Raw genomic sequence first — 121,896 nt, 5'->3', positions numbered from 1 at the left:
ACCACCGCCTCCCAACATTTCTTGATCTGGGATAAATATAATAATAATCTTTATTAGTGTCAAAAGTAGGTTTATATTAACACTGCAATAAAGTTACTGTGAAAATCCCTGAATTGCCACACTCTGCACCTGCTTGGGCACACTGAGGGAGACCCCAGAGTGTCCAATTCCCCTGAAAACAACGTCTTTTGCAACTTTGTGGGATGATACTGGAGGAAACCCAGGCAGAGAGGGGAAGAACGTGCAGACTCCGCACTGACAGTGACCCAAGCCGGGAATCGAACTGGCGCTGTGAAGCTGCAATGCTACCGTGCTCTCGTGCCCCAACTTCGGGAAAGAGATGGAATACTATTGAAAAGGGGCAGACACAGCAACGTTTCTGAAATAAACATATTGGTACCGAAACGTTTCAATTGCACAACTTTCTCTCAGGTGAAAAGCGCTTTGTCATTGCGGTTTCTGCAAATGCTGGAACTGATGTGCTGTGTACAGCAGGAAGAGCGGATCAGTCACCGAGTGGAACAGGGACTGGTGCTGTTCTCTCAGGATGGACAGACTCACACTGACCGCCGGAGCGTTTTGTTTACTGATCTCAGTGGGTGAGGGTCATTTTCTCATCTCATTTCTTTTAGTGATTGGAGAAACTAGACAGTAAGAGCCAGTCAGAGAGAATCAGGGGATGTTGTTATTGTCACTTTAGAAAAGTCTCTGTTATGTTGAGTGTGAGCGTTTCTCTCAATGTGATTTTCTATCCTCAGCTCAGCCCCAGGATTTTACCATCCTGACAGAAAACAGACAGATTAATGTGGCCGAAGGAGGATACGCGTTTTTCTCAGTGGAGCCGTCAGCCGAGGTGATGTTTGGGAGCTGGGAATTCAGGAAAACAGTTATTGCCCAGTGGGCCGGAGCAGCATTTTCTCTAAATGTTGATTACAGAGAACGGACTGATTTATTCCTGCCGAGCGGATCACTCCTGCTGAAGTCAGTGAGAGTTTCGGACAGTGGAGATTACACTGTTAACATGTTTACTGAAGGAGGCAGTGAAACATCAGCAATCCTCACTCTGCATGTCCTGGGTAAGTGACAGGTCTTTGTGGATGGGCCGAAGGGCCGCTTCTGTCCTGTGAATCTCTGACCCTGCCTGTGCGCGTTGTCGCCATCAGGAGCGAGACCGAATAAGCAGAGCTTCCTTGGCCCTTTTGACGAGTTTTGGGGGAGTGGGATTGGTGAGAAACTCACCTGAAATAAAACTAGGGACACCTCCGCGGGAGGGGGGGGGGGGGAGAGTGAACATGGGGTGTTGATGATCATATCTCATCCGGATGACAAGCGCGCTATAACAAATACAAACGGGAAAAGACATGAGGGGACTCTCAGACTCAGGGCGCAATTCTCCACTGCCCACGATGGGTCGGAGAATAGCGGGAGGGCCTTCCCAACATTTTTCCCGACCTCCCGCTATTCTCCCCCCCCCCCCCAAGGCCGCCCCACGACACGAATCGCTGCTCGCCGTTTTTTTACGGCGAACAGCGATTCTCCCCTAGCCGATGGGCCGAGTTCCCAGGCCTTTACAGCCGTTTTCACAAACGCAAACACACCTGCTCTCACCGTTCATGAAAACGGCCGCAAAGTGCCGTTCCCGACAACCATGGCACCGATTGGCACGGCCGCACTACGGCCGTGCCAAGGGTGGCATGGGCCCGCGATCGGTGCCCACCGATCGCGGGCAGCGGGTCCGAAACCCGCGCACTCTTTATTCCTCCGCCGCCCTGCAGGATCAGTCCGCGGGGCGGCTGAGGGGCATGACGGCCCGCGCATGCGCGGGTTTGACGCATATGCGTGATGACGTCATCTGCGCATGCGCGGGTTGGAGCCGTCCAATACGCACATGCGCGGCTGACATCATCGCGCGCGTCAGCCGCTGTGACCCTTGGCGCGCGGGCTTAGCGACGGTCGCTAAGCCTGCGATGCCGTGCTTCACGGGGCCGCGCTGCTAGCCCCGACCGGGGGGGGGGGGGAGAATCGGGTCCCGGGAGGGGGTGCGGAGGCTGCCATTAAACACGGCCAGTTTCACAGCAGCCTTTACGACTCTCCGCATTTGCGGAGAATCGCGCCCTCGAGTCCCAGAGTCAATGTAGACTGGAAACATTGGGCGCAATTCTCCAACACCACCCCCCCCCATGCCAGGTGGGAGAATTGCTGGGGCATTGGGCGAGTCCTGCCACACCACCCCGGCACCCGGACGTGATTCTCCCCCCCCCCACCAAACCGGCGAGGCGATTCTCCAGCCCGGATGGACTGAGCGGCCTGCCCAATACGACCGGTTCCCGCTGGAGCCGTCCACACCTGGTCGCTGCCAGTGGGAACAGCGCGGGAATGCTGGGGGGAGGGCCTGTGGGTGGGGGGGGGAGATCCAGCACCGGTAGGTGGGGGGTGGGGGTGCTCAAAAGGGGTCTGGCCCATGATCGGTGCCCACCGATCGGCGGGTCGGCCTCTCTGAAGGAGGAATTCCTTTCCTCCACCGCCCCACACCGACATTTCTTGCGGGGCGCCCGTGGGGATGACGACAACCGCGCATGCGCAGGTTGGTGCCGGCCATCCTGGGCATGCGCGGGTGACGTCATTTACGCGGCGCCAAGGCCCAGCGCGCGTAAATGACGTGGCGGCGCTCCTAGCCCCCTGGGGGTGGGAGAATAGGGGGCGAGGAGCGGCCTCGGATGCCAGAGTGAAACACTCCGGTTTTCACCCCGGCGTCGGCACTCAACGTTTGGCTGTAGAAAATTCTGAAGAAATTAATAGCAGGGTGAAAGATAAATAGTCATGACAAACATCAGGATCTGCTCTGTCCTGGCTCAGAACAATACAAATACACCATGAAGGTTAAAAAAAATTTAAAAGCTGGATTAGGTTTGTATCAAAAAGGTTTCTGTCACTGCTTGCTGCTGGAGGGTTTAGTTTTGGTAAAATATGCCTGTTAACTAGTTTGTGGTGTCAAGCACATGAAATATTGTTGACCTCAGCTAGTACATTGAATCCTGTTCCGGGCACCATACTTTATGAGGGCTTTAATGCATCAGAGAGGGTACAGAAAGGATACACCAGAATTGTTCCAGTGATTTGGAACTTCAGTTTAGCAAATAGATTGCAGAAGTTATGACTGTTCTCCTTGGAAAAATTTAGCAATGGTGACAGTGGGCGGCACAGTAGTGAAGTGGTTAGCACTGTTGCTTCACAACTCCAGAGTCCCTGGTTCGATTCCCGGCTTTGGGTCACTGTCTTTGCAGAGTCTGCAAGTTCTCCCCCGTATCTGCGAGGCTTTCTTCCCACAGTCTAAAGATGTGCAGGTTAGGAGCATTAGCCATGCTGAATTGCCCTTAGTGTCCAAAAAAGGTTAGGTGGTGTTACTTGGTTACGGGGATAGGGTGGAGGTGTGGGCTTAAGGACTTGTGCAGACTCGATGGGCCGAATCGCCTCCTTCTGCACAGTAACTTCTATCTGTGACTCAAGGAAATATTTTATTACACAAGAGTTGTATGGATCTGGAATGCAGTGCATGAGATTGTGGTCAACACTGGTTCAACAACACATTCCACATGGAAAGTAAGAAATGTTGAGAGCTTTGCAGAAATTTGAACATTGCTAAGAAGAGTGACACACTGTTGAAGATTTTTGCCTTGCACTCATTAGGAAAAATGGATAAATACCAAATTTCAAACCATCATAATTCAAAGTTTACTCTATTGGCTGACGTGTTGCTAACAACAAAGCAACGGGGAACTATAAGCAAGCTAATTTAATTACATTTAAAGAAGTATTTAACAGGTTACTCCCAAGCAGATTTGTCTCTGTATATGAATATATGTTTAATAATCTTTCTTAGTGTCACACGTAGGCTTACATAAACGCTGTAATGAAGTTACTGTGAAAATCTGTCAGTCGCCACTATCCGGCGTCTGCTTGGGTACACAGAGGGAGAATTCAGAATGTCCAATTCACATAACAAGCATGTCTATCAGGACTTGTGGGAGGAAACCGGAATACCTGGAGGAAACCCACGCTGACACAATGCGCAGACTCCACACAGACAGTGATCCAAGCTGGGAGTTGAACCCGGGTCCCTGGCACTTTGCAGCAACTGTGCAAATCACTGTGCTACCGTGCCAACTCCAATGAGCCACGTTACGAGCTCAGCTGATTATCTTACATTGGTTGTTAGTTGAGCTATTAGTGCCACTGATGCAGCACTCATGTAGCCATTGCAAAGATAATGTATCTGAAATATTTGAACAGCTTGCGATGGAAGCCATTTCATTCTCTGCTGAGCAGTAGCGATTGTGTTTTTCATTAACTGGTTGTAGCTGGCATTCTGCCTATCAGACAATTGACATGATCCTTCAATTGCTCGTTTTGATGTGATTCTGCGATTGGGTAGCACATATTTATTGCTCATCCCTAGCAGTAACACTGGGCTGAAGTATCCAATTTTGAGGCTATGTCCGCATGCCGGCGTGGGAATGGTGGCGTTTTACCACAGGAAAAATGGCATAGAATGGCAACCAATCTTCCTTTTGGCTTTCCGGCAGTGTAGAGCACCCGGTTCTAGCTGCCGATACGGCCCGGAGAATTGCCGGGTCCTTGGCTGCTCTTGCGCATGGCAGCAGCCTGCAGCAGCTGCGTTGTGCTACATGGAGTGGCCGCTCATGGACTCGGCCCACGAAATAGTCCCCCCCTTTGCATGACTTGCTTTCCCTGGACCACCTCCCCACAGTGCTCCCAGCCCCTAATAAAGTCCCCCCATGCCCGCAGATTGGCCTTCCCCCCCAATGTGGCAGCGCTGGACTGAGTCCGCAGCCGCCACGCCGAGTTTCCGACGGATGAGAAAACACGCGACCGACGCCATCGGGAGCGTGGCCGGTCAGGAGCGGAGCATTGGAGGGGGCAGCCCTCAGGCAGTGTCCTGATGCCATCGATATGGAGCACGCTGTACTCTCCGAGTATGCCGCTTTGGAGGTGGTGGAGCATTGTGAAAGCGGCGCCGACCCCAATTTGGACGGGAACTGTTTCTCCGGCCTGTCGCCGAACTCAGTTTCGGCATTGGTGACGGAAGAATCCAGCACCGTAAGTTAAATGTGCTTGATGGGCCAGCATGAAAAAGATGGCCTAAATGACCTCTCTCCATTCTGCAACCACTATAATTCTAGACAGTGGTGACGAATCCCATCGCCTTCTGAGAGCTTAAAAAACAAATGTTCAAGTTATGTATTTCACAAACTCAAGACCTTCTAAACCACTGTGGAGTCAACAGTGTATTCTTGAAGTGCAATTGCCAATTTACACGCAGTAAGAATCCACAAACAGCAATGTAGAAATGAGCAGATAATTTCCTTTGGTGATATTAGTTAAGGATAAATATTAACCTGGTCTCCATGGATAAGATTTGCTCTTCTTTGATAGAATGCAATGGGATGCTTTCTTAACATCTGAGAGGGCAGATAGTGCATTTGTTTAATGCCTTATCTGAAAGGCAGCACCTCTCACAATTCAGCACTTCCTTAGTGTCATGGCAGTGTCCTGTTAAAACATTTGTCTTATCACATGACTTCAGTGATGTCATTGTGTGGGTGGAGCTGGGCTGTGGCTCTGTGAGTGTTTCCTTTCGCTTTGAGTTTGGACTGGTTTGAACTGCACAGATTGAAAGAAGTGTCTCTCTATCTTTGTTTTAAAAGCTGTTTCCAGACTGCTCGATAACTTGAAAGAGATAATTGATTTCTGGAAGGAATTCAAACCTGCTGTTTGAAAAGTGGAACAGAGTATCAATAACAGTCTTATACTGTGTGCTGGGCCACACCTTTGAAAAGGGGTTTCTGGTTTTACTTAGATTTTGTTATTGAATTGGAACAGTTAAGGGGGAATTCATTTAAGGTTAACATAGAACATTGAACACAGAACAGTACAGCACAGTACCTCTCTTCAGCCCACAATTTTGTGCCGACCATTTATCGTAATCTGAGATCAGCCTAACCTACACCCCTTCAATTTACTGCTGTTCATGTGCCTCTCTAAGAGATGCTTAAATGTCCCTAATGACTCTTGACTCCACCACCTCCGCTGGCAGTGCATTCCACGCACACACCACTCTCTGTGCAAAGAACCTACCTCTGAGATCTCCCTATACCTTCTTCCAATCACCTTAAAATTATGTCCCCTTGTGACAGCCATTTCCGCCTTGCGGAAAAGTCTCTGGCTATTCACTCTATCCATGCCTCTCATCACCTTGTATACCTCTATCAAGTCACCTCTCTTCCTTCTTCGCTCCAGTGAGAAAAGCCCTAGCTCCCTCAATCTTTCTTCAGAAGACATTTCATCCAGTCCAGGCAGCATCCTGGCAAATCACCTCTGCACCCTCTCCAAAGCATCCACATCCTTCCCATAATGAGGCGACCAGAACTGGACACAATATTCCAAGTTGTGGTTGTGGGGCTGGTTTAGCACACTGGGCTAAATCGCTGACCTTGAAAGCAGACCAAGGCAGGCCAGCAGCATGGTTCAATTCCCGTACCAGCGTCCCTGAACAGGCGCCGGAATGTGGCGACTGGGGGCTTTTCACAGTAACTTTATTGAAGCCGACTCGTGACAATAAGCAATTTTCATTCATTTCATTTTCATTTCAAGTGTGGTCTAACCAGGGTTTTATAAAGCTGCAGCAAAACCTTGCAGCTCTTAAACTCAATCCCCCTGTTCATAAAAACCAACACACCATACACCTTCTTAACAACCGTATCAACCTGGGTCGCAACTTTGAGGGATCTATGTACGTGGACCCCAAGATCCCTCTGTTCCTCCACACTTCCGAGAATCCTGCATTTAACCCTGTATTCAGCATTCAAATTCGATCTTCCAAAATGAATCACTTCACATTTATCGATGTTGGACTCCATTTGCCACTTCTCAGCCCAGCTCTGCATCCTGCCAGTGTCCTGTTGTAACCTGCAACAGCCCTTGACACTATCTACAACTCCAACTTCTAACCTTCGTGTCATTGGCAAGCTTACTAACCCACCCTTCCACTTCCTCATCCAAGTCATTTATAAAAACCACAAAGAGCAGAGGTCTCAGAGCAGATCGCTGCGGGACACCACAGGTCACCGACCTCCAGGCAGAATATTTTCCATCCACTACCATTTGCTGTCTTCTTTCGGCCAACCAATTCTGTTTCCAGACAGCCAAATTTCCCTGTATCCCATGCCCCCTAACTTTCTGAATGAGCCTACCATCGGGAACTTTATCAATTGCCTCACTGAAATCCATATACACCACATCCACTGCTCAACCTTCATCAATGTGTCTTGTCACATCCTCAAATATTTCAATGAGGCATGACCTGCCCCTCACAAAGCCATGCTGACTATCTTTAATTAAACTTAGTTTTTCTAAATAATCATAAATCCTGGGCGCAATTCTCCGCACTGACGACGGTGCGGAGAATAGCGGGGTTCGTTAAATTTTACGGCCACGCTAGTCTGACGCCCTCCCGCTATTCTCCCCCCCCCACGCCCAACTCCCGACACGAATCGCTGCCGCCGTTTTTTTACGGCCAGCAGCGATTCTCAGCTGGCCGATGGGCCGAAGTCCAAGCCCTTTACGGCTGTTTTTACGAACGGCAAACACACCTGGTCTGGCCTTTCGTAAAAACGGCCGTAAAGTGCCGATTTTGAAAACCATGGCACCGATTGGCACGGCAGTACCACGGCCGTGCCAAGGGTGCCATGGGCCCGCGATCGGTGGGCACCGATCGCGGGCAGCAGGTCCGATACCTACGCACTCTTTGTCCTTCCGCCGCCCCACTGTATCACTTCGCGGGGCGGCTGAGGGGCATCCCGGCCCGCGCATGCGCGGGTTTCGTGCAAATGCGCGATGACGTCATCCGCGCATGCGCGGGTTGGAGTCTTCTAATCCGCGCATGCGTGGCTGACGTCATTTGACGCGTCAGCCGGCGCAAACTCTGGCAAGCGGGCTTAACGAAATTCGTTAAGCCCGCGATGCCGGAGTTTACGGCCGCGGCATACTAGCCCCGACCGGGGACCAGAATCGGTTCCCGGTTGGGGAGGGGGGGGCTGGCGTCAAACCCGCCCGGATTTGACGCCAGCCTTACGATTTCTCCCTGTCTGGGAGAATCGCGCCCCCTATCTCTCAGAATCCTTTCCAATATTTTGCTCACCACAGACGCAAGACTGACTGGTCTGTAATTCCCAGGGGTTTTCATATTCCTTTTCTTGAACAGGGGAACAACATTCGCCTCCCTCCAATCATCCGCTACTACTCCAGTGGAGAGTGAGGATGCAAAGGTGCAGCAATCTCCTCCCTTGTTTCCTACAGTAACGTTGGGTACACCCTGTCAGGCCAGGGGACCTATCTATCCTGGGGTTTTTCAAGATTTCCAGCAGATCCTCCTTCTTAATATCAACCTGCTTGAGTCCATTAACCAGGTTCACGCTGTTCTCATGAGCAACAAGGTCCCTCTCTACTGAAGCAAAATATTCATTTATGGCCTCCCCTCTCTCCTCAGACTCCAGGCACAAGTTCTCCCCACTATCCCTGATCGGCCTTACTCTCACTCTGATCATCCTCTTATTTCTCACATAAGTGTAGAATGCCTTGTCGTTTTCCCCAATCCTTCCCAGCAGGGCTTTTTCATGTGCCCTTCTAGCTCTCCTAAGTCCATTTTTGAGTTCCTTCCTGGCTACCTTGTAACCCTCTGGAGCAGTGCCAGATCCTTGCCTTCTCAACCTTACATAAGCTTCCTTCTTCCTCTTGACTAGAAGCTCCACTTCTCTTGTCATTCAAGACTCCTTTACCTTACCATTCCTTCCTTGTCTCAGTGGGACAAAACTATCCATCACTCGCAGCAAGTGCTCCTTAAACAATCCCCACATAACTGTTATGCAATTCCCCAAGAACAACTGTTCCCACTTTATGCTCTTCAGCTCTTGGCTAATAGCAGCATAAATAAGGGTTATACATAGATTACTGTAGCCGTGCGGGGTCTTTATGTTTGTAGTTGATTAAAAATTCTGATTGTGTGTGTTTATACAAATGTTGCCTAAATTCATAGAATGAAGCTTGTTTTTTGATTAAAAGCACCAGAGAACTCTGTTTAATAACACCTGAAAGGTAGGCTCTTGTGCTCATCGTAACCAAAAGGTTAGGTGTACTCCATAATATACTTTGGGGTTTTCAAAACCCTGGCCAATAAAACTCAGTACTATACTGAACTGTCAGCTCAGGCTGTGTGTCTGTGTCTGAGGTGGAAAGTGAATCCACTGTTGACAGGTGAGAATATTACCAACTAAATCTACAGGCCAGGCCGCCCATGATATTTCTTCTCTGCAGTGTTGATTTGAGGTTTCATGGATTCTTCCCCCCTCCCCCCCCCCCCCCCCCCCCCCCCCCCCCCCCCCGGCCTCCAACGCACACACACACACACACACACACAAATGCCATGATCATTTTGTCGATCCTGAGGAAGAAGGCCTTGGGGATGAAGTTCGGTATCGATCTGAACAGGAAGAGGAACTTCGGCAGCACATTTGTTTTGATCGTCTGCACCCTCCCTGCCAGGAAGAGCGGGAGCGTGTCCCTTCTCTGTCAGTCCTTTTTAACTTTCTCCGCCAAGCTGGGCAGATTCCACTTGTGGATCTGTGTCCGGTCCTGGGCTATTTGGATCCCCAGATAGTGGGAGTTGTTTTGGGCTAGTTTGAATGGGAGTTCCTCCATCTCTGTCTCACCCCCATTTCGGGTTAACCTGGAATGCCTCGCTCTTGCCAAGGTTAAGTTTATGAGAGGTTCCGAACTCGTTCAGGAGCTGCATGATTGCTCTCAAGCCTTCCTGTGGTTTTGAGATGTAGTGGAACAGGTCATCAGCATTGCGTGAGACTCTGTGCTCTATGCCTCCGCTTTGGATGCCCTTCTCGCTTTTCGTGTCTCGCAGAGCGATCACCAGGGCTTCAATTGCTCGGGCAAACTGTAGCGGGTCAATGGGCATCCCTGCCGTGTGCCTCTGTGCAGCTGGAAGTATTCAGAGCTGGTGGTGTTGGTTCGAATGCACACATTGCCCCGGAGGGGGGGGGGGGGGGGGGGGGGGGGGGGGGCCTTGTACAGGATTTTCACTCAGGAAGTGAACCCTGCTCCAAACCCAAACTGCTCCATTACCTCAAAGACTCCCGCTTAACTCTGTCAAAGGCCGTTTCTGCATCTAGGTAGATGATCACCTCTGGTGTTCTCTCCCTAGGAGGGGCGTCATTATTACGCTCATCAGCCACCTGATGTTTTCTGTAAGCTTCCTACCATTCACCAAGCCCGTCTGGTCTTCCACGACCACCTCTGGTATGCAGTTCTCCTGTCACCTGGCCAAGATTCTCGGGAGTATCTTCGCATCTACATTGAGCAGCGAAATGGATCTGTTTGATCCGCATTCCGCCGGGTCTTTGTCTTTTTTGGGTATCAGCGACATTGTGGCCTGTGTTAGCACAGGAGACAGAATGCCCCTTGCTAGCGAGTCTGTGAACATGTCCCTTAGGTGTGGAGCCAGAGCCGGCGCAAATTTTTTATCGAAATCCGACGGGAACCCATGGAGTCCTGGCACCTTCTCCGCCTGCACGGAGATGATGCTCTCCTCTACTTCTCACAGATACGTTGCCGCTTCCAGCGAGCCCCACCAGTCCCCCACCACAACTGGCATATCCAGTCCATCAAGGAATTGTTTCATCCCCTCGCCCGCGTCGGGGGGCTCGTAGGTGTACAGCTCTCGGTAGAACGTATTGAATGCTAGATTGACCTCTTTTGGTTCTGTTACCAGTCTGCCTCTGCTAATCTTTACCTGTGCTATCTCCCACCTGGCTACCTGCTTTCTCAGCTGGTGAGCCTGTAGGCGACCTGCTTTTTCTCCGTGTTTGGAGAAGGTCTCCCGCCAGTACCAACTCTGGCGGAGTTGATACGTTGCTTTCCTGGTGGATAGCAGGTTAAAGTTTATTTGCAGCTTTTTCCTCTCTGCGAGAAGCTCTACGCGTGGGACCTCGGAGTACTTTCTGTCGATCTCCAGTATGAAGTCAATCAGTTATTGGCTAGCCGCCCTCTCTTTCCTGTCTCTGTGAGCCTTGTAGACTATAATTTCTCACCAGATCACAGCCTTCAATGCCTCCCAGAACGTGGAAGGTGAGACTTCCCCGTTCTGTACATTAGGCCTACAGCCTGTGAAATTTCCTGGCAGAGGTCTTGTTGGCCAAGAGGTCCGTGTCCAGCCTCCATGTGGGGCATTGGGCATGGCCTGTTTCCAACCTCACATCCATGTAGTGTGGAGCCTGGTCGGAGATGACGATCGCGGAATACTCTGCTCTTGTTATTCCTGGAAGCACCGATTTCCCCACTGCAAAAAAGTCGGTCCGGGTTTATACTTTGTGGACAGTGAGGAGAACGAGAATTCCCTCTCCTGGTTCCACTGCCCCCCATCTGTTCCATGAATGTCCCCAGTTCCCTAGCCATGCCTGTCCTTTTCACCGTTCTGGTGTTTGATCGGTCAGTCATAATCAGTCGGTGTGAGCCAATGTCGGAGGTTTCCACATGGTCTTCTTTATAAAGTCTGTGTCGACCCAGTTAGGCACATACACATTTACCAGAACTACCAGTGCCCAGTCCAGGACACCGCTGACTATGACATACCATCCCCATTGGTCTGCAACCGTCCTTGTCTCATTGAACATCGTCCTCTTGCTAATCAGTATGACTACTCTCCTAGCCCTCATCACGTAGCGCGAATAGTACGTCTGTCCGAGCCGGCTCTTTCTTACCAGCAGTCGGTGTTTCAGCCTCAGGTGTGTCTCCTACAGGAAGATTGTGTCGACTTTCAGGCTTCTCAGGTGCGCAAAGACTCTGGACCTTTTTACCGGGCCGTTAAATCCCCTACATTCCAGCAGATTATCCTGATGGGGGGTTTCTGTACCCGTTCTTGCAGGATCAACATACTTACCTGGTGGACATCTCCTGCACTCCGGGGTTTCCCTTTCTTACGGGGCCTCCAAAATGTCCACGGTCTCCGTTCTCATCATGAGGTTATGCTCCTGCGCTCCAGAGTGTCCCTTTGTCCAGGGGGTATCCAACAAGGCCTCCAACTATGTTTATGCCACGTGGATGTGCCTCTGCACTCCGGGGTTTTCCTTTGTTTATGGACCCTCTAAAATGGTTGTTTCTGGTGTTATCTTACTTCCTCGGCCTGCTCTCTGCCTGCCAAACCTAATCCGATTTCCAACTCTTTTTCCCCGTTCTATTCCCGATGTATCCTTTGTTCCGACCCTGCTTCCCCTTCCCCCCTTCCCCCCTTCCCAGGTCTCCCTCTCCCTGCCCCGGTCCCTACCGCCCCCCCCCCCCCCCCCCCCTCCCCACACCCAGCCAGGCGCTCCCTCTCTCCCAAGAGGTGCATGGCGGCCTTCCTTACTCCCTGTCTTCCCATACTGGCCCTGCCTGCTAGTACGGTGGCTCCCCTCCCAGGGCGTAGTAGCCCTTTGTCTGTGCCCGCCGACTCCCTGTTCTCCCTGTCTGCCCCCTCACCTGCTTTCCCTGTTTTCGCTCTCTCCTATACCCAGTCTTCATGGACAGAACAAGGCAGTACAGTACCACGCGAAAACATAACCATGACTATGAGCCTCCGATTCTGTCTCTTTCAGCGACCCTCTTCGGACCTGCCTTTATAACTGCCATGCCTGTTCTTAGTCTTGGCCGTTGATCTGTACAAAGTTGTTTGCTTCTGCTGGGGTGTTGAAATAATATTCTTTTCCCTGGTGCGTGACCCAGAGTCCGGCCGGGAATAGGATGCTGAATCGCACCTGAGTCTTGCAGAGGGCCGACTTTGCCTGATTAAACCCCGCTCTTTTCTTTGCCAGATCTGCCCCAATGTCCTGATAGACACGGATTCTACCTTCTCCTGATGTGCTTTGTCTGTCTAGCCCACCGCATAATCCTTTCCCGATCTTGGTATCGGTGCAGCTTCGCAATGATCGCTCTCGGTTGCTCCCCCCGCTATGGGCTTCGGTCTGAGCGGCCTGTGTGCCCTGTCGAGTTGTGAGAGGTTGGGGAATCTGTTCCTCCCAACGAGATTGCCCAGTATTTAGGCGATAAAGACTGTCCAATCTCTGCCCTCGATGCCTTCTGGCAGGCCTGCAATTGTTATGTTCTGCCATTGGGACCTGTTTTCCTGGTCCTCCATCTTTTCCTTCAAGCTCCCCTAGGCCACCACCAACCTTTTCACCTCTGCCTGAAGACCGATGTTGCTCTGGTCCTTTGAGGCTCTTTCGATGTCTTGGATGGTCCTCTCCTACGCCTCCACTTTCTTTCCCAGACCATCGATCGTCACCACCATCTTCACCGCCACCTGGATCTCGATGTTAATCGTCTCCTTCATAGCGGCCAGCTCCTTCTTTAGGTAGGTCCTCCACCTGTCCCCTGGTGGGGAGGGTGAAGTTGGTGTTGATGCCGGTGCTTGGTTTGCCGGTCTTCCCTGCTCTTGGGTGGCCGGGGCCTCCGCCTCACCTCATGGGTCCACCGGCTCGTCCGCCCATTGCTCGTGGCCCATTCTACCACTTCTGCCCTCTCATTGGCCTCTCAAACTCCCATTCGCCAGCATCTTTCCCTCCGTTGCTTCTTTTCCTCCATTGGGGTTGTTTTCTGTTGATTTACTGGGTCAAATTCTGGGTCAAAGTTTCTTTTTTCGTTCTGGTTGGGAGGAGACCCACCTGATGTGCATCTGCTCAGCACATCACCATCACCGGAAATTCCAGCTTACACATTGTTAACACAGATCAGTGCACCAATGTTGCTGCCACACGAGTGCCAAGGAATCATGCACCCAGAATCATGTTTTTCCCTGCAGACATGGCATGTTCCACTTGCTTCCTGAGAAGGTCAGTTCATTGGAATGAGGAAGCAGACAGATTATGGGAGTGGTGGAGGTTACTGGTGATCACGCTGCATAAGAAAGAGGACATTTCCAACCCAGCCAATTACTGCCCTATCAGCCTACACTGCATCATCAGTAAGGTGATGAAAGGAGTCATCAACAGTGCCACCAAGTGGCACTTGCTCAGTTTGTGTTTTGCCAGAGTCATTAAGCTCCTGACCTCATTACAGTCTTGGTTCAAATATGGGCAAAAGAGTTGAATGACTGAGGTGAGGTGAGGACGAGTGCCCTTCACATCAAATCAGCATTTGACCGAGTATAGCATCAAGGAGCCCGAGCTAAACTGGAATCAACGGGAATCAGGGGGAAAATTCTCAGCTAGTTGGAGTCATACCTGGCACAAAGAAAGATGGGTGTGGTGGTTGGAGGTCAATCATCTCAGCTTTCACTGCAGGAGTTTCTCGTGGCAGTGTCCTAGGCCCAACCATCTTCAGCTGCTTCATCAGTTACCTGCCTTCCATCATAAGGGCAGACGTGAGGATGTTTGCAGATGACTGAACAACGTTTAGCACCATTCACGACTCCTCAGGTAATGAAGCAGTCCATGTCCAAATGCAGCAAGATCTGGACAATATCCAGGCTTGGACTGACAAGTGGCAAGATACATTTACGCCACAAATGTGTCACGTAATGACCATCTCATGCAAGAGAGGATCTAACCACCGCCTCTTGACATTCAATGGCATTACCATCGCTGAATTCCCCCACAATCAACACCTTGGGGGTAACAATTGATCAGAAACTGAGCTGGACTAGCCATATTAATACTGTGGTTACTATGGCAGGTCAAAGGCTAGGAATCCTACAGCGGGTAACTCACCTCCTGACCCCCCCCAAAGCCTGTCCACCATTTACAACGCACAAGTCAGGAATGTAATGGAATACTCTCCACTTGCCTGGATAAGTGCAGCTCCAACAACATTCAAGAAGCTGAACACCATCCAGCACAAAGCAGCCCACTTGATTGCTCCCCCTGCTATAAACATTCAAACCCTCCACCACCAACAAACAGTTGCAGCCGTGTGTACCACCTGCAAGATGCACTGCAGTAAGTCACCAACATTCCTTAGACAGCATCTTCCAAACCCACAACCACTATCATCCAGAAGGACAAGAGCAGCAGATTCCTGGGAACCCCACCACCTGGAGATTCCCCTCGAAGTTAATCACGACCCTGTCATGGAAATATATTGCTGTTCCTTCACTGTCCCTGGGGCAACATCCTGGAACTCCCTCTCTAACAGCACAGTGGGTATATCCACACCTCGGGCTGTAGCGGTTCAAGAAGGAAACTCACTACCACCTTCTGAAGGGCAACTAGGGATTGGCAGCTGCGGAATGACTTGCCAATTCGTATACTCAGTGCCCCGACCATTGAAGGCAAGCATGCTGTATGCCTTCTCGACTACCTTATCCACCTGCATTGTCACTTTCAGTGATCTGTGGTCCTGTATGCCCAGACTTTTCTGCCTGTCAATATTCTGAAGGGTTCTGCCATTTACTGTGTAATTCCCATTTGTATTAGACCTTCCAAATGTATTACCTCACATTTATCCGGATTAAACTCCGTCTGCCACTTCTCCGCTGAAGTCTCCAACCGATCTGTTTCCTGTTGTAGCCTCTGTCAAATCTCTTCACCAGCCCCAACTCCACCAATGGCTGGTTTAGCACACTGGGCTAAATTGCTGGCTTTTAAGCAGACCAAGGCAGGCCAGCAGTATGGTTCAATTCCCGTACCAGCCGCCCCGAACAGGCACCGGAATGTGGCAACTAGGGGCTTTTCACAGTAACTTAATTGAAGCCTACTCATGACAATAAGCCATTTTTCAAACTTTGTGTTGCCCGCAAACTTCCTAATCTGACCAGCTACTTTTTCCTCCAAATCATTTATATATAGTATGAACAACAAAGGTCCCAAAACTGATCCCAGCGGGATACCATTATTCACTGCCTTCCATTCAGAAAAGCAGACTTTCACCACCACTCTCTGTCCTCTATGACCAAACCAGTTCTGCATCCATCTTGCCAGCTCACCTCTGATCCCGTGTGACTTCACCAATGTGCCATGAGGGACCTTCTCAAAGTGCTTTACTAAAATCCATGTAGACAACCTCCACTGCCCTTCCTTCATCAATCATCTTTATCAGTTCCTCAAAAAACCCTATCAAGTTAGTGAGACATGACTTCCCCTTCACAAAACCATGCTACCTCTCGCTAATAAGTCCATTTGGTTCTAAATGGGAGTAAATCCTGTCCCTAAGAATCTTTTCCAATAGTTTCCCTCCCACTGACGTAAGGTTCACTAACCTTTCATTTTCAGGATTATTCCAGCTACTCGTTTTAAAAAAAGGAACAACACTGGTTATTCTCCAGTACTCTGGGACTTCACCTGTCGCCAATGAAGATACACAGATTTCTGTCATGGGCTAGCAATTTCCTCCCTAGCCTCCCTGAGTACTCTGGGATAGATCCCATCAACCTCAGGAGACTTATCTATAGATGTATCTACCTCACTGCTTTTTGAGATGCCTCACACCGCCTCCTTTTTGATCTTGACATGACCCAGAATATCTCCACACCCTTCCCTAGACTCATCATCCACCAAGTCTTTCTCTTTGGTCAATATTGATGCAAAGTATTCCTTTAGTACGTCGCCCTCTTCCTCTGGCTCCACGCATAGATTCCCTCCTCTTTCCTTGAGTGGACCAATCATTTCCCTGGCTACCCTCTTGCTCTTTGTATATGTATAAAATGTCTTGGGATTCTCCTTAATCCTGCATGCAAGGACTTTTCATCACTGCCTTTAGCCCTGACTCCTTGCTTAACTTCCTTTCTACTTTACTTATATTCTTCAAAGGCTTGGTCTGTTCTCCGCCTACTAGGCCTTATGAATGCTTTCTTTTTGACCAGGCTCACAATTTCCCTCATTAACCGAGGTTCCTCAAACTTGCCATACTTATCCTTCATCTACACAGGAACATGCCGGTCCTGAATTCTAATCAGCTGACGCTTGAAAGACTCCCATGTATCAGCTGTTGATTCACCCTCAAACAGCCATCCCCAATCTAAATTCTTCAGTTCCTATCTAATATTGTTGTAATTAATCTTTCCATGATTGAGGCACCTTCATCCAAGGATAACTCATCCTTTTCCATGAGTGCCTTAAAACTTATGGAATTATGGTCACTATTCCCAAAATACCCCCTCCTGAAACTTTGATCACCTGCCTCAGCCATTCCCCACTACCAGGTCCAGTACAGCCCCTTTCGTAGTTGAATTATCTACATATTGTTTCAAGGAACCCCCTGGATTCGCCTTACAAATTCTATCCCATCCAACCCTTAGGTGGATTGGCCATGCTAAATTGCCCGTAGTGTAAGGTTAATGGGGGGATTGTTGGGTTACGGGGATACGGGTTACGTGGGTTTAAGTGGGGTGATCATTGCTCGGCACAACATCGAGAGCCGAAGGGCCTGTTCTGTGCTGTACTGTTCTATGTTCTATGTAACCCTCTTGCATTAAGTGAGTCCCAGTCAATATAGGGGAACTTAAAAATCACCCCCCACAACAACTTTGTTTCTTTTACATCTTTGCAAAATCTGTCTACATATCTGCTCTTTATCTCCCATTGGTTGTTGTGAGGCCTGTAGTAAACCCCTAACATTGTGATCGTACCCTTCTTATTCCTGAGCTCTACCTCTATTGTCTCCCTGCATGAGCCCTTTGAAGTGTCCTCTCGCAGTACAGCTTTGATTTTCTCCTTAACCAGCTTACCCGCCTCATTGCTCTTTAATGATTAGAGAATCAATACAGAAAAGATTATCATTAAAAAAAAATGATGTTCTCACTTTAGAAATATATAATATACTGTGTTGAATTTGACCCGTTATTTTGACTTAGGGTTTTACCTTCCTGTGAGAAAACATTCAGTGACTGTCCTGGGCAACTCACTTTTTTTCGATGAACTCGACATCTGAAGGGCAAATGGGGCTGAGACTTGGGGAAAAATATATTGGTCAGTGGATTATTCCACCTAATGCTATAATTATTGGATACTGAGAGCCGAGGATTGAGTTCTTCCTTTGTAAAGAATCCCTTCTGAAGTCAGTGACAGCTTCGGACTGTGGAGAGGGTAGGGGCACTACATTTTACAAATAGAGGCAGTCAAGCAACACCATCACCTGGCGTGTCCTTGGCTGCCATTGGGCCTACACACTGTTAACTCAGCTCTATGCATCAATGTTGCTGCCACACAAGAGCCGAGATGAAGTCTGCAACCTGAATCACGTTTCTTCCCAGCAGACAGGCTATGTTCCACTTGCTTCCTGTTGCGAGAAACTCAGTTTATGGTGATTGGACTTAGGGTGAGGGCAGCTGAACAAAGTGCGTAAGGGGGGTAAAGGACTGTGTGGTGGAGAGCACAGGGAAAGGGAGAGGGTGACAAGGACAGTGATCAGAGTGCAGCTGAGGAGCAAAGGTTCAGAGTGGCCAAGGGACAGAAACTGACCAAGGTGCAGGAAAAAGCAAGAAAGCAGAGTGTGAAGGTGTGAAAACTCTCACTTGTATAACCCCTGACTTTTCAATTCTATTGTAGTCAGTGCCATTGCCTTTTGGGTGGCCAATATCATTGCATCTGATTTGTGTTCCCGGATCAGGAAGAATATTTATCTGATGGAGTTTTACAGAACAACTTACATTTAAATAGTCTCTTCAATCCGAATACAATGTCTGAAATTGCTCTGCAATCCTGTTACTAAACAAAATTTGACCTTGGCAAAAGGAGACATTAGGACAACTGACTAAAACCTTTATCACGGAAGTGATTTTGAACAGAGAAGTGGAGATCCCTCCCTCACAGCAGAGCGATGGGTGTACATAAACCACGGGAACTGCAGTGATTGAAGGAGGCAGCTCACTGCCACCTTCTGAAGGGCAATTCATTCCTTCAATTGCAAAGATCCATTAAAAAAGAAATGGACATTTTTGTAGCCCCTTTAACCAAACAAACGTCACAAGTTGCTTAGCATTCCTATTGCTAACCAAATGTGACCCCAGGCAATAGAAGGACATCAGGACATGTGACCAAAGCCTTGGACAAGAAGGAAGGTTTTAAGCAGCGAATTAAACAGAGACATGGAGATGTTTGGGATGGATATTCTCAAGTTTAGGGCAGAGGCAACAGATTGCAGACGGCCAGCAGAGAGTGATTAAAATACTGTGTGTGGCAGCGTCCAGGAATGGTAGGGGAGAACTCACAGCCTTCTGCAGCAATGAGTTCCAGAGACTCACCATCCTCTGGCTAAAGAGTTTACTCCTCTTCTCAGGTTTCAAGGATACCGCCTCTCAGTCTGAGGCTGTGCCCTTGGGTTCTAATATTTCCTACAAGTGGAAACATCCTCTCCATGTCCACTCTATTTAGGCCTCTCAGTATCCTGTAAGATTAAATAAGATTCCCCCTCCTCCTTCTAAACTCCAAGTACTCAACTTCCAGAGTCCTCAACCAATCCGCATCTAACAAGATCTTCATTCCAGGGTTTATGCTTGCGAACCTCCAAGGCCAGCACATCCTTCCTTAGATACGGGGCCAAAACTGCTCACAACACTCGAAATAGGGTCTGACCAGAACATTATACAGACTTAGAAGTAGATCCCAGCTGTTCTACCTCCTCTATCATTTATTGACCATCCCTAATTGCCCTTGCAGGGAAGTTAGAATCAACCACATTGCTGTGAGTCTGGAGTCGCATAAGGATGGCAGATTTCCTTCCCTTAAGGACAGATGGTTTCTTACAACAATCAACAATGGTTTGATGGTCATCATTGGGTTCTCATTCAACTTTCACCACCTGCAGTGGCAGGATTTGAACCTGGGACCCAAAAACAGTCCTCTGGGTCTCTGGATTATTAGTCCTGCGACAATGCCAGTACCACCGCCTCCCAACATTTCTTGATCTGGGATAAATATAATAATCTTTATTAGTGTCAAAAGTAGGTTTATATTAACACTGCAATGAAGTTACTGTGAAAATCCCCGAATTGCCACACTCTGCACCTGCTTGGGCACAGTGAGGGAGACCCCAGAGTGTCCAATTCACCTGAAAACAACGTCTTTTGCAACTTTGTGGGATGATACTGGAGGAAACCCAGGCAGACACGGGGAGAACGTGCAGGCTCCGCACTGACAGTGACCCAAGCTGGGAATCGAACTGGCGCTGTGAAGCTGCAATGCTACCGTGCTCTCGTGCCCCAACTTCGGGAAAGAGATGGAATACTATTGAAAAGGGGCAGATACAGCAACGTTTCTGAAATAAACATATTGGTACCGAAACGTTTCAATTGCACAACTTCCTCTCTGGTGAAAAGCGCTTTGTCATTGCGATTTCTGTAAATGCTGGAACTGATGTGCTGTGTACAGCAGGAAGAGCGGATCAGTCACCGAGTGGAACAGGGACTGGTGCTGTTCTCTCAGGATGGACAGACTCACACTGACCGCCGGAGCGTTTTGTTTATTGATCTCAGTGGGTGAGGGTCATTTTCTCATCTCATTTCTTTTAGTGATTGGAGAAACTAGACAGTCAGAGCCAGTCAGAGAGAATCAGGGGATGTTGTTATTGTCACTTTAGAAAAGTCTCTGTTGTGTTGAGTGTGAGCGTTTCTCTCAATGTGATTTTCTTTCCTCAGCTCAGCCCCAGGATTTTACCATCCTGACAGAAAACAGACAGATTAATGTGGCCGAAGGAGGAAACGCGTTTTTCTCAGTGAAGCCGTCAGCTGCGGCGGGGGGTGGGGGCTGGGATTACAAGAACACGACCACGACCACGAACATAGATATTGTCGTGTGGATCGGATCAACAATTGGTTTCAGAAGTAATTACGGAGAACGGGCTGAGTTATTCCTGGCGAACGGATCACTCCTGCTGAAGTCAGTGAGAGTTTCGGACAGTGGAGATTACACTGTTAACATGAGTCCGACTGGTGGCGGCACTGATGTATTAGCAACCCTCACTCTGCATGTCCTGGGTAAGTGACAGGTCTTTGTGGATGGGCCGAAGGGCCGCTTCTGTCCTGTGAATCTCTGCCCCTGCCCTGTGCACACTGCGTTGTGACATCATCAGGAGCGAGAACGCTTGTGCAGAACTCTCTTGACCCTTTTGACGAGCTTTTGGGGAGTGGGACTGGTGAGAAACTCACCTGAAACAAAATCAGGGACACCTCCCCGGGGTGGGGGCGTGAATATGGGGTGTTGATGACTCAGAGTCCCAGGGACATGTGGAATAGAAACGTTTATTCTGTTCCCGTCTCCGCACAGATGCTGCCAAAACTGCGGCGACTTTGCAGCATTTTCTGTTTGTGCCCAGCAGGCTTTCAGAGAAATAACGGACAAAAGATAAAGGACATTTCACAAACAGTCAAAAGAAGGGAAATTGGCCACCGTGGGGATTAATACTATTCATGAATTGTTGGTTATGAGTGAACTCGGAGAGGAGGGTGGAGGGGGAAGGAGGGTAGAGAGGACGGAGGGCATGCATTCCAGTCACGACCCTGGAATGTGGGGTTTCATGGAAGAATTGTTGGGTAAAAAGTTGCTTTTAGAAACACCACAGCCAGAATTGCAGCAGTTGCTGCCCAGACTGGCAGCGGTGTGGGAGGTATGAGGAGTGGTCCTGAGACAGCACAGCTTCGGGGCGGCCCTTTCTGCCAAACCCTCACCCCCACATGCAAAATGTCAACTGCTCCTGACCACCGGCAGAATTTTATTCTGCCAGTAACGCCTCCTGCTATTGCACTAATAGATCAGCTATTCCAATATAAACTTGATGTGGAGATGCCGGCATTGGACTTAGCGAGCGCAGTGAGAAGTCTTACAGCACCAAGTCAAAGTCCAACAGGTTTGTTTCAAATCACTAGCTTTGGGAGCACTGCTCCTTCCCCAGGTGAATGAAGAGGTATGTTCCAGAAACATATATATATTGTCATGTAAGAGTACCTTTAAGAAATGGGTGTTTAGGGCAGCACGGTGGCCTAGTGGTTAGCACAACCGCCTCACGGCGCTGAGGTCCCAGGTTCGATCCCGGCTCTGGGTCACTGTCCTTGTGGAGTTTGCACATTTTCCCCATGTCTGCGTGGGTTTCGCCCCCACAACCCAAAAATGTGCAGAGTAGGTGGATTGGCCACGCTAAATTGCCCCTTAATTGGAAAAAATAATTGGGTAATCTAAATTTAAAAAAAAGAAATGGGTGTTTAAGAAATGTATCTTTTAGAAATGGGTGCTTATAAATGGGTGTGTATATAAGTATCTGTAGTGAGAGTATCTTTTTGAAATGGGTGTTTATTACTGCAGTGATGTCAGAGTGGGTGGAGTTGGGCTGTCTGTCAGCTTTTTACTTTCATTTTAGGCTGTTTGCTGCAGGGTGTGTTTTAGTTTCGTTTTCCGAGCTGGATAGCTGCAGTCACAGCCAGAAGGTCTATTAGAGTTTCTCTGTAATCTGAAGACTAAATCAATACTGGTGATTTGAAACTAATAACAGTAGTCACTTTAACCTGATGTGCTTCTGTTTAAATTTAAAAAAAGTCTTCTGGATGTTAAAAGGACAGCTTATGGATTTCTTAGTGTTGTATTCTTTGGGGGTTGTATTTGAATTAATGGTTGCTAAGATGTTCACTGTATGTTTTAAAAAGATTAACTTGAGTTCATAGTTCCATTTCTGCTGTACCACACCTGTAGAGTGGGCCGTGTTCTCACCATACCACAATTTATTAAAAGTTGTGGGTCAGGTGAACTCCATTATACACTTTGGGGTTCTCTAAACCCTGGTCCACACCAATATAGACAAAGTCAAAGATGCAAAACGATGTTTTGAATGCGAGCATTTGCAGGTAACTAAGTCTTTACAGATCTAGAGATAGGGGTCATCCCAGGTTAAAGAGGTGTGAAATGTCTCAAGCCAGGACAGTTGGTAGGATTTTGCAAGCCCAGGTCAGATGATAGGGGATGAATGTAATGCGACATGAATCCAAGGTCCCGGTTGAGGCTGTACTCATGTGTGCGGAATTTGGCTACAAGTTTCTGCTCGGCAATTTTGCTTTGTAGCCCATCCTGAAGGCCGCCTTGGAGAACGCTTACCCGGAGATCATGTCCAGAACTTTGTCATAGAAATGATCTGTACCATGCATCAGTACCATTTCCCATTCAGGAGCTGCAGCTGTGCAGGCCCTTCCACATGGTCCAATCTCACTGGAACCGAATCCTGGCATCCACAGATTCCACTGTGCAGTTGAACATCCTTGACTGCCTGTGTGTTTAACATGTGGTAACGTGCCAGTTACATGCAACACTTACCACACCAGCAACAAAAGCATCAGCAACCTGCAAAATCATTTCTTCAATGGTATCATCAGATGACCAATTTGGATCAATGTCACACACCAGGTCCCTCAGAGTCTTCTAACTTCAAACTGGATTGTCTTCTGCATACATGGCATATATCTGACTCATATGCCCCCTGAAACTAGTATTCTAGGACCCAGTTATCTTCGAAAAATTTGTCCTTCTTTCTGTCTACAGAAATGGAAGAAAACAGCAGCACCAGCCTACAGGCATTTGCAGTCAACAGCAGGAGCAAACAGCAAGCACAACCTGCAGCTATGAAGTGCTCTCACAACTAACCAGGTTAATTCGTTATTTGCAATAGTTTTCAGCTGTGAAGCTAGACACTGCTCACAGTTAATGGCAGTGAAATTGACTTTCAGCATTGAAGTCAGAGCAGGGCTCTGTCCTGGAAGTGTTTGGTGCAGATTGTCCCTGTTATGGATCTCCACAATACTTACATATGGCTTGAGACCTCACAGATGCAAAACCCCTTAACCTTCCCCCTCCCCCGATTAGCCTTGACCTGGAATGCTTCAGGCCCCTGACCAAGCCCAAGGGGTTGGTTTCCCGTTCCCCCCCCCCCACCGCCCGCCTCCAGCACTTGGGCAGCAGCCACTGTGCCCCTGTGCCGCATGATGGAACATGGAAAGGGTTACGTACCGTCTCACTTCCCCTCAGAAGCCATTGCACCAGCTTCACATTTTTAAAAGGAGTAACAAACGATGATCGTATGATTTCTCACTGACGAGTCGGATAATTTCCGGGAGGCCGTTGCATTCAGCTTCAATCTCTCTAATGAGATTGAAATCAATGCAAATGAGGGTTAATGATTTTCTTGCCATCTTTGGGTGATCCGGAACTCGCCACCGGGAGCGGACCAGGTGAATCACAATGAGGAGCCCCCTCTGCCAAACCTTTCAGCCTCTCTGCTGCCAATTGTAGGAGCGATTTCAAGACCTGGGCATTGAGTCAGATTCCATGTGGGGTTATTCCCTGTGGCTCAACTCAGTACAGAGAGCAACAAACACATCCACAATCTGACAAGGTGGCTATTTAATCAAGCTTGTGGCGTATATACGGAGAACAGGCCTGGATAGCTGTCAAGATCTGTTCTGCTGAACAAAGACCGGAACATAGCATTTATACAATTTTCAAAAATCAATAGCCTACCCCAGTTGGACACGATCCAATCCCTGAAGCTGCTACGTTTAAACTTATCCAATAGAATTGCAAGCAATGTTTAAACTTCACTCAGTAGCATTGTGAGCAGCCCATGATTGATCCTCATCCTGACAGCTATGTTTACTGGTAATTTGCTGTGCACTCATTGTCTGTGAGAAACAGGACAGCATGAGCACCATCCTGGATTGTTTTACAAAGACAGGATAGCAGAAGTGATGTCCTTTTGATCAAGTTAGCTATCCTAAATCCCATTTGATTACATGTTTAATGGTTAATAATGATTACTCCGTACACATCCTATAATTCACCTCAATCCTTAATAAAGTAATTTATGTAAAACTACTCTAGTGGCATCTTAGCTATTCAGTTTTCAAAGGTATCATCGCTGAACTCCCTCTTCACCAATCACAACCTCTCTCACTGTAGCAATAAATGACACCTATTGCCCACCCTCCACTTCTATAATTTCCATTCTCAACTTTCTAAACCCTGTCAACGCAGGTTACAACCTTTAGCTGTTAGTATTCTAACATGATAGCCTACCAGATTAACAATCAAAAAAAATCAAAGCTCAAATTTATAAGTGGGTACTACTGTTAAATTTGGTGGTACTGCCATGCCCCTGGGATTTCTAAGTTTCTCCACCACTGTGCTATCCTGCACTCTCCCCACCACCTCCTAAGTTTGTACATTTAGTACAACTCCTAAATGTTGGGGTTGTACTGTTTTAAACCTAAAGTAATTGGTTCTCTGAACTAATATTTACAAAAAACACAGTGTTTCAAACAATACACCTGTAAATTCCTCAGATTAATAACATCATATTGTAATCATCACACTCTCAGAGACATTCCTGTTCCACTAAAAGTTCTGAATGGGGCCTGTACCCCTAAGCGATTGCAAAATATCTTCAAAGATGCTATTTAATTGAAGTGGTGGTTTGTCCAGAAGCACTGGAATATAATTTTCAATTGGCACCAAAATGAATGATATTTCCAAGACAGATACGGGGTCCAGTACTCTCTAGAAGTTGGCAAATATTTGGAATTTATCACATTTAGGGACAAATTGCTCTTGTTACAACACCCTGGGTGAGTGTACAGTCAATTCCAGTCACACAGACCTCTGGGGTCCTAACATAAGTGAAGTAACCAATATTTTATGTATTATCCTAAGATCTTTAACCCTTGACTCTTCCAATGAGTTACAGGAACCAGATTTGTAAGGAAAACATAAAAAAATCTGTTTATTTATAATAAGGAAGTGGGCAGCACGGTAGCATGGTGGTTAGCATAAATGCTTCACAGCTCCAGGGTCCCAGGTTCGATTCCCGGCTGGGTCACTGTCTGTGCGGAGTCTGCACGTCCTCCCCGTGTGTGCGTGGGTTTCCTCCAGGTGCTCCGGTCTCCTCCCACAGTCCAAAGATGTGCGGGTTAGGTGGATTGGCCATGATAAATTGCCCGTAGTGTCCTAAAAAGTAAGGTTAAGGGGGGTGGGTTGTTGGGTTACGGGTATAGGGTGGATACGTGGGTTTGAGTAGGGTAATCATTGCTCGGCACAACATTGAGGGCCGAAGGGCCTGTTCTGTGCTGTACTGTTCTATGTTCTATGTTCTATGACTATATAATAGTAGTAAGAATGGAATGATGGTCTTCTAATGTACCTATTCCCCAAACACTGTTCCCCCCCCCCCCCCCCACCCACCCAGACTCGCACAAGAGAGACATGGTAGGAGGGGTAGGAAAGGTTAAAAAATAACAAGGATTGAAAAATCTGAGATATTTGAAGATCTTAACTGCTGAGGTTGAATTCTTTGTAGGCAGTGATCTTTGCATGTATGAGGCCCGGAGTTCAATCCCCGGCATCTCCACTTTGAGGGGCTGGTTTAGCACACGGCTAAATCGCTGGCTTTGAAAGCAGACCAATGCAGGCCAGCAGCACAGTTCAATTCCCGTACCAGCCTTCCCGAACAGGCGCCGGAATGTGGCGACTAGGGGCTTTTCACAGTAACTTCATTTGAAGCCTACTTGTGACAATAAGCGATTTTCATTTTTAATTTCTCTTCAGAATGCGAGGTGTTGAAAACCATCAGTTGGTTTGGATCTTCAAGCTGGGCCACTCAGGCAGGATTCTTTGGCTGTGAGATTCCCTCTAGGGACACACTTCAACTTGAGTTGAGCTGAGCCTTACCCTCGGAAGATGTACTTCAGGTCTGCTCAGTTTCTGGTATGTGGTCAGCTTCAGCAGGCTGACCAAAAGCCTGTCTCATTTAAACAGAATATCAGTGCAGCAGTTTTTGCGAGGCCTTCGAGTGGTCGGGTACCTTTAATGGCGTGTCGCGTCTTTTTGTCCGACGTCACTTCGTCCAACGACACTTCGTCCACGTCTTTTGGTCCAACGTCTTTTTGTCCGCCCGTCTTTTGGTCCAACGTCACTTTGTCCAATTATCAACGTCACTTCGTCCAATTAACCAATTACAAATTAAGTCCGTATAAAACCATTTAATTGATAAAATGCAAGTACAATACAGCAAGTGAATTTAATTGCTAAAATGCGAATTTAATTGCTAAAATGCAAGTAATTGATAAAATGCAAGTAAAATGCAAGTTGAAAAATGCAGTTAAAAAATCTAAAAATGCAGTTAAAAAATCTAAAAGTTTACTAATTACTAAAATTCCCAAAATTACTTAAAATTGATGTAAATTGTAAGCAACATTCCTCAAGAAATCAATTTTTATTGTAGAATCATATTCGACGACCAATCTTTTGAGGCGTTCAGTTATTTTCTTATATCGCGTACATGAAGTCAACTGATCTCCCCGAAGAATTTGAGCCTTTTTGCCTATTATGAACCCTTCCTCTTCCTTCAGAGTTTTGATTAACCTCCAGATATTCAAATGAGCTCCACCCGCCGAACGCTTTATCGCAGAATGAAACCCCTCAGCAGCATTATTTGTTCTCGGTAGATCTTGTAGAACACGCTGATTAACATTCCATACAGCTGTCGGGAATGTAAGTGTTTCTCTCCTTCGTCTGGCACCACGTCCTCTCACAATGCCTATGTAAGTCAAGTCGAAGTAAACGATGAATTCAGCAGGTATTTCTTCATCGTCTATCAAATCTTCATAAGCCTCTTCGACATCTTCAACGGGGAGGAAAGCTAATGCTGAAAAACATCGAATTTTAAGACAGAATTCAGAGTCTGTATTGTATTTTTCTTTGAGGCCTAAATCGGTAATTTTTTGAAACACAGATTGGCTCAAATGAAACAAACATGCCACGACAGATGAATTAAGGAATGATGAATTAATTGCCTTGTGAACTGCAACTTCGAAATCTGCCATGATATCAATCGGATCTGCATTAGGTTGCATAATTTTCAATTGGTCAAAGAATAATTCGTACGTCTGCTTTCTTTTATTCGGCAGTAATGCAAAGACCCGTGGAAAACTGCTTCCTTTAACTTGTACATGAATGCAGAACAGTTGAAACCACTGTTGTGGCACAATCTTGAATGTCCCATCGCATGCCCAATGACGATATGATGCTAAATCCTGAAGAGCACTTTCTGATGCGAATACTAGTAAGCGCTGTTGATCCTCGGCGCCCGAATCGTATCTCAGAAACTGTTCGCCATTGTCAAGTTTACAATATTTGTCAGGTATTTCAAAACCGTGTCTAGCCGCTGGATTAGCGGGAAATCCAGAATTTTTTTGTCGGCACCTTTGAATAGTCCTTGAGACGACGGGCAACCTAGGGAGTTGAGAGCAGGTATTTTCTGATAGCTGCGTAAACTTGGCTGCTAGTATGCTACGTGAACTTGCTGCTATGTTTTCCACTGCTTCATGCTTTATTTCTGCAACTGCTTTTCTAGCATTTAACGAATCAACATCAGCTGGATGAAGGTGCTCATTAGAGAAATAAATAATTTTCGGCTCATTGTTTTCCGTTACCGTGTGAATCCGCACTGAACATAGCCTTCTTTTCTCACATCTCCAGTATTCTTTTCCTAGGTTTGGACTGCTCGAATGAAAATTGTAGATATAGTTATTTCTATCAGCTACTTTCCTTTTACTCTTCGTTGACACAATGAACTTTGCCATTTCGGGATGGGCGAATTAAGAAAGAGAACGATAATATCTATCCTTTAACGAGGCTCGTTAAAGGAAAGAGAACGATAATAACTCTCCTTTAATGAGGCTCGTTAAAGGAAAGAGACCGGTAATAAAAATCCTTTATTGCGTATTATATCTTGCTATGTGCATTAGAGAAGATTTCTATTTACAAAAAGTTAATGTGGGGAGTGGAGTGGAGTGCTACTAAGCAAGTTACAAAAAGTCAAGTTACAAAAAGTCTTTGACAAAAAAAATCATCCGACAAAAAAACGTAACAAGTCACAAAAAGTCTTTGACGAAAAAAATCATCGGACAAAAAGACGTTGGACCAAAAGACGTGCGGACAAAAAGACGTTGGACCAAAAGACGTGGACGAAGTGTCGTTGGACGAAATGACGTCGGACGAAAAGACATAGCACCCTTTAATGGGAGAGGAATCTGGAAAGTTCCCCATCCCTAGCTTTATCTTCAGGTTTTGAATGCTCTGTTTACCTGAAGGGAGTTCCAGCTAAGATCTGAGATAGAATTGCACCCCTTCTGGGAGAGGGATTCAAAAGGAATCCCTTTTGAAGGTAGCTGAGCTCTATCGTTCCAGTCAAAACCCTGACTTGAAGAAACAGTCTCACTGAGAATGCCCACTAGCTGAGCTGAGGAGAAAACAGAACATCCAACTGGAGTTTTTCAGAGAGATCCACCCCTTCAGGGAGTGAGAACGTAAAGCCTTCTTCAGCTTTGCCCCCAAAACATGCAACTGAAACCAAACACACAGAGAGTCACCCAGCAGGGCATTCCAGAAAAAAAAGCACCAATCTGCATTGAGGATCAGTTTAGCCCCGGGATTGCAATGGAGTCGATTAGGTTGTTGATGAAATAATATCACGGGCTAAGCATCAAGGGTCTAGGCCAGTACATCAGACATTTCTCAGATGGTGTTTTCCTGCTTTACTACACGTATTGTGAATACACTAGTTCTTTGAATTTAATTTAAAGATTTTTTGTGTTGCAACAGACTGAAACAAAGGCAATTCTTTGAATTCATATGATCTCTCTCAAAAATATTTGTTTATTTTTTTTCTCTGGAACGCAAAGATTTACATGTCGTAGAAAATTAGAAATATTGCAAACCACAGTTTCCTTGATTGTTCCTCCACTTGATATTTTCACAATAATAGCAGCATATTTAAATAGTTATATGTCTGTGTACAAGGTATTCTTGACATTATTGCGTATGGTAATTTTAGTCTTCCATTCAGAAGAATGTAACAGAATTTGAGATTCCAAAGAAGCTCACATATAAATTAAGAATATAATTTATCAGCTTTAACTAAATTCTTGAAATACTATGCACATGAACAAGAATCTCTCTTTTAGATTAAGATGTATCAAATTCTTATCAATTGTATCCTCAGTTGGTTTGGTATAAGAGAGGCAGTGGATTGAAAGGGCATTTGATGTCATGGTATCTATTCAAAATTCCAATTCATATATTCAAATAAAAGTAAAGTTTCCATAGTCCCAGATGGTCATAGGCTGCTTTCCCCTTTGATTGGGGGGGAGCTGACTAGTGCTGATTTAACCTGAGCATCACCACACCTCAGGCGAGGGGCAAGCTTGGGAAGGCAGGGCGTTCTTGGATGACTTCAGCCAGTATGGCTGAAGATGACATAATACCTGTTACAAATGCCATGATGGAGGATTGCTTTGCCTTGGATTTGCTGAAAATCCATCAGCCATCTTAGCAGGAATTGAGTAATGTTACATTTCACATAAGGGGCTGGATTCTCTGCCCCGCTGCGCTACATTTCTGTTTCAGCATGCCGGTGTGATGCTCCGTATTGCCCGCTGGTCAATGGGGTTTCCCATTGTAGGGCAGCCCCACGCCATCGGGAAAACCCTGGGCTGCCGGCAAAACGGAGCACTCGCCGTCAGAGAATCCAGCCCAAGGTGTATGAAATGAAGCTTTAAATTTCATCACAATCTGCCAGCAATTGATTATTGCATGCATTGTTGTAATCATAATGCAAAGCCTTGAAGGATGACATTGTTGCCAAAAACTAAAATAAATCATTTTAATTCTATCAAAGCAAGCTGCTAAAATTAAACTCATCCAAATTCTTTGATGGATATTTCAAGAAATTAGAATGAACATAACATTTAAAATGCAGAGCATCATTCATTGCCATGTCATAAAATTAAAAGACAACTTTGTATGAAGTTTTGGGGAGGTGCATGGGTAGATACTCTCATCTGTATCAACTCTATCAAAATTGTACACTTTGGGCGCGATTCTCCCGAGTCACGAAGACTTGAGAAGCTGGCGTCAAAAACGGGCGGGTTTGACGCCAGCCTCCTCCCCCCCGACCGGGAACCGATTCTGCTCCCCGGTCGGGGCTAGCATCGCGCGGCCGTGACCTCCAGCATAGCGGGCTTAGCGAATTTCGTTAAGCCCGCTAGCCAGAGATGGCGACGGCTGACGCGTCGGATGACGTCAGCCGCGCATGCGCGGATTGGACGACTCCATATGCGTGAAACCCGCGCATGCGCGGGCCGGTATGCCCCTCACCCGCCCCGCAAATGGATACAGCAGGGCGGCGGAGGGAGAAAGAGTGCGCGGGGCAAGTACCCGCTGCCCGCGATCGGTGCCCACCGATCGCGGGCCCATGGCACCCTTGGCACGGCCGTGGTACTGCCGTGCCAATCGGTGCCATGGTTCACCAGATCGGGACTTTACGGCCGTTTTTACGAACGGTCAGACCAGGTGGGCGCGATTCTCCGCACACACGACGGGGCAGAGAATAGCGGCCGCCGTAAATTTTTACGGCCACGCTGGTCCGACGCCCTCCCGCTATTCTCCACCCCCCCCCCCCCCCCACGCCCGCCTCCCGACACGAATCGCTGCCTGCCATTTTTTTACGGCGAGCAGCGATTCACCTCTGGCCGATGGGCCGATTTCCAAGGCCTTTACGACTGTTTTTATGAACGTAAAACACACCTGGTCTGACCATTCGTAAAAACGGCCGTAAAGTCCCAATCTGGGGAACCATGGCACCGATTGGCACTGCAGTACCACGGCCGTGCCAAGGGTGCCATGGGCCCGCGATCGGTGGCCACCGATCGTGGGCAGCGGGTACTTACCCCGTGCACTCTTTCTCCCTCCGCCGCCCCGCTGCATCCATTCGCGGGGCGGCTGAGGGGCATACCGGCCCGCGCATGCGCGGGTTTCACGCATATGCGTGATGACGTCATCCGCGCATACGCGGGTTGGAGTCGTCCAATCCGCGCATGCGCGGCTGATATCATCTGACGCGTCAGCCATCGCTAACTCTGGCTAGCGGGCTTAACTAAATTTGTTAAGCCCGCTATGCCGGTGGTCACGGCCGCGCGATGCTAGCCCTGACCGGGGAGCAGAATCGGTTCCCGGTCGGGGGGCGGAGGCTGGCGTCAAACCCGCCCGTTTTTGACGCCAGCTTCCCGAGTCTTCGTGACTTGGGAGAATCGCGCCCGGTGTGTTTTACGTTCATAAAAACGGTCGTAAAGGCCTTGGAAATCGGCCCATCGGCCAGGGGTGAATCGCTGCTCGCCGTAAAAAAACGGCGGGCAGCGATTCGTGTCGGGAGGCGGGCGTGGGGGGGGGGGGAGAATAGCGGGAGGGCGTCGGACCAGCGTGGCCGTAAAAATTTACGCCGCCCGCTATTCTCCGCCCCGTCGTGAGTGCGGAGAATTCCGCCCTTTCTTCCTAATTCGGGCTGATACATGGAGAAAATATTTTTTATTTTGTGAATAATGCCGTGGTGGAATACCTGGAGGGTGTACGAGATGATCTTTCAGACCAATATGTCGAGGAACTAATTAGGGAACATCCTATCTTATATATGTTGTTATACAATGAGAATGGGTTAATTAATAATCTTACCCTGCCGGATCCTTTTGGAAACGTGGTAGAATTGTTCATTGGGAATCGCAAGTGGAGTCCAATCTGAAACTAGGGTCCTAAATCTAAACAAAGAAAACAATAAAGATCGTGAATTGGCTATGATAGGTTGGGGAACTTTATAAAAAGACATGATGATGGATAGGCAATGGCTAGTATTTAAAGAACAAATGTATGCTTTGCAACTGTTATAGATTCTTTTCTGCAGCAAAAACACAACAGGAAAGCAGTCCAACCATGGCTAAACAAAAAATTAAGAATAGTAATAGATCCAAATTGCTGGAAAAAGTAGCAAACCTGAAGATTGGGAATGTTCAGAATTCAACAAAGGGTAAGCAGGCAATTGATTAAAAGCAGGAAAATTGGGTCTGAGTGTAAACTTGCAAGGGACTTAAAAGCTGACTGTAAAAAGCTTCTATAAGAATGGAAAAAGAAAAAGATTAGTGAAGACAAATGCAGGTCCCTTCCAGTCCAAAACAGGAGATGTTTTATAGAGAACAGGGAAATGACAGACCAATTAAACAACTACTTTAGTTCTGTCTTCAAAAATAACTTCCCAGATATGCTATGGAAACAAAGGTGGAGTGAAAACGAAGAATTGGGGGAAATTAGTATTACTAAAGGAATAGTGCTGGAGGAATTAATGGGACTGAAATCCAATAAATCCCCAGGATCTGTTATCTACATCATAGAGTACCAAAGGAAGTGGTCATAGAAATCATGTTAGTTATTATCTCCCAAAATTCTGCAGATTCTGGAACAGTCATTCCAAATTTGAGGGTGGAAAATGTAATCCTGCTATTTAAAAAAGGACAGAGGGAGAAAGCAGAGAATGACAGACTGGTTAGGGAAGTAACTGACAGAAAAAATAAGGGAGAACCAGTTGATGTGGTGTATTTGGATTTTGAGGAAGCTTTAAAGTTCCGCATGAGGACCATAATTCTCTGGCCATTGGGATTTTCTGTTCCTGCCGGCAGCGTACTCCCGCAGTATTGATGATACTTTACACTTTCCCGGCAACGTGGGGTGGTTCAAGGGGAAATCCCATTGACAAGAAACGGGAGTATGGAATCCCACTGCCAGCAAAAGTCAAACTGCCAAGAAACACACAGCTGGGGGATCAGAGAATCCAGCCCGAGAAGTTTACATCAAATATTAAAGCACATGGGTTTGGAGGTAATATATTGAGAAGTGGTTAGAATACAGGAAACAGAGAGTAGGAATAAATGGATCTTTTTAAAAGTGATAGGCAATGAGTAGGAAGTCTCACAGGGATCAATGCTTGGGCCCCAGGTATTCACAATATACTTCAATGATTTGGCTGAGGAAACCAAATAATAATATACTAATCTTCATTATTGTCACAAGTAGGCTTACATTAACACTGCAATGAAGTTACTGTGAAAATCCCTTAGTCGCCACACTCCAGTGCCTATTCAGATACAGTGAGGGACAATCCAGAATGTTCAATTCATCTAACAAGCACATCTTTTGGCCTTGTGGGTGGAAACCCACACAGACACGGGGAGAATGTGCAGACTCCGCACAGACAGTGACCCAAGCCGTAAATCAAACCTGGGATTCTGGCGCTATGAAGCAACTGTGCTACCAAATCACCCATACAATATTTCAAAGTTTTCTGCGATCAAATGGATGTGGGGATAATGTTTCCTCTGACTGGGGCCTAAAGCAAAGGCTCACTGTCACAGGATATGAGGTATGCCATTTCAGACAGTAATGAGGAGAAATTCATTCACTCAGAGGGTGGTCGACCTGTGGAATTCTCTATCCCAGGGACTTTGGAGGCCAAGTCACCGAAAATATTTAAGAGGGAAATGAGTAGATGCCTGGTCTCAACGTATCAAGGGGTATGGGGAGAGCGTGGGAATATGGCATTGAGATAGATGATCAATCTGATTATATTAAATGGCGGAGCGGGCTTGAAGGATGAATGGCCTACACCTCATATTTTCCATTTCTGTAATCTTTGAAATTTGAATAATTTCCTAAACAAATGGAAAATTCTAAAAATAAATCAAGCATATGCTCATTTTAAGGGCAAATTAGAATTTAACAATGATCTAAAGCTATGAATTAGCAAGAAACTGAAGAACCATTTTAATTCATCTGATGGTTCATCAGAAAAAAGTACTGTCTGATTTTATCGCTATTGTTTACCCAACTGAGATTATGCCAAAGACTGAGAAAGTGCCCTTTGATAGCACTATTGACGACACTTTACATCACTTTGCTGATGATTAATGATTGGATTAAAATCTCTCCATGGCGTTTCCTCTTCCTCTTCAATAGCCTCCTCCACTTCCACCCTCAGGGGTATCCCTAATTTTATTCACTCCACTATTTATAATAATAACAATAATAATCTTTGTCAGTGTCACAAGTAGGCTTACATTAATGAAGTTACTGTGAAAATGCCAGAGTCACCACACTCCGGCGCCTGTTCGGGTACATGGAAGATTTCAGAATGTCTAATTCAACTAACAAGCACGTCTTTTTTGACTTATGGGAGGAAACCGGAGCACCCGGAGGAAATCCATGCAGACACGGGGAGAACGTGCAGACTCTGCAGACAGTGACCCAAGCCAGGAAACGAACCAGGGTACCTGGTGCTGGGAAGCAACAGTGCTAACCACTGTGTTTGTGTAATCTGCTCAAAAAGTAGCACAAATCTAATCTGGCCATTTCTTCCTCATCAGTTTGCTCACGATCATCAACAAAGTCATGGAAAGTGTCACCAATAGTGCTATGAAGTGGCACTTACTCAGCAATAATCTGCTCATTAATGCTCAGTTTGGATTCCGTCACTCAACTCCTGACCTAATTCCAACTTTATAATCCAAATATGATGAAAACAGATGAACTCAAGAGGTGAGAGACTGCCCTTGACACCAAGGCAGCATTTGACTGATGGTGCCATCAAGGAGCCCTAGTAAAGGTGAAGTCAATGGGAATCAGGGAGAAACTACCCATTGGTCATGCCTAGCACAATGGAAGATGGTTCTGATTTTTGGAGCTCCATCATGTCAGGACATGACATCGCTGCAGGAAGTCCTGAGGGTAATATGCAAGGCCTAACCATCTTCAGCTGCTTCATCAATCACCTTCCTTCTATCATAAGGTCAGAGTGGGGATAATGGTGGCGTAATATTCAGCACAATTTGGGACTGTGCAGATACTGGCTGTCCGTGTTCATATGCAGCAAGATCTGGACAACATTCTGGTTTCGATAAGGAGCAAGTATCATTGGCAGAGCACAATTAACAGGTAATGACCTCCCTGAGGAGAGAATCTTTTTCTTCCCAATTAAGGGGCAATTTAGCGTGGCCAATCCACCTACTCTACACATCTTTGGGTTGTGGGTGTGAGACCCACGCAGAAATGGGGAGACTGTGAAAACTCCTCACATACTGTGACCTGGGGCCTGGATCGAGCCCGGGTCCTCAGCTCCGTGAGGCAGCAGTGCTAACCACTGCGCCACTGTGCTGCCCTTCTGAAGAAAGAATCTACCACCACCCCATGACATTTAATGGCACTGACATTGCTGAATCTTCTGCTATCGACATCTTGCCGTACCATTGACCAGAAACTGCAGTGGACCAACCAGATAAATGCCATGGCTACAAGAGCATGTTAGAGCTGGGAATTCAACAGCAAGTAATTCACCTCCTGAATTCCTGAAGCCTGTCCACCAACCACAAGGCGCAATCTGGAGTGTTATGGAATACTCTTGACTTGCTTGTATGAGTGCAACTCCATCAACAATTCAAGAAGTTCAACACCATCTAAAACTAAATTGCCCGCTTGATTGGTACCCCATCCACCATCTTCAATATCTACCTCCTCCAACACGGATGCACAATAGCAGCATATGGATACAGAACTGGCAAGGTCACAGAAGGCATAGAGTAGCAATGGAAGGGTGCTTTTCTGATTGGAGGGCTGTGACTAGTGGTATTCCGCAGGGATCAGAGCTGGGACTTGTGCTGTTCGTAGTATATATAAATGATTTGGAGGAAAGTGTAACTGGTCAGATTAGTAAGTTTGCAGACGACACAAAGGTTGGTGGAATTGTGGAATAACGATGAGGACTGTCAGAGGATACAGCAGGATTTAAATAGTTTGGAGACGGGCTGAGAGATGGCAGATGGAGTTTAATCTGGACAAATGTGAGGTAAAGCATTTTGGAAGGTTTAATGCAGGTAGGGAATATACAGTGAATGGTAGAACCCTCAAGAGTATTGACAGTCAGAGAGATCTAGGTGTCCAGTCCACAGGTCACTGAAAGGAGCAACACAGGTGGAGAAGGTAGTCCAGAAGGCATACGGCATGCTTGCCTTCATTAGCCAGGGCATTGAGTATGAAAATCGCTTATTGTCACAAGTAGGCTTCAAATGAAGTTACTGTGAAAAGCCCCTAGTCGCCACATTCCGGCGCCTGTTCGGGGAGGCTGTTACGGGAATTGAACCGTGCTGCTGGCCTGCTTTCAAAGCCAGCGAATTAGCCCTGTGCTAAACAGCCCCTTCTATATAAGTATAAGAATTGGCAAGTCATATTGCAGCTGTATAGAACCTTAGTTAAGCCACACTTGGAGTAGTGTTCAATTCTGGTCGCCACACTACCAGAAGGATGTGGAGGCTTTAGAGAGGATGCAGAAGAGATTTACCAGGATGTTTCCTGGTATGGAGGGAATTAGCTATGAGGAGCGGTTGAATAAACTCAATTTGTTTTCACTGGAACGAAGGAGGTTGAGGAGCGACCTGATCGAGGTCTACAAAATTATGAGGGGCATAGAAAGAGTGGATAGTCAGAAGCTTTTTTGAAATGGATCAGGCGCTGTTGGTGGGGGTAGCCAATTCGGAATATTCGGCGCTCGTGGTCTCTGACTGGGTGGATTTGTGGGTGACACAGGGGGAGGCTCAGTGGCTGCAGTGGAGGTTGGATGTGGGATTATTGGCAGATAAGGGTGTGTGTGAGACGGTGAGGGCGGCCACCCAAAGCTGTATAGAAGTGAACAACACAGGGGACGTCACAGCCTCCACGCTATGGGCGACACTTGAGACCATAGTAAGGGGTGAGTTTATCTCGATTCGGGCTCAACAGGAGAGAGTGGAATGAGAGGAGACAGCGAGGCTAGTGAATCAGATTTTGAGGGTAGACTGGAGGCACTCGGTTTTGCTAGAGGAGGTGCTATTAACGGAGAGACAGAGGCTGCAGGTGGAGTTTGGGTTGGTGACCAGGGGAAAGGCAGTAGGGCAATTCTGGAGGACCAGGGGAGCAGTGTATGAGTATGGCGAAAAAATGAGCAGGATGTTAGTGTACAACTGAGGAAGCAAGCAGGGATGAGGGAGATTGGAAGGGCGAGGTACAGGAGAGACAAAGTGGTGTTGGACCCGGATGGGTGATGGGGTATTTGAGGGCTTTCACAGTAGGCAGTATGAATTGGAGCCCCAATCTGGGGAGGAGGGTATGGGGCAGTTCTTGGAGGGGCTGGAGTTCCCACGGGTGGGGAGGAGAAGGTGCAGGTTTAGGGGCCCAGACTGGGCTGAGGGACGTAATGGACTGTGTAGATTCGATGCAGATGGGGAAGGCCCCAGAGCCGGATTGGTTTCCAGCCAAGTTTTATAAGGATTTTGGTGTGGAGCTGGGGCACCTGCTTGTAGGGGTGTTTAATGGGTCAAGGGTAAGAGGGGTGCTCCCACCCACATTGTCGCAGGCATCCATTTAATTGATTTTAAAGAACAATAAGGACCCAGAGCAGTGTGGGTCATACTGCCCGATTTTGCTTTTAAGTGTGGAAGCAAAGTTGTTGGCGAAGGTGTTGATGTTGCGGATAGAGCACTGTGCATCGAGGGTAATAGGAGAGGTCCAGATGGAGTTCATAAAGGGGTGGCAGCTTTCGACAAATGTGCACAGGTTGCTCAATGTTATTATGATGCCCTTGGAGGGGCAGGATGTAAAAGTAGTGGTGGTAGTGTACGCGGAAATGGCTTTTGATCAGGCGTACTTGTTGGAATTGATGGGCCGGTTTAGGTTTGGGCAGGGCTTCGTGGATTGGGCTCGGTTGCTGCACAGGACGGCAATAGCTAGTGTTCGGATGAACAGGATGAGATTGGAATACTTTGGTTTGAGTATAGAGGACGGGTATAGTGCCGATGGCTTCAAGGGGTTGGAGAGGGATTGAGCGGGAGGGTCAAGCACAGGGTTTCATTATATGCAGATGATCTTCTGTTATCTATCTCAGGCAGGTGAGGAGGGCATTATTGAAAAGTGGGCAAAAGGGGGGGGGGGGGGGCTGCTGGCACTACCGAGTCTACTGAATTACTTCTGTGCTGTGAATATAGAAATGGTCAGGAAATGGGAGTGGAGGAGGGGTCAGTTTGGGGGTGGATGGAGGCAGCATCGTTTAGGAGGACTAGCTTGAGGGCACTTTGGTTGGCGCCCCTTCCGTTCTCGCCAGCCCCATACTCAGTGAGCCGGGTGGTGGTCTCAACGTTGTGAGTTTGGAACCAGTGCAGGCAACATTTCGGGTTGGAAGGCATTTCTCTCTGGACGCCGATATGTGATAATCACAGGTTTGTGCCGTTGGAGTTAGATGTGAGGTTCAGGAGGTGGCGGCAGGTGGAGATAGAATACTTCAGGCACTTGGTTGTGGGGGATAAGTCTGCGGGCCTGGAAGAGCTGGAGGAACCGTATCAGTTGCCAAACACGAATAGGTTTGGGTACCTGCAGGTGAGGAACTTTGTGAGGAAAGAGGTGCCGAATTCCCAGGGTTGCCATGTCAGTGGGAGTTGAGGGCTGGGCTGTGGAAGGAAGCCCTGCGGAGGGTGAACTCGTCCTCTTCGTGTGCAATGTTAGGCCTCATCCAATTTAAGGGTGTGCATGGAGCTCACATGACGGCTGTGAGAATAAGCCGGTTCTTTTAGGGGGTGGAGGATAGGTATGTGCGGTGTACAGGGGGGCCCCTGAGAATCATGTCCACATGTTCTGGGCATGTCCTAAGCTGAGAGAGTTCTGGTAGGGATTCTCGGAGATTATGTCTGGGAGTTTGGACCTCGAGGTCCCCGAGTCCAGAGGTGGTAATATTTGGAGTTTCGGGAGAGCTGGAAGCCCAAGTGGGAGGAGAGGCCGATGTTTTAGCCTTTGCCTCCCTGATAACCCAAATAAGATGGATTTTGTTGGGCTGGCGGGTCTCGGAGCAGCCAAAGGTGGGAGTAGGTGGAGGTATGGGTGAGCGACTTGGCACTTGGAAAAGGTTAAGATAGCCATTCGGGGAGCGGAGGAGATGTTCATGTGAGGTGGAAGCCATTTATCGACCTCTTTAAAGTGAATTAAGGCGTCATCTGGGGGGTGGGGGGGGGGGGGGGGGGGGGGGGTGGTGGGGGGGTGGTGAGAGGTTTCATGTTTTATTGTTTGTTTCGGGGGGTGGGGAGGTAAGGGCGCAGGGTGAGTTGCAGGCTTGTTATCAGTTGCCACGGTTGGCTTGTATTTTTATATCTGTTGTTTTTTTTCCTGATATTTCTATGGATATGTGCCTTTAATAAAAATAGATATTTTTTAATATGTTGGTGGCGACCATCCAACACTTTTGCTGAAGTCTTTCAAACATGCAATATGAAACAAATCCCTCTGGGCTACAGCATTCATTTGCTGGTAGTCCACAGATAGTCTCTGTGTTCCATCTGGTTTGGGCAATATGATGTTGGGGAACTCTAATCACTAGAACTCAATTCAGTAAGGTCAGTCTTCAGCATATACTCAATTTTCTCCTGTACCTGTGATACCTTAGCTGGATTTAGCCCATGTGGATGTTATTTGATTGGAACGGTGTCCCTCATCTCGACATCATGCATGGCAACCCCATTCTACCTAGTTTATTACGGTAAATACATTTACAGGACTGGAGTAACTCTGTCATTTTTCTCCAGCTCATAATAATAATCTTCATTAGTGTCACAAGTAGGCTTGCATTAACACTGCAGTGTTACTGTGAAAATCGGGAAGATGGCTTAACCACTGGTTTAAAATTTTCAGTACTTCCTCATTGTCCAAATGCATTATAGTGAAGTCAGTCAGAATTTGATCCTTTGTCTTTCTCCTCATGACTAACAAGACTTCCTGCTTGTTCTCATCTCCTCTAACCCAATACTTTTTAAAACATGTTCACTTGACACAATCTGTGTGATTTGCATATATCTGGGGTACATATTGGATACTTTTCGTTGCACAATTTCCTTTCAATATAATATGGCCCACGAAATTAGTTTTCAGGGGTTTGCCTCACATAGGTAACAAGACGAGTACTCTCTCTCAGGTTGTAAAACTCTGAGATTGGATCTTCATCTGAGCCCTTGCCTTTATTCCCTGTTGGGCTGACTTTAAAGGTTTTACTTTTGAGTCACTCTGGTGTAACTGCGGGTCGTGGGGTTGTATCGTTTTGTTTTGGTGTGAGGAGACAAGTAAAATCTCAGTGAGAAAAGCAACCCAGTTGTCATGGAACAATTATTAAAGACTATTAAAGTAACAAAAAGACAAATGCACATGAACAGGACTACTTTACTTTTAAATAGTTATGGTCTATGATTACTGAACACAAACACAGTTTATGTAGAACGTACTGCTTGTTCCAAAATATCTCTATGATTCCTGAACTCCTTAGGACTTCCCTGTTTCCCCAAACAACATTCAAATTAAAGAAATTCATAAGTTAAAATCAGCTTATAGTTACCGCACTATACAGGATGATACTCAAGTCAGCAAAATAATTTAATCTGCCTTTTCTGCACTGCCTTGGCTCAAGAATTCTAGGCTGTTTGATGTAAAACTTTGCCTTCAGGCTTGGTGGCTGCTAGTAATTCAATCTTTGCTCCACTTTGATTCTGGTTTCTGTATATTTGGCTGTCTCCAATGCCGAAATTGCGTTGGGCGCGGGGGTGGAGAATCCAGTCTCATGCATGGAATCGGGACCAGCGCCAGTTTAGCGATTCTCCGCTCCCCCAAAATGCGCCCGACTCGGGAAGTACACCGCGTACAGTATCCACCACCGGAGGCCATTGCCACAGGTCCATTCTCCAAAGCTATTCTCCGCCCCCAACCAGCCGAATGCCCAACGGCGTGGACCACTCATGGTCCTGCTGTTCTGGATACTTGTGTGGCAGCTGTGGGCCATAGTTGGGAGTGGCTGATCGGAGGGGAGGGGGGCCTCAAACAGGACTGGGCCTTTATAGTGTGGGCAGTCCGGGCTGGGCGCGTGGCCGATCAGGGGAACAATTTCCATGGTCCAGGTCCGCGGTCTGAGTGCGGCCGCTGGAGGCCACCACCGTGCACCTGCGCGGCCTCTGACCCGGATGTGGGAGGCCATATCTGCAGCTGGAGCTGCGAGCTACATGATGGCTCCCTGCTAGCCCCCTTCAGGGCTGCGAATCTGTGGCCTTTAGATGCCAGTTTTTCTGGGAGAAAAGACCATAGTTTTCACAACGGCATGATAGTCCCTGAAATGGAGAATTCAGCCCCTTGTCTCTGGACGTTATCATATGTATACCTCATTGATCATCCCTATTGCTTTGGGAAACTATTTGTACTCATAAGCTATTAACATCTGATTCTTATCTAAAATGCCTTCTAATCTTGTTGGTGGGACAGATACATTTCATCCAGCATTTTAAATACTGGCTACTGCTGTCCCTAGGCAGATTTCTACCTGTTCTGGGGCAGGTCACATCCCGTTATGTTTTATGAAATTTGTTTTATTACTGTCGCTAGGCAAATTCATGTCAATTTGTACCTTCATCACATGGCTTTGAATAGCAGCTCACCATCACCACCTGAAGGACAGTTAAGGTTGTGTCATAAATGTTGACCTCACGATGTCCATAATCATAATCTTTCTTAATGTCACAAGTAGGCTTGCATGAACATTGCAATTAAGTTACTGTGAAAATCCCCTTGTTGCCACACTCGGTGCGCCTGTTCGGGTACACTGAGGGGCTGGTTTAGCACAGTGGGCTAAACAGCTGGCTTGTAATGCAGAAAGATGCCGTACCGGCGTCCCCGAACAGGCACCGGAATGTGGCGACTAATGGCTTTTCACAGTAACTTCATTGAAGCCTACTTGTGACAATAAGCAATTATTATTATTAGAATGTCCAATTCGCCCAACAAACACATCTTTCAGGAAACCGGACTGGGCAGTGTTCACGACTCTCTGCGGTTTCTTACAGTCTTGGGCTGAGCAGCTGCCATACCAAGCTGTGATGCAGCCAGATAGGATGCTTTCTACGGTACAACTGTAAAAATTGGTCGAAGTCAAAGTGGACATGCTGAATTTCCTTAGTTTACTAGGGATGTATAGTCACTGTTGTGCTTTCTTGGTCGTAACATCAATGGTGATGGACTAGGAAGGATTGTTGGTGATGTGTTCACATAGGAATTTGAAGCTGTCGACCATCTCCATCACGGCACCATCGATGACCGGCTCCTTTGTTCTGCTGACTTTGAGGGAGAGATTGTTGTTGCTGCACTATGCCACTAGGTTCTCTATCTACCTCCTGGTCCCTGATTCATCGCTGTTTGAAATCCGACCCACTGCAGTCGTGTCATCACCAAACTAGTAGATGGAGTTGGAGCCAAATTTTGCCACACAGACATGTGGGTAAAAGGAGTATAGAAGGGGGCTAAATATGCTGCCTCCGTATTAAGGATTATGGAGGAGGTGTCATTGTTTATCCTTACTGACTGTGGTCTATGGGTCAGAAAGTCGAGGATCCAGTTGCAGTGGGAGGAGCCAAATCCGAGGCTTTGGAGTTTGGAAATGAGCTTGGATAGGATTATGGTGTTGAAGGCGGAGCTGTAGTCAATGAATAGAAGTCTGATGTAGGAGTTGTTGAGCTTCTCCAGAATGAGTGTAGAGCCAGGGAGATAGCATCTGCTGTGGACCAGTTGTGGTGGTATGTGAATTGCAGTGGATCAAGGCAATCTGGAAATATGGACTTGATGTGTCTCATGACCAACCTCTCAAAGCACTTCATCATGATAGATGTCAAGGCCACTGGACGGTAGTCGTTGAGGCACGTTGCCTGGTTCTTCTTTGGCACTGGTATTATAGTAGTCATCACGAAGCAGGTGGGAACCCCGGAACAGACAAGGGAGAGGGTGAAGATGTCTGCAAGCACAGCCGGCAGTTGGTCCGCGCAGGATCTGAGAGCACGACCAGGGACTCCGTCAGGACCCATTGCTTTCTTTGAATTCACTTTCAAGAAGGCCGACCTGACTTCTGAGGTTGTGACAGTAGGTATGGGTGTGTCCGAGGCTGTTGGGGCACTAGACAATGGTTTGTTGGCTTCCTGCTCGAAAAGAGCATAGAATGCATTGAGTCCATTGGGGAGGGGTTGCTTTGTGCCAAAGATTCTACTTTGTTTTGTAGCCTGTTTAAGACTTGCCACAACCAATGAGAGTCTGTAACTCTAGCTTGGATTGTCTCTCGACATCCCTGATGGTGTTGTGGAGGTCTGACCTAGGTTTCTTGTGCACATCAGACCTGGACTTGGCAGGGAATGGATCTTCCAGTTAAACCGTGGTTTCAGGTTGGGGAATGGACGTACTACCTTCTTTGGCATGTAATCTTCGAACCACTTACTAACGAAGTCTGTGATGATGCTGCCATACTAGGTTGGCTACTAAGTTCTTGAATATGCACCAGTCCACTTACTCCAAACAGTCACCTAAGTGTGCTTCCGTTGTCTCGGACCAACATTTCACCATCTTCTGAACATGATTCTCCCGCTTATGTTTCTGCTAATATGCTGGGAGAAGGAGCACTGTCTTGTGGTCCGATTTTCCAAAATGCGATTGGGGGATGGATCAGGAGGCGCCTTTGATGTTTGTGCAGCAGCAGTCAAGGATGCTGGGGCCCTTGGTGGGACAGAAGATGTGCTGGTTGAATTTTGGCAGTACACTCTTGAGGTTGAAGTCCCCAGCCACAATGAACAAGGCCTCCGGGTATTCTGTTTAATGTTATTTATATATTTTTCCACAATATGCTAATTAAAGAGGAAATAGTGTAATATTTTCAAAATAGTGAACATACGTCCATCTTGCAGGATAGGTTCGAAGGGCTGAATGGCCTACTCCTGTTCCAATGTTCTTATTATTTTTATACATGAATTACAATAGATGTAAAAATACCACACATGACTTACTAATACCAGATATGTAGATGAGTCACTGATCCTTTCAGACCAAAGGTTTTCCAATTCAGATTGAAGTAATTGGGTTCAATACCTTGAATTCAGAAGAGGAAAATTGTATAGCTGCGCTTCATTGGGCATTAATGTCCTCAACAACTGAAAACAATTGTGGCCAAGTTTCACATGTGTTTAAGGACAACGTTTTGGGGATACCAGAAAGAAAATCCCAGGCGATGGTCTCAAACGGAAACAAGGGGAATAATTTAATGGGGTTCCATGGCCTTCTCTTCTCCACCCCAACCCGGCCAATTAAAATTTTAGGGACCCTCCCCCTCCCCGATAACACTATATGTCTACAGGTGGAACTTCTGCTGCTATCTCGGGAGGCAGACCTGCCTCAGAAAGTTGCCACTTAATTGGATGGTTGGCAGCTCTCTATTTCCGGCAGTGCCATCAGCTAGTTCTGAAAAAAAACAGCATGTTCTTACAGCAGTGTTGGGTCTCACTTCCTGACTCATTGAGACTGGTGGGGGCTGGGTTTGACAGGCAGAGAGAGAGAGTAAAGAAGGTGTGGAAATTGCCATTGTGAGAGAGAACCTTCAATGGACCGAGGAAAATATCCAAAGAATGGCTTTCCTGATACCTGCAATACATAGGCCTCCTCAGCAGAGGTCAGACCATGCCTTCAAGTTGTTATTAATAGACAATGCAGGGACTTTGAGTCAAAGGCAGTTAGGTTACCTCATGCCTCCCCTATCCCACATAAAATTGTGGAACAGTCAGCAGCATAAAGGTAGGCAGCGAACACAGCTCAAATTGGATTTGTTACACCCTGGGAAAGTGCGCGGTCAGTTCCAGCCCCACAGACCCCCAGTGCCAACATAAATAAATTACCCAATAATTAGTGTTTTCTAAAAATCTTTAACCCTTGACTGCTCCAATGAGTTACAGACACCAGATTTATACATAAAACAATTGACACACTGTTTCAGTTCTCTGAAGGAAGCCAACTAATAAGGAACTTGAAGAACCCTCTCTCCTGCTCTCTCTCTGCCAGGTGATTTTTAGAGGTGAAGACTTTCTTGGTTAAAAGATAGAGACAGGGCGAGCATGTGGCATAGTGGTTAGCACTACTGCCTACGGTGCCAGGTTTCCACCCACAGTCCAAAGCTGAGTAGGTTAGGTGAATTGGCCATGCTAAATTGCCGAAACGTTGTTAGGGTTACAGGGATAGGAGTGAGGGCCTAGGTAGGTGCTCGATTGGAGAAAGGGCCGGTGCACACTCGATGGGCCAAATGGCATCCATTTGCACTGTAGGGATTCTATGATTCTATGAATATTTTTAAAAATCAGAACAGTGGTCTACCAATCTACCTATTCCCAAAACCCTGACCAACCCTACAACCAAACATACACCAGACAAACACGTGGTAAGAATAGGAGGGGATCAAAATAAAATGTGGATTAAAGGGGTAAAGGTTGAGATGAGTCTGCCCCGCTGTGGTTGCTGGGAGTAGATTTGTCAAGAATTTTTGGTCGACACCGTTCTGTCTTTCACCACCAGATGGAGATAGGTACAAAGTGTTCAAATCAACGCAATCCCAATCGCTGGCGACTAGATGGTGCTGTACACAGAATGTTTAGATCAGGGCAATTCTGCTTCAGTACCACCAGATGGAGCTCCCGTCTCCCTGTGAAATTACGAGGCTTCCTGAGTAAACACGGGTGGGATTCTCCGTCGGCCGATGCCAAAATTGGCAAACGCGATTGGGTGGAGAATCAATTCTGACGCTGAAATCGCGGTAGGCGCCGATTTGACACCGATTTGTCAGCGGCGTCAATGTGGTCCATAACGCACGTACAGTAAACACCCTTTACACATCATTAGCGGGCCTGACCCAGTATTCACTGGGGCCTTGGCAATTCTTCGCCTCTGATGGGCTGAGTTCCCGACAGCTCAGTTCACTCGTGCTTTAAAAAAATCATGAAATCGGCATCATGGCTAATGAGGGAGAGAGAGGGGAGAGGAGGTAGCACACAAAGAGGCACAACTGTGGGCTCTTATGCAGGTCTGTTTTTCCGTGTCTTTTTAAAAAAAATTTCAGGTACTCAATTTTATTTTCTAATCAAGGGGCAGTTTAGCATGACCAATCCACATAACCTGCACATCTTTGGATTGTGGGGGTGAAACCCATGCAGACACGAGGAGAATGTGCAAACTCTACATGGACAGTGACCCAGGACCGGGATTCGAACCCAGGTTCTCAGCACCGTAAGCAGCAGTGCTAACCACTATGCCGCATGCTCGTCCTGTCTCTATCTTTTAACCAAAAAAGCCGTCACAGATTTAGCTCGAATGCCTCTAAAAATCACCTGGCAGAGAGAGAGCAGGAGAGAGGGGTTCTTCAAGCTCCTTATTAGTTGGCTTCCTTCAGAGAACTGAAACAAAAGATGGAATTCTTCAGAAGTGTTCTTCTTTCCTGAAGGTTTCTGACTGGCTTCACCAATCACAGTTAATGATAGAAGCTGGCTGAGAACCCGACATTTACCGATTGTCTGTTTGCCAAGTCTACCAAATCGACAGCACAGTTTCTGCCACAGATCCCAGAGGGGACGCCCTGGCCTGGTTCATCAGGACACGGGTATTCATGTGTCCAAAGACTGTGACTTAAACAGGAATCCCAAAGGATTGTAGCTCAAAGCTGGCAGCAGGACGGGGATAAAAAGGGGGACATAGAACAGACAAAAGATCTGACAACAATATCCCAACAGATTTTCTTGCCATTTCCCACTAACATCCCAATGGGGGAAAGTAAAATCTAGCCCCAAGTAAACACCACAGAGACCGTCACCCAAGAATTGGGTGGAATTGAAGCCGGGTCTCTGGCACTGAGGCAGCAGTGCTAACCATGGGGCCACCATTTTAAAAGATGGCACAAATCTAGAGAAAACCCAGGTTTCGCCCTGAATCTGAAGAAGGAACTGACTACTTAATGAGACTAATGGAACTAATGTATTGCCAAACAGTAATCATAGCTCTGAAATATTTGTGAAGAATATAAAAGTAAATATTTTAAATGGTGCAAACTATGTACAATGGCCTACTTTTGCTGAAAGTAGTTTGTATCCACACCTTTTCCTTTATATTGGTATGGACATGAATGAATATTGAGTAGAAGGTAGAACTGGTTGTGAAGGGGCGACACTGGGATTTTGTTGAATTTAGTCCTGCGGTGGGCAGAAAGTCCCACCCATGAGGGATTTTGTTGCAAAGAACATTTGTATTTATTTTAGATGGACCAGCATCCCTTAATATTTCCATTAACCCACACCTTACTTTCTTGATTTTGGGGTTTAATGTAAATTTTCCTTGTTCTATCATTTCAAAAACCCACTTCTGCATTTCAGTGATATCTCAATGGCAATTCTCTTCGATAAAATGGACAGCTGCTAATTGTGATATATCCTTGAATGACACTGGCAAGTTAACAACGCAACAAAAAGACAGAACCACCCACCACCACCACCTCCATGAAGCAAAGCCAAATAGACAAATGAATTGATGGCTGATTTGCCATCTGATTCAGTTTTGTAACTGAGTTACTGACTGACCCTTTTCATTCCTGTGTTTTTAAAGGTAAAGATTGGAATCTCCCCAACTGCATATTAACAGTGATGCCTTCTGAGTGATGAGCATTGAGAGTCCAATTATTTTACATGGTGTCAGGCATGGCTGATTGTTGGTAGTTTTATTTCTGAGGTAAATGTTGCCGGTGTTAAGTAATGGGTTAAGAGACATTGCAATTAGTTGTCTAGAACATAGAACAGTACAGCACAGAACAGGCCCTTCGGCCCTCAATGTTGTGCCGAGCCATGATCACCCTACTCAAACCCACGTATCCACCCTATACCCGTAACCCAACAACCCCCCCCTTAACCTTACTTTTATTAGGACACTATGGGCAATTTAGCATGGCCAATCCACCTAACCCGCACATCTTTGGACTGTGGGAGGAAACCGGAGCACCCGGAGGAAACCCACGCACACAGGGGGAGGACGTGCAGACTCCACACAGACAGTGACCCAGCCGGGAATCGAACCTGGGACCCTGGAGCTGTGAAGCATTTATACTAACCACCATGCTACCCTGCTGCCCCTGCTCTCATTTATGTTAAGTGTTCAATGATTGTCTCATTTATGTTAAGTGTTCAATGATTGACACTGATATGTAAAGGGGCTTCAGGTAGACTCTGGAGCTTGTGATGATCTGTAGAGTCCTGTGCAGAGTGAGTTTGAACCATTAAAGGTGTGTTGGTGAAAAAGGAGCTGAACTCTTGCCTCTTCATACCACAGCATCTAATACATATGAACAGCCGGTACAAGCACCACTTCAAGAGCTGAGGACAATATCAGCCGGCACACCAAAGCAATACTGAAGGAATCCTGCACTCTCAGGTCAAAATAAATGATTCCATGGCACTATCTGAAAATTGCACTATGTTTCTGAAACGTGTCCTCCCAGTGTGGTGACAAACTTTTACCCAACAAGGGATACCCCAAATTGTTTATTTCATAAATTGTCTGCCACATCTCCCTACATTACAACAGTAATCACATTTAAAAAGCAAACTTCACATTTTCTGAAGTTTATAAATTGGTGTCATCTACATGGAATTCAGTAAGACTTTTGACAAAGTCCCACATGTGAGACTGATCAAAAAGGTAAGAGGCCATGGGATCAAGTTTAATTTGGCAAATTGGATCCAAAAAGGATCAAGCAGTAATGGTTAATGGTGCTTTTGTGACTGTAAGCTTGTGTACTACAGGGATCGGTACTGGATTTCTTGCTGTTTGTGGTGTGCATTCATGATCCAAATGTGAATGTGGGCAGTATGATCAGTAAGTTCGCAGAATTTACACAAAAATTGGTGGTGTAGCAAATAGCAAGCAGGAAAGCCTCAGATTACATGATGATATTGGCGGGCTGGTTGGATGGGTAGCAGAGTGGCAAATATAATTTAACCTTGAAAAGTGTGAGGCGATGCATTTTGGCAGGGCTAACAAGGCAAGGAACTATTAAATGATTAGTAGGTCGCAAAGAAGTATGGACGACCAGAGGGATCTTGCAGTGCATGTCCAAAGATCCCTGAAGGCAGCAGGCCAAGTAGATAAGATGGTTCAGAAGGCTTATGGAATAATTGCCTTAATTAGCCGAGGCATAGAATATAAGTGCAGGGAGGTTATGCTGGAGTTGTATAAAATGCTTGTTAGGCCACAGCTAGATACTGTGTGCAGTTCTGGTTGCCACACAATAGGATGTATATGGTTGTATGAGAAAAGGTGATTAGGATATTCAACAGGATGTTTACTAAGCTGAAGCGTATCAGCAATGAAGAGAGGCTGCACAGGCTGGGTTATTTTCCTCAGAGCAACGAAGACTGCGGCGGCAGGGGCTCTCACCAAGGCATACTAAATTTTGAGTGACATTTATAGGGTAGACAGAAAGGCTCTTTTCCCCTTAGTAGAGGGATTAATAACAGAGGGGAGAGGGGTGGAATTTAGGTAAGGAGCAGGAGATTCAGAAGAAATTTGAGGAAAAGCATTTTCTCCCAGAGGGTGGTGAGAGTCTAGAGTTAACTGTCTGAAAGGGTGGTAGAGGCAGGAACCTTCACAGCATTCAATAAACATTTAGATGGCCACTTGAAACACCACTTTCTCTCTAATTTCAAGTTAAAAGCATGACTTTAATTGGGAACGAAATGCTTGTCTTAGGCTGCCAGTAGAATTTGCCAGATGGCTTTCATTCATATTCAGCTGCTGACTGTCATGATGGGATATATTGAAAGCTGTTATGCAGAATTATATTGCAGGTTGTAGGGGCAGCACGGTGGTGCAGTAGTTAGCACTGCGGCATCACGGCATTGAGGTCCCAGGTTCGATCCTGGCTCTGGGTCACTGTGTGTGTGGAATTTGCACGTTCGCCCTGTGTTTGCATGGGTTTCACCCCCACAACACAAAGATGTGCAGGGTAGGTGGATTGGCCACGCTAAATTGCCCCTTAATTGGAAAAAAAATTAATTGGGTAATCTAAATTTATTTTTAAAAATTGTTGCAGGTTGTTGCTTAGTGGATTCGGTGTAAGGTGATGGTGTTGGCATCAACAGTAACCAGGGCAGCATAACCAGTATTTGTTCAAACTGCCTCAGGGGAAGCATTGTCACCACAATAAAAAAGTGACCTTCGTCTCCCAGGACCATCGGTTGCTCTCCCCTTTTGAGAGAGAGCTGACTGGTGGCGATTTAACCTGAGTGTCACTGGACCTTAGGTGAGTGGCAAGGTTAAGAAGGCAGGGCCTTCATTAATAATTTCAGCCAGTACAGGAATTGAACCCACATTGTTGCCGTTGCTCCATATCACAAACCCACTGTTCAACCAACTGAACTAATGTTATAAAATGTGAAGCAACACGGTCATAGGAATGTTTAGCACACAGGGTGACTGTGGTCAAATACACATACTCTGCTTTAAATCCAAGTTGCTGTTTGTGGATTTCGCCTCAGAAACCCCCCAGATGATATGTTCATGAGAGTTTCCAAACTGGACTACCAAAAACACATTTAAAATCTTCTCCCACAATAATGCTGTCCTTTAGCGGTTTGCATTCTGAAATCCAGTCTCGGTTTTCCAAATGGCACTTTTAAATCAAGCTTTCGCCCCACTGTTATCTGTGAATCTAGTCCAGTATTTACACCACCCTTTTAGGCTTTCTTTGTCTTCCCTGCTGTACAAACTGTTCATAATTGCTTTAACTCTCGATTCCCAGACTATAGTAAAACGGCATCATTTACCTTTGAAGTCTGGTTATTGCAGTTGTCTCTTTATCTCAGAACCCTTTTTTTTACTTTTCTTTGAATTACTCTGAGTAATACCTTGTTCTCAGTTCTCTTAACTCCAGTCATCTTAAACATTCTTCTTGTCCTAATTCCCGATTATCTGGACTGTAACTTGTTCCTTAAGAAGCTTGCATCTTTGCAACTCCCATTTTCCATCCAGCTTCTCCTGGTAGAGTTAAAAGATATTTATTCCCCAGTGACCGGCTCAAACTGCAAAATATCGAGTTGCAATTAAAACTTAAAGCTTTTCTACCCTCAAAAGGAAGTCCACTTGTCAAGCAATGATTGCTACTTCTATTTGCTCTTCCTGCTGCAGTCCTCTCTCAGCACAATGGAAGCACAGTGGGAACTTAACCAACCCCACAGATATAAAGACCTTTGTCCAGCATGAATCAAACTATATGTTTTACCCTTCCAGGAACAGAAACATTAAATTAAACCCACTTAAAACTATATTTTATTCATATTATATACCAATACAAATATAAATCTCTCAAAGCTACCTTTGTTTTCATAACAATTTGCCTTTGTAACATCTGAAATATCTCAGCCTCTTTGTCTCTTTTTTAAAACATTCAGCTAGTTGTATTCCATCCAGACAGGAATTCTTTACTCCACAAGGTACTGACTGGCCAGACTCTGACATTTTATGTTTCATTCATTTTGTTTACATTTACACATAATAATAATAATCTTTATTGTCACAAGTAGGCTTACATTAGCACTGTGATGAAGTTACTGTGAAAAGCCCCTCGTCACCACATTTCGGCGCCTGTTTGGGTACATGGAGGGAGACATATTGTCACTAATTCACACTTTGGAACTAAGGATTATCTTTTGTACGACTTAGGTGTATGTCTGCACTACAGGTAACATGAAATGTTACAAAATAAGCATTCTTACTCTGAGAATTATTGAAATAAAGGTGGGTTAAATTGATGGAGAAAAAGTATTTTCTCTTCAGAAGCTAAATCCCTGATGTCAACATTTGGAACTTGCACAATTTAAGCTGTAAGTATCAGGAATTATTTTCCACAGATGAAAATTGAGTACACAAATGCAACCTTCAGAATTTGGCACTCAACCAAACCTCCAAATTACCTTTCAGCTAACTACTCTCCTGTGTTTTGACAGAACCTGTTTCCAAGCCTAATGTTACAGCCAGTGTCACCAACCCAGTAGAACTCAATGACACCGTGGTGTTGACATGCTTCGCATCAGGCACAGCGATTTCATATCAATGGCTTCAGGACAATAATGCTATTAATCCTGGTGACAGGTTTGATCTAAGTGGTGATAATAGCAACCTGACGATTTCTGGAGTATTACGGTCTGATGGAGGATTTACATGCTATGCATTCAATTCCATTTCTGCAATGACAAGTGACCCATACCATCTAAATGTCAGCTGTAAGTGTCCCAATGAATGTTTATTTTTATAATGTATTACCATTCCTGCTGATTTGGACAGAGAAAAAAAAACTTTTGCATATGAAGATTACTTTTTGAAACATATATGCAAATAGCTCACTGCTTTTACAATACCAAAGATAATAGGCTCCTAAATTAATTTACTGGAGTGATGGTATTGCTGCTGGACTAGCAATCTGGCAGATCCAGAGCAATATTCTGGGGACTCGGGTTTGAATCTCATCATGGTAGATGGCAAAAGTTGAATTCAATAAAATCTGATGATCATTAAACCATTGTTGATTGTTATGAAAACCCATCTGGTTCACAAATGTCCTGTACGGAAGGAAATATGTCGTCCTTACTTGGTCTAGCCTACATGTCCAGACCCATAGGAATGTGATTGACGCTTGAATGTCCCCAGCATTGGGCAATAAATGCTGGCCCAGCCAGTGGTACCCACATCATTTGAAATTGTTTTTTTATAAAAGCAGTAGACTTGAAATATTTAAATCTATTTGTGACAGGACTGGTACTAAAAAATCATATTTATAGGCAGCACAGTGGTGCAGTGGGTTAGCCCTGCTGCCCGGCTCTGGGTCACTGTCTGTGTGGAGTTTGCACATTCTCCCGGTGATTGCGTGGGTTTTGCTCCCACAACCCAAAAAGATGTGCAGGGTAGGTGGATTGGCCACGCTAAATTACCCCTTAATTGGAAAAAAATAATTGGGTACTGTAAATTTATGAATAAAAAATAAAAATCATATTTATTGATGGGAGGCTGTATCGATCAGTCTGCTTACAGATCTATTTAATTACAAAGCAATGTGAAATTAAATAATTTTTTGATCGGTGCAAAATATTGATTTGTGATTCTAATTGTCACTGGGCATAACTATTCACTTTAACTCCACCAGTGGTGATACCAGTTGATGTGATCCATATGTGCTTAGTGTGTAGGGTGTGATTTTCCGAGGCCACGCCGGAGCGAAGTAGCCGTCGTGAACTCTGTCGAGTTCAATGACGGCGCAAAATGGCCCTGATCGCGACCTACACGATAGCCTCACGGTAGCATGGTGGTTAGCATCAATGCTTCACAGCTCCAGGGTCCCAGGTTCGATTCCCGGCTGGGTCACTGTCTGTGTGGAGTCTGCACGTCCTCCCCGTGTGTGCGTGGGTTTCCTCCGGGTGCTCCGGTTTCCTCCCACAGTCCAAAGATGTGCGGGTCAGGTGGATTGGCCATGCTAAATTGCCCGTAGTGTAAGGTTAATGGGGGATTGTTGGGTTAGGGGTATACGGGTTACGTGGGTTTAAGTAGGGTGATCATTGCTCGGCACAACATCGAGGGCCGAAGGGCCTGTTCTGTGCTGTACTGTTCTATGTTCTATGTTCTATTCTGGCCCCGGGAATGGGCTAGCATCGAGGCCGCGCGGAACACGGGGGGGCATGGTGTTGAATGCGCATCATCAGCGCGCGATGACCGAATGACGCTGCGCCGCATCCTAAAAGGCGCGATCCACGCAGAGAAAGACCCGCAGCAGAAGAGGGAGGGAAATGACGGAGCCACGGAGGGCCGCCCCGAGGTTCTGTGATACGGACCTGGAGACCCTCATAGATGAGGTGGAGCATTACAGGGGCATCCACTGCCCAAGATCCACTGCATCACCACCCTTCTAGCGCCGTGCGACGGGCCTGGCATGAGGTGGGCACGGCTGCCAGTGCTGTGGGGCTCCGTCCGGGGAGCAATGCTGCAAGAAGCTCCATGACCTCACCAGGGCTGCCAGGGTGAGTGCCACGGGGGTGTCCCCGGGTCACAATCATCCCCCCCCCCATGTCCCTCATCACCCACCCTCCCACCCCCCCCACCCCCCCCCCCCCGCGGGCACGAGGGGGCGAGAGTGAGTGGAGGGTGGTGAACAACGTTGTCACAGACTCACATGACCGCTGCAACCCCCTGGAGAGATGCCGTGGTGTGGCTGCAACTTTCCCCTCACCCTGCATTAATATAGCCTATATCTGAACGCCCTGATGATACCCGCCTAATTGTGATGCTCTATCCATGCCACTCCCAACAGGACAAGACTGCTCACAACATCCGGGAGTGCAACAGAACCGGAGGGGATTCACCCGTTATGCAACCCCTGACAGTGTTTGAGCAGAGGGCACTGGACCTCGCTGGGGGATGCGCCACCTGGGAGTTCGCGCAATGCGAGGTTGGAGGCGCAGAAGCAAGTGAGAAACCCTGCATGAAAACCCCCCCCCCCCAGCCCATCCTCTGTCTCCTCACACTCTGCACACTGGACCACCCATCCTCTGACCCCTCACACTCTGCACACTGCGCCACCCATCCTCTCTCCCGTCACACTCTGCCCACTGGACCCCCCATCCTCTCTCCCCTCACACTCTGCACACTGGACCACCCATCCTCTGTCCCCTAACACTCTGTACACTGGACCACCCATCCTCTCTCCCGTCACACTCTACCCACTGGACCACCCATCCTCTCTCCTGTCACACTCTGTCCACTGGACCCCCCATCCTCTCTCCCCTCACACTCTGCCCACTGGACCATCCTACGCCCGGCCGAGCGTGTCTAACTAACCCCATATCATTCTGTTCCCCAGGGCCAGCCGACGAACATCCAGGGCCGTCTGGTGCCACACACAGCCGACCATCTGCGATGACCACCGCACCTAGGGTCGCACACCAGCGAGTGGCAGGAGGCCGGCCAGGAAGGCCATCCTCCAAATCCGGGACTCTCGAGCGGGACGTACAGAGGACAGACAATGACAACTTTCATGGCTGTGCGTTGCCCGAAGGTCGGGCCGTGAGACAGGACAGGACGGGGTCAGTGGATCCAGATGCACAGAGGATGGCGACGCAGTCAACGGACTCACCCGACGCTGAACTGTACATGGACCGTGTGCGCCCTGCGCCGGGACATGAGGAGACCAGGACATTCCTGATTTACTGACGGATGAGGACCTAGAGCTTGCGGCACTGCTGTCTCCCACACCATCCACCATCCCAGAGACACTCACCTCAGTTGGGCAATTAAGTGATGAGGCTCCTGGGTCACGGTCTGCTGTGCACCACACAACCGAATGATACAGCAGATGGAGGTCGGAGCAGCCGAGGGGCTGGACGGTCGGAGGGCTGCCCAGGCCCAGCATCCAACTGCCACCCAGACGGTTCCCGGGTTCCTGGATTTACTCGACCCACCCGGACAGCCAATGTATTTTGAAACCCAGGGACACAATGATGGGTTGGTGGCCATCTTCCAGCATCTGCAGATGCAGTTCGAGGAGTCAAACCGCGTTCAGGAGCAGGGAGTGGTGCCGCCCATCGCAGCCACCCAGGCCGACACCGCATGGGTGGCTTCCGCGGTCGAGGCAATGGGTGAAACAGTATCGGCCATGGGTCAGGTTATGCAAGTCATTGGGCTTCATGTGCACGCGTCATCCATGGCCGAGGAGAGAGCTGCCCTCTCACAGGCAGCAATGCGCCAGAGCCAATATGACATTGCCGGCGCTACGGGCCCTGGCCGAGTCTCACCGGGTCATGGCCCAGTCCCAGCCGTCAGTCGCATCGACTGCCTGACGCACGTGTTGGGTGGCGTCGCGCACTCACAGGTTGATGTCGCACAGTCCCTGGCGGGAATGTCTCACTCCCTGGACTCCGTCTCAGTGAACCTTCGGACCCTGGTCGATACCGCTGCAGGCCTCCAGGACTGGCAGCGCCAGGTGTCGGTGGGGCGACGGGGCACCTTCCCGCTCACACCTCCGTCCCACAGTGAGGCCCGGGGGACAGCAGGCTCCCCGAGGGAGGAGGAGGTTCCGGGGCCCGTCCCATTAACACCGTCACGGGACGTCCCTGAACGCTCGGCCTCCCCCCGTCCCATCCCTGGTACATCGGGTGGGCAGCAGGCAGAGCAGGGTGGCACCACATCATCCGAAACGCCCGCGGAGCAGCCTGGCCCATCAAGGCCGGGTCGCCCCAGGAAACGAGTGCAGACGGGGAGCCATGTCGCGGGGCGTGATTCTTAGCAGTCCGCCTCCACTCCTGCTGTACCATCTGGGGATTCACTTAGACGTCGTGGTAGAGCCTGTAAGGCAATGAAGAGGGACACATAGTAAGTTGGCACGGGTGCAGGGCACAGTTTAGTTGTAGGAGCTAGGGCATCTGTACATAATATTCACCATTAAACACACTGTTGCACCTAACTTGTAAGACTGTGTGATTTTTCCATTGCCACGGGGATCGTGATGGTGACCGAGTGTCTCTGGGGTTGACGAGCGGTGAAACTTCGGTGCCGGATGTGCAGTCCCCCCCCCCCAGTCTGACACCGTAGTCCTCGGCACTCCGACGCCAGCTACCCCACACGGACACGTGATGGAGTGTCCCTGATGAACTCAGCGTACACCGAGATGGATGGTTCAGCTATTGCCATGAGTCAGACTTTGTCTAACGATTCTGAGCTCACAGCTCATCGCAGAGCGGGCTGTCATCATTCAACATGGCACTGATCACACCCGCTGACACAGCCATCAATGTCGTGCCATACCGTTGTGCCGCAATGGTAAGGGTGATGGCGAAGTGGAGCAGTCTACGCAGAGCGGGGGTGCGGGGGGTGGGGGTGGGGGGTGGTAGGAGTTGTGTGCTGTCCGTGTGCTCGACTGGCGATGCAGGTGGTAGTGTACTGTTCAGCGATTCCGTCGCATGCAATGCGTGAATCTTGCAGCCACCAACGCCACCATCGCCGGTGGCGTCGTTCAGCCTCCTGGACATTACCAGCACCCAGGTCATGTCTGTGTGCTGCGCCCGACACACCACCCTGCTGCACGCCAACCTCCTCCTCCCCCTCAACCTCCTCCTCCTCCTCGTCAGCGTTGGCACCACTGCCAGTGGCTTCTCCCTCCGACTCCTCCACCAGGGCATCTCCCCTCTGCATTGCGATGTTGTGCAGTGCACAGCAGACCACAACAATGCGAGCGACCCTGTCGGGCTGGTACTGCAGGGTCCCCCCGGAGCGGTCCAGGCATCTGAATCTCATTTTAAGCAATCCGAAGCAGCGCTCCACCACACCCCTGGTTGCTGCATGGGCCTCATAGTATAGGGCCTCCACGTTGGTCTGAGGTCTCCGTATCGGCGTCATCAGACAAGAACTCAGTGGATAACCCCTGTCGCCCAGCAACCAGGTCCTCAGCCGGTGGGGCCGTCCCTCAAACATTGCGGGGATAAAGGACTGCATGAGAATGTAGGCATCATACACACTCCCTGGGAACCTTGCGCACACGTGCATGATCCTCATGTGGGGGTCGCATACCACCTGGATGTTCATCGAGTATGTCCCCTTCCTGTTAGTGAACACTTCCCTGTTGCCTGCAGGCAGGCGCATGGGGACGTGAACACCATCGATCACTCCCTGGACCATCGGTATGCCGGCCCCCTTGGCAAATCCACGGGCTCATGCTTCTTGATGTGCTCAGTCCTCGGGAAAGGTTATGTAACGGTCCACTATGGCGAACAGGGCGTCGGTCAGGTCCCGGATGCACCTGTGGACCGATGCCTGCGATATCCTGGATAGGTCCCCGCTCGGAGACTGGAAGGAACCGGTAGTGTAGAAGTTAAGTGCCACTGTCACCTTGACGGCAACTGGTATCGCGTGTCCTCCTCCCGATCCACGTGGGGCGAGGTGCGCCATGAGGTGGCAGATATGTGCGACCGTCTCCCTGCTGAACCGGAGTCTCCTCCTGCAGGTGATGTCCGGCAGTGCCTTGAAAGAGATCCGGTCACAGTACACCCTAGGTCTCGATTGCCCCTGTGGCGCCCTGGCTCCACCATCAGTGTCTCCTCCTCCTCCTCCTCCTCCTCCCCCCCCCCCCCCCCCCCCCCCCCCCCCCCAAGCTGCTCGACATCAGTGCCCGCATCCTGTGCCTTCCTCAGTGTTTGGGGGTCAACATTCCCCTCGGCATCCCCCTGGACATATCGGCCATGAGTGCCTGCGGCCTGTACGGCGACGACGGGCCACTCCGCGGCCATTCCCGCTGCTGCTGCAGCTGCCCCTGCATCCACTGTGGGATGTCGCTGTGGACGCTGCTGGATGGCCAACTGCAGTGCAGAAGCCCCAACCACTGCGCTGAACATCGCCGTTTGGTTCGCATACATGGTCACCTACAGAAGGGTGGTGGGGGGCAAAGAAACGACATGTTAGATGGAGGTTATTCGACACCTCGGCAGCCGCCTGTCACGGGATACCTGTGTGTCCCGGTGGCCTGGTCGCGCTGCTGACACGCGGCCAGCCTAACCCCTGGTCACTTTCTGCGTCCAACGGTCAGTTAACGACGTCCTCTTCACCGGTGCGTCAGTGGCCTGTGTCCGTAAGCCACAGGGCAACCAGCGGCCGTGTCCTCGTCACCGTCCTGCCATGGCAGGGCGGCTGAGATATTGCATCCGGGGGTGGACAACCCACTCCACTCACTCCCTCTTCCCCCCCCCCCCACTACTCACTCCCTCTCCAACCCCCCCCACTACTCCTTCTCCCCCTCCCACTACTCTCTCTCCCCCCCTCCCACTACTCACTCCCTCTCCCCCCCAGTACTCACTCCCTCTCCCCCCCACCTCGACTCACTCCCTCTCCGCACTCACCTCCACACACTCCCTCTTCCCCCCTACCTCCACACACTCCCTCTCCCCCCTCCCACTACTCACTCCCTCTCCCCCTCCCACTACTCACTCCCTCTCCCCCCTCCCACTACTCCCTCTCCCCCTCCCACTACTCACTCCCTCTCCCCCCCAGTACACACTCCCTCTCTCCCCCCCCCCCACTACTCACTCCCTCTCCCCCCCCCGCACTACTCACTCCCCCTCCCCCCCCTCCCACTACTCACTTCCTCTCCTCCCCCCCCCCCCCACCCCCCCCCCTCCCTCCCCCCCCCCCCCCCCCCACCCCTCAGGGAAGCCTTCTCCAGTCTGCGGAGACTCCGGGATGTTCCGCTCACCTCCTCACTGCTCAGCGTCAGCCAGCACGACTGGCTCACGACTTTAAAAAGCAGGTGTGGAAGGCGATGGCGTGAACTGGGGTCACGCCATCAGGACTTCGGCCCATCCGGGCTGGAGAATAGCGGGGGTGCCGGAGAATCACCATTTTGGGTGCCTCGGGCTATTCTCCGGATTTTGCCGCGCGGAACACGACGGGACCGATTTTGCCGTTTGGGAGAATCACGGGAGTGCGTCGGACCGGCTTCGCGTGAAAAAGTGGCGTGGCCCGCTATTCTCCCAACCGGCGCGGCCTCGGAGAATCACGCCCGTAGTATCAGAACAGTTATGCATTTTTTCAGTGGTAACTGCATTAAATTTGAGGTTGTTATTTGCAACAAAATTAATTCATTAATTTATAGATCTGAAAAAAATTTAATTCAGATTGATTTGGGAAAATGAATTCACAATTGAACAAATTGAATAATTTTGTAGAATTTTCATTTCAGGACAATACCTTTTAATGTAACAATACTGCAATATTTATCCAACAGCTTTTTACAGATCACACATTTTAAGAGAAACTTAACAAGGGAAACTAGAAAGCATCACAAGCAGGATACTTTGGCAATTATGCCTGTTTCAAATCTCGTGCCACCATTTCTACCCCTTCTATGATCAGCTGGCTTGCATGGTGAAGGGATCTTAAACTGCAGGGCACACACTGCACTGCTGAATGTAAGGAGAGGAATGACTTCTTTGACTCCATTCCAAATCACTGTTGGGCTCTGTAGCTCTATCAGTGCCAGCAGAACATTCATTGTGGCCACAATAATTTGTTTTCAAAAAATAATCTTTCAAATGCTTCATCTTCAGTTTTGTAACGTCAATTCGTTGCTGTGCAGTCGACTAGTATTGGGAAGCTGATATTGTGCCTCACCACTACAGTCTGTGAATTGGAATTTAGGCCTCATCGCAATCCACTAAGTAACTGACTTAGAGTCATGCACACTGTGGAATTGACCTTGGGTATCCAATACCATAAAATGAGAAGCTAACATTAGATCCTGCCAGTCTACACACTGGGGAACTTGGTATTGGGACTCCCAATACTACATAATGGGAAACTGATATTGAATCCTGCCATTACACAATAGGAAAAATGGCACGACGTTTTGACTTCATTTTACATAGCAGTACAATTGATGGTGTCTAGAAAATACAAGGATGTGTTGTTTCTGTTGCGGTGGTAATCTCTATAATTGTACAATCCACTGCTACTTTTTATTTCAGCCTAATTATATTACAATATATGTGTGCATTTATTTTAGATGGACCAGATCCCCCTAATATATCCATAAACCCTAATTTGTCCACTTACCTCTCTGGAAGAACAGTTACTTTTTCTTGCTTTGCGGACTCGAATCCACCTGCAGAATTGGAATGGAATCTAAATAATACCTCTCTTCAACAAAAAGGGCAACGACTTATCATTGATAGCATTACTTTGAATAGCACTGGAAATTATACCTGTCAGGCATTTAACAATTTAACAAAAAGGTACAGTGCCTCAACAAAACAAATAGTTGTAATAGGTAGGTAACACATTTCTCAATTTATTTTCTTTAGTTTATACTCCACTCATGGAATGGTGAAGGTGGCTATTAGTTAATTCTATGAATAGACTGAAAATGAATAGGTTATTGATAAAGAAAATGAAGCTCCATCATCCTGTTAGTTGTGCTGACAAAACTGTGAATAATGTTGTCTTTGTTACAATAGTAAATAATTATCACCATGAGGTTATAAATACAAAAGTATCAAATTGTTTTAATATATGATCTGTTTCCCACTTTCTTTCATTTTTATTTCTAACTGGAATATTCTCAACTTTGACTTCTGAGAAAGGGAGGCTTATCAATGGTGAAACCTAATTGCCATTTTGTTTCTTAAAGGATTTCAAACTGCAGCACAAACAACAATTTAATATTGTTGATTTGCTCAACCAATTGTCTGCTCATCTCCAAGTCAAAGGACACTGAAGCTCAATTTGACTTGCTACTTCTAATATTCTGCAAATGTTTATTAAATGAGCAATGGGTATTTCATTTGCAACAAAGGTCCAGGGACAGATCACAAACTTGGTTGTGGTTTCTTATTTGGAATATGCTGCGCACATCAGGAGAATAGTTTAAAATGATAGTAGATTGGAAGTTTCACATAGGCTCGTTTGGATGCTGTGAACAGTGTGAGACAAACCCATACACAGTATTAACGAACTCTGATATTGAAAGGCCTTCTGTTCACTTATTCAGACTTTTACAGAAATTATGTACAATGAGCGCGATTTAATGGAAACCTTTCTAAGTGTGGTAGCGAATGGGAACTAGTGCGACTTTCCTGCCGCTCATACCGCCGAGCTTTCACCGCTATAAACATTAATTGGACCACTTAATGAGGACTCATGGATTTCACACTGCAAACGGCTGTCCCGCAAACTGATTTACTTGGCCCGCACTCGTCAGCCCCCTGTTAAAAAGGCAAAGCAGCACTTAAACCGAACCTGCACAGCCAATCCCAGACAGCTCGCAGCCATGCCACCGAGGAGATCAGCCCCGCAATTTGGGGAAGCCGACCTGGCCAGACTGTTGGATGCGGTCAAAGTCAGAAGGTATGCCCTATTTCCCCAAAGGTCTCGGAGAGCTAGCCACAGAGCAGCAAGCGCCACCTGGGAGGAAATGGCAGTGGCCGTCAGCTTGGGGAGCATCACCAGGAGGGCTGCAACCCAGTGCTGTAAAAAGGTCAATGACCTCCACTGGGCTGCATGGGTAGGGAGGCACCGGCCCCCCTTGAACCGGCCCCCCTGCCACGCTGATCTTCCACCACCCCCCCCCCCCCCTCAACAAGCATGCACCTGACAGTGCCCCTGCCCAGCACCATTCTGTGCCCCAGCCCACCCGTGTCCAGTGTTACCACCCAAACCGGCCCTCCCCAGATACTCACAACCCCCTCCATACTCCCCATCCCCCGTACTCCCCATCCCCACCCATTGTCCCCATCCCCCACTCCACTCCCTCCCCATAGCCTCTGCAACGAGACATGCCCAGCCCATGCACCCCAGGCCGCAGCGGGGGCTCCTGCTCACCAGTCGTTGGATCACCCATCTCCAATCCCCAGGCCATGGCGGCTCTGCACAACCCTACCACCAATGGTGGGCCACTCAGACTGAGACCACCCCTCTCCACACATCTCCTCTGAGCACCGGGGCAGCAACCCCAAACCCTTTAGACACTTTTCCCAGGAGCAAAGATGGAAACTCATCTCCTTGGATCCCCACAGCAGCCCTTCCATTAGATAGGGAGTCGCTTGCATTAATTGTCTGGATATTGGCGTTAAATGGTGATTATTGGTTTCTCGCCAAGTTACGGTGGGTTCCTGAATTCGACAATGGGAGCGGGTCAGTAAAATCGCAAACCAATTGTCGCCCAGCACAGTGCTTTTTTTTAGCCTCTCCCACGATCTAATGCTCTCCTCGCTCTCTTGCTTAAGTGCAACACGGCCATTAAATCACGCCCTACATATTGTAACTTCACATTTACCTTCACATCCGTTCAAAGCATTAATAGTTTTGACCAGTAGTGCTTAATGCATGATTTTAAATGCAGATTCACACACATAAGCTGGATCTTATGTCATTGTGTCAGGATCTCTTAAAAAACGGCGGTCGGCTCCTGATTTCAGGATTTTCAACATCATTGCCATTGCCAGCCATTTATGCTCAAGCAGCATAAGGGTGCAGGTAGAGAAGCTGCACCTTGCACTTCCAACCATGCTGATTCCATTGCGGGAATAGACAGAATGCATCTATAGGTTTGATGAAGTCAGGACAGCTTTTCCAGGACTCATGGCTCTTACAAAGAGTCATGATTCATTGGGAAACCTTAGCCCGGAGTTTTATACCTTTTGACAAGTAGGTTTAAAGGTGTTTAGATAGTGTGTGATAACAAGTACTTTTTTTTAAAGTATGTGTTTAAGGTTTTTGTATGGTTTTAATTGTGTTCTTAATGCAATTATTGATCATAGGTTTCTATTCTTAAAGAGTTAGCCATTGCATTAATCAACATTTTGTAAGTATTGAGATTCTTTAGTGCACTTTTTCTATCACAGAAAGTGCTCTTGTGCATTTAAAACCATTGAAAAATATGTTAGTGTACTTGATGTAATGATTTGAAACTTTGAGAAAACCAGGCCATTGTATTTGGTTCCAATGGTTTGTTTTTACCGATTAACTCTGTAATGTTTGGCTGAGTTACAAAAAACACTGATGGACCGAGATCAGTAAATTCCCTGTGTCTGTAATAGGTTTCAGTTTCTTTTATGTGGTTATGTGCTTTTTGAATAGTTATTTGTTTCTTTTCACCGCTTTATGAATGGCTATATATTTGACAGTTTAAGAACTTGTCAGTAGTCCAGGTTTTGAACTGCATTTCAAAGGCTCCCCATTGATATGACATGTCTCATGAGGTTTGTATGGAGGATTCTCTAGGGGCTTGGAGGATATGAGTGGACGTGGCATAAAAAAGGGCATAGGGAGTATGAGGGAGCACAGGAACTGCTCTATTCCGCTATCCTGGCTGCAGCCCACCCATGCACATTGACTATGTGCAGATTCTGATTCTGAACTAGCTTCTACAATTTATACTTTATAAATATATGATCTGGTAGCTGCATTAGGTTGAATGACTGTGCTTCTTTTTCAAATTTAACTTTCTCCTATTCCTCTCAATTGCTTATGAAGACACTGAGAAATCATCAAAAGGCATAAAAGCTTAAGGTCTCGTGATATGGGAAAGGGTGGGTTTGGTCCATGGCCATTCCATTTGCAGCTTTCAATCCTTTCAGGATGGGAGTGAGGGGTTAGTGGACAAAATGAACACTACAACAATGTACCATCATCTAGGATGGCCTATGCTGCACTACATACCACTGGCTCTGTAGCAATACTTTTCCTTTAGAAAATTTAAAATAACCAATTCATTTTTTCCCAACCTATCCTGCACATCTTTGGGTGGTGGTGTGAGACCCATGCAAACAGGGGGACAATGTGCAAACTCCACACAGACAGTGATCCGAGGCCACGATCAAACCTGGGTCCTTGGCATCATCAGACAGCAGTGCTAACCACTGTGCCACCATGCAGTCTGGCTGTGTAGCCATATTGCCCACAATCTGATGGTAAATCTTCCCCATGGATTTGAGAGGTTGTATTGTTCATGGTGCTGTTCTGATCCTCTGGCTTCCCCACCTGTTGTGGGCGATTTTCTGGAGGGTAGAGGGTTAAAAATAATCAATGGTTTGTTTGGGGGATGCTTGTCATTGCTGAAGAGCTGGAGATATGTGCTGGCAATGAAACATGTACATGCGGCGAATATGCTTGGAAGTGAGAGATTTTCTTAGAATGTTAAAGGTGAGTCTTGTGTATCAGGGCATGATATATTAAGTCATGTGAGAGACTTCAGTTGTAGTGTTTGCAAAATCTGTTGCGCTGATGTATTCACCCAAGTGAGATCATTACATCTTCATCAGCACTACTGGCAGATCTATGGTTAAGGACTCTAGACATTTACTATCCTCACCGCATGCTTTCACCTTGTACTCAGCGACGCTGCGAACAGGGACTCCTTGCTGCTTCAACCTCTCAGCATAGTCAGTGCGAGGTAATGCCGCTAAACCTGAACCCCGCTCCTCCTGTCAATCCGACAGTTTGTCCGTCAGGGACTGAAAGCAATTTCCAACAGCCTTCTGTGCATTGAAGAAACTTCCTTTTTACAGGAGCAGCACCTTTCCATAGGGAAAGCTGTCTAGAACACAAGTTTCCTACCAAATGTTACTTAGTCCCCTGAGGTGTTCAGGTGCACAGAGACAAAGATGGCTCTGCAGGGTGGGGGTGGAGACCTCACCTCTATGTGGTGCCATCATGGAAATGGAAGATGAATTTTACATCTTTTTCATCTAGTTCTATTTGACGTGAACTGAAATCATACACCCAAAAATTAGGTATTACATTTAAAGTTTTAATAGTCTTTATCTACAGTACAAATCAGACAACAACATTGCTCTCAATTAACATAAACTGAGATGCCGTTGATCACAATTTGTGCCTTGAGAACATTTTCCCTCAATGTATCCTCATGATCCTAAAGGGACAGGCCATGCTAACAACATCTTAGCAGTGTCTGTCATTCCTGAACCCAATCCCCTGGTGTAACAACCTGCAGGGGTCACATCCAGCTGGCGATGATTGTTTCTCCGTGTTTATTTAGACTGCATGAAGTTTGAGATCTTGGCATACAATACTGGTAAGCTACCCTTAAAGGCAGCAGTTCAGGTTGATAAGAAAGCATGTGGAATATTCTCCTTCATTGGCAGAGGTATAGAATATAAAAGTACTGGGTCACTGTCCGTGCGGAGTTTGCACTTCTCCCCATGTCTGCGTGGGTTTCACCCCCACAACCCAATGATGTGCAGGTTAGGTGGATTGGCCATGCTAAATTGCCCCTTAATTGGAAAAGAAAAATTATTGGCTACGCTAAATTTATTTAAAAATATATAAAATTAAGGATATAATGTTAGAACTGTATAAAACACTGTTGAGGCCACAACTGGAATATTGTGTGCAGTTCTAGTTGTCACAGTACAGGATGTTATTGCTCTGGAGCGCGTGCAGAGGAGATTTCCAAGAATGTTGTCAAGGATAGAAAAGCGTGACTATGAGGAGAGATTGGATAGGTTGGGTTTTTTTTCCTGGAACAAAGAAACTGAGAGGTGACTTAATTGAGGTGGACAAGGGGCAGCATGGTGGCACAGTGGGTTAGCACTGCAGCCTCACAGAGCCGAGGTCCCAGGTTCGATTCCGGCTCTGCGTCAGTGTCCATGTGGAGTTTGCACATTCTCCCAGTGTTTGCGTGGGTTTCGCTCCCACAACCCAAAAAGTGTGCAGTCTAGGTGGATTGGCCACGCTAAATTGCCCCTTAATTGGAAAAAAAATGAATTGGGTGCTGTAAAATAAAATAAAAAATTGAGGTGGACAAAATTATGAGGTGAACAGATAAGGTGGACAGGATAAAATTGTTTCCATGGCAGAAAATTCTAGAACCAGGGGAAAAAGAAATCCCCCCCAATACAAGTAATAAATTAATAACTAATAACAACACAAGAAAAAAGAAAATAGAAAACACACCCGTCGCAAAAACAAACCCCCTTAACAAACACCGAACCCCCACCCCCCCACCCCCCGGGTTGCTGCTGAGAATGACCACCCTCTTCCCCTCCGCCAGGAAATCGAGAAAAGGCTGCCACTGCCGGAAGAACCCTTGTACCGACCCCCTCAGGCAAACTTAACCTTTTCCAGCCCATGTCATTGATCCAGGCCTCCGGGCTCGGGGGTTTCGCGTCCCTCCACTGAGAGAATCCTACGCCGGCTACTAGAGACGCAAAGGCCAGGGTACCGGCCTCTTTCGCCTCCTGCACTCCCGGCTCCGATGCTACCCCAAAGATCGCGAGCCCCCAGCCCGGCTCCACCCTGGAACCGACCAGCTTGGACAGAGTCCCCGCCACCCCCTTCCAAAACCCCTCCAACGCCGGACATGCCCAAAACATGTGGGTGTGGTTCGCCGGGCCTTCCGAACACCTCCCACACCTGTCCTCCCCCCCCCCCCCCCCCACCTCCGAAGAACCGGCTCATCCTGGCCCCAGTCATGTGCGCCCTATGCAGCACCTTCAGCTGAATTAACCTGAGCCATGCGCAAGAAAAGGACGTGTTCACCCTCCCCAGGGCATCCGCCCACGTCCCATTGTCAATCTCTTCTCCAAGCTCGTCCTCCCACTTCACTTTCAACTCCTCCACCGAGGCCTCCTCCTCTTCCTGCATCACCTGATAAATTGCCGAGATCCTCCCCTCACCGACCCACGTCCCTGAGAGCACCCTATCCTGCACCCTCTAGGCGGCAGCAGCGGGAACTCCGCCACCTGCAGCTTAACAAACGCCCTAATCTGCATATACCTGAAAGTATTCCCAGTGGGGAGGCCCCACTTCCCCTCCAACTCCTCTAAAGTCGCAAACTTCCCATCGAGGAAAAGATTCCCCCATCGGCCTGATGCCTGCCCTATGCCAACTCAAAAACACCATTCATTCTCCCTGGTGCAAACCGGTGATTCCCCCGTATCAGGGCCCACACTGAGGCCTTCACTTCCCCTCCTGTGCCGCCTCCACTGCCCCCAAATTTTGAGGGACGCCACCACTACCGGACTCGTGGAATATCTTGCCGGGGGGAGTGGAAGCAGGGCCGTCACCAATGCCTCCAAACTTTGTACCCACACAGGACGCCACCTCCAACCTCTTCCATGCGGCACCTCCCCCTCCATCACCCACCTGCGAATCATTGCCACATTCGCAGCCCAGTAATACCCACACAGGTTGGGCAGCGCCAAACCGCCAGCCCCCCTTCTTCGCTCCAGGAATACCCTCCTCACTCTCGGGATCTTCCGCGCCCACATGAACCCCAGAATACTCTTATCCACTCTCTTGAAAAAAGCCTTCGGAATCAATATGGGGAGGGACTGGAAAAGAAACAAAAACCTCAGGAGCACTGTCATCTTAACCGACTGGACCCTGCCCGCCAGAGAGAGCGGCAGCACGTTCCACCTCCTGAACTCCTCCTCATCTGTTCCACCAGCCTCGAAAAGTTTAGCCTGTGCAGGGCCCCCCAGCTCCTAGCTATCTGGACCCCAAGATATCTAAAGCTCCTCTCTGCCCTCTTCAACGAGAGCTCTCCTATCTCCCTCTCCTGGTCCCCCAGGTGCAGCACAAACAGCTCACTCTTCCCCACGTTGAGCTTGTAGCCCGAAAAGTCCCCAAACTCCCCAAGCATCCTCAACACCTCTGGCATCCCCCCGCCGGGTCCGCAATGTACAACAGTAAGTCATCTGCGTACAACGACAACCGGTGCTCCCCCCCGCTGCACAATCCCCCTCCAGTTCTTTGAATCCCTCAGCACCATGGCCAAGGGCTCAATCGCTAACGCGAAGAGCAGGGGAGACAAGGGGCACCTCTGCCTCATCCCCCGGGAAAGCCGAAAGTCCTCTGACCTCCTCCCATTCGTCACCACACTCGCCACCGGGGAGCTGTACAGCAACCTCACCCAGCTGATGAATCCCTTACCAAACCATAACCTCCTCAGCACTTCCCACAGGTAGCTCCACTCCACCCTGTCAAAAACTTTCTCCACGTCCATCGATGCTACTATTTCTGCCTCTCCAGCCGCCGACGCCATCATCATAACATTAAGAAGCTGCCGTACATTGACATTCAGCTGCCTCCCCTTCACAAACCCCGTTTGGTCCTCATGGATAACCATCGGGACCACATCTTCCACCCTCCTGGACAGTATCTTAGCCAACAACTTTGCATCCAAGTTGAGGAGCGAAATCGGCCTGTAAGACCCACATTGGAGGGGGTCCTTATCCAGCTACAGGATCAGTAAGATTATTGCTCTAGACATCGTCGGGGGCAGAGCCCCCCCTTCCCCCTCGCCTCATTCAGGGTCCTCACAAGCAGCGGGCCCAGCAGATCTGAAAACCTCTTGTAAAACTCCACCGGGAACCCGTCAGGTCCCAGTGCTTTCCCTGTCTGCGTGCTCCCCAGCGCTTCCATCAGCTCCTCCAACTCGATTGGGGCTCCCAGACCCTCCACCCGCTCATCCTCTACTCTTGGGAACTCCAGAAAGCGGTCCATCCCGCCCACCTCCCTAGGGGTCACCGCCCGGTACAGTCCCTCGTAAAAGGATCTGAACACCCCATTAATGTCCCTGCCATCCCGCACCAAGTTCCCTCCTGCATCTGTGACTCCCCTTGTCTCTCTTGCTGCCTCCCGCTTTCGGAGCTGGTAGGCCAGCATCCGACTTGCCTTCTCCCCGTACTCATAAACCGCCCCCTGCGCCCTCCTCCACTGCGCCTCCGCCTTCCGGGTGGTCAGTATATCGAACTCCGCTTGGAGGCTGCGATGCTTCCTCAAAAGCCCCACCTCCGGGACATCCGCATACCTCCTGTCCACCCTTACCTTTTCTTCCACCAGGCTCTTCCTCTCAACCCTCTCCCACCTCTCCCTGTACGCCTGAATGGATATCAGCTCCCCTCTAACCACCGCCTTCAGCGCCTCCCAGACCACCCCAAATTGCACCTCCCCGTTTTCGTTGGCTTCCAAATACCCCTCTATACCCCTACGGACCCGCCCACATACTTCCTCCTCTGCCAGAAGCCCCACATCTAACCTCCACAGCGGGCGTTGATCCTTCCCCTCCCCCAGCTCCATGTCCACCAAATGCAGAGCATGGTCAGATATGGCTACCGCCGGATACCCCGCCCCCACCACTCGGGATTAGCGCCCTGCTGAGAACAAAAAAGTCAATCCGGGAATAAGCCTTGTGGACATGGGAGAAAAAGGAGAACTCCCTACCCCCCCGGCTTCAAAAACCTCCAGTGGTCTACCCCTCCCATCTGATCCATGAACCCCCTCAGCACTGAGGCCGCCGCCGGCCTCTTACCCGTCCTAGACTTCGAACGATCCAGATCCGGATCCAACACCGTATTAAAGTCCCCTCCCAAGATCAAATCCCCCGTCTCCAGGTCCGGGATCCGGCTCAACATTCGCCGCATGAAGTCCGCATCATCCCAGTTGGGGGCGTACACATTGACCAGAACCACCCACTCCCCTTGAAGCCTACCACTCACCATTACGTATCTACCTGCACTGTCCGCCACCACATTCGACGCAACAAACGACAAGCTCTTGCCAACTAAGATCGCCACCCCTTGATTCTTTGCATCCAGCCCTGAGTGAAACACCTGCCCCACCCAGCCTCTTCTCAGCCTCACCTGATCCGCCCCTTAAGGTGCGTCTCCTGGAGCATAGCTACGTCTGCTCCCAGCCTCTTCAGGTGTGCCAAGACCAGGGACCGCTTCACCGGTCCATTCAGCCCCCTCACTTTCAATGTGACCAGCTGAATCTGGGGGGTCTTCCCCCTCCCTCTGCGCCGGTCAGCCATAGCTCTCCCTCGGCTCACCACGTGCCCAGAGAACCTCCCAGGCCCGTTCCCCACGGCAGCAACCCCCCCCCCAGCCTCCCCTTCACCAGCCGTTCTCCTACGGCCCTTGCAGCAGCAACCCGGTACCCCCCCTACTTCCATCCCCCCCCCCCCCCCCCCCCTCCGAGCCCAACCACCACCCCCCAAGCTAGGGCCCCCCCTAGCGGCGTAACCCCTACCATTCTACTTCCGTAAGTCAGTCGACTCCTGCTGACCCCGGCTGCTCCCGCCATCCCAACGACACCCCCCCCCCCCCCCCCCCGATGCAACACAACCACCAATCCCACCTCCCAGTGCCGGCCCCGCCCCCTACTCCTTCAGCACCATCGCAAACACCCCCCTGACCCAACGCATGGGAAAAAGATGGGCACCTGACCCAGCAGGACCGCGAACAGCTCCCCAACCCTCCACCAGTTAAAAAACTAAAAAGCACCCCAATAAATAAATAAGAGCCCCAAAAAGCGAAAAAGCAGAACAGCAAAAAGGCAACATCAAACACAGCCAATAAAAACGAAAGGATGCCAAAGAGGACAGAACCTCCGGACTATGTACATCATTCCCCAGCCCCCCAGTCCTCAGTTCGAGTCCAACTTCTCTGCCTGGACAAAGGCCCAGGCCTCTTCCGGGGAGTCAAAGTAGAGCTGGCGGTCCTTGTAAGTGACCCAGAGGCGATCCGGCTGTACCAGGCCAAACTTCACCCCTTCCTGTGAAGCACTCCCTTCACCCGATTGAAACCAGCCCTTCTCTTCGCCACCTCCGCGCTCCAGTCCCGATAGATCCTGATCTCTGCATTCTCCCACTTGCTGCTCCTTTCCTTCTTCGCCCATCTCAGCACGCACTCATGGTCAACGAAGCGGTGAAAACGGACCAGCACCGCCCTAGGCGGCTCGTTCGGCCTGGGCTTCCTCAACAGCACTCGATGGGCCTCCTTCAGCTCCAAGGGTCCTTGGACTGACCCCACGCCCATTAACGAATTCAGCATCACAACCACATAGGCCCCCAAATCCGAACCCACCAGCCCCTCCGGGAGGCCCAAAATCCGCAGGTTCTTCCGACGGGATCGGCTCTCCATCTCCTCCATCCTTGCCAGCCATTTCTTGTGAAGCGCCTCGTGTGACTCCACCTTCACTGCCAGGCCCAGGAGTTCGTTCTCGCTCTCCGAGGCCTTTTGCTGTAGCTCCCAAATCTCCGCACCCTGAGCCGCCTGAGTCGCCATGAGTTTGTGCAGCGAGGCCTTAAACGGCTCCAGGATCTCAGCTTCCAGCTCTCTGAAGCAGCAATGGAGCAGATCCTGCAGCTCCTGCACCCACTGCTGCCACGCTGCCGGATTCCCGCCCGCCTCCATCTTGTTTGTCCTGCCTCGTACCTTTCTCTGCTCCAAAGCCGCTTTATTGATCGCCCCGCTCCTGGTCCAGTCCATCCACCGGCAGATGAGCACAGTGGATGTGTTCCCACCAGGGGAAATGTCCAACCAGCACTGCTGTGGGCCCTTGAAAGAGCCCGAAAGTCCAAAAATAGCGGGAGCTACCGAACGTGCGGCTGAGCTCCTCATCACAGCTACCGGAAGTGATTGATACATCTATAAAGACACTAAAGTCCCCACTGCACCATCCAATTAGTTCTTAAATGGGAGCAGGCTTTTATTTTCTACTACTTAATTTGGGACACCATTCCATGCATTGAGGGTTATGATTTACTGGAACAAATGTCTTTATTGTGCCTATACTTGGCCTCCCCCATCATTGTTCTCCCCTCTGTCATCAGCAGTTGTGGGTCAATCTTGCTCTGTGTCTACCATTTAAGGATATCTCCTTTGACTTTATTGACCAGAACTGCACACAATGTTCAAGGTATGTCAGGTCAGCACCATTTGGGCATGTCCTTGGCATTATATTGACTAAAGAGTTCAGCTTCTCTTTGCATTGTGATTGCTAGTTTTCAATGATTGGAGCGTCACGTCTGTTCAATCATCTATTTGTTTTAACTTTACCCTGTGCAATTATCAACCGCATTCATACAACATATACATTATCAATACATTTCCCTTCTTATCATCGATAGAGACACTGCACTTTAAGAAGGATGTCAAAGCAATGTGAAGGGACTCAGAGGCGATTTAGCAGAATGATACAAGCGATCAGGGACTTCAGTTATTTGGAGAAACTAGAGAAATTGGGATTGTTCCCCAAAGAATCCGGCTTTGGACACTATGAAGTAGGGTTGAATATATGACCTGCAGTTCGAACCTTGAGACCATAGAAAAGTTACAGCACCACAAGAGGCCTTTAGGCCCATCTTGTCCATGCCAGCCCAAGGATCCCAGGTGCCCTTTCTAATCCCACTTTCCTGCACCTGGATCATGACCCTGCTGTTTACAGCACTTAAGGTGCATACCCAGGTACTTTTTAAAAGAGTTTAGTGTCTCCACCTCCACCATTAACTTGGAGAGTTTATGAACAACTCATAATTATATGCATCTATACAGTAGAGGGTACAGGTATGGAGCTGACTTCATCCTAGGCGTTTACACATTGCCTCAAGACATTCAATTGCATGACCATCGCTAAATCCCCCATTATCAACATCACGGGGCCGGGTTGGGGGGGGGGGGGGGGGGGGCAATGAATCAGTTTTCACATCTTTCCCACCCCACCCCAGAATCTAATAACCCTACCAGCAGACTAACTTCCAAAGGAAGCATCATGGGAAAAGTCCACACATGGAAAGACTGCCCAAAATAACATTGCATCAGGGTCCGCAATCCGAGTCTGCCAACTTAATGTTGAGGGTCTGTCAGCATCCAAGCAAAGTGCCTTTGAAGATCTTGTTGTTCAACACCCCATTGGTATCATTTGCCTGCAAGATACACACACCAGAACAGAAGAAGTAGTCCGCTATTCCATCAAAGGCTGTGCTACCTCCCTCATGCCAAACATGTGTGTCACCTATGTACGAACCGACTTTGCTTCAGCAAATGATCTAGCAATGAACACTTTCGCTAACACACTAGCAATTGATGGATTCCATATAGCCAGTATCTACAGGTATCCAAGCCCTATCTGGAAGCAGCAAGTCTTGCCTCCCCCCCCCCAACCATTTATGTGGGGGACTTTAACAGCCACCGTTCAGATTGAAGATACCCAGTACTGGACAGTGACAGTGAAGCGCTTGCAGGGTGGCCATCCAGAAATGATCTGACACTTTAACACAACCCCAAACATCAAGGAACATTCTATTCAGCCAAATGGCAAAATAATTATTCTTTTAATGGGACTCTCCACCGTGCACAGAGCTTTGTCTTAGATGACTTCCCACATAGCCAACACTGTCCTCTACTCAATCGTTTCGGCCTAAGTGTTCCAGTAGTCAACAACCCTAAGAAGATGCAATACAACTTCTAGGAAGCCAACTGGATGAGACACAGTGAAACCTTGGAACGCAGCATCTTAACAAACCTACTACAAAACATCACTGTTGACGAACCATGCAAACAACTTGGTGGTGCCATCTACAATGCAGCCTTCATGGCAAATCCCTGAAGTTACCAATGCATCTGCATCCCTTCCTTTGATAAAGAGAGCGCTGCCCTCCTAAAGGAATATGAAGTATCAGGGAATCCATTGGATCGTGTACCTCAATAACGCATGCTGCATCAAGTGGGAGAAAATCACAGCAGAACTAAAGTTCACATAATCCAGTAGGAAGTGCTGTAGTCTAATCTGCTACCTTGGAGCAGCCCAAAAACAAAGTGTTGACACCGGCGCAGAATTCATGGAGTTCCACGACAACATAACTGGACCGATTCCGCTAATGGTAAGGGGCTAGCACCAGTGCCACATGGAACACAATCGATTTTGATGAGAAATGGGGAGGGATTCACCGGTTTCTCAATTGACACTCAGGAGGCTGACAAGCTGCAGCTGCAAATACAGACTTCACTTCCCACACATTCCATCCCAGCTAACAAGATGGCAACAAGACACGCGGCGCCAAGTTTAACGGAGGCTGAGCTGGAGACCTTCCTGGATGCCGTGGAGGAGAGGAGGATGAGCCTAAACCCCAGCCTGGAAAGGATAGCTACCCACCCGCTGGGCTGTATACATCAGACTGTCTAACACTGTCTTTTTCTGTTTGCCCCCTACCCCAGGAGAAGGCTGCCCATAATCACCAGGCGCGGGAGAAGACTGGAGGGAGAACGCCAGACTTGCGGCCCCTCACCGTGGCAGAGCAGAAGGCCCTGGATGTGGTCGGTGGCCTGGAGAAAAGGGAGATGGCCTGGGTGGAATTCGGCCGCGGGTGAGGAAGTGAGACTCTGCTGAGTTGCGGTTCTCCATGACACTTGTGTCAATCTCCCACAACACCACCCTCACACCCACGCTATCCTCACAACCACACTCACCCCCTCCACCCTCACCCACACTCCACTGTCACTCCCATGCCACCCTCAGCCCACCACTCTCACCTTCACACGGAACCTCACCCCCACACGACCTTCACCCTCACCACCATCACTCCTCCTGGCCCCAGCAGACGCCACAACTGGAGCTCCCACCAATGAACCAAGCACTGATGCTGAAAGCAGCTCAGATGCCAGCCCTCCATCCGAGTTATAGGCACCCCGGAGAGTGAGTCAGAGGATGACAGTGATTTCCCATTACAGCTGTCTGCAACACCCTTCACTATACCAGAGGCACTCACCTCAGTTGGGCACTTTAGTGAAGAGGCTACTGGGACACTCTCTGGTGCGCACCACACAGCTTATCTAGTACAGCAGGTGGAGGTAGGAACTCCCGAGGGGCCGGACACACCGATCGCAGACTGTCCCCAGGAACTAGCTGCCGTCCAGTTGGGTTTTGGGCCTCTGGAAAGGACAGTCCCATCTATAGTGGAGATGCAGGCGCAGAGCCAGGTACCACATGAGGTGTTGTCAGCGAGCATCCAGCATCTGCAGGTGCAGATGGAGGAATCCAACTGCGTTAAGGAGCAGGGGTGGTGGCGACCCAGGCCAACACCGCACGGGTGGCATCCACGGGAGAGGCATTGGCTATGGATCAGCATATCAAGACCTGGGGCATTCTGTTCAGGCGCTGCCAAGGCCCAGGACAGGATTGCCACCTCACAGGCAGCCATGTGCCAGAGCCACCTGGAAATCGCAGTGGAGCACCTGAGCATGGCCCAGTCACAACAGGCCATGGCTGGAAATGTCGGCGGCATTGCCCAGGGGCTGGCCAATATGGAGCAGACACAGGGAGAGGTAGCACAGTCCCAGAGGGAGATGGCGCAGTCACTGGCTGATGTGACACAAACCCAGAAGGTGGTGACAGAGTAAATGGGTGATGAGGTCTCGTCCCAGGTGGAGATGGTCCACTCCGTGCTCCATGGCTACGAACATGCAGACCCTGGTAGAGACCAATGTGGGCCTCCAGGACTGGCAGCGCCAGATGGCATGGGATCCTCAGGGGTTAGCTCAGCTCGCACTCCCCATCCCATGGAATGGTCCGCGGCCATCAGGCACCCCAAGAGAGGAGGGGGACGTGATGGAGTCCCTGCCGGTGACTCCCGCAGGAGAGGTGCCGGAACACAACAGCACCTCGGACTTCCCTCTTCCTGTCGCTGGTGCATCTGGTGGGCAGAACAGGGCAGCACCACACCACCTGGGATGCCTGAGCAGCAGCTGGGCTCATCCAGGCCCAGTCGCCCTAGAAGACGACCGCCAATGGGGTACCAGGTAGCAGGGCAGGAATCACAGCAGGCCATCTCCACTCCTGCTGTATCGTCTGGAGAACCATCAAGATGTAGCATTAGGGCCTGTAAGGCCGCAAAATTAGACACGAGTTAAGTTGGCACAGATGCAGGGCACAGTTTAGTTATAGGGGCTAGGGCACAAACCTGTATATATGTTGTCTCGTCTCATTAAATACCTCATCACACTGTCTCAGTGCACTGTCAGATGGGTGTGTGAGTGGTGTGCAGGTCTGGGCTGCCAGAGAGCAGTGGGGGGAATGGGCAGACATTGGGGAGGAAATAGGCAGACATTGTTGGTGGCCTGGGCTTCTCCCCCCCCCCCCCCCCCCCCCCAACACCGACCATCCCCACCATCGTCACCATGAGGATTTGATGGCACTGTGTGATGGAATGGCCAGCTTGCATGCAAGGGTCACCAAGGTGGATGGTGGAAAGTGCTACCGTGGGCAGGAGTCAGACATTGTCAAACAATGCGGAGCACCAGAGCTCATCGCAGAGCGGGTTGTCATCATCCTCCATCCCATGGACCAACCAGATCCGTGGTGTTACTGCCAATCAAGGGTCCCCACCCCGTACTGGAATAAAGGGTTATGGTGTTCAGGCCGGAAAGTGGAGCTGAGTCCACAAAACATGAGCCATGATCTCATTGAAAGGTGGAGCAGGCTCGAAGGGCCAGATGGCCTACTCCTGCTCCTAGTTCTTATGTTCTTATGTGTGCATCACAGAGGGGATTGCAGGCTAGGGGTGGCCGGAGGAGGGGGGAGTGAGGTGTGGGGGGTGGGGTGCGGTGTCCATGCCCCTGGTCAGTGCCTTCCCACCCCCCAACCCCAGTTGGGAAAACTGGAAGCGATCAGAGCATACTGTGCACAGTGGTCCTGGCGCATGCATCATGCGGCCCCCTGTGCCTGCCAAGGCCCTGTGTCCTGCCCATCCTTCTCCAACCTGCATCCTCATCATCGGACGAGGCCTAGCGTTCCTCCTCTACCTCCAGCATGTTACCCCTCTGCTGCGTGATGTGGAAGACACAGCAGGCCACCACGATGCGGGCGACCCTCTCAGCATCATACTAGAGGGCCCCTCCAGAGCGGTTTCAGGAACCTGAGTCACCTGATGAAGGAGCTATGCTTCGAAAGCTAGTGATTCCAAATAACCCTGTTGGACTTTAACCTGGTGTTGGAAGAGTTCTTACTGTGGCAGGAATTATGACTGCTCTACCACGGTGTATACCTGGCGGGCAAATATATTGGAGGAGCTCAAGTGAGAGCATCGCTCAGTTGCTCTGTTGCCGTGGTTTTTCTCATCCAATCTCGTTCAGGAGCATTGCTGCTCCCTGGGCACCAATCAAAGTCTGATCACTCTGCATTTTGCTGATAGTCTATCAACAGGCAATGCAGTGTAATATCAGACTCTGATTGGTCGGGTCCCCTTAGAGCGGATAACAGACTGGTCCAAACGTTGAGGTGCATGCACGCAAAGAATGTGAGGCGAGGAGGGAGAAACGTAGGGGCAGAATATCCTGGATGGGATTCTCTCAGCCCGGGGCCAGGCCGAAGAATCCCTGCAACTGGCGCGAATCGTGCCCCGACGCCAGCACGCGATTCTCCGCAGAGATATTATTGTCGCGGCGCCGGTCGGGGGCTGCTCTACGCGGCCCCCCTCTCCCGACAATTTTTGGATCGGGATGGGCCGAGCAGCTGTCGTGCAAAACCCGAGTCCTGCCGGCGCCATCCACACCTGCTCTCAGACGGTGGGATCTCGACGTGGAAGGGTCGGGGGACGACCTGTGGGGGGGAAGGGGGGTCTGACCCGGGGGGGGGGGGGGGGGGGGGCGGGCTGTTTATGTGGGCTGGGCCGGCCTCTCTGGCTGGGGGCCTCCTTTTTTCTGCGCCGGCCCCTGTGCAATGTTGCATCGGGCTGGCGCGTTGAAGGGAGCCACTGTGCATGCGCGGCTCCCAGTTAACGTTGGGATCGGCAGCTGGAGTAGCGTGAACTGCTGGAGTGCTGTGCTGGCCCCCTGTAGGGGCCAGAATTGCTGATTCTGAGGCCGTGTTGACCCGTTGAGTAATGCAACGGCGTTTCTGACGGTGCCAACACTTTGCCTCAGGATCACAGAATCCAGCCCGCTGTGTTTTACTTTTGAGGAAAAAAGGCTCAGCCAGCAGGATTCCCGAACCAGGTCTGAGGGCAGGGCAGCCAGCAACTGCTCATGGAAGCCCGTGCCAAAGGAGACAAAAGTTTCACTTTAAAGAAATTGATGTTCTCTGGGAATTATCTGTTTCTAGCAAAGTGCCAGGGTGGGGATGTAGGTCCCGATTTCTCTACTTGTGGATGTGGGGACGCCAATGCTCTATAAAATCTCACCCTCTATTTTCGACTGATGTGACTGAGGCTGCATGTAGATGAGAAAGAAGGGGGATTGCCAAGGGACAGCCTGTAGGTGTACAACATGACGGTAGATATTTGTGAAAAACAGTCGTAATGATGCAGGATTGCAAAGAGAAATCATTGCATTTTTTGCATCAATTGGATGGACAAGGAGCAAAGAAGGTGGGTGCTGTCCCATGATTTCATGAGCTTTTTAATGTTATTTTTAACCAAGAATCAGTAATGACACCAGTAACTACAGAAGTCATCGATTCGGTTCGATTCTACCTTGATGTGAAACCAGATCCAGTGTATCTGGTGTCCAACTGAAAATCACATTGAATTGGAGTTGAAAACCATGAATGAGGAAACTGATTGCTTTAAGAACGACCACTGATTGGAGAAGGCAAAATTACAATTTCCCATTTCATTGTTTTTACAGAACCTGTTTCAAATGTCAGTGTATTGACCAACAATTCAAAACCAATGGAAAACATGGATACCGTTTTCCTGACTTGCCATGCCTCAGGCTTGATACTATCACGGATATGGTATAAGGATGATCAAGTTATCAAGGATAATGACAGAATAATAACATCTCCTGACAATGTTACACTGACTATAATCAGTGTTAACAGATATGATTCAGGAACATATAAATGTAAGGCAAGCAATGATTTTAACAACAAATCTGGAAACACCAAACTGCAAGTTAATTGTAAGTTCACAGGCATCACAAAACATTTTTTTGTATTTAACATTGGTGAATATATTAGTTATATATAATTCAGTCATTTTCTTGATTCCTTTGAAGATGGCCCAGAGGATATCAATATTACACCGCCAGGGCCAGTTCAGATAGAACAGGGAGAAACTCTTACATTAAGCTGTGCTGCCTCCTCAGTCCCACCTGCTACATATGAATGGTACAATGGGAGTAGGCTGTTAAAGACAGAACAAACGTATAACATTGAATCAATGAATTTGAATGCTGGTGGGAGTTATACTTGTCGCGCAAGTAACAGCATAACCGATAAAAGCACAAACACTACCATACAGATAACTGTACAAGGTAAGTAAATGATTCAGTATATCGTCAATATATTTTAAACAAAATTCGAACATTAATGTGCTTTATTTAGCTATTTTTGTCTATGCTGTTCTTTGGAACAAAATAAGAAACCAATCGGCATTAAGATTTTCATAATTCAAACTGTCAATAAATATGACATTAGGCATGGATATGTTCATTTATTTCTACGATCAAGTCTATAGTAACTGATAACAGTTAAATCAATTTTGAGAAAAACTTTGCTTATTCATAAGGATTTTCGTGATAAGGAAATTCCAAGTAAGATTTTAATAAGGACACATTATCCACGGGTATGGAAAGCGAAATGGTCTCTTACATATTTTAATATGTGGGATGGACGAAGTTTATCTCGCTCACCATATGATGTTGCATTTGAATTAAGAGCTATAGCGACTGATCTATATTTTAGAAATCATTGCAAAAACAATATATTATCATCCAGCCTTGGCTTTTTCTCTAATGAAGCTAAGGCACATGCAGCCTTTCCTGATTTCCTGAACTGCAATAACAATCTTCATCCCCTCACACTCCTTTCAAAATCAAAATAATTTCTAACACAAGCTCTGTTAATCTTCACGGTAAACTGGAAAATATATAGGTCGGAGTCCTTCTTCATCTTGACTATATCTTTTCATCGTTGACATTCTTATTATACCCAAACTGGCACTAAATATAGGCTGATGAATGGATCCTACAAACTTATTATCACTGTCTTGACGTTCGGATTGAATACCTTTCAAGATATAAAATCAGAATATTAACTATTCCTTTTGTGCATTTTCTAGGAAAATCCCAGTTTTAAATTCCATTCAGAATCTTGCATTTACTTTTAATTTTCCATTCATTTTTTGGAAAATTAGGAATTAGTTACTCCCCTGTTGTTTTATTTTATCGTATTTATAGCAGTAAAGTTTTCCTCAACTTTATTGAATTCAATAAAAAGTGTTTAAATGAGATTGCTTTTGGCTCGAGAGGATTCCGTCATGACCATTTAATAATCGTTAGATTATTGAATCTTGGTAACAGTCAAGCAATCAGATAGCAGAAGCTTAGATGTGTACATGTTTTACTGATGTGCAGTTGTTCCTAGAAATTTGAGATTAGTTTCAATACTTGTTTTATTGCAGTTTCAGATCAACCCAGCTCCATCAAATTAAGCAAAGGCGTCATAGCTGCCATAGTGATTGTTGCTCTTCTTATTCTGGGATTAATCAGCGGGATAAGTGCATGGTTGATCAAAAAGAAAGCATGCGGGTAAATACTGTATTCAAATGTTACTGGCACCTTTCATAGTTTTGAGTTACAGTAAATGTGTGTGAAATATTGTTTCAAATATTTCTATATCACTGTTCAAATGTATACAGTTATAAGGAATGTTCACATAGACACAATTAATTAATGGGTTATGATTCGGATTGATGGAACTATCCCTTTCTTAGCTCCATACTCTGGTGTTATAACATTCCTATACTGTTGCTGATGCAGTGACTTAGCATTTCATTTCCCGGTACTCCAAATCGAATACAGTGAATCCTTTAGTTTACCACCAATTTTTCGTTGCTTCCCATTTGGCTCCAAATTTTGATATTTGACTATTTATGATAATATAAATAATGAAATTAAAATAAAACAGAAATGTATGGCTTTGCACTTGTAATCTACGTTATATCTCAAACTTGGGTGGTTCGTAGATTAGTGGCTAGCACAGTGTTAAGCATCGTTGCTTCACAGCTCCAGGGTCCAACGTTCGATTCCTGGCATGGGTCACTGTCTGTGCGGAGTCTGCACATTCTCCCCGTGTCTGTATGGGTTTCCTGCGGGTGCTCCGGTTTCCTCCCACAAGTCCCAAAAGACGTAAGTAATTTGAACATTCTGAATTCTCCTTCAGTGTACCTAAACAAGCACTGGAGTGTGGCGACTAGGGGCTTTTCACAGTAACTTCATTGGAGTGTTAATATAAGCGTACTAGGGTCCGGTTTAGCTCAGTTGGCTGGACAGCTGGTTCTTGATTCAGAGCAAGGCCAACAGGGCATCATCAATTCTCGGAGCAGCTGAGGTTATTCATGAAAGCCCTGCCTTCTCAATTGGGGCGGCACGTGGCACAGTGGTTAGCATTGGGACTATGGCTCTGAGGACTCGGGTTCGAATCCCGGCCCTGGGTCACTGTCCGAGTGGAGTTTGCACATTCTCCCCGTGTCTGCGTGGGTTTCACCCCCCAACCCAAAGATGTGCAGGGTAGGTGGATTGGCCAAGCTAAATTGCCCCTTAACTGGAAAAATATTGGGTACACTAAATTTATAAAAGAATATGTAAGCTGATTTGTGACAATATTAAAGATTATTATTGTATTATTTTTGACCAATGCTCTGCCCCAATTTACCTGAATTGATGTTGTCTTCACCGATGTGACTTCATTGTCGCTGGATAAATGTCCCGGAATGCCCTCCCACCATCAGGGCAATTAGGGATGGGCAATAAAAATGCTGGCCCAGCCAGAGCCACCTAATCCCATGAAATAGTTTTAAAAATGTGCACGTTGCCAGTATGTGTTAAATTTCTTCCTTTCATTTAGCAAAACAGGTTTCACTAATACTACAACATTAATAAACATAATTTCTGTTTTAGACAATAATGGCAATTATTGCTGCTGAAAAAAATTACATTTAGTTATGTTGCACATTTGTTTAGGTTCAAAGATCCAACGCAAGGGCTATATGCTACGAGCATTCCTCCAATAGTAAACAGTAAGTGAAATATTTCAGCATTTCATGTTGCTGTAGAGTTTCTTGAATGGAAGTTAATTTAACTAAGCATATATCTGACAGATTTTCGAAACTTTATATTTGCATTTTAATGTTGACAACCTAATGCAACAATTCCTGTTGAGTGCTTTGTAAATAATTGCCCAGAGAGCTGAAACCTGCGTTAAAAGAAATTGATGTCAGTACGTATCGCTCAATGTTCTGCTTAATTCAGATTTTGAACAAGATACTAACTGGTGAATGGTAGAAGGAAACAATCTTTTATGCAAAGTAGATCTTACTGAAAACCCTTAACATGCATTGTGATGTTCCTTGTGGAGTCCCTTTAGGTGGCTAAAATGGTACTGCTGACAAAGAACATCAAGCTATGTATTTCAAACAAAACTGATTTATTTACTCTACTTTAAATTATTTGCTCACCTTACTGAGTAATAGCTAAGAAAAGAACAGTATTAAATCTATGCCACAGAAATCTATAATATCTCTCCAATACAAGTAACACCCTGGGCTGGATTCTCCGATTTTGAGACGAAGTGCTGACATCGGTGTGGAAACAGTGGTGTTTTACGACAGCAAAAACGGTGCAACAGGTGCACCGATTCAGCAACTCTAAATGAGCTTGCACCATCGGTACGTGGAACACAATCGGTTCCATGTGAAATGGAGCCCGATTCGCCGGTTTCGTGATTGCCGCACATGAGACTCAGACATCGCAACCAAACTTGTTCGTGTGTGGGTCATTCCCCCACACACACCGTCCCAGTCAACAAGATGGCTGGAAGGAGAGTAGCACCATGGTTCAGAGACGCTGAGCTGGACACCTTCGTGGACGCCGAGGAGGAGAGAAGGATGACCACAGTCAGCGCCATTGGCTACGCCGTCCGGAGTGGCATCCAGTGCAGGAAGAAACTGCACCACCTCATCAGGGCGGCCAGGTTGAGTAGGCAACGCTGTGCCCCTGGCACCAAACCCCCCCCTACCGCACACATGTAACCCGGACCCAACCCCCCGCCCACAGGGGATGGATGAACCCTGCCTCACATGCCAGCACCATGCCAGCGCCAGTGGCCGGATGCCCTGGCCACTAACGCCATCATCTACCCAACCGCTGTGCCGCCCACACCCGCCGGGAGCGGGAGATAACCGGAGGGGGACCACTAGACCTGCGGTCCTCACCGTGCCCGAGCAGAGGGCACTGGGTGTGGTCGGTGGCCCGGAGGAAAGGGAGGTTGCCGATGTGGAGGTTGGCAGTGGGTGAGCAAGTTGCGCATCCCCATGACACATGAGTGGCCAACCCTCTCCCCACCCCCCACATCCTCACCCTCACGCACCCCCTCATTCCACAACCCCCTCACACCCCCCCCCCACCTCACTCTTCACCCCCTTCCCCATCCCGCTGTCTAACTATACGTGCTGTCTTGTTTCTTACAGGACCTGTTGGAGATGGGCCCAGCCAATCCTGGGCCCCCCGCCCCCAGCCAGTGCCAGGGCCGGTGCCCCCAGGCGGCCGAGCACTGACGGTGGGAGCAGCATGAACATCAGCCCTCTGACCGAGACTCAGTAGGCCCTGGGGTTCGGGTCGGAGGAGAACATGGACGTTCTGCCACAGCTGTCTGCAACACCCTCCACCATCTCAGAGACTATTACCTCGGATGGGCACTTTAGTGAAGAGGCTCCTGGGACACTATCTGGTGCGCACCACACAGTCAGTCCGGTGCAGCAGGTGGAAGTAGGAGCAGCCGAGGGGCTGGATGGTTGGAGGGCAGGCCGGCCCCATGAACCAGCTGCCGCCCAGACTGGTCCCGGGCTCCTGGTACATCCAGTCCCACCCACAGTCGAGATGCAGGCAGAGACCCAGCGTCTACAGGATGGAATGAAGGCGGGCTTCCGACACCTGAAGCCGCAGGTGGAGGAGTCCTTCCGTGTGCAGTAGCAGGGGATAGTGCCGGTCATGCGTGCCAACCAGGCTGACACCGCACAGGTGGCATCTGTGGTGGAGGCAATGGGGGCGATGGTGTCGGATATGGGTCAGCATGTGCAAGACCTGGGGCATTCTGTGCAAGCGGGACTAAGGCCCAGGACAGGGCTGCCCTCTCATAGGCAGCTATGTGCCAGAGCCAGCTGTACATTGCAGCGGCGCTCCTCAGCGTGGCCCAGTCACAGCAGGCTATGGCTGAGGATGTTGGTAGCTTTTCCCAGACGCTGGCTGGCGTGGCACAGAGTCAGAAGGAGGTGCCCAACACCCAGAGGGACGTGGCACAGACACTGGCCAATGTAAAACACACCCAGAGGGACGTGGCCCAGTCACAGGCTGATGTGGTGCAGACCCAGAGGAATGTGGCCCAGACTCAGAGGGTTGTGGCTCAGTCACTGGCTGATGTGGCATGCGACCTCAGTGGGTGGCACAGTCCCAGATGGAGATGGCCCTCGCTGTGCTCCATAGCCGTGAATGTGCAGACCCTTGTCGAGACCAGGGCCGGCCTCCAGGACTGGCAGCACTAGGTGGCAGGGGTGGGGGGGGGGGGGGGGGGGGGGGCTGGGGCGGTGCCTCGGGGGTGGCTCTGCTCGCATCCTCGCCCCATGGAGTAGCCTGGGCGCCATCGGGCAAACCAAGGGAGGAGGAGGTGACGAGGCCCTCGCCAGTGACTCCCGCAGGGGAGGTGCCAGAGCACCGCAACACCCCGGACACCCCCCTCCTGTCCCTGGTGCATCTGGTGGGCAGCGGGCAGAACAGGGCAGCTGCATGCCACCCAGGTTGCCTGACCAGCAGCCAGGTCCATCCAGGCCGGTTCGCCCCAGGAGATGTACGCCAACGGGGACCCTTGTTGCAGGGCAGGAGTCACAGCAGGCTGCCTCCACTCCTGCTGTACCATCAATTGCGTCTTCCAGTGTTACATGTTTAGGCGTTCTCAAAATTTTTCATTTAAAAAAAAAAAAAATTTTGAGTACCCAATAATTTTTTCCAATTAAGGGGCAATTTAGCATAGCCAATCCACCTATCCTGCACATCTTTTGGGTTGTGGGGGTGAAACCACGCAAACACGGGGAGAATGTGCAAACTCCACACAGTGACCTAGGGCCAGGATTCGAACCCGGGTCCTCAGCGCCGTAGACAGCAATGCTAACCACTGTGCCACCATGCTGCCCTTCAATTTTTCATTCTTAATGCCAAAAATGATTTGGTCCCGCAGCAGAGAGTCTGTAAGGATTGAAAAGTTGCAGGTCTGCGCCTTTAGTCTCCGATCAGTGATAATACAATCAATGGACTTTCCATCTTTCTGAATCCTCTTTTTAAACACATATCTCTCATTGGTCCCATTAATCCGAGCTTTGCAGTGAAGATTGAATTTCTCAATCATCACATTAGATTTTTTTCTAATTATTAGTGGAGAAATGGAAGGTATTGTATTGCTCAATTGCCTGCTCTCCAGGGATTGTTAAAAATAATGCAATTTTCCACTGATCGCCAGCTGTTTCAAGGTCAAAGGCAGATAGGTAAAGCTCAAAGTGCTACTTGAAAGTTTTCCAATTAACATCAATATTACCCGAAGTCCGGAACTGTTTGGGAATCTGCAGTTTCTCCACGAGGTCTTGACTTGTCTGGATGAGCAGATGCAACAGGCTTGCAAACTGTCTTGCAGTTGAAGTCTGAGCACTTTTTTAAAATATTCTGACTAATTCTAGCTACAGCACTATCTGGTACCATTTGATGTTCCTTGTGGAGCCCCTCAAGATAGCTTAAAGTCACAGTGCTGACAAAGAACATCAAGCTATGTCTTTCAAACAAATCTACTTTATTTACACTACTTTAAATTATTCGAACACCTTACTAAGTAATAGCTAAGAAAAGAACAATATTAAATCTATGCTACAGAAATCTATAATATTTCTCTAATACAACTAACACCCTATCTCAACCCTTCTCCAACACCTTCTCCCAGAACCCGAGGAGGCACAGTATATTTGTATGACAACTCTGTGGTACCATCTAGTGTTGAGATACATGAACATCATATAGTTAACCCTTTCCACTCCCTACACTATCATTACATTTATCACATTCAATCTATTTGTCTACATGTAATTTAATCTGAAAGTTGTGCATTTCTTATGGAAGCTCCAAATCTCATAGATTTGAATAGACCTGGATGTGGAGGTTTTGCAGAAACTAATCATTTTGTTTCGACTAATTTGGATTGATACATGAAGGGCACTTATTTACAGGGATATGGATAAATAGATGGGGAATGGGATTAACTGGAGATGACTTTCAAAGTGCTGTTCCTGGGATGATGGACTGAAAGACATCCTTCTATTGTGTCATTTTATGATATGACGATGGCTGATTCATTATTTTGTATTTTCACAGACCCTTCTGATGTAATAGGTGGGAATTCAGCAGGAACCTATGAAAATATTTCAAATAATCAAAAGGTTGGTATGATGTAAGGGTCATTTCAGTTGCTGTTTATTCCCTTATTTCCCTTTATTTTATTTCTACTGTTAAAAGTTTTGATCCATGGATGTTTAATGTACCTGTGATTTTAATGCAAAACACCTGCACCTTTAATTCAAACAGAAAATCCAGAAGGTTTAGACTGACATCATTGATGACCCGAGTTTATTGATGTTACTGGTGACCAATAATTGGACCCAAAAGGCGGTGTTCTATCCGGTACAGATGGTGATAGATTCTGTTCCCACTGAAAGGGTTCTGAGGCCTAACGAGCTTTCAGTTTCACTTTTGGAAGTTAAGGGAGAAAAGCTTTCCTTTTCCCACTCTGTTTTCTCCAGAAATAACCAACTAATTCTCACTGAAAGGTCACTGTGGGGACCAATTGTCTCTCAAAAAAAGGCTGATACAAGCAGACCAGATAACCTTCTCTGCAGAGCGGGCTGATGTGAAGCCAAAGGCCTCTCCTGAAAAAGCTGTAAGATATTGCTAACTGCAAGGAAGATCATTACAGGCTGCAAACCAGAGATTTTAAACCATGCTCATACTGTGAACAAAATGCATTAAGGAACTGATCAGCTGAAGCAAGGACTTTTATCTATAACCTTAATCCTTATTATTTTCACCCCTTTCCACACTCTGTTTTTGTCTGTCTTGTGTGTCTGGGTAAAGGGTGGAGCAGTTAAAGGACAAGGTGGGTATAAGCTTGATGTTGTGCAACTGTATTAATTGAATATATCGCATTTGTTCTAGTTATGAATAAACGATAATTGTGTTTAAACTTAGAAACCTGGGGCGGGATTCTCTGACCCCCCCCGCCGGGTCAGAGAATCGCCGGGGGGGCGGCATGAATTTTCCGGAGCTGGGTTTCTGGCGGGGGCGGGAGTCGCGTCGTGCCGGTCGGGAGCCGTTGGCAGTGGCCCCCCCTGGCGAATTTCTGCTGCGTGATGGGCCGAGCAGCCGCCCGATTTCGGCCAGTCCTGCCGGCGTAAATCAAACCAGGTCTGTACCGGCGGGACCTGGCTCTATGGGTGGCCTGTAGAGTCCTCGGGGCGGGGATCTGGTCCGGGGGCTGCCCCTACGGTGGCCTGGCCCGCGATCGGAGCCCACCGATCCACGGGCGGGACTGTGCCGTGGGGGTACTCTTGCCCTTTGCGCCGGCTGCTGTCAACCTCCACCATGGCTGGCAAGGAGGAGAACCCCCTGCGCTGACGCTCCCGCGCATGCACCAACCCGCGCTGGCCTGCAGAGGCCCTTCGGCGCCGGTTGGCGTGGCGCCAAGCCCTTTTGTGCCGGCTGGCGTGGCGCCAACCCCGCCGGCTGGTGCGGCCTAGCCCCTGAAGGTGTGGATGATTCCGCACCTTCCGGGTGGTACGATGCCGGAGTGGTTCACACCACTTCTCGGTGCCGGTACAGCCCGTCCCACCGGCTGGGGGAGAATCCCGCCCCTGGTGACTGTAATTACTGGACAGCCAAAGTTGTGGGTATTTCTCGAATAATTATTTGTTAATTAATTTGTGTTGTGACTCTGGGATGAGTGAGGCTGGAATTGACCGTGCACTTGCCCAGCATATTGCAACATAAATTAAGGATTCTGGTCTTAGATTTTTGGAATGGTAGATGGTGAATAATTGTTTTCCGTACAAATTTTTTTCAAAAACACCAGGTTTGTAGTGGTATAATAGGATGGCTTTGGAAGCTGCTGAGGGTTTTCTTCAAGTGAACAACTTAACTCTGGTTTACTTAACAGAACTGTGCAAAGACAAGCTAGTTGAACTGGTAGATGCATGAAAAATAGAGGTTCCAGCTAGAGTTGGGAAGGAAGAGATAAGTGAAGAGATTCCTCAACATTTTAATTTGGAAGAGATGTTAGAAACACAGATGAGCCCATGAGGAAGTGCAGCATCAGAAATATTTTCTGGCGATGACATTGAGCTGGAGAGGGATCAGTTGCAGTTAGTGCATGAAAGGGAATTAAAAAGAAAATAAATGGGGTTGAAGCAAAAGAAAAGGGAGCTGAGGCAAAAGGAAAAGAAAAAAATGGAGCTGATGCAAAAGGAATTGGAGATGCAGCAAACAGAAAGGAAGCTGAAGCAAAAAAGAGAGCAAAAGAAATGGAGATGAAGCAAAAAGAAATTGTGATGGAAATGAGGATAGAGGAAAAAGAAAGGGAGAGGGAGGAAAAAGAAAGTGAGAGGGAGGAAAAAGAAAGGGAGGTGGAGGAAAAATAAAAGGAGAGAGACTTTAAGCTTAAGGCACTGCAAATGAGTGGGAAGCTGACAGAATGTAGAGGGGAGCTTAATCCTAAAATGGAACCCAGTGCAATGTGTTTGCATTTATGCAGGGCTTCCCAAAATTCAATGAATAGGAGGAAGAAACTATTTTTAGGGCATTTGAGAAAATAGCAACCCAAATGGAGTGGCCGTGTGAAAAATGGACATTACCCATGCAGAGTAACTCTGGAGGGGGGCACAGGAAATTTATGCTTCCCTGTTTGAGTGGGTAACTAAGAATTATGACGTGGTAAGAAGACATATTCTGGATGCATATGGAATGGTTCCTAAAGCATATAGGCAAAAGTTTTGGACTTTAAGGAGACAGCTCAGTCAGACTTCTGTGGAATTTGAAAGTATTAAGCAGGTTAACTTTGATTGCTGGATCCGAGAATTGGGACTTGAAACTACCGATGAGGCTCTATGAGAGGTCATTCTGTTAGAGCAATTTAAGAATACCCTACCTCCTATAGTAAGAACTCATGTTAAAGAACAGAGGTGGACTGCTGTGCAGGCAGCAAATATGGCTGATGATTAGGAGCTAATCCATCAATTTAAATCTTTGTTCTATCATCCCATAATTTTGGAAAGATTTTTTCATAGAATTTACAGTGCAGAAGAACATAAACATAAGAACATAAGAACTAGGAGCCGGAGTAGGCCACCTGGCCCCTCGAGCCTGCTCCGCCATTCAATGAGATCATGGGTGATCTTTTATGGACTCAGCTCCACTTTCTGGCCCGAACACCATAACCCTTAATCCCTTTATTCTTCAAAAAATTATTTATCTTTACCTTAAAAACATGTAATGAAGGAGCCTCAACTGCTTCACTGGGCAAGGAATTCCATAGATTCACAACCCTTTGGGTGAAGAAGTTCCTCCTAAACTCAGTCCTAAATCTACTTCCCCTTATTTTGAGGCTATGTCCCCTAGTTCTGCTTTCACCCGCCAGTGGAAACAACCTGCCCACATCTATCCTATCTATTCCCTTCATAATTTTAAATGTTTCTATAAGATCCCCCCTCATCCTTCTAAATTCCAACGAGTACAGTCCCAGTCTACTCAACCTCTCCTCATAATCCAACCCCTTCAGCTCTGGGATTAACCTAGTGAATCTCCTCTGCACACCCTCCAGTGTCAGTACGTCCTTCCTCAAGCAAGGAGACCAAAACTGAACACAATACTCTAGGTGTGGCCTCACTAACACCTTATACAATTGCAACATAACCTCCCTAGTCTTAAACTCCATCCCTCTAGCAATGAAGGACAAAATTCCATTTGCCTTCTTAATCACCTGTTGCACCTGTAAACCAACCTTCTGTGACTCATGCACTAGCACACCCAAGTCTCTCTGTACAGCGGCATGCTTTAATATTTTATCGTTTAAATAATAATCCCGTTTGCTGTTATTCCTACCAAAATGGATAACCTCATATTTTTCGACATTGTATTCCATCTGCAGGACCCTAGCCCATTCACTTAACCTATCCAAATCCCTCTGCAGACTTCCAGTATCCTCTGCACTTTTCGCTTTACCACTCATCTTAGTGTCATCTGCAAACTTGGACACATTGCCCTTGGTCCCCAACTCCAAATCATCTATGTAAATTGTGAACAATTGTGGGACCAACATGAATCCCTGAGGGACACCACTAACTACTGATTGCCAACCAGAAAAACACCCATTAATCCCCACTCTTTGCTTTCTATGAATTAACCAATCCTCTATCCATGCTGCTACTTTACCCTTAATGCCATGCATCTTTATCTTATGCAGCAACCTTTTGTGTGGCACCTTGTCAAAGGCTTTCTGGAAATCCAGATATACCACATCCATCGGCTCCCCGTTATCTACTGCACTGGTAATGTCCTCAAAAAATTCCACTAAATTAGTTTGGCATGACCTGCCCTTTATGAACCCATGCTGCGTCTGCCCAATGGGACAATTTCTATCCAGATACCTCGCTATTTCTTCCTTGATGATAGATTCCAGCATCTTCCCTACTACCGAAGTTTATCTCACTAGCCTATAATTTCCTGCTTTCTGCCTACCTCCTTTTTTAAACAGTGGTGTCACGTTTGCTAATTTCCAATCCACCGGGACCACCCCAGAGTCTAGTGAATTTCGGTAAATTATCACTAGTGCATCTGCAATTTCCCTAGCCATCTCCCTTTAGCACTCTGGGATGCATTCCATCAGGGCCAGGAGACTTGTCTACCTTTAGCCCCATTAGCTTGCCCATCACTACCTCCTTAGTGATAACAATCCTCTCAAGGTCCTCACCTGTCATAGCCTCATTTCTATCAGTCGCTGGCATGTTATTTGTGTCTTCCACTGTGAAGACCGACCCAAAAAACCTGTTCAGTTCCTCAGTCATTTCCTCATTTCCCATTATTAAAACTCCCTTCTCATCCTCTAAAAGACCAATATTTACCTTAGCCACTCTTTTTTGTCTTATATATTTGTAAAAACTTTTACTGTCTGTTTTTATATTCTGAGCAAGTTTACTCTCATACTCTATCTTACTCTTCTTTATAGGTTTTTTAGTAGCTTTCTGTTGCCCCCTAAAGATTTCCCAGTCCTCTAATCTCCCAGCAATCTTTGCCACTTTATATGCTTTTTCCTTCAATTTGATACTCTCCCTTATTTCCTTAGATATCCACGGTCGATTTTCCCTCTTTCTACCGTCCTTCCTTTTTGTTGGTATAAACCTTTGCTGAAAAACCGCTTGGAAGGTTCTCCACTGTTCCTCAACTGTTCCACCATAAAGTCTTTGCTCCCAGTCTACCTTAGCTAGTTCTTCTCTCATCCCCTTGTAATCTCCTTTGTTTAAACACAAAACACTAGTATTTGATTTTACTTTCTCACCCTCCATCTGTATTTTAAATTCCACCATATTGTGATCGCTCCTTCCGAGAGGATCCCTCACTATGAGATCATGAATCAATCCTGTCTCATTACACAGGACAAGATCTAGGACCGCTTGTTCCCTCGTAGGTTCCATTACATACTGTTCTAGGAAACTATCGCGGATATATTCTATAAACTCCTCCTCAAGGTTGCCTTGACCGACCTGGTTAAACCAATCGACATGTAGATTAAAATCCCCCATGATAACTGCTGTACCATTTCTACATGCATCAGTTATTTCTTTGTTTATTGCCTGCCCCACCATAATGTTACTATTTGGTGGCCGATAGACTAATCCTATCAGTGACTTTTGCGCCTTACTATTCCTGATTTCCACCCAAATGGATTCAACCTTATCCTCCATAGCACTGATGTTATCCCTTACTATTGCCCGGATGTCATCCTTAAATAACAGAGCAACACCACCTCCCTTACCATCCACTCTGTCCTTCCGAATAGTTTGATACCCTCGGATATTTAACTCCCAGTCGTGACCATCCTTTAACTATGTTTCAGTACTGGCCACTAAATCATAGTCATTTACGATGATTTGTGCCATCAACTCATTTACTTTATTCCTAATACTACGAGCATTCAGGTAAAGTACACTTAGAAGGAGAACATTCAGCCCATCGAGTCTACACCGGCTCTTGGAAAGAGCACCCTACCCAAGCCCATACCTCCACCCTATCCCCATAACCCAGTAAACCCACCTAACACTAAGGGCAATTTGGACCCCAAGGGCAATTTTAGCCTGGCCAATCCACCTAACCTGCACATCTTTGGACTGTGGGAGGAAACTGGAGCACCCGGAGGAAACCCATGCACACACGGGGAGAACGTGCAGACTCCACACAGACAGTGACCCAAGCCAGGATTCAAACCTTGGACCCTGGAGCTGCGAAGCATTTATGCTAACCACTATGCGACCGTGCTGCCCAAAGCAAGAAAGGGGGTAATGAAAGGAAGGCATGTAGCCAACGTAAAGAATGGATAGCTGGGAAGGCTCCAAGATGTCCTACTCTGACCAGGAATGAAGGTACTGAAGGTGAAGATATGACTCGAAAGCCTAGGTGTTACCATTGTAACAAGGCAAGACATGTTCGTTCAGTGTGTTGGAAGTTGTGAGGGAAATCCATGGGACTTGTGGGTGTTCAGAAGGAGGATTCTGAAAAGGGAACAGTAGTGGAGAACACTACAGGGCAGACTGTAGTGTTAAGTGGATGAGCGATAAGCAGGGTGTGTGTCTAAGGGGAAGGTCACCCCATTTTCCTCAGTTGATATAGCCAAAATCATAACTAATTTAAGGGACGCAGGTGGTATTCAAACTCTTGTACTGGAGGAGCATTCAGCTTTCTCCCCAGAGAGCTCAATGAAAGCTGTGATATTAGTGAATGGGACAGATGGAGGTTGTATCCCTATTCCATTGTATAAAGTACAATTGCAGTGTGATTTAGTATCATCAGTAGTTGTCAGAGTGGTTCAGGAATTCCCAGTGGAAGCAGTAGACTTACTTTTGGGAATGATTTGGCAGAGCTTCACCCATGATTGCAAGGAGTCTGAGGAAGGTATTGTAGACATGTTTATTCAATTATTTCCCCTTTTATATCTGCATTTACATTTTTGATCCATGGATGTTTACTGGACACGTAACTTTTTGCAATGCAGCCTGTATCTTTCATTCAAAGAGGTAGATCCAGAAGGCTATGCAGTTTTAGACTGACATCAGTGATGGCCCAGATTGATTGGCGCAGCTTGTAACCTATGAATGAGCCTAAACGGTGAAGTTCTGCCTGGTAACAGGTCCTGTTCCCACTGAAATAGTTTGGGACCTAAAGAGCTTTCAGTTTTGTGTTTAACAGCTCAGGGAGAAAAGCTGTTTTTTTGACATCTGTTTTCTCCAGAAATAACCAGCTAATTCTCGCCAAAGGAAATTGTGGGGACCAATTCTCTCTGTAGAAAAGGCTGATGCAAGCAGAAACCAAATTCTGATGACCCTCTCTGCAGAACCAGTGGATACGAAGCCAGGAGCTTCTCCTGGAAATAATTGTACTAAGATATTGTTAACTTCAAGAAAGATCATTTATAGGTTGCAAACCAACAACTTTGAACTTTGTGCACGTAAAGTCACAGACAGTCTGAGTGAGATAGCCCTTGTGAGATTTGAAACTTGATAATTTGGAGCAGTGTGGTAATTTGGAGCAGAGTGGGAGGAGGTGATTTTTCCCTTTTGGTTTGTTTTCTTTCTTCTGTCCCTGTAACTGGTAATCTGCAGCGAGTGATCTAGAAAGCAACGTGGGAAGGTAAGTGTGCGCATGCACGGGGGGTTCATTGCCACGTTGGCCATCGCGGAGGACCACCTCAGCCGACGCAGAGGAATAGAGGGCCCCCACGGCACAGGCCCGCCCGCGGATCAGTGGGCCCCGATCACGGGCCAGGCCACTGTGGGGCACCTCCCCCCCCCCCAAAGGACCCCGTGCTGCCAGGTCCCACCGGTAAGTACCTACTGTAATTTATGCCTGTGGGACCGGCTGAAAACGGGCGGCCACTTGGCCCATCGTAGGCCGGAGAATCGCCGGGGGGAGGGGGGACTGCTGCTCGCGGCCTCCAACCGGCACAATGTGATTCCCACCTCTGCCAAAACCCCGGTGCAAGAGAATTCGGCAGCCGATGGAGGCGGGATTCACGCCACCCCCCCCCCCCCCCCCCCCCCCCCCCCCCCCGCCCCCGGCGATTCTCCCGACCCAGGTCTTTATGCAACAAGGAATTATGGATAAGTAGGGAAATCTCACAGTAAAAAACAAATTTTTAAAACTTTGTATCTAAATGCAAGAAGCATTTGCAACAAACGTAATGAACTAACAGTGCAAATAGAAACAAGGTTATGACTTGGTGTGGATCATTGAAAAGTGGTTACAGGGAGACCAGGTCTGGGAATTGTGTATATTCAAGGATAAAGATAGGATGAAAGGACAAGGAGGTGGCACAGCCCTGCTGGTGAGGAAAGGGATCAGTGAGTAATGAGAAATGACATAAACACTAGAGATCAAGATGCCGAATCAGTCTGGGTAGAAATAAGAAATAACAAAGGGAAGAAGTCCTTGGTAGGAATAATCTATTGGTCCCAAAACAGTAGTTCTACAGTGGGGTACAGTATAAACCAGGAAATACTGGGAGCTTGCAAGAAAGGTACGGCAATAATAATGGGTGATTTTAATATGCACATAGACTGGAGGAATCAAATTGGCAAGGGTAACCTGGAGGCAGAGTTCATTGAATGCATTAGAGACTGTTTCCTTGAACAGTATGTTGGGGAACCAACCAGGGAGGAGGCTACTCTAGATTTGGCATTTTATAATGAGGAGGGATTAATTAATGACCTCATAGTTAGGATCCACTAGGGAGCAGTGACCATAATATGGTAGAATTCAAGATTCAATTTGGGGGCGAGAAAGTGGAGTCCCATTCTAGTGTTCTGGAATTAAACAAAGGAAATTACATAGGCTTAAGGTCAGATTTGGCCCGTATAGACTGGGCAGGGAGGCTAAAAGGCAGGACAACTGATGAGCAGTGGCAGTTGTTTAAGGATGCTCAATTCCAATCAAATAAAATATATCCCAGTGAGGAACAAAGATGGGAAGAGGGGTAAAAACATCCATGGCTAAACAAGGAGGTCAAGACATTATCAAGACTAAAACTAAGTTAAATCACATTGCAAAGGCCAATGGCAGACTGGAAGATGGGGAAACTTTCAAACATAAACAATGGGACACTAAAAAAAGTAATTTTAAAAAGCTAAAGTAAATTACAAAGAAAACTAGCACAGAATGTCAAAAAGGATAGCAAAACTTCCACATGTACATAAAAGGGAAGAGAGTCGCTATGGTGAATGTTGGTCCCTAAGAAGATGAAACTTGTGAGTTAATAGTGGGGAACACAGAAATGGTGAAGGTGCTAAATCAATCCGTGCCTCAGTTTCCACGATGGAGGACACGAGTACCATTTCTACTGGAATGGGCAATTTAGAGGTAATAGAAAGGATGGAACTTGGGACAATCTGTATCAATAGGAAAACAGTACTCAATAAACGCTTGGGATTGAGGACAGACAAGTCCCCAGGGCCTGATGGCCTACATCCTAGGGTGTCAAAGGAAGTGACAGCAGAGATAGTGGATCCATTCGTTATGATATTCCAAAATTCCATGGACACGGGAAAGGTTCCAGGAGGTTGGAAAAATGCTAATGTAATGCCCTTATTCAAAAAGGGAGGGGGGCAGAATGTGGGAAATTATAGACCAGTTAATTTAACATCTGTTGTTGGAAAATTGTTCGAATCAATTATCAAGGACGTAATATCAGGACATTTGGAACGCCAAAGTGTTATCCATCAGAGTCAGCAATGTTTTATGAAAGGCAAATCATGTTTGATTAATTTGCTTGAGTTCTTCGAGGATGTAACAAAGAAAGTGGTTAATGGGGATCCTGTAGATGTAGTATATCTGGGCTTCCGGAAGACGTTTGATACAGTGCTGCACAGAAGGTTAATTCACAGGGTGAGATCACATGGGATTAGAGGTAATTTATTAACTTGGACAGAAGACTGGCTGATGGAAAGAAGACAGAGAGTTGAGATGAATGGGTCTTCTTCTGCTTGGCAAGATGTAACTAGTGGCGTACCACAGGGTTCAGTCTTGGGCCCCAGCTACTGACAATCTATATTAATGACTTGGATACAGGGATAGAAGGATCTATAGCCAAATTTGCAGCTGACACAAAAATAGGTGGGACAGTAAGTTGCAATGAATAAATAAGAACCTTACAAATGGATATAGATAGATTAGGGGAGTGCGTGAAAATGTGGCACATGGAGTTTAATGTGGATAAGTGTGAGGTCATGCATTTTAGTTGAGAAAATGGAAAGGAAACTTATTATCTAAATGGGGAGATACTTCCGGGTGCTCTGATGCAGAGGGATCTGGGTGTCCTCATGCCTGAGTCAGAGAAAATGAGCACGCAGGGTGCAGCAGGTAAGGGAAGCAAATGGAATGTTGAAGTTTTTATAGCAAAAGGAATAGAGTATAAAGGTAAAGAAGTGTTGCTGCAATTATACAAGGCATTGGTAAGACCGCACCTGGAGTATTGTGCACAGTTTTGGTCCTTTTATTTCAGGAAAGATATCGAGGCATTGGAGGCAGTTCCGAGGAGGTTCACTAGATCGATTCCAGAGAAGTTTGTCGTATAAGAGAGATTGAACAGTTTAGGCCTATACTCTACAGAGTTTAGAAGAATTAGATCTAATTGAGGTGTACAAGAAGCTAAAAGGTATGAATAAAGTAAACGTGGAGCTGATACTTCCTCTTGTGGGGCACTCTAAAACAGGAGGTCATAATCTTACAATAACAGGTAGCAAATTCAACACAGATTTGAGGAAAAACTACGGGCGCAATTCTCCGCACTCACGACGGTGCGGAGAATAGCGGGGGTCGTAAATTTTTACGGCCACGCTAGTCCGACGCCCTCCCGCTATTCTCCCCCCCCCCCCCCCCACGCCCACCTCCCGACACGAATCGCTGCCGCCGTTTTTTTTACGGCCAGCAGCGATTCTCAGCTGGCCGATGGGCCGAATTCCAAGCCCTTTACGGCCGTTTTTACGAACGGCAAACACACCTGGTCTGGCCGTTCGTAAAAACGGCCGTAAAGTCCCGATCTTGGCAACCATGGCACCGATTGGCACGGCAGTACCACGGCCGTGCCAAGGGTGCCATGGGCAGCGGGTCCAATTCCCGCGCACTCTTTGTCCTTCCGCCGCCCCGCTGTATCAATTTGCGGGGCGGCTGAGGGGCATCCCGGCCCGCGCATGCGCGGGTTTTGCGCAAATGCGCGATGACATCATCCGCGCATGCGCGGGTTGGAGTCTTCCAATCCGCGCATGCGCGGCTGACGTCATGTGATGCGTCAGCCGGCGCAAACTCTGGCAAGTGGGCTTAACGAAATTCGTTAAGCCCACGATGCCGGAGTTCACGGCCGCAGCATGCTAGCCCCGACCGGGGAGCAGAATCGGTTCCCGGTCGAGGAGGGGGAGGCTGGCGTCAAACCCGCCCAGTTTTGATGCCAGCCTTACGATTTCTCCCTGTCTGGGAGAATCGCGCCCCTCATCTCCCAAAGGGTGGTGAATCTGTGGAATTAGCTATCCCAGAGCGCGGTAGATACAGGGACATGGAGTACATTTAAGGAGGCGCGGGATTCTCCTGTTATCGGCGCGATCGCCGGAACCCGGCACCAAAAACAATGCGGATCACTCCAGCATCGGGTACCCCCAAACGGCGCAAATTCTCTGGCCCAGAATGGGTTAGTAGCGGCGTGTCACCCGCCGCGGACACATGGAGCCACATCCCCCCCGGAGACCCAACAAAATGGCCGCCCGCCGCGCAGCACCGAGGTTCCAGGAGCGCGACATCAAGGCACTCCTGGACGCAGTACAGCAAAGGAGGAGGGAGGCCCTGTACCCTGGACACGCCTGCAGGGTTGACCCACACCTCAGCTGGCGCCTGTGGAGGGAGGTGGCAGAGGCCGTCAGCCCTGTGGCTGTAACACCAAGCACAGGTGCCCAGTGCCACAAGAAGGTGAATGACTATGTCAGGGCAGCCGGGTGAGTACCCCCCCCCCCCCCCCCGATGTGCGGCACACCCCCAGGTGCAACAAACCCTAACCCTAATGTGCTGCACACCTCTGCCAATATACACACAACCGCTGACCTGCGTGTATATCTCTGCTTTACACTGTTGCCCTTTGCGACACCCAGTGACGAGGGGGGCAGCCACATGGCCCCGTCGCAGCTGAGCCAGGACGCCCCTACCCAGGAAAGCCCTATCCAGGACAGCCCTACGCAGGACAGCCCTACGCAGGACAGCCCTACCCAGGACCCCGCTACCCAGGACACCCCTACCCAGGAAAGCCCTATCCAGGACAGCCCTACCCAGGACAGCCCTACGCAGGACAGCCCTACCCAGGAAAGCCCTATCCAGGACAGCCCTACGCAGGACAGCCCTACCCAGGATAGCCCTACCCAGGACAGCCCTACCCAGGACCCCGGGTTGGCCGGCCCCGGCAAACATCTGCCGCCCAGACGGGTCCCGGGTTCCTGGAGTTACCACCCCCACCCACAGCCCTGATGCAGTTATGGACCCAGGGACAATCGAAGGGGGTGACGGCCAGCTTGCAGCGGCTGCAGACGCAGGTGGAGGAGTGCACCTGCGTCCAGGAGCTGTGAGTGGTGCTGGTCATGCGTGCCACCCAGGCCGAAACCTGGATGACGTCTGCGGTGGAGGCAATGGGTGCGACGGTGTCAGACATTGGGAGCAGTATGCAACGTCTGGGGCGTTCTGTGCAGGCGGTGTCTGTGGCCCAGGACATGGCTGCCCTCTCACAGGAAGCCATCAGCCAGAGCCAGCGGCAGATCGCAGAGGCGCTTAATGCCGTGGCCCAGTCTCAGCAGGCCATGGCCCAGTCTCTGCAGACAGTGGCCCAGTCTCAGCAGGCCGTGGCCCAGTCTCAGCAGGCCATGGCCCAGTCTCTGCAGGCAGTGGCCCAGTCTCAGCAGGCAGTGGACAGTCTCAACAGGCCATTGCTGGGAGCATCGGCGCCATTGCCCGGGTGCTGGTCGGTGTCACAGACAGGGATGACCAACTTCCTGAGCTGCATGTCTGCAAACTTGCAGACCCTTGGCAATACCAGGACAGGCCTCCAGGATTTGCAGCGCCAGATATTGGGGGGGGGGGGGGAGGGGGGGGGGGTGTCGGATGGTCGGTCCGTTCGCATCCCTGACCCATGTAGAGGCTCGGGAGCCATTGGGCACCCCGAGAGAGGAGGAGGTGCTGGGGCCCGTTCTGGGTCCCCAGTAGGGGAGGCCCCGAAACACCGCGACACCTCAGACTCTGTCCCCTTCCATCCCAGGTGCATCTGGTGGACAAAGGGCAGGACAGGCTGGCAGCTCACCATCCCAGTCGCCCGAGTCGGAGCCTGGCCCATCTAGGCCGGGCCACCCCAGGAAATGGCCGCAAAATGGATCCCGTGTCATAGGGCAGGAATCACAGGAGTCCACTTCAAGTTCTGCTGTACCGTCTGGGGAACCACCTAGACGTAGTCAAAGGGCCCATAAGGCCAAACAATTAGACACTGAGTAAGTTGGCATGGGAGTTGGCACAGACGAGTTATAGGGGCTAGGGCACGTGTATGGATAGTTTGTTATTAAAATCAATTTCACACCTACAGCCCGTCTGTCCTGACCATTGCCACCATCCTCCTCATTCAGGGGGACTGCGCATTGTCCTGCTGCTCCTCCACTTCCTCCTCCTCTGCCTGCGGCACTCTGCTGGGCTATGTTGTGCAGGACACACCACACCTCAATAATGCGGCCGACCCTATCTAGCGGGTACTGGAGGGGCCCCTCCAGAGGGGTGCAGACACCTGAAATGCATTTTTAGCAGCCCAAAGCACCTCTCTATCACACCCCTGGTCGCTGTATGGGCATTGTTGTAGCTGTTCTCCGCATCACTCTGTGGCCTCCGTATAGGTGTCATCAGCTATGACCGCAACGGGTAACCCCTGTAGCCCAGTAACCAGCCCCTCAGCTCGGAGGGGGGGGGGGGGGTCGCGTCCCTCGAACATGCCGGGGATGTGAGATGGCGTATAGGGCGTCAGTCACTGCATGGGTGCACCGATGTCTGCGAGAGTCTCCTCCTGCATGCCTGGTCCGTGAGGTCCTGGTACGACGAGCGGGGCTGGTACACAGGGGGCCTCCTCGGGCATTATATAAGATGGTTCGATTTACGCCAGCGTGACCCGTGGTCACATCGGCGGGACTTTGGCCCATCCGGCCGGGAGAATTCGGGCAGCTCCGGGGTCCATTGCGTCACGCTGGTCCCCGCCATTCTCCGAGGTGGGCAGCACGATTTACGCCTCGGCGGCTTTTGGGGGGTTGGAGAATTCGGAGGCCGGCGGTGGCGGGATTCACGCCGCCCCTCCCCCCCCCCCCCCCCCCCCGGCGATTCTCCAGTTGGGGTGTCGGAGTATCCCGCCCGAGCAGTGTGACAGATTTTGAAAACAATTTTTTTTTAATACATGTGGAAGACCCAATTATTTTTTTCCAATTAAAGGGCAATTTTGTGTGGTCAATCCATCTAACCAGCACATCTTTGGGTTGTCGGGGTGTAACCCACGCAGACACGGGGAAAATGTGCAAACTCCACATGGACAGTGACCCAGGGCTGGGTCCTCAGCACCACAGTCCCAGTGCTCACCATTGTGCCACTGTGCTTCCCGACAGATTTTTAATTGGTAATGGGTTGAAGAGTTCTGGAGAACGGGCAGGATGGTGGAGTTGAGGCCAGGATGGGATCATCCATGATCACATGGAAGACGTTAGGCTCGGGAGGCTAAATTGTCTACTCCCGCTCCTAGATCATGCGTTCTTGGGAGGAAATGTTCTGGTTGATTTCGCAATCCAGCTCTTGATCTGTAACATTGTAGGTAGTAGATGAGGACCATGTCAGCCATGATAGAATGGTGGAGCAGTCCAATTGGGCCGAATGGTCTAATTCTGCTCCCATATCTTATGAACTTATAAACATGCTCATACTATGAAAAAAGTGCATTGAAGGACTGTCAAAGGACTCTTATCTTTTGACCTTAATCCTTATTATTTTACCCCTTTTCACTCCTCTGCTTTTCTCTGTCCTGTGTGTTTGGGTAATGGTTGGGTCAGTTGAAGGGGGAGTTGGGTATTAGCTTGATGTAAAGTAGCTGTATTCACTACATATTTAATACTTTTTCTAGTTATAAATAAACAGTAATGTGTTTAAACTTAGAAAACTGGTGACTGTAATTATTGATAGTCATGGACCAAAAATTTGGGGTATTTTAATAAGAATTATTGGTTGAATATTTTTGTTCTTCACATGGGCTAAACAGGCAGATGAGCAGCACATTTTTATCATTTGCATCCAAGTGTATGTTCAAAGATCACTGGTACACAGGCACTTTCAGTGTATTTAGGAGTTTGCTGCTGTCTTAGTTCACGGTTCTGCCAGGTTTCCTTTTGATTTCTGTAGCATTTTAAGCCTGCCCAGCTGTATTTGAGGACTTGATCTTCTCTGCTAGATTTGTTTGAGGATTGCAGCACAGTTGGTCCTTAGATGCAATGTACACTTCCTTGTGTATTTGATCTTGATGGGGATAATATACTCAACTGTTGAGGAATGCACCATTGTTGGCATGGTAGGTTGAAGTCAGGTGGGTGGGCTTTGGGATCTGTGATGAGGAAGTATTTTTTATTGTTGGTGTGTTGACTCCAATCCGGCTGCCACAGGGCCTCTGCTGTTAGCTGTGGTCTAGAAAATGTCCACGCCTGAGAGGCACAACAGAATTTGCCAGCATAGATAAACTTTCCAGACAGGGTTGAAGGAAGGCAGATCAGTTATATAGGAATTGAAAAGGGTTGAGGTGAGAACAGATCCCGGTTGGACTCTTCCCTCCAGATGCTTGTTTCATCACCATGTGCACTCTGAACCATCTATATCTGAGTAATAATTCAATGACATCAGTAACTGAGGAAGGACTTTCACAACCAGACATGTATGCAAGACCATGTCCTATTCTATGATGCGATCGGGAAAGACAGCTTTGAAGTTATTTTCCACACCAGTTTCAGTTAAACTGGTGAGGGAAAAGACCTAGTTGCATGTGCTTTGCCCTCACTGAAAGGCAGCTTGTTCAGTGTTTTGTCCACGTATCAGTAAATTCAGTATTTGCATTGTCACTGCGCATGCTGGACAAGTTGATGAGACAATGGAGATCTGCAGCCTGTTGTCACTTGCATTGGAGGTTCAATGGATTTTCTTGATAAGACCATAAGTTATGGGAGCAGAATTAGGCCATCCAGCCCATCGGGTCTGCTCCATCATTTGATCATGGCTGATATGTTCCTCGTCTCCATTCTCCTGCTTTATCCCCATAATCCCTGGACCCTTTATTAATCAAGAAATCCCCTTTTTCATCAAGAACATCAAATTTGTGCTTGAGGTGCTGTTACCTACAGGGCTACAGACGAAGAGTTGGAAGGTGGAATTAGACAGAATAGTTATTTTTTAGAGCATAAGAACTAGGAGCAGGAGCAGGCAATTTAGCCTCTCGTGCCTGCTCCACCATTCAACATGGTCATGGCCGATCTAATCATGGCCTCATCTCCCCATCCTGCCAATTCTCCGCAGCCCTTTACCCATTACCATTTTAAAATCTGTCTAGCTCCTCCTTATAGAACAAAGAACAAAGAAAGTTACAGCACAGGAACAGGCCCTTCGGCCCTCCCAGCCTGCGCCGATCCAGATCCTATATCTAAACCTGTCACCTATTTTCCAAGGATCTACTCTCCTCTGTTCCCTGCCCATTCATATACCTGTCTAGATGCATCTTAAACGATGCTATCGTGCCCACCTCTACTACCTCTGCTGGCAAGGCATTCCAGGCACCCACCACCCTCTGCGTAAAAAACTTTCCACGTACATCTCCCTTAAACTTGCCCCATCTCACCTTGAAATCATGACCCCTTGTAATTGACACCCCCACTCTTGGAAAAAGCTTGTTGGTATCCGCCCTGTCCATACCTCTCATAATTTTGTAGACCTCAATCAGATCCCCCCTCAACCTCCGTCTTTCCAATGAAAACAATCCTAATTTACTCAACGTTTCTTTATAGCTAGCACCCTCCATACCAGGCAACATCCTGGTGAACCTTCTCTGCACTCTCTCTAAAGCATCCACATCCTTCTGGTAATGTGGCGACCAGAACTGCACGCAGTATTCCAAACGTGGCCTAATCAAAGTCCTATACAACTGTAACATGACCTGCAGACTATTGTACTAAATACCACATCCAATGAAGGCAGGCATGCTGTATGCCTTCTTGACCACTCTATTGACCTGCGTTGCCACCTTCAGGGCACAATGCACCTGGGGCGCGATTCTCCGCACCCCACGCCGGTGGGGAGAATCGCGGGAGGGCCAGGCGAATCATTTTGCGACAAACCGCACGGAGAATCGCAGCTCGCCGTTTCTCACAGCGACCGGTGATTCTCTGGCCCGGATGGGCCGAGCGGCCTGCCGAACCCGACCGGTTCACACCGGCGCCAACCACACCTGGTCGCTGCCGGCGTGAACAGCACGCGACCGGTGAGTGTGGGGCCTGTGGGGGGCAGAGGAATGATCGAGCACCACGGGCGTGCTCAGCAGATGTCTGGCCCGCGTTCGGTGCCCACCGATTGTCGGGCCGGCGTCTCTAAAAGACGCACTCTTTTCAATCTGCCGCCCCGCAAGATCAAGCCGCCATGTCTTGCGGGGCAGCAGAGGGGAAGATGGCAACCGTGCATGCGCGGGTTGGAACCAGCCAACCTGTGCATGCGCTGCTGACGTCGCTTTGGCGCCGCCGGCCGTGTCATTCCCAGCGCGCCGCTTTGACGCAAGCATCAAGGCCCGGCGCGCGGAATTCACGCGCCGCCGCTCCTAGGCCCCCGGGGGGGGGGGGGGGGGGGGGGGGGGGGAGAATAGTGGGCGAGGAGCGGCCTCCGACGCCGGAGTGAAACACTCCGGGTTTCACTCCTGCTTCGGCTGTATGTCTCCCGATGGGAGAATACCGCCCCTGAACTCCCAGATCTTTCTGTACATCAATTTTCCCCAGGACTCTTCCATTGACCATATAGTCCGCTCTTGAATTTGATCTTCCAAAATGCATCACCTCGCATTTGCCTGGATTGAACTCCATCTGCCATTTCTCTGCCCAACTCTCCAATCTATCTATATTTTGCTGTAATCTCTGACAGTCCTCTTCGCTATCTGCAACTCCACCAATCTTAGTATCATCTGCAAACTTGCTAAGCAGACCACCTATACCTTCGTCCAGATCATTTATGTATATCACAAACCACAGTGGTCGGAGCACCGATCCTTGTTGAACTCCACTAGTCACCTTTTTCCATTTTGAGACACTCCCTTCCACCACTACTCTGTCTCCTGTTGCCCAGCCAGTTCTTTATCCATCTAGCTAGTACACCCTGAACCCCATATGACTTTACTTTTTCCATCAACCTGCCATGGGAAACTTTATAAAACGCCTTCCCTGCACAAAACCATGCTGCCTATCACTGATAAGTCTATTTTCTTCCAAATGTGAATAGATCCTATCCCTTCGTATCTTCTCCAACAGTTTGCCTACCACTGACGTGAAGCTCACAGGTCTATAATTCACTGGATTATCCCTGCTACCCTTCTTAAACAAAGGGACAACATTAGCAATTCTCCAGTCCTCCTTGACCTCACCCATGCTCAAGGATTCTGCAATATCTGTTAAGGCCCCAGCTATTTTATCCCTTGCTTCCCTCAATAACCTGGGATAGATACCACCTTGACCTGGGGACTTGTCCACCTTAATACCTTTTAGAATACCCAAAACTTCCCCCTTCCTTATGCTGACTTGACCTAGAGTATTTAAACATCCATCCCTAGCCTCAACATCCGCCATGTCCCTCTCCTTGGTGAATACCGATGCAAAGTACTCATTAAGAATCTCACCCATTTCCTCTGACACCATGCATAAATTCCCTCTTTTGTCTTTGAGTGGGTCAATCATTGCTCCTGAAATACGAATAAAAGGCTTCAGGATTTTCCTTAACCCTGTTAGCCAAAGATATTTCATGACCCCTTTTAGCCCACTTAATGCACGTTTGAGATTTGTCCTACTTTCCCGACATTCCACCAAAGCTTCATCAGTACAGTATTGAGTCACCTCAATCTTATGTATGCTTCCTTTTTCATCTTGGCTATTCTCACAATTTCACCCTTCATCCATAGTTCCCTAATCTTGCCATTTCTATCTCTCATTTTCACAGGGACATGTCGGTCCTGCACTCTAATCAACCTTTCCTTAAAAAATTCCCACATTTCAAATGTGGATTTACCCTTAAACAGCTGCTCCCAATCCACATTCCCTAGCTCCTGCCGAATTTTGTTATACTTGGCCTTTCCCCAATTTAGCACTCTTCCTTTCGGACCACTCTCGTCTTTGCCTTAAGTATTCTAAAACATATGGAATTGTGATCACTATTCCCAAAGTAATCACCGACTGAAACTTCAACCACCTGGCCAGGATCATTCCCCAATACCAGGTCCAGCATGGCCCCTTCCCGAGTTGGACTATTTACATACTGCTCTAAAAAAAACTCTCCTGGATGCTCCTTACAAATTCTGCTCCATCTACGCCTCCAACACTACATGAGTTCCATTCAATGTTGGGGAAGTTAAAATCTCCCATCACGACCACCCTATTGCTCCTACATTTTTGTATAATCTCATAGTTATTCATTATCCCAGCATCCACCACAATTCGCAGTAGCGAATGCCACAAATTCACGATCCTTTGGCAGAAGTAGTTTCTCCTCATTTCTGTTTTAAATTTGTTATACTTTATCCTGAGACTGTGGCCTCTCTTTATAGAATGCATCAAAGAGGAAGCATCCACTCCACATCTACTTCATCATCTTAAATACCTCAATTTTATCTCCCCTAATTCTAATAAACTCTAGAGAGTATATGACTAAACTGCTCAATATCTCTTCATAAAACAAACCCTTAATATCTAGAATCAGTCTAGTAAACCTCCTCTGAACTGCGTCCAATACCACTACATCTTTCTTCAAATAAGAGGACCAAAACTGTGCACAATACTCAAGGTGCAGTCTCACCAATGCCTTATACGGTTGAAACAACACTTCCTTACCTTTATTCTCTATTCCTTTAGCTGTAAATGCCAACATTCCAATTACTTTCTTTATTTCCTGCTGACCTGCGTGCTAGCTTTCTGTGACCCATGCTCGAGGACATGCAAATCCCTCTGCACCTGAGCACCCCAGACTCTCTGCCAATTTCGATAATAAGTTGCCTTTTCATTTTTCAACCAAAATGGGTGACCTCAAACTTATCAACGTTAAACTCATCTGTCACATTTCAGCCACCCACCACCGGGCGGCACTGTAACATAGTGGTTAGCACAGCTCCAGGTTAGATTCCCAGCTTGGGTCATTGTGCGGAGTCTGCACATTCTCCTCGTGTCTGTGTGGGTTTCCTCCGGGTGCTCCAGTTTCCTCCCACAGTCCAAAGATGTGCAGGTAAGGTGGATTGGCCATGCTATATTGTCCATAGTGTCCAAAGTGGTTGGGTGGGGTTACGGGGAAATGGTGGTGGTGTAGGCTTGGTAGGGTGCTCTTTCCAAGGGCCGGTGCAGAGTCAATAGACCGAATGGCCTCCTTCTGCACTGTAAATTCTTTAAAAAAAACACTTGAACATCTTCTATCCCTGTTTCCAAGTCGTTAATATATAAATAGTTGCGGCTCAAGGACCACACTCTATGGCACCCATCCTGCCATCCAGAAAAAGACACATTCATCCCAACTCTCTGTCTTCTGTCCGTCAGCCAGTCTTCTATCCAAACTAATGAATTACCCCCTAACCCCATGTGATCTAACCTTGTGTATTAACCTTCTGTGTGGCACCTTATCAAACGCCTTCTGGAAGTCCAGATATACATCTACAGGATCTCCATTATTTTCACTTGGCCTGTTACATCTTCAAAGAACTCTAGAAAATTAATCAAACATGATTTACTCTTCAAAAAACCATGCTGACTTTGATGGATTGCATTTTTACTTTCCAAATGTCCAGACATTACTTCCTTAACGATGGATTCTGACAATTTCCCGATAACAAATGTTAAACTCACTTATCTGTAATTTCCTATACTCGACCTTCCTCCCTTTTTGATTTTATTTGGATTTTTCCCAATCCATTGGAACCTTTCCCATGTCCAGAGAATTTTATAATATTTTAACCAATTGATCTCTGCTGCCACATCCCTTAATACCCTAGCATGTAGGTCGTTGGGTCCAAGGGACTTGTCTGCCTTCAATCCCAATGTTGAGTACTGTTTCCCGATTGATGTTGATTGTTCCAAGTTCCACCCTTTCTATTACCTCTGAATTACTTGTTCCTATGGGGATGGTACTTGGGTCCTCCACAGTGAAAACTGAAGCAAAATATTGATTTAGCATCTCCACCATTTCTGTGTTCCCCACTATTAACTCTGTTTTAATCCTCCAATGAACCAACATTTAGTTTAGCGACTGTCTTCTGTTTTATGTACTTATAGAAGCTTTTGTTATCCTTTTTTATATTTTTCGCGACCTTCATTGCAGATGACAGGACCCCATTATTTTGGCACTCTCCACAGAATTTGTATCTGTACAGTACAGTCGTACCTTCATCCAAGCCCCCTGCCTCAACATGGCCATAGAGTGAGCTCTGCAGTGGGATTCTAATTCCAGTGGATCAGCACATGCAGATTGGTTACCCCCACCTCCTGGTCTTCTGCACTATGCCACATTATGGACTCTCTTCTCCTGAAAGCAAAGAATAGAATATATAATCAGTGATCTCTCTACCTGAACCATCATTCCAGCTTGCCCCCTCCCCACCAAGAACCAGCTTGCCCGGCATATTAGAATGGCACACTTCATCTTCCAATGCATTGAGGTCAAACATTCAGACATCCCAGCTTTGGCAGCACAGGCTTCAGTGCCAGTTCACGCACACTCTTACACACCTGAGTGTCGGGGGAAAAGCCACCCGACCACACCTCTCCAAACATTTCCATGCCATTTCTGCACTCATCCTTTTCCGGTCTTCTTTGCCTTACTCCATTATAAGATCAGCTGGTTTTTAAGACAAATTAAAAATCTTTAGGGTGAAAGATGGAGGAATTCTTCATCGGTGTCATCCTCCGCTCCACCTACAGCACACCCACCCTCGCGGGTGTCCTGACAACATGGGGTGACCACAATGGGAAATCCCATTGGCCGGCTGGCAGAACAGAGGATCCTGCTGCCGATGAGGGCACGTCATGCAGGAAAACGCGACTGGCGGACTGGAGTGTTTTGATGAACTTTCAATTTTGCCATAGGGATGATAATCGGTTGTATGTAAATTGGATATTCAGTGCCCGTGTTCTTCCATCACGCGTTAAAAATGAACATTCATCCTGAAATTTGATATGGTAATTTAGTAGGTTGGTCTGACTTTTATGCAGGATATATGGCATGCTAATTGTTTTAAGCTCTGAAATAATAACATGGATGTCTTCGGTGCCTGATTATATTTTTGTTTTTCAAATACATTTGTACAGGAGGAAACTACAAAACCACCTGATGAAAGCCCTACTTACATGGTTAGGACATAAGTTTGTGCTTTGCTTTAAATCTTTCACTTACAAATTATTCTATATTGCACCGTAGTTCTCTTTTATCTTGCTCTCTTTCTACTCACTAAAAGCAAATATCTTCTTGTTTTAACAGGACTTACAACTGCAGGATCGGTCAGTTTACAGTGAACTGATGAGGTTCGTGGACAGAAAATTTCACATGTCACTTGTCATATTTAAAATATAATAAATGAAATATAGGCACTTCCATTTCCCAACAAACTTACATGCGAATTAGATGCAGAGAGTGTAAAATTCAATGTTAATGCTCCTAATTGACCTCTGCAAAACCTGTTGTAAAATGTTTCTGTTTTTTGGCCTATTAGAACTTAAGAAAATAAGAACTAGGTACAAAAGTAGGCAAGTCAGCCCCTCAAGCCACTCCACCATTCAATACAATCATGGCTCATCTCATCTCCATTTAGATGATGAGTTGCCTTTCTAATTTTCTGACCAAAATGGATAACCTCACACTGATCCACTTTAAACTCCATCTGCCAAATTTTGTCCCACTCATGTAACTATCTATCTCCATTTGTAAATTTCTTATTTCTTCATTGCAACTAACTATCCTGCCTATTTTAGTGCCATCTGCAAATTTGGTCACCCAGTCTTTCTTCCAAGTTAATAAATTACCCCTAATTCCATGTGATCTTACCGTTTGTGTAAACCTTTTGGGCAGCACCTTATCAAGTGCCTCCGGGACGTCCAGATATACGACATCAACAGGATGTCCATTATCCACTTGGCTTGTTACAGCTCTGAAGAGCTCTCGTAAATTAGTCAAACATGATTTACCCTTCATAAAATCATGCTGACCCTGATGGATTGCATTTCGACTTTCCAGATGTCCTGTTATTACTACTAAATTAAATTGTTAGATTCTGTCTTGTGCTGTCAAGACACTACAATGCCGATCAATCCACAGCTGAACAACACCAATGGAGAAAAATTATTTTATACACATTCATTAAAATAACATTGAATTTAGCATCCTTCAGGCATGAACTGGAAGTGTGCATGGCGGAAGATATAATGCTAATTGCTTCCAATTTCAAGCAGCCCATGTCACATTGTGTTTTCAACTGTATTTGCCAGCTTTATGCAATATTACACACCAGCAATCCACTTAATCTTTGCATAAACATAGATTCTTGCAACACATAAGCAATAGGAAATGCAGTTATTTCTCAAAAGTTATGCATTTTACCAAAACTATTTGCACGTACTTCAAATCAATGTTATTTCCATTTTTCTTCCACAGGTAATAACTTACTTGATGACCCTCAGTCACTGTGCAACAGAAGGACAACAAATTCATGGAGATGCTCTCTGCCTCTGTATAATTCTCTTATTGCTGACTCAAAAATAATCCATGAGCTATCAATTCCCAACCTCTAATGAGTGACTCCTTATATTCATAATTTTAACCTGCACCTTAATACAGATTGTTTTTTCCCATCTGCTATCAATGCCCTTCTGAGCTCAGTAAAACTTCCCTTCATATAAACTCTATTACTGATAGCAATTTCCACCTCTGAACCGAGGTTGAATCTCGTGTTCTCAGCGACAACTTTGCTCTTTCCCAACTGGGTTCTTCCTCTTGCAACAACACTGATCTTTGTTTCAGTAATGCATCGGGACACATGTTTGTGCACCCAAGTGGTGGAGCCATCCCTACCCTGATCACAGTGGACCACATCCAGCATTACACTTCGATGCCAAAAATACCAAATAGTTCTGGGATTGTTATGGACATTAATGACACATGCCAGTCTTTTTTATGTCGCTCATTAGTGCTGTTCTTTTTTGCAGCACCTTGTTTTTAAAAAAATTTAGAGTTCCCAATTATTTTTTTTCCAATTAAGAGGCAATTTAGTGTGGCCAATCCACCTAACCTGCACATCTTTGCGTTGTGGGGGTGAAACCCAAGGAGACATGGGGAGAATGTGTACATGGACTGTGTCCCAGGGCCGGGATTTGAACCCAGGTCCTCAGTGCTGCAGTCCAAGTGCTAACCACTGCACCACATGCCACCTCTCTGCAGCACCTTGTTTGAAGTCAGTTTTCCCCAGTGACTAAGCAATGGCACTGCCCTAAATTATCCGCAAATGTTATTCTTTTCTACTTTGGTCACAGGGCTTTTCTCTCTCAACCTTCCTACAGCCTATAACAGTTGAACTTTCTCTAACACCTATCCTCTGTGTCCAACACAGTTCTTCAAGTAAAGGGTAAAATGCCTTTAAACATGCTGGTCTTGTGACTGAGGCTCATTTCTCTAAAATGAATTAAAAATCAATATTACATCTTCTTATTATGGATTCACTATCCAGAAGCAAAAGTCTGTCTTTATCTATCAACTGGATACTTCATACTATAAATATCTGAATCTGGTCATACACTAGCTTCTGGTACTCATTCAATAAAAATCAATATTATCTCCACCATTCAACAATTTATTCATTGGCATAATTCTGATAAATGGGTGCTGCAGCCAGATAACCTCCTCTTTGTACTTCATGCTGCTTCTAATGAGCACCAACATCCCATTGGACATTTTAATGGTTCAACCCTGCCTTTCAATGATTTGTGCAGTCGGATTGCTGAATTTATTTCTCCTTTCATACATCTTGGTTTACACCATCCTTGAACTGCTGTGTACAGTTATTGGAACCAGGCCCAAAAAGTGCATTTATTTTTATTTTGTAGATTCAGTGATTGTAAAATTCCACATGCAGTGTTAAATGCAGATTTTTGGACATTGTCTGACATTCTCTAATCCTCAACATGACACATTTTTGAAGTCCTCACAAAGGACCTCTTTGTAAATTAGTTGAAATGTTTTGAAGCTCCACCTTCAAGCTGTTTGACTTGCTGTAAATAAGAAAATGGTTAGAAACATTATGCCTTGCTGAATGATATGTAGCTGGGCAGTTAATTCCAAGGAGCATAATAAGTATATAAATTTTGATCAATATCTTCTCGAGCTCTGCAAAACTCATTATATATTTCTGTTTGTACAAATTCTCTATTTTGACAACATTTGACATTTTGAAAATATTAAATCTTTTTGAAATATGGAAATGAATTTCATTTCTCACTTAATCCCACATTAATGACATTAATTAATTTCACTCTCTCTTGCAAAGTGAAAGATTATTTATCTTTTAACTTCCTGTTTTACTGTCTGTGATAATCCATTGTTGTAATTGGTTGCTTAGCATGCTTGATGATGTCATTATTTCTGGACAACGGAATATACTTGAGCTGAATCCGGAATCAATTTACGTTGAAAGAAATTGAAGCCCACGCTGTCAATATTACTCGAATTTTGTGAGCAACTTCAAACTGCCTTTTCTTTCTTTGTTCTTTCCAAAAGCCTCACATTGCCCCATGTTTTATATAATCCCATAATTCTGGTGACTCTCTTAAGATGCATCTATTTATTTTCAAGTCACTGTTGTCATCGAATGTAATCACTGTGCATCCTGCCCGAGTACCGTTTGAAAACCTATATCTGCGTTGCCCTCTGCACCTGCCCCACGTACCCCCACCACCCTTAAGAAAATACATTTTTTTAGGGAAATTATCAAACAAAATGTTCAGAATATACCGGAAACATTTTATAGATCATAGATCATAGCATAGCATTTACAGATCATAGCAGTTACAGTGCAGAAGGAGGCCATGTGGCCCATCGAGTCTGCACCAGCTCTTGGAAAGAGCACCCTACCCAACCTCACACCTCCACCCTATCCCCATAACCTGTAACTCCACCCAACACTAAGGCAATTTTGGACACTCGGGGCAATTTATCATGGCCAATCCACCTAAGCTGCACATCTTTGGACTGTGGGAGGAAACCCATGCACACACAGGGAGTACGTACAGAGTCCACACAGTGACCCAAGCCGGTATCATACCGGGGACCCTGGAGCTGTGAAGCAATTGTGCTAACCACCATGCTACAGTGCTGCCCCTAGCTATGCTACAGTGCTGCCCCTAACTATGCTACTGTGCTGCCCCTACCTATGCTACCGTGCTGCCCCTACTATGCTACCGTGCTGCCTATATTTTGCTTGTGGTTTGCACCAGTCGTCTGAATTACATCAGACTTTAAGGTCATTGTTAACAAAATTGAGCTTTACTGAACCACATGTGTATGCGAAAAATAGGAGATAATGGAGCATGAAGAATTTGGAAGCATGGTAACCATGCAGTGAAGTAGAATTTCTGAGCGGTGCTTTTATTTTTAATGCAGCTTGAATAAACATGGAACTGTCAGCTGTCCAGAAGGGGTTAACAGTGAAACAAAATAAAAGGAAATTAAATAGAAAATGAACGACATTGTTATCACCCTTAATAAAATACATTTTTTTTAGGGAAAATTAGAATTTCCAACTGAATGAAAGGAAGAAATGGAAACAATAAAAATCAGGTGATAATAAAACAAAATTAAGTAATTTTTGTATAGGAAAAACCTGGACATTTCATGGGCATTCTTTTTAACCTTTTTAGATCCACTGTAATTCATAATGTGGAAAGATGTGTCATTTGAAACATGGAAGTCTGGCAATATCCGGTCTGAGAGAAACATCAGAGGATACAGGGAAAATCCCACAAAGGGTTAATAGCAGCTGCAAAGAGCAGGATTATAAAATGCAGATTTTTTCTCTCAGGCAGGCTTAGCAAACACACAGGATTCTTGTATTAAGCTAAAGGTTCAGTTGAATTTTGTGACAATTCTAGGTGTGAAATTCTGCTAACACCAAGTAAATTAAAGAAAACTGGAGATTATCAGTCTGCAAGAAACATAATTTAAAGTCAAAATTATGAGCTGGGGACACAATTGGAAAATAAAACCATAGAAATGACAGGAATTAAAAGTAACACCTCTTGAAATCAAAGCATTTTTGAATATCACAAAGGAACTTTGACCATCACAAAGGAGACAATGTAATCAGATCTGAGGGCTGAGGCCATGCCCAAAATGAATACTTAGTTGTATTAGAATGTTTAGATCAAAGATACTTTTTACAATCAAAATGGAATAATAGTTACTTTACAATAAGGTAATAAAAACTTAATAACTGTCAGAAAGAGAATATAAACCCAGAGACCAGAACCAGAACCACAACTCAGAGAGAGGAGAGAAGCAGAGAAGGAACAAGAGAAGCACATTCAGCTTAGTCAGCTCGGTCATGGGAAAGATAGGATACAGCAACCAAGCTGTAAGGGAGGTGGTGTTGCTCTGTTATTTAAGGATGACATCCGGGCAATAGTAAGGGATGACATCGGTGCTATGGAGGATAAGGTTGAATCCATTTGGGTGGAAATCAGGAATAGTAAGGCGAAAAAGTCACTGATAGGAGTAGTCTATCGGCCACCAAATAGTAACGATATGGTGGGGCAGGCAATAAACAAAGAAATAACTGATGCATGTAGAAATGGTACAGCAGTTATCATGGGGGATTTTAATCTACATGTCGATTGGTTTAACCAGGTCGGTCAAGGCAACCTTGAGGAGGAGTTTATAGAATGTATCCGCGATAGTTTCCTAGAACAGTATGTAATGGAACCTACGAGGAAACAAAGCGGTCCTAGATCTTGTCCTGTGTAATGAGACAGGATTGATTCATGATCTCATAGTTAGGGATCCTCTCGGAAGGAGCGATCACAATATGGTGGAATTTAGAATACAGATGGAGGGTGAGTAAGTAAAATTAAATACTCGTGTTTTGTGTTTAAACAAAGGAGATTACAAGGGGATGAGAGAAGAACTAGCTAAGGTAGACTGGGAGCTAAGACTTTATGGTGGAACAGTTGAGGAACAGTGGAGAACCTTCCAAGCGTTTTTTAACAGTGCTCAGCAAAGGTTTATACCAACAAAAAGGAAGGACGGAAGAAAGAGGAAAAATCAACCGTGGATATCTAAGGAAATAAGGGAGAGTATCAAATTGAAGGAAAAAGCATATAAAGTGGCAAAGATTGCTGGGAGATTAGAGGACTGGGAAATCTTTAGGGGGCAACAGAAAGCTACTAAAAAAGCTATAAAGAAGAGTAAGATAGAGTATGAGAGTAAACTTGCTCAGAATATAAAAACAGACAGTAAAAGTTTTTACAAATATATAAGACAAAAAAGAGTGGCTAAGGTAAATATTGGTCCTTTAGAGGATGAGAAGGGAGTTTTAATAATGGGAAATGAGGAAATGGCTGAGGAACTGAAAAGGTTTTTTGGGTCGGTCTTCACAGTGGAAGACACAAATAACATGCCAGCGACTGATAGAAATGAGGCTATGACAGGTGAGGACCTTGAGAGGATTGTTATCACTAAGGAGGGAGTGATGGGCAAGCTAATGGGGCTAAAGGTAGACAAGTCTCCTGGCCCTGATGGAATGCATCCCAGAGTGCTAAAAGAGATGGCTAGGGAAATTGCAGATGCACTAGTGATAATTTACCGAAATTCACTAGACTCTGGGGTGGTCCCGGTGGATTGGAAATTAGCAAACGTGACGCCACTGTTTAAAAAAGGAGGTAGGCAGAAAGCAGGAAATTATAAGCCAGTGAGCTTAACTTCGGTAGTAGGGAAGATGCTGGAATCTATCATCAAGGAAGAAATAGCGAGGCATCTGGATAGAAATGGTACCATTGGGCAGACGCAGCATGGGTTCGTAAAAGGCAGGTCATGCCTAACTAATTTAGTGGAATTTTTTGAGGACATTACCAGTGCAGTAGATAACGGGGAGCCGATGGATGTGGTATAACTGGATTTCCAGAAAGCCTTTGACAAGGTGCCACACAAAAGGTTGCTGCATAAGATAAAGATGCATGGCATTAAGGGTAAAGTAGTAGCATGGATAGAGGATTGGTTAATTAATAGAAAGCAAAGAGTTGGGATAAATGGGTGTTTCTCTGGTTGGCAGTCAGTAGCTAGTGGTGTCCCTCAGGGATCCGTGTTGGGCCCACAATTGTTCACAATTTATATAGATGATTTGGAGTTGGGGACCAAGGGCAATGTGTCCAAGTTTGCAGCTGACACTAAGATGAGTGGTAAAGCGAAAAGTGCAGAGGATACTGGAAGTCTGCAGAGGGATTTGGATAGGTTAAGTGAATGGGCTCGGGTCTGGCAGATGGAATACAATGTTGACAAATGTGAGGTTATCCATTTTGGTAGGAATAACAGCAAACGGGATTATTATTTAAACGATAAAATATTAAAGCATGCCGCTGTTCAGAGAGACTTGGGTGTGCTAGTGCATGAGTCACAGAAGGTTGGTTTACAAGTGCAACTGGTGATTAAGAAGGCAAATGGAATTTTGTCCTTCATTGCTAGAGGGATGGAGTTTAAGACTAGGGAGGTTATGTTGCAATTGTATAAGGTGTTAGTGCGGCCACACCTGGAATATTGTGTTCAGTTTTGGTCTCCTTACTTGAGAAAGGACGTACTGGCGCTGGAGGGTGTGCAGAGGAGATTCACTAGGTTAATCCCAGAGCTGAAGGGGTTGGATTATGAGGAGAGGTTGAGTAGACTGGGACTGTACTCATTGGAATTTAGCAGGATGAGGGGGGATCTTATAGAAACATTTAAAATTATGAAGGGAATAGATAGGATAGGTGCGGGCAGGTTGTTTCCACTGGCGAGTGAAAGCAGAACTAGGTGACATAGCCTCAAAATAGGGGGAAGTAGATTTAGGACTGAGTTTAGGAGGAACTTCTTCACCCAAAGGGTTGTGAATCTATGGAATTCCTTGCCCAGTGAAGCAGTTGAGGCTCCTTCATTACATGTTTTTAAGGTAAAGATAGATAGTTTTTTGAAGAATAAAGGGATTAAGGGTTATGGTGTTCGGGCCAGAAAGTGGAGCTGAGTCCACAAAAGATCAGCCATGATCTAATTGAATGGCGGAGCAGGCTCGAGAGGCCAGATGGCCTACTCCTGCTCCTAGTTCTTATGTTCTTATGTTCTTATGTTCTTATGTTCTTATGTCATCGAGCAAGATACAGACAAAGATAGTTCTTATGTTCTTAAGCTCAGCAGCGAATACATCTAAAGAAGACCAGATTTTAAAAAGAAGATTGATTGTCAAGTTGGGCCTGAAGGTCCCTTCAACCAACCAGAAGGATCCAGAAGCAAGATCTTTTTACCTTTCTGTAAAGAAAGTGATTGCAGCTTTTAAAAGAAAAAAATATAATAATAAAATAACTTAATTTAACCTGAAATAGTGGTTATTCCCAAGTCTACTTTACTTACTTAGCAATGCGGGACCCAGGATCGATGCTACTAAGTGGCAAGTAGATGAATTCTTCGGTGAAGGTATGGGTTATACCGGGGGATAACTTGAAAATATAGTTTGACCTGAATTACACCCACCAAAGCTTGCATTTGGCGGAGTCAGGGACTGAGAATCCCTGTTTACCATATAAAATGTCGGCCCTTTTTGGTATAGGGGGAATTCTAAGAATAGTGGTGAGTTTTCAACAGCACCACTTTAAAATGAAAATGTTAAGGTGGTGCCAGATGAAAGTTTCATTGAATGTTAACCCTGCTGCACCTATCAGCTGTGCTTTGTTTGAGAAAGGATTCCTTCATTCAGAATTGATGAACAACAACATAACCCAGCAGAGCACAGAAACTGAGAAAAAAACAATGTATTATTGCTATCGCGTTTTTTTTAGTTACAAGTACGACAGCTCATTTTGGTCACAAATTTAAGTCCTTCGGTTTCATTCATCGGTTTTCCCACCCACTTCCCTTTGCCGATGGAGCCAAACATTCCCAATGCCTAACCTTCATCCTTACTTGAAGATTATGTCTGACTTTGGATTGTTCCTTAGTCATTATACCCATGAGGCCTACCTTCTATTTCCTTCCTGTTCGTCTGCCCCATTCTGGCTGTCAGTCATCTCGGTGCTGTGATTCGGTATTCTAATTTTCAAAACTGATGTTAACATCTTCCCACAGGAAAACTTTAATATCACTTCATTGTACCAGCAATCAGGTGCCTATATAGTTAGTCCCATTCCCTTCCAGCAACATTGAGCATGATTTTGCCTCTCACATCATTCACCTTTCACTCAAGCTTCCACCTTGGGTCTCTTCGCCTCAGCTTTCACACTGAATGCAACACATTAGCTATTGTAGACAGTCGCAGATTGGGGTTACACCTGGCACTATGTAAGATGGTTGTTGTAGCTGCAGCATCTCCGTTCCAGAACATTACTGTAGGAGATCACAAGGTTAATGCCCTAGGCCTTACCATCTTCACATGCCTCATCATGGCAATCCATCCCTCATAAGGCCAGAAGTGGGATGTTGACTGATCCAGGCTTGAGCTGACAAGTGGCAAGGAAACTTTCACACAGCACAACTGCCAGACAATGACCAGCTCTAATAGGGACAATCCAACCATCACCCCTTGATATTCAATGGTATTACTATCACAGAATACACCACTATCAACGCCCTGGAGGTTAAAATTGACCAGTAACTGAAAATCATGAGCCAGATACATACTGTGGCTACAAGGGCAGGCAGAGGCTGGAAATCTTGTGGCAGTTAACACATCCTGACTCTCCAAAACCTGTCCGCAGTCTACAATGTACAGGTCAAGAGTGTGATCGGGCAGCACAGTGGTGCAATGATTAGCACTGCTGCCTCACGGCGCTGAGGTCCCAGGTTTGATCCCGGCTCTGGGTCACTGTCCGTGTAGAGTTTGCACATTCTCCCCATGTTTGCGTGAGTTTCGATCCGACAACCCAAAAAACGTGCAGCGCAGGTGGATTGGCCACGCTAAATTGCCCCTTAATCGGAAATTATTAATTGGGCACTCTAAATTTAAAAAGAGTGTGATCGAATACTCTTTTGCAAACGACTGCAGCACCAACAAACTTCAAGAAGCTCCGCACAATCGAGGTCACAGCGACCCGCTCGATTGGCATTCCTTCCACAAGTTCCCGCCACCACTGTCACACATTGGCAGCAGTGTGTACCATGTACAAGATGCATTACACCAACTCTTTAGGCAGCAGCTTCCAAATGCACAATGGCTACCCTCGAGAAAGACAAAGGCAGGAGAGACACGCAAACCCCACCAAAAGGACGTTCCCCTCCAAGTCACACACCATCCTGACATGGAAATATAACCCCATTCCTTCACTGTCACTGGGTCAAAATCTTGGAATTTCCTCCCTCACAGTGCTGTGAGTGTACCTGTACCACATAGTGGATTGGCCATGCTAAATTGCCCGTAGTGTAAGGTTAATGGGGGGATTGTTGGGTTACGGGTATACGGGTTATGTGGGTTTAAGTGGGGTGATCATTGTTCGGCACAACATCGAGGGCCGAAGGGCCTGTTCTGTGCTGTACTGTTCTATGTTCTATAGGCTGCAGCAGTTCAGGAAGGCAACTCAAAACACCTTCTCAAGAACAATTAGGGATGGGCAATAAATTCTGCCACGTCCAGCGACACCCACACCCGGTAAGTGAATTTTTAAAAAAGCAGTGCATGTTGTCTTTGACTTGTGATGGAGCGTTCTCATTCCTCATTCTGCGACCACCCTATATTCTTCAACACAGTCAAAAAAATCATCATGGACAATGTCGAACACAATGGGACTGCTATCCCTTTATTTCACTCGCCCCAATCCAATTTTAGGCAGAAAAATCTCAGGAATGCCGATTCTTTTCTCGGCTGCATCTGATGCCTCTCAATTAATCCACTGAACTATGCCTGGGTGGATTTTCCTCATCACATGCTATCCTCCAACAACAACATCCTTTGTTGTAAGATCCATTTCCACATTGATGCTCTCAAGTCCGTCTCTCCCTCTGTGCCACCTTTCTTACCTCTCCACTGCAAATGTCTTATCACCCTGCTTGTTGAATACAAATGCTGGATCTGATGGAGATTCCTCCAGTGAAGCAGCATGAACTTGAAGTCCACCTGCTTTGGCGTTCGTGGACAGTTATGTATATTTTTGCAGCTATTGTTGCAATAATTCATGGAATGGATGTAAAATTTGATGCCAAATTCCATGTCCATTCCCATTTCTACCACTACAGCCTCATGCCCTCCACCCTCTGTAACTTCAGCTCAATGACAATCAGCTGCCTGTGCCTTATCCCACATGACGTGTCCTTGTTCATCAATTATATTTCTGTTTGTTGAACATTACATCCCCGAGTTCCCAACACCACCAACCAGGAACCCTCCATCATCCTGTTTAAATTCTTCATCTCATTTCCATCTCTCTGATCATGCCTAGTGAATGTAATTTTGTAACAAAGTACACAGAAACATACATAGAAAATAGAAGCAGGAGGAGGCCATTCGGCCCTTCAAGCCTCACTATGAGCCCGTCACTAAGGCCCTTCACTATGAGCATGGCTGATCATCAAGTTCAATACCCTGATTCAGTATCCCTTGATCTTTTTAGCCCAAAGAGCTGTCTAATTCCTTCTTGAAATTATACAATGTTTTCGCCTCAACTACCTTTTGTGGGGGTGAATTCCACAGATCTACCGCTCTCTGGGTGAAAAATTTTCTCCTCTCCTCAGTCTTAAATGGTTTACCCATTATCCTCAAAATATTACCCCTAGTCTGGACTCCCTTACTATCGGGAAAATTCTTTCTGAATCTACCATGTCCAATCCTGTTAGAATGTAATAAGTTTCTAAGTGATCCCTCCTCACTCTTCTAATCTTCAATGAAT

At 47.4% G+C, this 121,896-nt stretch overlaps 1 protein-coding gene across 7 annotated transcripts; it reads left to right on the top strand.

Moving 5' to 3' along the window:
• The first annotated feature begins 477 nt into the window (after positions 1-477).
• LOC119974525 (carcinoembryonic antigen-related cell adhesion molecule 5-like) lies at positions 478-113,271 on the top strand. Of its 7 annotated transcripts, XM_038813471.1 has the most exons (13): positions 478-599; positions 759-1,076; positions 20,687-21,025; positions 52,835-53,110; positions 61,420-61,683; positions 79,781-80,056; positions 80,153-80,410; positions 81,559-81,685; positions 83,120-83,175; positions 87,563-87,627; positions 110,113-110,154; positions 110,282-110,325; positions 111,452-113,271. In XM_038813471.1, exons 1-13 carry the CDS (start codon positions 548-550, stop codon positions 111,453-111,455), a joined length of 2,121 nt encoding a protein of 706 aa, XP_038669399.1. In that variant the 5' UTR covers positions 478-547; the 3' UTR covers positions 111,456-113,271. The 7 variants fall into 7 exon arrangements, with proteins under 7 accessions (XP_038669399.1, XP_038669404.1, XP_038669400.1 ...); XM_038813476.1 differs by lacking the exon at positions 20,687-21,025; XM_038813475.1 differs by lacking the exons at positions 478-599; positions 759-1,076 and adding an exon at positions 20,378-20,527.
• The last annotated feature ends 8,625 nt before the right edge of the window (positions 113,272-121,896 follow it).

This window comes from Scyliorhinus canicula, chromosome 12 (assembly GCF_902713615.1).
Source record: "Scyliorhinus canicula chromosome 12, sScyCan1.1, whole genome shotgun sequence".
NCBI lineage: Eukaryota > Metazoa > Chordata > Chondrichthyes > Carcharhiniformes > Scyliorhinidae > Scyliorhinus > Scyliorhinus canicula.
This window is presented reverse-complemented; position numbering and strand designations above follow the sequence as displayed.

Bases quoted from the DNA above. Each gene is read 5' to 3' on its own strand.
- LOC119974525 (XM_038813471.1), top strand. From the start codon at position 548: ATGGACAGACTCACACTGACCGCCGGAGCGTTTTGTTTACTGATCTCA. The intron at 21,026-52,834 runs GTAAGTGACAGG...GTGTTTTGACAG, and splicing joins CCTCACTCTGCATGTCCTGG to AACCTGTTTCCAAGCCTAAT. The intron at 61,684-79,780 runs GTAGGTAACACA...TTGTTTTTACAG, and splicing joins AAAACAAATAGTTGTAATAG to AACCTGTTTCAAATGTCAGT.